The sequence below is a fragment of the Somniosus microcephalus genome, unplaced genomic scaffold (genome assembly GCF_052327205.1).
Source record: "Somniosus microcephalus isolate GS21.2 unplaced genomic scaffold, FLI_Smic_1.0 unresolved_chr1, whole genome shotgun sequence".
NCBI lineage: Eukaryota > Metazoa > Chordata > Chondrichthyes > Squaliformes > Somniosidae > Somniosus > Somniosus microcephalus.
In genome coordinates this window covers 26,277,066-26,416,096 of record NW_028225179.1, presented here as the reverse complement: position 1 = coordinate 26,416,096, position 139,031 = coordinate 26,277,066, and the positions used below count along the sequence as shown (strand labels likewise).

The window sequence follows — 139,031 nt, the reverse complement described above, 5'->3', positions numbered from 1 at the left end:
CTCCCCCTGCCCGATTTCCCTGTCTTTCCTGCAGACCTCCTTCAGCACTTCCACCCCTTTGTATTCCCGCCATTTGGAGATCAAGGCTAATAATCCATGAACCTTATATTTTTTGCACGTGTAGTTTGAAGTAATTACTGTACGTGGAGTTTTAAATCTCTCTGCTCCTCCACAGTTCCTAACTTCTCACCATTTTGAAAATACTCTATTCCAGCTTTCTTAATTCGAAAGTGGATGATCTCTCCCCACATTGAACTCCTTTAGCCACAGTTTTGCCAATTCACTTCATCTATCAATGTTCCTTTGCAAATTTCTGCTCCCACCTATACTACTTACCGTGCCACCTAACTTAGTGTCGTCAGCAAACTTGGATATACGATGGAAGTCATCGAACTGTGAAAGAGGGCTGGGAACGGGAATGGAACTGCGGGCTGATGTGACAAGGCGTTGGTATTCGGAATGTACAAAATACAGTCTCCAATGCTCCGCTTATCTGCATCAGACCGAAAGTAATTCGTAATACATGTTCGATCCTTATTGGTCGCTGTAACCTGATGCTGTAGCTCGGTGAATTAGTGGTTCAGTATGGAAAGGGTTGTGCCTCTGTGGCACAATCAGTTAACATGGTCGGCCGTGAGTTCAAAAATAAATGGTTCCACGAACGATCGGGTAATCTTTACCTTATTGTCTCACAGTTTCTGGTTTCACCGTGTGTTTTGACTGAAAGGAAATGTGCTGCAAACATTGCCAGCTGGGCAGGGCTGACATTCCCACCATTTACCCTGCGATCGGATAGCAGGCATATCAACAATATAAAAAAGCCTGAGATTGGCTTCACGGAAATCAGAATTCGTCTTAACAGACAAGGCCCCGAAAGGCCGGATGGGAGGCTGCACTGGTTGCAGGTAAGCTGGTTCGCTGTGACATGGATATTTCCACAGTGAGCCAGACCAGACTCTCTCTATGTTTCCACAATGAAAGTCACAGCGTTTATTTTGGGAAAGCAAAATGATACTTACATTCTGACTTGTTTCAGTTGATAGTTCAGAGACCATTATAAGATCCTGCAGGGTGACCTCGGTTAATAACAACTGTTCGAAACTGCATTTCAGACATGGCATCAAATCCATCGTTTTGTTGCTGTTTTCCAGAAGCCCGAATGAGCGAGGTCGCGAAAATCAGCTCTCTTCAATCACCCGCTGTGGGCAAAAAGCAGCGAATGTGGCCTCAGACAGCGCATTACAGCCCATCTCTGGGGAACAAGATACCACTGAAGCAGAGTTGTGCAGAGCTTTGCATCTCTCGCCTATAGGTGACGTCGTTGAGGTTGATAATATAGAATGATTGAATATTACAGCACAGAACTGGGCATTCAGCCCATCGTGCCTGTGCCAGCTCTTTGAAAGAGCGAACCAATTAATCCCACTCCCCTGCGATTTCAGTATATTTTTGAAGTATTTATCCAATTACCTTTTGAAAGTTACTATTGAATCTGCTTCCACTACCCTTTCTGCCAGTGCATTACAGATCATAAAAATCACTGCGTATTAATGTTTCCTCATCCCTACACATAACAGAAGTCTTTCATCCCTTGTGCCATTCTAGTAAATCTGTGCTGCACACACTCTGAGGCCTTGACATCCTTCCTCACTGTGGTGCCTAGAATTTGCCACAATACTCCAGCTTGTGCCTAAATGGTGTTTTATGAAGTTTGAGCATAGATTTTGTTCTCTATTTCCCTATTTATAAAATAAAGGATCCCGAAGCCGAATACTGTGCTGCTCAATATTTACGACGTTGCCAAACCATCAGCAAACTTTGAAATTTACTCCCGATACCTATGTCCAGGTCATTTATATATAACATGCTGACAAGCGATGGTGCTAATACCTACCATTGGGGGCCCGACTGCAGCGAAGGCAGCACATTGCTGTCCATCCTTGGGAAGCAAGATACAATATGGCCCGGCGAAGCCTCCTCATACACCGAGCACAGCGACAGTAAAATCCGTGGAGATTGAATCCAGGTCACTCGGCCTTCCAGCAACAGTTGGCGAGGACCGAATGAAATGAAACGTTTTACTTGCCTCAGTGAGGAAATCACTGGATAATGTTGCAGGACTAAAAACAGAAAATGCTGGAAATACTCAACAGGTCAGGCAGCATCTGTGAACATAGAAACAGAGTTAAAATTTCAGGTCACTGACCTTATGTTAGAACTGGACAAAGGCAGGAAATGAAACAGATTTTTACATAGAAACATAGAAGATAGGAGCAGGAGTAGGCCATCCCACCCCACCTCTTACAACCCGTTTACTGTTTACATGCCGGTGGAAGATTTTTGAATTCCCTTTTATGTTAACCACAATTCTACTCTCATATTCTCTTGGCCAATCTTATTTTCATCTTCACTTCCCCGCTCAACTTATTGTATTTGTTCTGGTTCTCCCTTGAAGTATTCACCTGTCATTCATCATACACCCTCTTTTTTAAATAATCTTCTCTATCTCCCTCGTCATCCAAGGAGCCCTTGCTTTGGTTCCCTTACTTTTCCCACTTGTTAGAATGTACCTAGCCTGTACTTGGAACATCTCCTCCTTAAAGATCACCCATTGATCTTTTACAGTTTTTCCTGTATGTGTTTGGTACCATTATATCCTGGCTGGATCCTTTCACATCCCCTTGAAGTTAGCCCTATTCCACTTTAGATGTTGCACTCTAGATTGTTCCTTGCTCCTCTCCATTGCTAATCTAAATCTGATGATACGATGATCACTCATACCCAAGTGTTCTCCCACAGACACCTGGTCGAACTGCCCCACCTCATTCCCCAGCACCAGATCCAGAAATACTTCCTTCCTAGTTGGACCAAGAACACATTGGTCATGGAAATCCTCCTGATCACATTTCAGAAATTCCTTCACCTCGTTTCCCTTTACCCTAGCATTATCCCAATCGATATTTGGGTAATTAAAACCCCCCAATATCACCACTTTATAGATCTATAGCATCAGTTTAGGGAAAATGCATCAAATCAAATGTTCACCCGAGAGACAGAAAAGAAAAGCAGAGAAAAGTGTAGAAGGAGAGAAGGAAACAAATTTAAATACAGGAAATGTAAATATTTCCCATCCTTGTTTTCTCTCTATTCCAACCCAATAATTCAGCGCCGGATAAATAATTTCAGTGTACATCGTTCTGTTCGAGAATCGGACCAGAGAAAGAGACTCAAAATAACTTAAAATGGCCGAAACCAGGGACCTTCCGATCTTCAGTCGAGCGCTCTCCCAACTGAGCTATTCTGGCCCCCCATTAATGAAGCTTCGTGTCACTCTTTTGGAAGAAAATCTAACCCCGGGTGGACTCCGCTCATTCCTCACTCCATGGAAATGAGTCACGACCAGATCCCAGAGTTCAGGTTATGTTAATGATCTGTTGAAGTGTTTATAAACACAGAACGCTGACACACCAGGGGAGACCTCACAGGGCTGGACATGGAGTGAAATACACTGATGGTTTTTTTGTAACAATTACAGAGCACACTAACCCCGAGCTGCAGGGGAAATTATGTGAAGTTCAATGTTCAGCAGCGAGATGCAGGAGAGATAAGGGTCCCGAATCAGGGAGAGATTTTCTGATACCGCTGTTGAATTACATTTATATCAAACACTCACTGAAGCACTGCAGGAATTCAGAGCTGGGGATCGCCTGTGAAATAAGACTTAAAATAAAATAATACAACTGCTTAAGGTGGGGCTTGAACCTACAACTCTGAAATTAAGAGTGTTATGTTCTACTGACTGAGCTAACGGGGCCCACGCCAGCTTGCGCTCTCTGTCTGTTATTGCAGAGCAACAGCTGTTGGCTCCGCCCCAGGGGCCCGTCTTGTTCTGCAAACCAAACTTCTTCTTCTCAATTACAGGCTTTGTCAGTAAACCGACACACACAAGCCCGAGAGAGCGATGGATTCCTCTCACTGATCGATAATAAAACTCAGATTGTCTGCTCTTTTCACCTTCCAACCATTCACATCCATTTTGCGCAGTATGTCTTTCGCTTTCCTTTTTATTCTGTTCCTGCTTTTCTTTATAAACATTTCATTGTAATTATTTATGAGAGGGAAGAAATGAATAGAAGAGATGTACTGGAATGGTTCCAGGGATGAGGGACTTCAGTTATGTGGAGAGACTGGAGAAGATGGGGTTGGTTAGAGCAAAGGAGATTTGACAGAGGTGTTCAAAATCATGAACGGTTTTGACATCGTAAATGAGGAGAAACTGTTTCCAGTGGCAGGAGGGCCGGTAACCAGAAACCACAAATTGAATCTCATTGGTAAATGAACCAGAGGCGACATAAGGGACCATTGCTTCATACAACGCGTTGTTGTGATCTGGAATGCACTGCCTGAAATGATGGTGGAAGCAGATTCAATAATAACTTTCAAAAGGGAATTGGATTAATACTGGAAGGGAAATCTTTACATAGCTATATAAAAATATCAGGGTATTGGAACCAATGGAGAGTTCCAAAAAAGATCAAGCACAGGCGCGATGGAAAGTCCCAGGCTTCATTTCTGCCTGTACTGAGATCGATTATCTCACCCAGTGTGCTGCCGGGCTCCACAGAAAGTAGGAAGGGCCGAGGTTCCCACACTGGCCTGTAATTCATCAGCTGATCTCACCCGGCATGATATTGAGCCGCACAAAGCAGGATCGGCCCAGGCTTCATCACCGGCCTGTGGTGTATTACATCATCGCATGATGTGTGCTACTGAGCCATACAAATCAGCAAACTCTCTGTATTCATCCCCGGTTTGTATTGAGTTAGCAGATATCACCCGGTGTGGTACTGAGCCCCATACTGAGCAGGCTGGGCCCAGGAACATTCCGCGGCTTGTGGTGTGTTCGCTGATCTTATTTGGTGAGTTACTGAGCCTAAAGAACAGGAAAGGTCCAGGCTTCATCTCTGGTCTATGCTGAATTCTCTGATCTCACCTGCTGTCTGGGCCTGTGTTGGGCATATCTGGGTCCTTGTAGCAACTGTCCGAGTATTAGGTCATGGTCTGTGCAGGAGCTGTTCAGGTCTTTGCAGGAGCTTCCTGGGTCTGTGTAAGAAATTACTGGCTCTGTGTTGGAGCGACCTCGGTCTGTGTAAGAGTTGTCTGTGACAGGGTAGGAGCTGTTTGGTCCTGTATGTTATATCTGGGACTGTGTAAGAGCTGTCTGTTTCAGGTTAGGTGCTGCCTGGCTCTTTATGTTTATTCAGGCCTGTGTAAGAGCTGTCTGTGTCAGGGTATGAGCTGTCTGGCTCTGTATGTTATATCAGGATCTGTGTAAGAGCTGTTTGTGTCAGGGTTGTAGCTTTCTGGGTCTGTATGTTATATCAGGGTCTGTGTAAGAGCTGTCTGTTTCAGGGTAGGAGCTGTCTGCCTCTGTATGTTATATCTGGGCCTGTGTAAGAGCTGTCTGTTTCAGGGTAGGAGCTGTCTGGGTCTGTATTTTATATCTGGGCCTGTGTGAGAGCTGTCTGTTTCAGGGTAGGAGCTGTCTGGGTCTATATTTTATATCTGGGTGTGTGTAAGAGCTGTCTGTGTCAGGGTAAATGTAAGAAGTCACACAACACCAGGTTATAGTCCAACAGCTTTATTTGAAATCACAAGCTTTCTGAGCGCTGCTCCTTCTTCACCTGAAGAAGGAGCAGCGCTCCGAAAGCTTGTGATTTCAAATAAAGCTGTTGGACTATAACCTGGTGTTGTGTGACTTCTTACATTTGTCCACCCCAGTCCAACTCCGGCATCTCCACACTGTGTCAGGGTAGGAATTCTTATGTTCATTAATAACTAAACATTCTTATTATGAACAAAGCTAGTTTCTAGCTAGTTATTTATTCAGTACATGTTCTCTAGGTACAGTATCTGTAGAGATGCAGCATGTGTGCTCCTGTGTGCAGGCTGCTATCTTGACTGCTGCCTTGGGGGTAGCCTAGTGCCTCATGGGTAATGTAGTCTTAATATATATACAGCTGGGTAGTGTAGTCTTATACATACAGCTATATACAGCTCTACGCAGCTCTATGGCTCCACCTAGTGTCCACTACAGAATGACATGTTATTGATCACTACAGGAATGGTCTGGCTCTGTATGTTATATCTGAGTCAGTGTAGGTTCTTTCTAGATTTGTGTAGGAGCAACCAGGGTATACGAAGAAGCTGACGAAAGGCAATCAACCTGCAACATTAACTGTTTCTCTCTCCAAAGATACTGTCAGACCTGCTCAGTACATCCAGCATTTACTGCTTTTATTTCAGATTTCCAGCATCAGCAGCATTTTGCATTGGTTTCTATTAAGAAGATGTCTGGGTCTGTGTAGGAAGGTCTGGGTCTGTACAGAAGCTGTCTGGATTTGTGTATGAATGTCTGGGTCTGAGTAGGAGCTGTCTGGGTCTGTGTAGGAACGTCTTGGTCTGTGCAGGAGATGTCTGGATTTGTGTATGAATGACTGGGCCTGTGTAAGAGCTGTCTGGGTTTGTGTAGGAGCTGCCTGGGTCTGTGTAGGAATGTCTGGATCTGGGTAGGAGCTGTCTGGGTCTGTGTAGGAATGTCTGGGTCTGTGTAGGAGCTGTCTGGGTCTGTGTAGGAGCTGTCTGGGTCTGTGTAGGAATGTCTGGGTCTGTGTAGGAATGTCTGGGTCTGTACAGGGGCTGTCTGGGTCTGTGTAGGAATGTCTGGGTCTGTACAGGGGCTGTCTGGATCTGTGTAGGAGCTGTCTGGGTCTGTGTAGGAATGTCTGGGTCTGTGTAGGAGCTGTCTGGGTCTGTGTAGGAGCTGTCTGGGTCTGTGTAGGAGCTGTCTGGGTCTGTGTAGGAATGTCTGGGTCTGTGTAGGAATGTCTGGGTCTGTACAGGGGCTGTCTGGGTCTGTGTAGGAATGTCTGGGTCTGTACAGGGGCTGTCTGGATTTGTGTATGAATGTCTGGGTCTGTGTAGGAGCTCTCTGGATCTGTGTAGGAATGTCTGGGTCGGTGTAGGAGCTATCTCGTTCTGCAAAGGAATGTCTGGGTCCTAGTAGGAACATTCTGTGCCTTTCTTGGAACTGTCCGTGCCCGTCTAGGAAGTGTCCATGTCAGTGTAGGGGCTCTTGTATAGGTGCTGGCTGAGTCATTGTCGGAAGTGTCTGGGTGTAGTAAGGAGCGAATGGATCGGTACAGGAGCTCTTGTGTCTCTACAGGTGCTCCGTGGATCAGGGGAGGAGCTATCTGGGTCTGTTTAGGAAGGTCTGTGCCTGTGACGGTGCTCCCTGTGTCAGGGTAGGAGCTGCCTGGGCCCGTCTAGGAAATTCTGTGCCTGTGATGGTGCTCCCTGTGTCAGGTCTGGGTCTGACTACGCGCATTGGTCTGAATCGAAGCTGTCTGGGACTACATGGGAACTGCTTTGATCTTTATAGAGAGAAAAATCTGTCTGATGCGGCTGAGATTTGGTCAGAAGGTCATAGCGTCTCTGTCCACACCTGTGCTTTGTAATGCAGTTTTATTTAGCTTTTAATTAACAGATGGGATAGTCAGTGGTGGTACGAGCCACAGAGTCCCCGGGTGAGTCAGGGGTGAAGCTGCCCGGGCCCGGTCCTGAATGTGCAAATGTGGCAGAAGTCACGATGGGCGGGGGAGGAAATGGGTGGGGCTATGAAGTGAACCCCCTGCCCAAACAAAACTTGCCACAGTCACAGAACCAGATGGTCAGTCCTGGAGCGTTTGCCGCATCACTTGCTGCCTCCATATCTTCTCACTGCCTTTGTTGTTACATTGTCCAAATCTGAGTCCTCGCTCCAAATTAATGCAGAAACTCTGCTGCTGCTCTCGGGGTGGGCACCTGCTGCCTCGATACATTACTGTCCTCACAGCTCATTAACTGTCTGAGTGGCGCTTCAGAGGACAGGTAGAGGGGGCAAAGTCAGATCTGTCTCGGTTTCAAGTGCTCCGCTGATCAAGATCGGCCAACACATGGCTTAATTATGGAATCGCTTTAAGTGTCGTGGCATTCAACCGAGGTTCGTTGGTGTCGGTGCATGATTCTCGCTTCGGGTTAATGAATATAAAATATGCAGGAGGGCCCGGGTTCGAATCCTGGACGAGTCCTCATTTTGCTCGCGACTTTTGACCTTGAATTCCCTTTGAAACATTTGGAAAGATAAAAGAGAAGTTTCCAAATCAATCCACGTGAATCTCAATCGCTTTGGGAAGAGGGTCAGTGCACATATTCTGGATCAAAGGCAACCTCTACGGCCTACACTTTCTATCAACGAGTTTTTTCGGGAAGTTGAATCCTTACACGTGAGGAAGGACATTCTGCCCATTCTAATAGAGCCCTCCAGAGCATCCATAGTCTTCACCTCATTGTTTAAGCTAGTTTTTTCCTAAATCATTCCGGGGCTTTCACCACCACCGCTCTTCCTGGAGTCCATTCTAAATGTTGATCATTCTCCTGATATCAGTCCTAAAGAGTTCACTTTTACTTTTGAGGCTGATTCTTCTAGTTATTTCTCCCACAATGTAATTTGGTATTCCACACGAGTTACTTTCTTGTAGATCTCTGCATTACCATGTCGCACATGCCTCTGTTCCAGGCTGAAAATGTCGATCTTATCTCACAAATGGTAGGGGTAAAATCCCTCCCCCCGTGTAAGATTGTTCCACAGGATCGAGGTGTGTCTGGTACTGCTGCTCCCTCCTCTGGCCGCTGTGCAGCATTGCACCACCTGGTGCTGCTGCTCCCTCCTCTGGCCGCTGTGCAGCATTGCACCACCTGGTACTGCTGCTCCCTCCTCTGGCCGCTGTGCAGCATTGCACCACCTGGTGCTGCTGCTCCCTCCTCTGGCCGCTGTGCAGCTTTGCAGCACCTGCTCCCTCTGCTGGCTGCTGCGCAATGCTGCTGTGTTTTGTTGAACCTGGTACAACTTCGACCTCCTCTGCTTCGAGCTGTGCCAGAACTGGAAGAGGAGAATGAAAGTGGAGTTGCTTCGTGAGAAGCGACCTTACAGAACAGAAGGAGTGAAAAGACGTTTTCTTGATCCAGTCTGCTGACACCTAATGTAGGGTAAAGTTACCTGACAAGCAAGAGAACAGAATTCACGAACTTAGAGCGGGAGCAGTCCTTTCAACCTTCTACCTGCTCTGACATTACATTAGACCATGGCTGATCTGCACCTCACCTACATTTTTCTGCCGTTGCTCCATATAACTTGAACCCCTTAACTAACAACAATATGTCGAACTCAGTCTTGGAAGCAACAATTGACCCTCAGCATCCAATGACTTAGCAAGCAGAGTGTTCCAGATTCCTACAAACCGTTATGTGAAAAGATGCTTTCTGATTTGACTTTTGAATGAAGCGGCTGTAGATTAAAGTTTTTCCCCCTTGACCTTGATTCCCCAGTCAGAGGAACTAATTTAACTCTAACTACACTATTAAACTTTTAACACTTTAAACACCATGGTCAGATCACCCATCAGCCTTCTAAATTTAAGAGAACAGAAGCCAATTTTATACAATTAATCTTCATAATTTAACCCTGTAAGCCTCGGTATAAATCTGGTAAATCTGTGCTGCACCACTCCAAGGACAATATATCCTCCCTGCGTGCGGTGCCCAGAACAGAACACAACAGAGTTGACTGTTCCAATGCACGCCTGGCCGGCCTCCTACGTTCTATCCTTCGGAAAATTGAGGTAATCCTGCCTGCCCGTGTCCTTACTCGCACCAAGTCCCATCCAGCCATCACCCCTGTGCTTACTGACCTGGATTGGCACGGCACCAATTTCTCTGTGACTATCTGGGCGAATCGGATATTATAGGGACGTGGGAGGCTATTGAAACGCGAGGCGAACCAGGACTTTTTCATTTTGAGTTTAACTTTAGACAAACCAGAATCGCTGAATGGCAGCTTCTGAGCAATTATGTTTATGGAGCCTGACATTGCAGGGAACTCGAATCATAATAATGATGCATTAAAGGCGTGTATCATGATTAATAGTTAAATATTGCAGCAAGCGCGAGACGAGATGGGTTGCGCTGCACCATAAACTGATGGTTTCTCACTACAAATTGGGAAAATATTGCACTTGCCCGGGATTTGTACCTGAGACCTCTCACATATCAATCAGTGAAACCCTTTAGCGAGAATCACACCACCAAAACAACGAGCTGCTTGCAACGTAGCCGTTCAGCCAGTGTAGAATTTATCTGCCACCAACACCCCATCAGCCAGCCTTTCAGACAGCTTGTGTCCATTCCATCTCGGTTTCTATTCGGGGAAATTCCTCTCTGACCCCTCTAGGTGAGCGGAAAGAGTGCAGGAAGTCACCCTGGCCCTGTATTCCTCGCAGTGCCGAGCTGTTGTACGAGGTGCCCCTGTCAGGAACAGGTCCAGCTCTCACATGAAGAAATTCAGTGAATCGGTGTCCACTGCCCGAGCCGGCAGATTGTTCCAGAGTTCTACTATTCTCTTGGAAAAGAACCACCTCCTGACATCTGAGCAAGATCTGGCCTTATACAACTTAAAATTGTCACCCCTGGTCCTCCCTCAAATATTTAATTGGAACAAATTGTTAACTGGAACAGAATCTACTTTTCATCATCTTATAAACATCGATCAGATCAACCCTCAGTCTAGGATTCTGTAAAGTGTCGACACGCAACTCGTTCAGCCGATCTTGCCAACTAAGCTGCTTTCTACTAGGAATTAGTCTAGTGGTTCTCCTCTGCACCCTTTCCAAAGCAGGTTGACCTTTACCTCAAGAGGGCTTAAATACTAAAGAGGAGGAAGATATTTTCCAGTTTACAAAGTTCTAGTCGGACCACACCCGTGCGTTCTGTTCTGGGCATGGCATTCAGGAAGGATATATTGGCCTTGGAGTTGTGCAGTGCAGAGTTACTAGATTACCACCGAGACTCACAGTGTTAAATTATGAGGATTGATTGTATAAAGTTGCCTCCTGTTCACGTGAGTTTAAAAGATTGAGGGGGGTCGGATTGTGGTGTTTAACGTGTTAAATGGATTATTATGGTCGATAGAGATGAACTATTTCCTCTGTTTGGGGAATCAAAGACAAGTGTCATTCCATCAAAATTAGAGCTGGGCCATTTAGAAATTTAAACCGAAAGCAACTTTGCTCTCAAAGGTTTGTAGAAATCCAGAATCTGCATTGGAAAAGGCTTTGGATGCTGGGGGTCAATTTTTGCTTCCAAGACTGAGATCTACACGATGTTGTTAGGTAAGGGAATCGAGTTATATGGAGGAAAAAAGAAAAATGGAAGAGAACTGCAGATCTTTTCTGTCCTTAAGCCAATTTCTTATCCAAGCTGCCACTGATCCAAACTATTCCACGAGCCTCAATTTTGTCAACTAGCCTTCTATGTGGTACTTTGTCAATCGCCTTCCGTAAATCCATGCAGACAACATCCATTGCATTCCCTTCATCAATCCTCCCTGTTACTTCGTCAAAACATTCAATTAGATTACGCAAACACGATCTGCCCTTTACAAATCCGTGCTGGCTGTCCTTATTTAGCTTAAACCTCTCCAATTCCCCGTTAATTTTAGACTTCATTATTGTTTCTAAAACCTTACCCACCACTGATGTTAAACTGACCGGCCTGTACTTATTAGGCTTGACTTGGACGTTTTCTTGAACAATGTTGTCACATTTGTCAATATCCAATCATCTGGCACCTCCCCCGCATCTAGGGAAGATTGGAAAATAATAGCATGCACTTCCGCTATCTCCTCCCCCAATTCCGTTAGCAACCTGACATGGAAGCCATCTGGATGAGGCGACTTATCCACTCTAGGAATACCCAACCTATCTAATACATCATGTTTATCAATTTTCACCCATTCCATTGCTTCTAACTTTTCAACTTCTCCTGATATTTTGTCAGCATCCGCCTCCTTAGTAAACACAGACACAATCTAGTCATTGAGTATTGTAGCCTTGCCCTGCGCCTCTAAACATATCACCTTCTTTGTCCCTAATAGGCCCCACCCCGCCTCTTATTACCCACTTACTGTTTACATGCAGGTAGGTGAATTTTGGGTTTCCCATTTTTGTTAACCGCCATTCTACTCTCATATTCTCTCTTTGCCAATCTTATTTTCTTCTTCACTTCCCCTCTCAACCTTTTGTATTTGGTCTGGTTCACCGTTGAAGAATTCACCTGACATTTATCATACACCCTCTTTTTGTTTCATCGTCTTCTCTATCTCCCTCTTCGTCCAAGGAGCACTTGCTTTGATTCCCTTATCCTTCCCTCTTGTTGGAATGTATCTAGCCTGTACTTGGAACATCTCCTCCTTAAAGATCACTCATTGATCCGTTACAGTTTTCCTGTCATCCTTTGGTTCCATCTTAATCTGGCTCGATCCTTTCGCTTCCTATTGAAGTTAACCCTATTCCAGTTTAGGTGTTCCACTCTAGATTGTTCCTTGCTCCTCTCCATTGCTAATCTAAATCTTATGATACAATGATCACTCGTATGTAAGTGTTCTCCCACAGACACTTGGTCGACCTGGCACACCTCATTCTCCAGCACCAGATCCAGCAATGCCTCTTTCCTACTTGGGCCAAGAACATACAGGCCAAAGACATTCTCCTGAACACATTTCAGAACTTATACGATAGCAAAATACTGTGGATGCTGGAATTCCGCAATAACAACAGAAAAAGCTGGAAAAACTCAGCAGGCCAGGCAACATCCGTGGAGAGAGAAACAGATTTAACGTTTCAGGTCGTAACCCTTCTTCAGAACTTCAGAACCTATTTCAGAACTTCCTCCTCCTCCTTTCCCTTTACTCTAGCAATTTCCCAATCGATATTTGGGTAATTAAAGTCCACCAATATCACCACTCTATAGCTCTTGCATATCTCTACGATTTCCCTGCAGATTTGCTCCTCTGTCTCCCTCTCACTATTTGGGGGCCTGTAGAATACCCCAATACCGTGATCACACCCTTTCTGCTCCTCAACTTTAACCAAATGGATTATGTCCTTTTCCCCTCAAGAACATCTTCCCTTTCCAACACTACGATGTCTTCCTTAATCCGAACTGTCACCCCATCTCCCATTTTTTCTTCCATATCCGTTCTGAACATTTTGTTCCCTTGCATATTAAATGGCAAGTCCTTACGTTTTAAAGACACGTTTCGTATGTTGCCAAAACATCATATTGCTACACGGCTAATTGTGCTTGTACTCACTAACCTTATTCACCACACTTTGTGCTTTTCCGTACATGCATTCTAAACCAATTGACAATGACCAGATCATCTGGTATTTTTTGTTATGTTGAATGAGTCTGCTCCTATCTAATATTGTACTACTTCCTCCTCTAGTACTACTTTCTTCTCTGGTACTATCCAACACACTCACTCTTTTATGCACCTTATTCCTCTTTTGTACCCCTATATTCTGGTGACCATCCCCCTGCCAAGCTAGATTAAACACTCCCCAACAGCACGAGCAAACCTCCCCACGAGAATATTGGTATTTGCTCTCTTGAGGTGTAACACTTTCAGCTTGTACAGGTCCCACCTTCCCCAGAATTGGTCCCAATGCCTCAGGAATCTAACGCCCTCCATCCTGCACCATATCTCCAGCCATGCATTGAGGACAAGAAATGGTGAAACTTCATGGCCAATGTCTGTACTCAAATGCTTCTTCGCTGTCACAGTGAAATAACGCAACATTTTCAGTACAGTTGACTATTCTAGAGTGTATTATATGAGGATGCTGAGGCAGACGACAAAGTTGAGCTATTAAATCTGCAAAATCTTATTTGATAATACAAGTCGTACATTCAAAACTAGTCTTGTAAAGAGAGTCTAATATTGTTGACTTGCACTAGTCAACAATGTCCGCACGGCAGTTGGATGCCTGTGTCCAGTTGGAAAGCTGTCTGAAAGAACATGCAGTCTGGCAGAGCTGGACATCCAGCAGATTGAGTTATCGGCTGAGCGGATGATGAGCCTCCTTCTTGAAAATGGTTCGTCAGTCCACCTCAGAGGGGATTAAGCATCATGAATGTGGAATGGGACTGGGGCCACTTGTGTGACAGGAAGTGTAGGGAGCAGTTTCCCATCCTTGAAGAACATTAATGATTCAGTTGCAAAATTTGTTTGCAGCACTCGCCACTCGGCCAAAGGATGAGCCGAGACGATCATGTGGATTTAAAGCGATTCCGCCCTCAGTTAATTCAGTGGTATTTCAAAATCAATTAGAAATCATTCAGTAATAACTGGGTCACATAATGGATAAGCTGTTTAACTTGCTGGTGTATTATAATGTTATCAGACAATTGTAGTTTCCAGCCTGCCGTGGTCGGTTTGCACACTGGGTTCCAACCTGGATCGGACCTGATTTACACCTGCCCATTTCTGACAATCACTGACCTCATGTAACGGAAACATCTAAATTCCTCTTGTTCACAGAAGCTGACTGTACATTTTCAATGTTGTGGATCCGGGTGTAACGGGCAGGACTTGTGGTGAAGAGGACTTTCGTGCAAATTGTTTCTGTTTGGATATCATCTTTTTTTTGTCTCCGTCATTTCACTCCAGCCGAACGAACTGAAGGAAGAAGGAAGAAAGTTCTCTCTCTGATTCGCGGTCTCTGTTTCACCTTCATTGGAGAAGGTGAAGAATTGCAATGGTCCGTGTTAATTTAAACAAGATATGGACAATGAAGGGGCCAAGACCAGTGGTTTGGACGAGATTAGAATTTAAAGCTAATTTTATGTAAGATTCAGTCAAATGCTGGGAAGGTTTATCAGCATCAAACATTCAACACAATAAATAAGCACAATGGATTAACATTCCATCCTCTTAACCTCTCGTCTCCCGTCTACGGCAACTCAGCCATTCCATTTCCTGCTTTATGCATCCAAACAGAAATACTCTGCAAGAAAGTCCCCTTTAGAGCTTGTCCTGCCCATGTACCCAGATCGACAATGCTGAAAATATAGAATCAGCTTCTGTAAGCAAAAGGCATTCCATTAATTCAGGAAGGCAGTAATGTACCTGATCGAAACATGAGGTGCGCACCCCTTTTAATCAGACCAGGCAGGCTGGTCACACCGGGTTGATTCCCGGTCAGTACAGAACCCTGTACGGTTTGAATTCGGCATCCATAGGACCAATTCACAAGGCAGCTTCTCACATCCTTTCAGCGCTAGTGGAAGCAGGACTGACTAATATTCAGTGAAGAGGGTGTTTCAAGAAGATTGACGCTGAATGTAAGTTTATCCCAATTCAGGCGAGCTCATGGGTGCAGAAAGCAAAATGTAAAGATCCTGCATTGGCCGGAATCGAACACGGCTGCAAGGCGTCCAATGAGACACCGAGCAGAATACACCTGGGAGACTTTAACTATTCTCAGTTGTTGGGTTTTCAGTTGCTTCAGTGAAGCTCTGTGATTTCGAAATATATGGGCAAAATGACACGAAATCTCATGTTTGTAATGGAAAGTATTTATGTTTTCTGCAATGTCGATCGGCTGTAAGAAGCTGAGATTTGACTAAAATTTTGCGGGGCTCATTCGGGATTTGAACCCGGGATTTCCTCGCAACTGTGAAATACCAAAGCAAGATTGTAAGCAAACCCGTGTTAGACAGACATGGAATGAGCCGTGACTGACAGCAATCCTGATTACGATTAGCAACAACTTCAGACGCCTTATCCATTAGGCCAAGAACATTTCTTCTGCAATCCGGGTATTTTGTTTCCAAAGGCTAGCCCTGCTTTCGCAGCGCTTGTCTGTCGAGCGGTCCCGCAGCTCTAAATGTATCGACTGGTTTCAAAGCATCAATTCAGATTGCTGCGAATGGGACATGTGCCGCCAGGAACAGCGGTGGGTGCAGAGCAAACTTAACTGTGCAAGTAGGTGAAAGTGAATGTTAGATTATGGTAATGCCGCAGGAAAGTGACAATGAACTGGAAGGAGGTAACTAAAGGAGGGCTATAGGTAGTGAATGGAAGACAAAGCCGGGAGAAGAGGTGGGTTTAGAATTATGGAGCATCAAGCTCAGGCATGTGAGAGCGCGGGGTTTGAAGGAGTAAATAGGTTTTCACCATCAATAAAAAAAGTGCTGTTTGATGTAGTGAAGATTGATTTTTCGCTTTGTTCTATCAGCAGGTGCCACAGAGAAGATATAAAGCGAGCTATACCATAATTCGGATTCGCACTGAGGTTGCTGCGGCCACAACGCAGAGTACTGTCCATTATACGATCACAGTGCCACACATCAGCTGATCCAGCGCTGCCCTAACCACAGCAAAATCACGCACGGCACTTCTTAGAAAAGATAGGTTTTTGGTGAAGATGCCAAAATCAGCACCGCCAGATATTTTGAGAGAGGTGGAATACGACCCACGACCCGCAGCGACTGGAGCCGTAATCAATTATGGTAACCACTGCAGTCGCAGTTACAATTAAAAGGATTGCATCCCTTTCACATGAGAAGAAACTCAACCCTGGAGATTCATTTGGGAGTCAAACCCGGGACCATCTTGTTTACTGGACAAGCACTTAAACCAGCTGAGCCACGGAGCCAAATCATGTCACAACTACCTCGCCTCCACTCACTGATATCTATCAGTTACCTGTCACTGCCTGTTGGAGTCTGAGGCCGTTTTTTTACTGATCCATCTCTCTTGTCTATTCTGCCATTTATCCCGATGCTGTCCGTATCTCACTGTGTTTATCTCAGTTTCAATCTGTGGGCTGATTCTAAATGAATACCTGTGTTTGTGTCTTACATTATATAATTGATGGGTCAGACAATTCTTCCTCTGACACTGGGGAAATAATGAGCCAATATTTATAACAAGATTTTGATTATTGTGATGCAGCAAATACAAGATTCCATCTTGCATTATATAGGTTCATATCTGTGCAAAATTCAACTTTGACCCCAACGTTTTTCCAAAAGGCCGCTTTATAATTTGACGTCACAGACACCACCATTGCACCTCAAGGTGATCCATAACTAATAAACAGAGAAGTCAAGCAGTGAAATGGTATTTGCAGAAAGGTTTGTGAGACTGTGGAATGCACTGGCCCAGAGCAGCAGATTTAAAACAAGGATTAAAAACGAGCAGCGTGGGGGAGGAAGGGGAGAGAGAGGCAAGAGAGATACAGGAAATGTCACCTTGGAAACTACTGGCCCCGAATCTACTTTAAATCCCCCACTGTATTTAAACACATTTAATGTCATATTCATACATTGATGCATTTGAGCAATATATGTAATTTATCGCTGTCTCTCGTCTAAAATAACTGCTTTATATATTTGAGCCCACCCCCTGCATTCAGGCTCTACCCTGAATATTCATCTCCAACGTAAGATCAGTTTCTAATCTGGAGACAAGGTATCTGTAGCCGGCGGGCAGGGAGCAGAGGCTGACGCTGATCTGTGTCATGTGGAAGCAGGACACAAAGTTCCTGCTGTTTATTTTCATTACCCTGCAGAATATTCCATACTGTTCTCAACATCTTACATACCGTTAAATATCGGAAGTTTTCATTTATTGTAATGATGATCAATGCGATTCTTCTGGACTCGCTGAATTTGCAGCAAATTAAATATTTCGAAACCATCATCGCCAATAATAAACAGGGTCAGCGATTTGAGAATTTAATTTGTTGGCGATGGCATTGCCGCAGCTGCGATCGCCGAGTGGTTAAGGCGTTGGATTGAAATCCAACGGGGTGTCCTTGCGGAGAGTCGAGCCCTGCTCGCAGCGGATTCTCTCATAATTGCAATTAATTACTTAAAATACTTTATTTTCTTCAATCTGCTCCCTCTGGAAGGATTTTGGAATTCTCAATGCCGGTTTTAAGGAAACTAAATGATTGCCGAGAGACCCGGATCACTTCCTCACTTCAAGAAGGTTTGCTGACTGAATTCCAAAAGTGTTCTGCAGATTGTCTGGAAGCTCCAGGTAAGGTGGTCCCGAGAGTCTCTGAGGAACCTTCGCATACACTCGGTGCTGTCCGGTAGCGTCAGTCTGTGTATCCATGGGAGAGAAAGAATGGAAAGTCATTGGAAGGCTTGTTTCTGTCAGCAGCAATGGTACAAGAGCAGCCATTCTAAAGTGAAAAGCAGAATACAGTCCAGGAGACAGACAACCGGAGTGGAGATCTGGAAGACTGACCAGAAAAACACCAAGGAGGACACCAACACATAATTCATCTCTCCATCTCCCGAAGCAGAAGAATTGGCTGTTCTGAGTTTTGAGTTGCATCACTGAGTTAAAGGTTGAACAAATCTCTCTGTGTAAAACTTGCATTATTATGTTAATAAAACGATTTGTTTTAAAAGTTTAAAGCTCTTTGTGGATCTTAGCTCTGATTACCCTAAAGAGTGAAGAGAGCTAAAACAAAAACCCTACAGATCCTTCTATCCAAAGTCACATTTTCCTCCCAAGCATGCAACACTTAGCTCATGGCAAGGCTCAAATTACTGATATATAGGCGGAATGGAAAATATTATCGGACTATGGGGGAGAGCAGCGGAGTGGGGCGCGGTCTGTTAACTCACTGGGCGAAACATTTTCTTCTCTGCTCTGAATCCAGCTCAAAAGAGACCATTAAAACCGATGGTCATTCTTACTGATCCATTGTGCACTGGCCGCGTGGGCTTGAATCCCATCCTCATCATTACTGGGCACAGTGGGCTTTCCAGTCTGTGCCTCTGCGCTGTTCATGCAAATACTAAAATAAACATGGGCTCATTGCATAAACGTAGAACAAAGATCGCAAATAACAGTTACACCTTTTCCTCTCTCTTCCTTCCTCTGAGATTGAAACCCAATGAAAGACTAGCGGGAAAACAAATGATTAGAGAGCAGAAACATAACTTTAACTTTTTGGCATAATGGGCAGACAAGTTGCAGATGGGATTTAATGCAGAGAAGTGTGAGTCGATACCTTTTTGCAGATGGAACATATACACTTACAATATACATATACAATATACACTTAAAGGCACAGTTTGAAATAGTGTGCAGGGACAGAGGGACCTGGGAGTTAATGTGCATAGGTCCCTGGAAGTGGCAGGACATATTGAGAGAGTGGTTAGCAAACCATTTGTGACCTTGGGCTTCATAAATAGAGGCATTGAGTCGAAAAGTAGAGAAGTTATACTGAGTCTTTATAGAGCGCTGGTTAGGTGACAACTGAGTATTGCGTCACATCTGGTCACCACACTTTTGGAAGGATGTGAAGGCCCTTGAGAGGGTGCAGAGGAGATTTACCAGGATGGCTCCGGGGAGGGGGATCTTAGCTACAAGGGCAGGTTGGAGAAGCTGGATTTGTTTTCATCAGAGTAAAGGAGGTTGAGGAGTGATTTGATAGAGGTGTACAAGATAATGACAGGTTTCGACAGGCTAGACGGGGATCGGCATTTCCCACTAGTTGATGGTACAAGGACGAGAGGCCACAGATTGAAGATTTTAGGCAAGAGATTCAGAGGGGGGTGTGAAGACAAAAAATTACGCAGTGAGTGATGATGACCTGGAATCCGCTGCCGAATTCACTCAATGTTTTCAAGGGGAGACTGGATAGGAACTTGAGAGAAATAAACTTGCAGGAATAGGGGGATAGTGCAAGGGAATGGTACTGACTTGATTGCTCTACAGAGAGATGGCACTGGCTCGATATGCCGAATCGCCTCCGTCTGTGCCATTATGACTGTATGATTAAACTGGGTGGGCGCACAGTCAGCATCATCAATTGTATAAGTCTTTTAACATGAGCGCGATTTTAGCTGTGATGATCCAGCTGTTAAGGTTGGCGGGGTTCAGTCCGGGATTTTTAAGTAGTGAAATTCCCTAAGCGAGAATCATACCCCTAGACCAACGAGCCACCGATTTTGGGCTCGAAGTTGCATTAGGTTTCATTGCGCTGCTGCGAACCCAGTTCACAGAGGATATGTTCATTAATTTGAAATATGCTTATATTTTCCTTAATCCAATTATTTTATCAGCAGTTTCCCTGAATCTGCTTACAATTCTCCCATAACAAGAAGTTTGCCGGCAGCAGTGGCCGCGTGGCCGAATGGATAATGCATTTGACTTTGATGCGTAATTCATCAGTTGTCAGAACATTGCATGTACGTGTCCTGCCGTGGTCGTTTAAATAACTGGGCGAAACTTTTTCTTCCCTGTTCTGAATCTGGCTTCAAACCGACCAGTTTTGACAGTCTCTCACCTGCAGATAACGGAGGGCCTTTTACTTACATGAAGCTAATTGCACATTTTCGACATAGTAGATCTGTGTGCACGGGCCGGCCAAGTGGGGAAGGGGAATTTCTTTCAGAATATTTCTGCTTAGATGCAAATAGCAGGAAATGGTACGGCTGAGCGCAGTGTATCCGTGAGATGAGGTGGCCGAGGGGTTAAGGCCATGGACTGTTAATCGGTTGTGCTTTGCACGTGTGATTACGAGTGCCATCCTCGTCTTTAATACGTTGCAAGTGTGATGCAGATAAACCTTCCGAGCATTTCACTGAATTCTGACTCATACAGCCTTTGTGATCGCAATCTCGTCAAAATCGCACTGGTGATTCAAATCTGTGCCCCTGCACTCTTCATATCTTGTTAAAATTAAAACAGAGCACTGGAGTTCTTGAATGAAGGTAGAGCGGGAATCGGAGATTAAGAACCATCTCTACCTGTCTTCGTTCCTCTGCGATTGGCACCAAATGAAAGACTAGTGGGAACAAAGCCAAATGAATAGAGAGCAGAAATATAACTTTATCGTTTCGGAGGCAATATAATTTCAAACATATTTATCAACCTTAATGACGAGACTTTCTGCTTTAGTGTATTTGGTTGAGAGATAAATAATGGGCAGAAATCCTCATTCTTTTCGGCATACTCTCATGGGATCTGAGGCCTCGGTTGAACGTCATAAAGGAAAGACGACACCACCGACAGTGCAGCACTACCTCAGTACTGCACTGGAGTGTCAGCCTGTGGGGCTTGAGTATGCTGCCGCTGAACCACGGCTGACACCTACACTCAGTTCATTTGGCTGGAGTGAAATGACGGAGATAGAGGGAAAAATGATAATGGAGTAAACTTTCAACTTGGCGCCCTAGAAAATTCGCGCATCCTATTCGGCCGCCCGTTATAGAAACAGCCCGATTTATGTTTCCCTCGATTTCATAAGCAATAATAATCAGGACTGTCTATATTGGGCGGGGTCTTGGTCAGTCAAGGATCACCCTGTGTTTGTTTTAAACCGCGTGTGCTCACAGTCCCGGATCATTCAATGTGTTAGTCTTTTTTAAAGAAAAGCGATTCCAGCTGTAATGACCGAGTTGGTGAGGTTTAACTAAATGTGGCGGGGCTCGTCCGGGATTTGGACCCGGCACCTGTGGCATTTTAAACAGCGAAGTTCCCAAAGTGAGAATCATACCGCTAGACCAACAAGCTGCCGATTTTGTGTGTGAGCTTGCCTTAGGTTTCCCTGCGCTGGTGCGACCCCAGTGCGCAGAGGACCTGATCATTAATTTGAAATATGTTTATCATTTATTAAATCCACTTCTTTATATGAGCAGTTTCCCTGAATTTTTTCACAAATCTCCCCATAACAAGAATATCGGCGACAACCTAATTGTGGATATGGTGTTTGGGCGATTGTCTGTACGTAACTTTCGTCCTTGTATTTCTCAACATCATGTTCAGGTGAATCGTTGTTTGTGTTCAACATGATGTCGGAAACATGTACAGATAACTCGTGAGTTTACACATCATCTCGTTGGTGCCAAAGTCTCAGTCACTGTGTTGAAATCGAAACTCTTTCCAGCACGTTATTGTTTGCCTGATAGTTGCTGGTTTAACAGTTAAAACTGGCCCCACCTTCCCTCCTGTCAATAAGTAACACTGAAGGGCTCCTTTAAAGCTCCCATCAATTATTGCAACACGGTGGGCCTGAGGATCCTAAGCGCCGACGTGGAACAACTAATAACTAGACAGTTTGCGGAATATCACACCGCAAAAACATTAGCTGCTTCAAATGAGGCTCGAACTCACAACCTCGGCATTGTTTTCCAAGCCTGCAGTTACTGTTAGTGATCAGTACTGCACGCTAACCGATTGCGCAACTAGAGCTGTGTTTGACCTGTGCTACTTATCCATGCTCATTTACTTGCACATCTCAGGTTGTCCAATCGTGCGGGGGTGCAATGTTGTTTAATTAAGGCACATTGCCTGGGTTTATATGAAAGAGTGAAGCAGGAGTTACTCTCATGTGTTAGCGAGCTGGTGAATTTACCAAAGGCTGCACCAGATCCTGGTGTCATAAGCACTGAACAGTTTTACCCAACTCCTAAAATACAGTCTGCAAAATGAGAACCGATGAAAATTCATTTCCAAAACACAAAAAACGTTTTAAAATTTTGTCCATGATTCGTTAACCATGTGAGTTACCGGTTGATTAATGACGATTACAATAACGTTTTCACACAGTCTAATGAGTCTTATGTAATAGAACAGTTTTCTTAAAGCTAACTCCTCGACTGGAATGGAATCCGTCGTAGGGTAAGAGTATTTGTAGATTACAATTGCTGTTCTGAGCTGTTTCTCTAATTATTCAAAGAGCAGCGGTTTCCGAAGTGTAGCGGTTATCACTTCCATCTAAAGTACAACAGGTCCCTGGTTCAATCATCTTTTGTAGGTAGAGATTAATAAAATACATTAACAGCCGTTAATCTAAACAGTTCTGTACACACTCAAACGCTACAGAGATACCGACTGTGTGAGAGATCATTACAGGATCCTGCAGCGCTGCCTCGGTCAATAGCAACAGTTCGGAGCCGCATTTCAGGTGCCGCAACAAACCCATGAATTGGTTTGCTGTTCCCCAGCTCCCGGAGTCCGTGAGGCCGCGACAGCAGCGAAGTTCAGGCCGTCTGTCCGGTCCCGCTCTCGCCAAGCACCCTCTGCCAGCGGAAAGCAGCAATTGCAGCCTCAGAGAGCATAAATTGCCCATCACTGCGAAACAAAATGTCACTGAAGCAGAGGAGCGCAGAAATTTGCATCTATAGCGTAGTTAAGGATGGTCGAGGTTGATATCGATCGACTCATTGTTGTTGGAACCGCTGAAATTGAATCTTTCTCTGGCAGATGTTGTAGGTTTACATATGAAATGTGCCCTCGAGGTGCAATCGACAAATTTGGAGATGCGGTGTAGTGTAACAAGTTAAAGGATCAGCACAGTTAATGCCGAGAACAAATTAAACAGTAGCTCAGGTTGATGAACCTTGCACTGGTGAAAATCCTGGATGGAGATTTAGAGGAAGCGACAGTGGGAAGGGCTGTACTGCGATTCTAACACTTCTCCAAGCACATTCCGGGCAAGTCATCGACAGTAAATAGAGGGCTTGGAACCGGAATGGAACTGCGGGCACACGTCTCAGTCAAAATGCAATGGACAATACATGACAAATCCATTTGATTTTACGTTTGATAACCAGTTGATGGGGCCTGTATTCTAGACAGAGTGACTATTTAATCTAGGTGCAAGAATCTCGCTTTCGGGATTGTAGATTGCGATTTGCGAAAGGTCCCACATGAGACCCTTTTTAACGTCGACTTCTAATATTGGACTTGCACTCAAACTTGTTTTAATCCGCCTAAGAAATGATCGTTCAGGACCCAAATCATTCTCTATCAATCTCCAGCGGCTCAGGAGGAACGTCAATGCAGCTGCCATGTAAATATCATGGCTTTAAAGACAAACAATTAAGGTATCTTTTCAGCAAACAATCACGAGTGATGGTTATAAATATATTTGTGTGTGTCCATATTAGATACAAATTAGATAGGTCCCGGCAGGCTGGAAAACTGCAAATGTAACATCCTTTTTAAAAAGGGCAGTAGACAGAAGGCTGGAAACTATAGACCGGTTAGCCTAACATCTGTGGTAGGTAAAATTTTGGAGTCCATTATTAAGCAGACAGTAACAGGACATTTGGATAATCATAATTTAATAGGACAAAGTCAGCATGGTTTTATGAAGGGGATGTCATGTTTGACAAATTTGCTGGAGTTCTTTGAGGAAGTAACGTATAGGGTGGATAAAGGGGAACCAGTGGACGTAGTGTATTTAGACTTCCAAAAGGCATTTGACAAGGTGCCACACAAAAGATTATTGCTTAAGATAAAAAATCACGGGATTGGGGGTAATATTCTGGCATGGATAGAGGATTGGCTATCTAACAGAAGGCAGAGAGTTGGGATAAATGGTTCATTCCCAGACTGGCAATCAGTAACTAGTGGTGTTCCGCAGGGGTCAGTGCTGGGTCCCCAACTCTTTACAATCTATATTAACGATTTGGAGGAGGGTACCAAGTGTAACATATCAAAGTTTGCAGATGATACTAAGATTGGAGGGAAAGTAGTGAGTGAGGAGGACATAAAAAACCTGCAAGGGGACATCGACAGGCTAAGTAAGTGGGCAGAGGTTTGGCAGATGGAATACAATACTGGAAAGTGTGAGGTTATGCACTTTGCCAGGAAAAATCGTAGAGCAAGTTATTATCTTAATGGCAAGAAACTGGAAAGTACTGAAGTACAAAGGGATCTAGGGGTCCTGGTGCACGAAGCTCAAAAGGTTAGTATGCAGGTGCAGCAAGTGATTAAGAAGGCCAATGGAATGTTGGCTTTCATTGCTAGGGGGATAGAATATAAAAATAGGGAGGTATTGCTTCAGTTGTACAAGGTATTGGTGAGACCGCACCTGGAATATTGCATACAGTTTTGGTGTCCATACTTAAGAAAGGACATACTTGCTCTCGAGTCAGTACAAAGAAGTTTCACTCTGTTAATCCCGGGGATGAGGGGATGGACATATGAGGAGAGGTTGAGTAGATTGGGACTCTACTCATTGGAGTTCAGAAGAATGAGAGGCGATCTTATTGAAACATATACGATTGTGAAGGGGTTGCATCGGGTGGATGCGGGGAAGATGTTCCCGATGATGGGTGAAACTAGAACTAGGGGGCATAGTCTTAGAATAAGGGGCTGCTCTTTCAAAACTGAGATGAGGAGGAACTACTTCACTCAGAGGGTGGTAGGTCCATGGAATATGCTGCCCCAAAAAGCTGTAGAAGCTACATCATTACATAAATTTAAAACAGAAATAGACAGTTTCCTAGAAGTAAAGGGAATTAAAGGTTACGGGGAGCGGGCAGGAATTTGGACATGAGTCTAGGTTCGGGTCGGTCATGGCCGTGTGGGTAGCGGATCCTGCTCCTATTTCCTTTGTCTAATTCTGCTAGATTCAGGAGATGGTTCTGTGATAGTGGATTGGCGGTCAGGATCAGATCAGCCATGATCTTATTGAATGGCGGAGCAGGCACGAGGGGCCGATTGGCCTACTCCTGCTCCTATTTCTTATGTTCTTATGTTCTTATGTTCTTAAATGTATTTGTGAGTTTCTATTGTGTTAGATGTAAATGAAAAAAAGGGGGAGCGCAAAAACAAAGGTGTGGATAAAAAATATAAGTAAAAATGTAATGGGGGCCGAGGTTATAATTTGAAAATTTTGAACTCTATGTTGAGTCCGGAAGGTTGTAAAGTGCCGAATCGGAAGATGAGGTGCTGTTCCTCGATCTTCCGCTGAGCTTACATGGAACAATGCAAGAGGCCGAAGATGGTGAGGTCTGAGTGGGAATGGGGCGGTGAATTAAAGTGACAGGTGACCGGAAGTTCAGGGTCATCCTTATGGACTGAACAGAGCAGTTCCGCAAAGCAGTCACCCAATCTGCGTTTGGTCTCCCCAATGTAGAGGAGGCCACATCGTGAGCATCGAATACAGTATACTAGATTGCAAGAAGTACAAGTAAATCGCTGTTTCACCTGGAAGGGGTGTTTGTGGTCCTGGACAGTGGGAAGGAGGGCAGGTATTTCATCTCCTGCATTTGCACGGGAAGGTGCCAGGTGAAGGGGAGGGTGTGTTGCGGTTATAGAAGAGTGGACTAGGGTATCACGGAGGGAGCGTTCCCTAGGGAATGCTGAAAGGGGAGGTGAAGGGAAGATGCGTTTGGTGGTGGGTTCAAATTGGAGGTGGCGGAAGTGGTGGAGGATGATCCGTTGAAAGTGGAGGCTGGTGGGGTGAAAGATAAGGACAAGGGGAACCCTATCGTGGTTCTGGGAGGGAGGGGCAGTGGTGAGGGCAGAAGTGCGGGAGATAGAACGGACATGGTCGAGGGCCGTGTCAACCATGATAGAGGGGATTCATCGGTTGCGGAAAAGGGAAGACATGTCAGAAGTATTGGTGTGGAAGGCGACATCCTCGGAGCAGATGCGGCAGAGATGGAGAAACTGGGAGAATGGAATAGAGTCCTTACAGGAGGCGGGGTGAGGAGGAAGTGTAGTCCAGGTAGCTGTGGGAGTCAGTGGGCTTGTAGTGAACTTTGGTCAATAACCTATCCCCAGAGATGGAGACGGAGAAGTCGAGGAAGGGAAGTGGAGATTCGGAGATGGACCATGTGACGGTGAGGGAAGGGTCGAAATTGGAGGCAAAGTGAATGAAATGTCTAGTTCAGGGTGAGACTGGAAACGGCACCAATACAGTCATCAATGTACCAGAAAAAGAGGTGAGGGAGGTGTGGTAAACCACTGTTTGTATTCCACTGTGTACATGCCTGTACATGTCTCGGCTGACTCCTTCCACGAGTCCAGGTATAAAGGTGACTGCTCCACAGTCCCTCTCTGTTCTGGACCGGTCGACCACTCGAGGCACACCTTCATTCTCTTGTTAATAAAAGCCTGTTAATTACTCGCTTAATCTCAGTCTTTTGAGTTATTGATAGCGCATCAATTTTATTAACAAATTTTATAATGGAGAAGATCCTCACACCAGCATGCCTCGACTTAGACCATCGGGAGTCGGACACATCCACCATGTTTACTCACTGGCTGAGGTGCTTTGAAAAATTCCTGATCACCTCCGCTGCAATGGTCAAATCGGACGAGGACAAACTGGATGTCCTGACCTCCAAAGTGAATCACCGAGTGTACTCGGTCATCCAGGACGTGATCTCGTACGCGGATGCTATCAAGCTCCTCAAGGACCAGCACAAGCGCCCAGTGAATGAAGTGTACACCAGGCACCTTCTGGGGAGTCATAAACAACAACCTGGGGAATTGACCGAGGAATACCTTCAGGCACTGTCTGTGCTTGGCCGGGCCTGTGGTTGTAAGGATGTAAAGGCCGCCGTGTACACAGAGGAACTTATCCAGGATGCTTTTGTAGCGGGCCACAGGTCCAATTACACCCGACAGCGACTGTTGGAGCAGAGTGACCTCGATCTCAACAAGGCCTCTGAACTCGCACTATCATTGGACGCAGCCTACCGGGGCATGGATGCCTACTCCTCTGCACCATGGATGCCACGGGGAACGACAGCCTGGGACACGGTAGGACCGTCTCATAGCGCCGTGCCACCCCAGCCACATCCCAGCAACGGCCCAACTACCGCAGCAGTGTCCCAAGGCCAGACAGCAATGCCCCAAGGCCAGAAATGCTACTTCTGTGGCCAGGCCAAACACCCCAGAGCACGCTGCCCGGCGAAAAATGTGATCTGCTCGGGCTGCAGGAAGAAGGGACACTACGCCAGCATCGGCAGGACCAAAGCCACCCTGAACCCCAGCAGCGCCGCATGTGGGCCGTGCGGGCTGCCATCTTGGGCCTCCCCTGCCATGTGCGAACCACCGGAACAGCAGCCATTTTGGACGCCTCCAGCCACATGGGGATCATGGACGCCACCATCTTGGACGACAGCCGGGACGCAGCAGGCCACCGACACCACCTCATCTGATACCCGCAGCGACACACCGACCCCTACGCTGGCCTCCGTTACACTGGACCAAGCGAGACCGCACCAGCTGGCCTGGTCCACAATGGACATTAAGGTAAATGGTCACGAAACAATCTGCCTTTTTGACTCTGGGAGCACAGAGAGCTTCATCCACCCCGACACGGTGCGGCGTTGCTCTCTCCCAGTCCTGCCTACGCACCAGCACATTTCTATGGCCTCTGAGTCCCAGTCGGCGGACATTGGCGGCTACTGCGTGGTGATACTCGTAGTAGATGGGACAGTGGATGATAATTTTAAACTTCTGGTCCTGCCCCACCTCTGCGCTGCCGTTCTACTGGGGTTAGATTTTCAGTGCCACCTTAAAAGTGTTACGATGGCGTACAGTGGACCCCTCCCCCCACTCACATTCCGCAGCCAGCAGCTTCCAAATTGCCAGCCGTGCACCAGGTGCAACCTCTCCACACTCAGAGTCACACCCCCCCACTGATCGCTAACCTCACCCCCGACTCTAAGCCCATCACCACAAAGAGCGGGCGATACAGTGCCGGGGACAGGGTTTTCATTAAAACCGAAGTGGAGCGTCTCCTGAAGGAAGGGATTATTGAGGGCAGCACCAGCCCCTGGCGAGTGCAGGTTGTGGTCGTTAAGACCGGCGAGAAGCAGCGCCTGGTCATCGACTGCAGCCAGACAATAAATCACTACACCCTGCTGGACGCTTACCCACTCCCCCACGTAGCTGATATGGTCAACCAGATCGTGCAGTACCGCGTCTTCTCGACCATTGACCTGAAATCAGCATACCACCAGCTTCCTATCCGCCCTGAGGACCGCCAGTATACTGCCTTTGAGGCAAACGGCCGCCTCTATCATTTCCTTAGGGTTCCCTTTGGCGTCACCAACGGGGTCTCCGTCTTCCAAAGGGAGATGGACCGGATGGTCGATCAAAATGCGTTGCAGGCCACTTTCCCATATCTGGACAATGTGACCATCTGCGGCCATGACTTGCAGGACCATGACGCAAACCTCGAAAAATTCCTCTGCACCGCCAAACTCCTCAACCTGACGTATAACAAGGAGAAGTGCATATTCCGGACAACCCGCCTCGCCATCCTTGGCTGCATTGTGGAACACGGAGTCATCGGCCCTGATCCCGACCGGATGCGTCCCCTTATGGAACACCCACTGCCCCACTGCCTCAAGGCCCTGAAGAGGTGGCTAGGGTTTTTCTCTTATTACGCCCAGTGGGTCCCCTACTATGCGGACAAGGCCCGTCTGCTGATCAAGTCCACCTCTTTTCCCGTGACGGCAGAGGCCCGCTTAGCCTTCCACTGTATCAAGGAAGACATTGGCAAAACCACCATGCATGCAGTGGACGAATCCATCCCCTTCCAGGTGGAAAGCGACGATTCCGACTTTGCCCTAGCCGCTGCCCTCAATCAGGCGGGGAGACTAGTGGCCTTCTTTTCACGAACCCTCCAGGGCCCGGAGACCAGACACTCCGCTGTTGAGAAGGAGGCCCAGGCTATTGTGGAGGCTGTGCGTCATTGGAGGCACTACCTGGCCGGAAAACGATTTACCCTGCTCACTGATCAGCGTTCAGTTGCTTTTATGTTTAACAACAAGTAGAGGGGCAAACTCAAAAACGACAAGATCTTGAGGTGGAGAATCGAACTTTCCACCTACAATTATGAGATCTTGTACCGGCCCGGGAAGCTCAATGAACCCCCGGATGCTCTATTGCGTGGCACCTGTGCCAGCGTGCAGATCGATAGGCTGCAGGCCCTCCACAATGACCTCTGCCACCCGGGGGTCACCAGGTTCTTGCACTTCATCAAGGCCCGCAACCTGCCTTACTCCATTGAGGAGGTGAGGACCATAACCAGGAACTGCCAAGTCTGCGCCGAGTGCAAACCGCACTTTTATAGACCAGACAGGGCTCACCTGATAAAAGCCACTCGCCCCTTCGAGTGCCTGAGCATTGATTTTAAAGGGCCTCTCCCCTCCTCCGACCGCAATGTGTACTTCCTCAACTTTATTGATGAGTACTCCCGTTTCCCATTCACCATCCCCTGCCCGGACATGACCAGTGCCAAGGTCATTAAATGTCTGAACGACCTCTTCACCCTTTTTGGTTTCCCCAGCTATATCCATAGCGACCGGGGCTCATCGTTTATGAGCGAAGAACTCCATCAGTACCTGCTAGCTAGGGGTATTGCCTCAAGCAGGACCACCAGTTACAACCCCCGGGGGAACGGACAGGTGGAAAGAGAGAATGCGACAGTTGGAAGGCCGCCCTGCTAGCCTTGAAGTCTGGGGGCCTTCCGACCTCCCGCTGGCAGGATGTGCTCCCCGATGCACTCCACTCTATTCGGTCACTGCTCTGCACTGCCACTAACGCCACCCCTCATGAGAAAATGTTTGTCTTCCCAAGGAAGTCCACATTGGGGACATCGCTACCGCCATGGCTGACGTCCCCAGGGCCGGTCCTACTGAGAAGACACGTGAGGACCCATAAAATGGACCATCTGGTCGAGAGGGTCGACCTCCTCCACGCCAACCCCCAGTACGCTTACATTGCGTACCCGGACGGGCGGGAGCACACAGTCTCCATATGAGACCTCGCACCCTCGGGGGCCGCAGTAACCCACTACCCACTACCACCGCCACCCACGATCCGATATCCAGCCCGAGCAGACGGCAGGACTGGGCCCTGCGACCCGCTCGACAACTACGAGGACTACACACCAGTGCCCCAGCCTACGCGGGAATCGACGCCGGAAGCTTCACTACCCCTGCCGTCGCCACGTCGATCACAGCGGCAGACAACACCTCTGGAGAGACTCCAATAGACTAACTTTTAATACACTTCACCCCGCCAGACTCATTTTTAAACAAGGGATGAATGTGGTAAACCACTGTTTGTATTCCACTGTGTACATGCCTGTACATGTCTCGGCTGACTCCTCCCACGAATCCAGTTATAAAGGTGACTGCTCCACAGTCCCTCTCTATTCTGGACCAGTCGGCCACTCGAGGCACACCTTCATTCTCTTGTTAATAAAAGCCTGTTAATTACTCGCTTAATCTCAGTCTTTTGAGTTATTGATAGCGCATCAGGAGGGGACCCGAGCAGGACTGGAAAAAAGATTGTTCCACATATCCCACGAAAAGGCAGGCATAGCGAGGAGACATGTGGGTACCCATAGCAACATCTTTCATTTGGAGGAAATGAGTGAAGTCAAAGGAGATGTTGTTATCGTACAGGGAAGATCACCTTGGAATCTATTGGCACCGAATCTGCTTTAAATCCCCCCACTATATTGAAACACATTGGGCCAGAAATTCGCGGCCAAAGGCGTGAGTGTGCTCGGGGTACTCACGCATCTGGCCGTTGGAAATGCCGGCGTTCAGCATGAACAGCGCATGCGGGGAACGCCGGCATTTCCAGACCTCGAGCGCGTGCGACTGCACAGGCAGCACTTGCGCAGTGAACTTCGTAGATTTCATTCATGAAATCCGTGAGGGTAAGTCCTCAGAAGTTACACGTAAAAAAAGCAAGTGTAAAGTGGTTCATTGGCTGCGGAGGAAGAAACATTTTATCGTGGAGCTTCTGAAATGCAATATTTTTGTTTGGGAAAGGGAGGGAAGTTATTTTAAGAAATTTTAAGTAAGTTTTAAAGTTAAATTTTTTTTTTTTAAAGGGTTTTCAGAACGGTAGGTCGAAGGAGCAATTGTGGCTGTGTGAATGGAATGTGAGAATGAGTTATGTATGTATGTCCGCATATATTCCTTTACGTATATGTATGTATGTTTTATATTCCTTTACTAATGTGTATGAATGTATGTTTTTAATTATGATTTTCCAATAAGTTACTTTCTCTGAAAGTCATAATTAAATAATACATTCATACACATAAGTAAAGGAATATATACATAACACGCAAAGGAATATATACAGACATACATACTTTCAGAAGCTCCACGATAAGAAATATCTTCCTCCGCAGCCTCTGGAGCAACTGTACCCATGCTTTTTTCATGTGTAAGTTGTAATGACTTGACCTCACTGAAAGCATGAATGAAAGCGGCGAATTATACTGCGCACGCGCTGCCTGTGCAGTCGCACGCGTTCTGCCTCTGAACCCCTTCGTTCAGAGGCCAGGAAATGCCGGTTTTCCCCACATGCACTGTGCATGCTGAAAACCGGCATTTCATCCAGCCAGATGCGTAAGTACCCCGACCGTACTCGCGCATTTGGAAGGGAATTACTGGGCCAACAATTTACATGTCAATAAAATGAAAAATTTAACAATTGCACGACTTGCCCCCTCGCATCTGCGACTGAGGGTCCAAGGAGGTGCATTGCGCAAGAGGTCATCATCGTACGTATCCTCACACTGTTCCCTTTGGGGAACTGTATGAATTGGTGGAAGGAGTTATGGCCGTGATTAACGCTCATTCCGTGACTGTAACCATCTTTGAACCAGCCATTAGGGTGGTTAGTCCTATGGCGGGAGGGTTTTACGGGCTCCCACAACCCATCTGAGGGTCCGAGATTGTGAACTCTGCCATTTCAAACAGACACAGAATGATCCGGGACTGTGAGCACTCATTCTTCCCTTTATCTCCGTCATTTTACTCCAGCCAAATGAACTGAGTTTAGGTGTCAGCCGTGGCTCAGTGGTAGCATACTCAAGCCTCACTCCAGAGACTTGAGTGCATAAACCAGGCTGACACTCCAGGGCAGTACTGAGGTAATGCTGCGCTGTCGGCAGTGCCGTCTTTCTAGTAAGATGTTAAACTGGGGCTTCAGATCCCATGAGAGAATGCTGAAAAGAACGAGGATTTCTCGCGTATTATCTGTCTCTCAACCAAGGACCCTAAAACAGAAAATCTCGTCATTAAGTTTGAAAACTATTTTTGAAATTAAATTGCCCCCAAAGGAGTAATTTATGTATCTACTCCCTAATCATTTGCCGCAGGTCTTTCATTCGGTGCCAATCTCAGAGGAAGGAAGAAGGTAAGAGAGGGTTCTCAGTCTCCAATTCGGGATCTCATCTCCACCTTCATTTAAGGTGGGTTGAGGAATTTCTTGGAATATTTTAATTTTAACAAGATATGAGCAATGCAGGGTCACAGACCAGCAACACCAATGCAATTTTCACGAAATTGCATTTCAAGTAAGATTCAGTGAAATGCTTGGAAAGTGCATCAGCATCAAACGTGGAATACAGGAACAACGAAGGATGGGATTCGAAACCACGCGTGCAAAGCACAATGAATTAGCAGTATATCGCCTTAACCTCTCAGCCGCCACGTCTCACCGATGCACTGTTCTCAGACTTTCAATTTCTTGCTTTTTGCATCTAAGTTGAATTATCCTGAAAGAAATTCAACTTCACCGCTTATCCTGCCCGTGCACACAGATCTACAATGCTGAAAATGTACAATCAGCTTAATGTACGCAACAGCCCTTCCGTTACTTCAGGTGAGGGACTGGCAAAAACTGGCGGTTTCACGCCAGATTCAGAATATAAAAAGTGTCGCCCAGATAATTAAACGACCGTGATAGGATTCGGACCTTCAATCTTCTGATAACTGAAGAATTTGCAACAGAAGTCAGATGCCTTATCCATTAGTCTATTCGGCCGCTGATGCCGCTGAATCTCTTTTTATGGGGCGAATTGTGAGCAGGTTCAAGGAAACTGCTCGAAAAAAGAAGTGGATTGAGGAAAAGATAATAATATTTCAACTGAATAAACAGGTCCTCTGTGAGCTGGATTCGCACCAGCGCAGTGAAACTCAATGCAAATGGGCGAATGACATCGGCGGCTCGTTGGTCTAGGGGTATGATTCTTGCTTCGGGCATTTCACGATTAAAATGCGAGAGGTCCCGGGTTCAAATCCCGGACGAGCCCTGACACATTTTGTTAAACTCAACAATTCGGTCATCAAAGCTGAAATCGCTCTGCTTCGAAATAAACGGCATGATCCGAGATTGTGAGCTCTGCCATTTCAAACAGACACAGAATGATGCGGGACTGTGAGCACTCCCGGTTTAAACAGACACAGAATGATCCGGGACTGTTAGCACTCCTGGTTTAAACAGACCCAGAATGATTCGCAAGTGACCACGACCCCGCCCATTATAGACAGGCCTGATTTTCAAAGCTTATGAAATCTATGGCAACATAAATCGGGCTGTTTCTAAAACGATGCCCGGTTTAATCTTGGACGCCAAGTTGAAAGTTTACTCCATTATCATTTTCCCCTTTATCTCCGTCATTTTACTCCAGCCAAATGAACTGAGTTTAGGTGTCAGCCGTGGCTCAGCGGTAGCATACTCAAGCCACACTCCAGAGACTTGAGTGCATAATCCAGGCTGACACTCCAGGGCAGTACTGAGGTCGTGCTGCACTGTTGGCAGTGCCGTCTTTCTAGTAAGATGTTAAACTGGGGCTTCAGATCCCATGAGAGAATGCTGAAAAGAACGAGGATTTCTCGCGCATTATTTATCTCTCAACCAAAGTCCCAAAAACAGAAAATCTCGTCATTAAGTTTGATAAATATTTTTGAAATTAAATTGCCCCCAAAGGAGAAATTTATGTTTCTGCTCCCTAATCAATTGCCTCTGTTGCCGCGAGTCTTTCATTCGGTGCCAATCTCAGAGGAAGGAAGAGAGAGTTCTCAGTCTCCGATTCGCGATCTCATCTCCACTTTCATTCAAGGTGGGTTGAGGAATTTCTTGGAATATTTTAATTTTAACAAGATATGAGTAATGCAAGGGCACAGACCAGCAACACCAGCACAATTTTCACGAAATTGTATTTCAAGTAAGATTCAGTGAAATGCTTGGAAAGTGCATCAGCATCAAACGTGTAATACAGTAACGACGAGAATGGGATTCCAACCCACGCGTGCAGAGCACAATAGATTAGCAGTCCATCGCCTTAACCTCTCGGCCACCTCGTCTCACCGAGGCAATGCTCTCAGACATTCCATTTCTTGCTTTTTGCATCTAATTAGAACTACCCTGAAAGAAAATCAACTTCACCGCTTATCCTGCCCGTGCACACAGATCTACAATGTTGAAAATGTACAATCAGCTAAATGTAAGCAACAGGCCTTCCGTTACTTCAGATGAGGGGCTGTCAAAAATGGCCGGTTTCACGCCAGATTCAGAATATAAAAAGTGTCGCCCAGATAATTAAACGACCTTTGTAGGATTTGAACCTTCAATGTTCTGATAATTTTAGAATTTGCAACCGAAGTCAGACGCCTTATCCATTAGTCTATGCGGCCGCTAATGCCGCTGCATCTCTTTTTATGGGGCGAATTGTGAGCAGGTTCAAGGAAACTGCTCGAAAAAAGAAGTGGACTGAGGAAAAGTTAATAATATTTAAACTGAATAAACAGGTCCTCTGTGAGCTGGATTAGCACCAACGCAGTGAAACTCAATGCAAATGGAAAAATGACATGGGCGGCTCGTTGGTCTAGGGGTATGATTCTCGCTTTGGGCGTTTCATGATTAAAATGCGAGAGGTCCCGGGTTCAAATCCCGGACGAGCCCTGACACATTTTGTTAAACTCAACAACTCGGTCATCAAAGCTGAAATCGCTCTGCTTCGAAATAAACGGCATGATCCGAGATTGTGAGCTCTGCCATTTCAAACAGACACAGAATGATGCGGGACTGTGAGCACTCCCGGTTCAAACAGACCCAGAATGATTCGCAAGTGACCACGACCCCGCCCATTATAGACAGGCCTGATTTTCAAAGCTTATGAAATCTATGGCAACATAAATCGGGCTGTTTCTAAAACGATGCCCGGTTTAATCTTGGGCGTCAAGTTGAAAGTTTACTTCATTATAATGTTTCCCTTTATCTCCGTCATTTTACTCCAGCCAAATGAACTGAGTTTAGGTGTCAGCCTCACTCCAGAGACTTGAGTGCATAATCCAGGCTGACACTCCAGGGCAGTACTGAGGTCGTGCTGCACTGTCGGCAGTGCCGTCTTTCTAGTAAGATGTTAAACTGGGGCTTCAGATCCCATGAGAGAATGCTGAAAAGAACGAGGATTTCTCGCACATTATTTATCTCTCAACCAAAGTCCCAAAAACAGAAAATCTCGTCATTAAGTTTGATAAATATTTTTGAAATTAAATTGCCCCCAAAGGAGAAATTTATGTTTCTGCTCCCTAATCATTTGCCTCTGTTGCCGCTCGTCTTTCATTCGGTGCCAATCTCAGAGGAAGGAAGGGAGGGGTCTCAGTCTCCGATTCGCGATCTCATCTCCACTTTCATTCAAGGTGGGTTGAGGAATTTCTTGGAATATTTTAATATTAACAAGATATGAGTAATGCAAGGGCACAGACCAGCAACACCAGCACAATTTTCACGAAATTGTATTTCAAGTAAGTTTCAGTGAAATGCTTGGAAAGTGCATCAGCATCAAACGTGTAATACAGTAACGACGAGGATGGAATTCCTACCCACGCGTGCAGAGCACAATAGATTAGCAGTCCATCGCCTTAACCTCTCGGCCACCTCGTCTCACCGAGGCAATGTTCTCAGACATTCCATTTCTTGCTTTTTGCATCTAATTAGAACTACACTGAAAGAAATTCAACTTCACCGCTTATCCTGCCCGTGCACAGAGATCTACAATGTTGAAAATGTACAATCAGCTTAATGTAAGCAACAGGCCTTCCGTTACTTCAGATGAGGGGCTGTCAAAAATGGCCGGTTTCACGTCAGATTCAGAATATAAAAAGTGTCGCCCAGATAATTAAACGACCTTTGTAGGATTTGAACCTTCAATCTTCTGATAACTGAAGAATTTGCAACCGAAGTCAGACGCATTATCCATTAGTCTATGCGGCCGCTAATGCCACTGCATCTCTTTTTATGGGGCGAATTGTGAGCAGGTTCAAGGAAACTGCTCGAAAAAAGAAGCGGATTGAGGAAAAGATAATAATATTTAAACTGAATAAACAGGTCCTCTGTGAGCTGGATTCGCACCAGCGCAGTGAAACTCAATGCAAATGGAAGAATAACATGGGCGGCTCGTTGGTCTAGGGGTATGATTCTCGCTTTGGGCGTTTCACGATTAAAATGCGAAAGGTCCCGGGTTCAAATCCCGGACGAGCCCTGACACATTTTGTTAAACTCAACAACTCGGTCATCAAAGCTGAACATCGCTCTGCTTCTAAATAAACGGCATGATCCGAGATTGTGAGCTCTGCCATTTCAAACAGACACAGAATGATGCGGACTGTGAGCACTCCCGGTTTAAACAGACCCAGAATGATTCGCAAGTGACCGCGACCCCGCCCATTATCGACAGGCCTGATTTTCAAAGCTTATGAAATCTATGGCAACATAAATCGGGCTGTTTCTAAAACGATGCCCGGTTTAATCTTGGACGTCAAGTTGAAAGTTTACTCCATTATAATGTTTCCCTTTATCTCCGTCATTTTACTCCAGCCAAATGAACTGAGTTTAGGTGTCAGCCGTGGCTCAGCGGTAGCATACTCAAGCCTCACTCCAGAGACTTGAGTGCATACTCCAGGCTGACACTCCAGGGCAGTACTGAGGTCGTGCTGCACTGTCGGCAGTGCCGTCTTTCTAGTAAGATGTTAAACTGGGGCTTCAGATCCCATGAGAGAATGCTGAAAAGAACGAGGATTTCTCGCGCATTATTTATCTCTCAACCAAAGTCCCAAAAACAGAAAATCTCGTCATTAAGTTTGATAAATATTTTTGAAATTAAATTGCCCCCAAAGGAGAAATTTATGTTTCTGCTCCCTAATCAATTGCCTCTGTTGCCGCGAGTCTTTCATTCGGTGCCAATCTCAGAGGAAGGAAGAGAGAGTTCTCAGTCTCCGATTCGCGATCTCATCTCCACTTTCATTCAAGGTGGGTTGAGGAATTTCTTGGAATATTTTAATTTTAACAAGATATGAGTAATGCAAGGGCACAGACCAGCAACACCAGCACAATTTTCACGAAATTGTATTTCAAGTAAGATTCAGTGAAATGCTTGGAAAGTGCATCAGCATCAAAAGTGTAATACAGTAACGACGAGAATGGGATTCCAACCCACGCGTGCAGAGCACAATGGATTAGCAGTCCATCGCCTTAACCTCTCGGCCACCTCGTCTCACCGAGGCAATGCTCTCAGACATTCAATTTCTTGCTTTTTGCATCTAATTAGAACTACCCTGAAAGAAAATCAACTTCACCGCTTATCCTGCCCGTGCACACAGATCTACAATGTTGAAAATGTACAATCAGCTAAATGTAAGCAACAGGCCTTCCGTTACTTCAGATGAGGGGCTGTCAAAAATGGCCGGTTTCACGCCAGATTCAGAATATAAAAAGTGTCGCCCAGATAATTAAACGACCTTTGTAGGATTTGAACCTTCAATCTTCTGATAATTTTAGAATTTGCAACCGAAGTCAGACGCCTTATCCATTAGTCTATGCGGCCGCTAATGCCGCTGCATCTCTTTTTTATGGGGCGAATTGTGAGCAGGTTCAAGGAAACTGCTCGAAAAAAGAAGTGGACTGAGGAAAAGTTAATAATATTTAAACTGAATAAACAGGTCCTCTGTGAGCTGGATTAGCACCAACGCAGTGAAACTCAATGCAAATGGAAAAGTGACATGGGCGGCTCGTTGGTCTAGGGGTATGATTCTCGCTTTGGGCGTTTCATGATTAAAATGCGAGAGGTCCCGGGTTCAAATCCCGGACGAGCCCTGACGCATTTTGTTAAACTCAACAACTCGGTCATCAAAGCTGAAATCGCTCTGCTTCTAAATAAACGGCATGATCCGAGATTGTGAGCTCTGCCATTTCAAACAGACACAGAATGATGCGGACTGTGAGCACTCCTGGTTTAAACAGACCCAGAATGATTCGCAAGTGACCACGACCCCGCCCATTATAGACAGGCCTGATTTTCAAAGCTTATGAAATCTATGGCAACATAAATCGGGCTGTTTCTAAAACGATGCCCGGTTTAATCTTGGGCGTCAAGTTGAAAGTTTACTTCATTATAATGTTTCCCTTTATCTCCGTCATTTTACTCCAGCCAAATGAACTGAGTTTAGGTGTCAGCCTCACTCCAGAGACTTGAGTGCATAATCCAGGCTGACACTCCAGGGCAGTACTGAGGTCGTGCTGCACTGTCGGCAGTGCCGTCTTTCTAGTAAGATGTTAAACTGGGGCTTCAGATCCCATGAGAGAATGCTGAAAAGAACGAGGATTTCTCGCACATTATTTATCTCTCAACCAAAGTCCCAAAAACAGAAAATCTCGTCATTAAGTTTGATAAATATTTTTGAAATTAAATTGCCCCCAAAGGAGATATTTATGTTTCTGCTCCCTAATCATTTGCCTCTGTTGCCGCTCGTCTTTCATTCGGTGCCAATCTCAGAGGAAGGAAGGGAGGGGTCTCAGTCTCCGATTCGCGATCTCATCTCCACTTTCATTCAAGGTGGGTTGAGGAATTTCTTGGAATATTAACAAGATATGAGTAATGCAAGGGCACAGACCAGCAACACCAGCACAATTTTCACGAAATTGTATTTCAAGTAAGTTTCAGTGAAATGCTTGGAAAGTGCATCAGCATCAAACGTGTAATACAGTAACGACGAGGATGGAATTCCTACCCACGCGTGCAGAGCACAATAGATTAGCAGTCCATCGCCTTAACCTCTCGGCCACCTCGTCTCACCGAGGCAATGTTCTCAGACATTCCATTTCTTGCTTTTTGCATCTAATTAGAACTACACTGAAAGAAATTCAACTTCACCGCTTATCCTGCCCGTGCACAGAGATCTACAATGTTGAAAATGTACAATCAGCTAAATGTAAGCAACAGGCCTTCCGTTACTTCAGATGAGGGGCTGTCAAAAATGGCCGGTTTCACGTCAGATTCAGAATATAAAAAGTGTCGCCCAGATAATTAAACGACCTTTGTAGGATTTGAACCTTCAATCTTCTGATAACTGAAGAATTTGCAACCGAAGTCAGACGCATTATCCATTAGTCTATGCGGCCGCTAATGCCACTGCATCTCTTTTTATGGGGCGAATTGTGAGCAGGTTCAAGGAAACTGCTCGAAAAAAGAAGCGGATTGAGGAAAAGATAATAATATTTAAACTGAATAAACAGGTCCTCTGTGAGCTGGATTCGCACCAGCGCAGTGAAACTCAATGCAAATGGAAGAATAACATGGGCGGCTCGTTGGTCTAGGGGTATGATTCTCGCTTTGGGCGTTTCACGATTAAAATGCGAAAGGTCCCGGGTTCAAATCCCGGACGAGCCCTGACACATTTTGTTAAACTCAACAACTCGGTCATCAAAGCTGAACATCGCTCTGCTTCTAAATAAACGGCATGATCCGAGATTGTGAGCTCTGCCATTTCAAACAGACACAGAATGATGCGGGACTGTGAGCACTCCCGGTTTAAACAGACCCAGAATGATTCGCAAGTGACCACGAACCCGCCCATTATCGACAGGCCTGATTTTCAAAGCTTATGAAATCTATGGCAACATAAATCGGGCTGTTTCTAAAACGATGCCCGGTTTAATCTTGGACACCAAGTTGAAAGTTTACTCCATTATAATTTTTCCCATTATCTCCGTCATTTTACTCCAGCCAAATGAACTGAGTTTAGGTGTCAGCCGTGGCTCAGCGGTAGCATACTCAAGCCTCACTCCAGAGACTTGAGTGCATACTCCAGGCTGACACTCCAGGGCAGTACTGAGGTCGTGCTGCACTGTCGGCAGTGCCGTCTTTCTAGTAAGATGTTAAACTGGGGCTTCAGATCCCATGAGAGAATGCTGAAAAGAACGAGGATTTCTCGCGCATTATTTATCTCTCAACCAAAGTCCCAAAAACAGAAAATCTCGTCATTAAGTTTGATAAATATTTTTGAAATTAAATTGCCCCCAAAGGAGAAATTTATGTTTCTGCTCCCTAATCAATTGCCTCTGTTGCCGCGAGTCTTTCATTCGGTGCCAATCTCAGAGGAAGGAAGAGAGAGTTCTCAGTCTCCGATTCGCGATCTCATCTCCACTTTCATTCAAGGTGGGTTGAGGAATTTCTTGGAATATTTTAATTTTAACAAGATATGAGTAATGCAAGGGCACAGACCAGCAACACCAGCACAATTTTCACGAAATTGTATTTCAAGTAAGATTCAGTGAAATGCTTGGAAAGTGCATCAGCATCAAAAGTGTAATACAGTAACGACGAGAATGGGATTCCAACCCACGCGTGCAGAGCACAATAGATTAGCAGTCCATCGCCTTAACCTCTCGGCCACCTCGTCTCACCGAGGCAATGCTCTCAGACATTCAATTTCTTGCTTTTTGCATCTAATTAGAACTACCCTGAAAGAAAATCAACTTCACCGCTTATCCTGCCCGTGCACACAGATCTACAATGTTGAAAATGTACAATCAGCTAAATGTAAGCAACAGGCCTTCCGTTACTTCAGATGAGGGACTGTCAAAAATGGCCGGTTTCACGCCAGATTCAGAATATAAAAAGTGTCGCCCAGATAATTAAACGACCTTTGTAGGATTTGAACCTTCAATCTTCTGATAATTTTAGAATTTGCAACCGAAGTCAGACGCCTTATCCATTAGTCTATGCGGCCGCTAATGCCGCTGCATCTCTTTTTTATGGGGCGAATTGTGAGCAGGTTCAAGGAAACTGCTCGAAAAAAGAAGTGGACTGAGGAAAAGTTAATAATATTTAAACTGAATAAACAGGTCCTCTGTGAGCTGGATTAGCACCAACGCAGTGAAACTCAATGCAAATGGAAAAGTGACATGGGCGGCTCGTTGGTCTAGGGGTATGATTCTCGCTTTGGGCGTTTCATGATTAAAATGCGAGAGGTCCCGGGTTCAAATCCCGGACGAGCCCTGACGCATTTTGTTAAACTCAACAACTCGGTCATCAAAGCTGAAATCGCTCTGCTTCTAAATAAACGGCATGATCCGAGATTGTGAGCTCTGCCATTTCAAACAGACACAGAATGATGCGGACTGTGAGCACTCCTGGTTTAAACAGACCCAGAATGATTCGCAAGTGACCACGACCCCGCCCATTATAGACAGGCCTGATTTTCAAAGCTTATGAAATCTATGGCAACATAAATCGGGCTGTTTCTAAAACGATGCCCGGTTTAATCTTGGGCGTCAAGTTGAAAGTTTACTCCATTATAATGTTTCCCTTTATCTCCGTCATTTTACTCCAGCCAAATGAACTGAGTTTAGGTGTCAGCCTCACTCCAGAGACTTGAGTGCATAATCCAGGCTGACACTCCAGGGCAGTACTGAGGTCGTGCTGCACTGTCGGCAGTGCCGTCTTTCTAGTAAGATGTTAAACTGGGGCTTCAGATCCCATGAGAGAATGCTGAAAAGAACGAGGATTTCTCGCGCATTATTTATCTCTCAACCAAAGTCCCAAAAACAGAAAATCTCGTCATTAAGTTTGATAAATATTTTTGAAATTAAATTGCCCCCAAAGGAGATATTTATGTTTCTGCTCCCTAATCATTTGCCTCTGTTGCCGCTCGTCTTTCATTCGGTGCCAATCTCAGAGGAAGGAAGGGAGGGGTCTCAGTCTCCGATTCGCGATCTCATCTCCACTTTCATTCAAGGTGGGTTGAGGAATTTCTTGGAATATTTTAATTTTAACAAGATATGAGTAATGCAAGGGCACAGACCATCAACACCAGTGCAATTTTCACGAAATTGTATTTCAAGTAAGATTCAGTGAAATGCTTGGAAAGTGCATCAGCATCAAACGTGTAATACAGTAACGACAAGAATGGGATTCCAACCCACGCGTGCAGAGCACAATAGATTAGCAGTCCATCGCCTTAAGCTCTCGGCCACCTCGTCTCACCGAGGCAATGCTCTCAGACATTCCATTTCTTGCTTTTTGCATTAATTAGAACTACCCTGAAAGAAATTCAACTTCACCGCTTATCCTGCCCGTGCACACAGATCTACAATGTTGAAAATGTACAATCAGCTAAATGTAAGCAACAGGCCTTCCGTTACTTCAGATGAGGGGCTGTCAAAAATGGCCGGTTTCAGAATATAAAAAGTGCCGCCCAGATAATTAAACGACCTTTGTAGGATTTGAACCTTCAATCTTCTGATCACTTTAGAATTTGCAACCGAAGTCAGATGCCTTATCCATTAGTCTATGCGGCCGCTAATGCCGCTGCATCTCTTTTTATGGGGCGAATTGTGAGCAGTTTCAAGGAAACTGCTCGAAAAAAGAAGTGGATTGAGGAAAAGATAATAATATTTAAACTGAATAAACAGGTCCTCTGTGAGCTGGATTCGCACCAGCGCAGTGAAACTCAATGCAAATGAAAAAATGACATGGGCGGCTCGTTGGTCTAGGGGTATGATTTTCGTTTTGGGCGTTTCACGATTAAAATGCGAGAGGTCCCGGGTTCAAATCCGGGACCAGCTCTAACGCATTTTGTTACACTCAAGAACTCGGGCATCAAAGCTGAAATCGCTCTGCTTCTAAATAAACGGCATGATCCGTGATTGTGAGCTCTGCCATTTCAAACAGACACAGAATGATGCGGGACTGTGAGCACTCCCGGTTTCAACAGACCCAGAATGATTCGCAAATGACCACGACCCCGCCCATTATAGACAGGCCTGATTTTCAAAGCTTATGAAATCTATGGCAACATAAATCGGGCTGTTTCTAAAACGATGCCCGTTTAATCTTGGACGCCAAGTTGAAAATTTACTCCATTATCATTTTTCCCTTTATCTCCGTCATTTTACTGCAGCCAAATGAACTGAGTTTAGGTGTCAGCCGTGGCTCAGCGGTAGCATACTCAAGCCTCACTCCAGAGACTTGAGTGTATAATCCTGGCTCACACTCCAGGGCAGTACTGAGGTCGTGCTGCACTGTCGGCAGTGCCGTCTTTCTAGTAAGATGTTAAACTGGGGCTTCAGATCCCATGAGAGAATGCTGAAAAGAACGAGGATTTCTCGCGCATTATTTATCTCTCAACCAAAGTCCGAAAAACAGAAAATCTCGTCATTAATTTTGATAAATATTTCTGAAATTAAATTGCCCCCAAAGGAGAAATTTATGTTTCTGCTCCCTAATCATTTGCCTCTGTTGCCGCTAGTCTTTCATTCGGTGCCAATCTCAGAGGAAGGAAGAGAGAGTTCTCAGTCTCCGATTCGCGATCTCATCTCCACTTTCATTCAAGGTGGGTTGAGGAATTTCTTGGAATATTTTAATTTTAACAAGATATGAGTAATGCAGGGGCACAGACCAGCAACACCGATGCAATTTTCACGAAATTGTATTTCAAATAAGATTAAGTGAAATGCTTGGAAAGTGCATCAGCATCAAACGGGTAATACAGTAACGACGAGGATGGGGTTCGAACCCTCGCGTGTAGAGCACAATAGATTAACAGCCCTCGCCTTAACCTCTCAACCATCTCATCTCACCGATGCACTGCTCTCAGACATTCCATTTCTTGCTTTTTGCATCTAATTAGAACTACCCTGAAAGAAATTCAACTTCACCGCTTATCCTGCCCGTGCACACAGAACTACAATGTTGAAAATGTACAATCAGCTTAATGTGAGCAACAGGCCTTCCGTTACTTCAGATGAGGGACTGTCAAAAATGGCCGGTTTCACGCCAGATTCAGAATATAAAAAGTGTCGCCCAGATAATTAAATGACCTTTGTAGAACTTGAACCTTGAATCTTCTGATAACTGAAGAATTTGCAATCGAAGTCAGACGCGTTATCCATTAGTCAATGCAGCCGCTGACGCCACCGAATCTCTTTTTATGGGGCGAATTGTGAGCAGGTTCAAGGAAACTGCTCGAAAAAAGAAGTGGATTGAGGAAAAGACAATAATATTTCAACTGAATAAACAGGTCCTCTGTGAGCTGGATTCGCACCAGCGCAGTGAAACTCAATGCAAATGGGAAATGAGATCGGCGGCTCGTTGGTCTAGGGTATGATTCTCGCTTTGGGCATTTCACGATTAAAATGCGAGAGGTCCCGGGTTCAAATCCCGGACGAGCCCTGGCACATTTTCTTAAACTCAACAACTCGGTCATCAAAGCTGAAATCGCTCTGCTTCTTAAAAAACGGCATGATCCGAGATTGTGAGCTCTGCCATTTCAAACAGACACAGAATGATCCGGGGCTGTGAGCACTCCTCGTTCAAACAGACCCAGAATGATTCGCAACTGACCGCGACCCCGCCCATTATAGACAGGCCTGATTTTCAAAGCTTATGAAATCTATGGCAACATAAATCGGGCTGTTTCTAAAACGATGCCCGGTTTAATCTTGGACGCCAAGTTGAAAGTTTACTCCATTATCATTTTTCCCATTATCTCCGTCATTTTACTCCAGCCAAATGAACTGAGTTTAGGTGCCAGCCGTGGCTCAGCGGCAGCATACTCAAGCCTCACTCCAGAGACTTGAGTGCATAATCCAGGCTGACACTCCAGGGCAGTACTGAGGTAGTGCTGCACTGTCGGCAGTGCCGTCCTTCTAGTAAGATGTTAAACTGGGGCTTCAGATCCCATGAGAGAATGCTGAAAAGAACGAGGATTTCTCGCGCATTATTTATCTCTCAACCAAAGACCCAAAAACAGAAAATCTCGTCTTTAAGTTTGATAAATATTTTTGAAATTCCAAAGGAGAAATTTATGTTCCTGTTCCCTAATCATTTGCCTCTGTTGCCGCTAGTCTTTTCATTCGGTGCCAATCTCAAAGGAAGGAAGAAGGAAGAGAGGGTTCTCAATCTCCGATTCACGATCTCATCTCCACTTTCATTCAAGGTGGGTTGAGAAATTTCTTGCAATATTTTAATTTTAACAAGATATGAGCAATGCAGGGGCACAGACCAGCAACACCAGTGCAATTTTCATGAAATTGTATTTCAAGTAAGATTCAGTGAAATGCTTGGAAAGTGCATCAGCATCAAACGTGCAATACAGTAACGACGAGGATGGGATTCGAACCCACGCGTGCAGAGCACAATAGATTAGCAGTCCATCGCCTTAACCTCTCGGCCACCTCGTCTCACCGAGGCAATGCTCTCAGACATTCCATTTCTTGCTTTTTGCATCTAATTAGAACTACCCTGAAAGAAAATCAACTTCACCGCTTATCCTGCCCGTGCACACAGATCTACAATGTTGAAAATGTACAATCAGCTTAATGTGAGCAACAGGCCTTCCGTTACTTCAGATGAGGGACTGTCAAAAATGGCCGGTTTCACGCCAGATTCAGAATATAAAAAGTGTCGCCCAGATAATTAAATGACCTTTGTAGAACTTGAACCTTGAATCTTCTGATAACTGAAGAATTTGCAACAGAAGTCAGATGCCTAATCCATTAGTCTATGCGGCCGCTGCTGCCGCTGAATCTCTTTTTATGGGGCGAATTGTGAGCAGGTTCAAGGAAACTGCTCGAAAAAAGAAGTGGATTGAGGGAAAGATAAAAATATTTCAACTGTATTAACAGGTCCTCTGTGAGCTGGATTCGCACCAGCGCAGTGAAACTCAATGCAAATGGGAAATGACATCGGCGGCACGTTGGTCTAGGGGTATGATTCTCGCTTTGGGCATTTCACGATTAAAATGCGAGAGGTTCCGGGTTCAAATCCCGGACGAGCCCTCGCACATTTTGTTAAACTCAACAACTCGGTCATCAAAGCTGAAATCGCTCTGCTTCTAAAAAAACGGCATGATCCGAGATTGTGAGCTCTGCCATTTCAAACAGACACAGAATGATCCGGGGCTGTGAGCACTCGCGGTTTAAACAGACCCAGAATGATTCGCAACTGACCGCGACCCCGCCCATTTTCGACAGGCCTGATTTTCAAAGCTTATGAAATCTATGGCAACATAAATCGGGCTGTTTCTAAAACGATGCCCGGTTTAATCTTGGACACCAAGTTGAACATTTACTCCATTATCATTTTTCCCATTATCTCCGTCATTTTACTCCAGCCAAATGAACTGAGTTTAGGTGTCAGCCGTGGCTCAGCGGCAGCATACTCAAGCCTCACTCCAGAGACTTGAGTGCATAATCCAGGTTGACACTCCAGGGCAGTACTGAGGTAGTGCTGCACTGTCGGCAGTGCCGTCCTTCTAGTAAGATGTTAAACTGGGGCTTCAGATCCCATGAGAGAATGCTGAAAAGAACGAGGATTTCTCGCGCATTATTTATCTCTCAACCAAAGTCCCAAAATCAGAAAATCTCGTCATTAAGTTTCATAAATATTTTTGAAATTAAATTGCCCCCAAAGGAGAAATTTATGTTTCTGCTCCCTAATCGTTTGCCTCTGTTGCCGCTAGTCTTTCATTCGGTGCCAATCTCAGAAGAAGGAAGAAGGGAGGGTTCTCAGTCTCCGATTCGCGATCGCATCTCCACTTTCCTTCAAGTTGGGTTGAGGAATTTCTTGGAATATTTTAATTTTAACAAGATATGAGTAATGCAGGGGCACAGACCAGCAACACCGATGCAATTTTCACGAAATTGTATTTCAAATAAGATTAAGTGAAATGCTTGGAAAGTGCATCAGCATCAAACGGGTAATACAGTAACGACGAGGATGGGGTTCGAATCCTCGCGTGCAGAGCACAATAGATTAACAGCCCTCGCCTTAACCTCTCAACCATCTCATCTCACCGATGCACTGCTCTCAGACATTCCATTTCTTGCTTTTTGCATCTAATTAGAACTACCCTGAAAGAAATTCAACTTCACCGCTTATCCTGCCCGTGCACACAGAACTACAATGTTGAAAATGTACAATCAGCTTAATGTGAGCAACAGGCCTTCCGTTACTTCAGATGAGGGACTGTCAAAAATGGCCGGTTTCACGCCAGATTCAGAATATAAAAAGTGTCGCCCAGATAATTAAATGACCTTTGTAGAACTTGAACCTTGAATCTTCTGATAACTGAAGAATTTGCAATCGAAGTCAGACGCGTTATCCATTAGTCAATGCAGCCGCTGACGCCACCGAATCTCTTTTTATGGGGCGAATTGTGAGCAGGTTCAAGGAAACTGCTCGAAAAAAGAAGTGGATTGAGGAAAAGACAATAATATTTCAACTGAATAAACAGGTCCTCTGTGAGCTGGATTCGCACCAGCGCAGTGAAACTCAATGCAAATGGGCGAATGACATCGTCATTAAGTTTCATAAATATTTTTGAAATTAAATTGCCCCCAAAGGAGAAATTTATGTTTCTGCTCCCTAATCATTTGCCTCTGTTGCCGCTAGTCTTTCATTCGGTGCCAATCTCAGAGGAAGGGAGGGTTCTCAGTCTCCGATTCGCGATCGCATCTCCACTTTCATTCAAGGTGGGTTGAGGAATTTCTTGGAATATTTTCATTTTAGCAAGATATGAGTAATGCAGGGGCACAGACCAGCAACACCAGTGCAATTTTCATGAAATTGCATTTCAAGTAAGATTCAGTGAAATGCTTGGAAAGTGCATCAGCATCAAACGTGTAATACAGTAACTACGAGAATGGGATTCGAACCCACGCGTGCAGAGCACAATGGATTAGCAGTCCATCCGCCTTAACCTCTCGGCCACCTCGTCTCGCCAATATACTGCTTTCAGATATTCCATTTCTTGCTTTTTACATCTAATTAGAACTACCCTGAAAGAAATTCAACTTCACCGCTTATCCTGCCCGTGCACACAGATCTACAATGTTGAAAATGTACAATCAGCTTAATGTAAGCAACAGGCCTTCCGTTACTTCAGATGAGGGACTGTCAAAAATGGCCGGTTTCACGCCAGATTCAGAATATAAAAAGTGTCGCCCAGATAATTAAAAGACCTTTGTAGGACTTGAACCTTCAATCTTCTGATAACTGAAGAATTTGCAACAGAAGTCAGATGCCTAATCCATTAGTCTATGCGGCCGCTGATGCCGCTGAATCTCTTTTTATGGGGCGAATTGTGAGCAGGTTCAAGGAAACTGCTCGAAAAAAGAAGTGGATTGAGGTAAAGATAAAAATATTTCAACTGTATTAACAGGTCCTCTGTGAGCTGGATTCGCACCAGCGCAGTGAAACTCAATGCAAATGGGAAGTGACATCGGCGGCTCGTTGGTCTAGGGGTATGATTCTCGCTTTGGGCATTTCACGATTAAAATGCGAGAGGTCCCGGGTTCAAATCCCGGACGAGCCCTGGCACATTTTCTTAAACTCAACAACTCGGTCATCAAAGCTGAAATCGCTCTGCTTCTTAAAAAACGGCATGATCCGAGATTGTGAGCTCTGCCATTTCAAACAGACACAGAATGATCCGGGACTGTGAGCACTCCCGGTTCAAACAGACCCAGAATGATTCGCAACTGACCGCGACCCCGCCCATTATAGACAGGCCTGATTTTCAAAGCTTATGAAATCTATGGCAACATAAATCGGGCTGTTTCTAAAACGATGCCCGGTTTAATCTTGGACGCCAAGTTGAAAGTTTACTCCATTATCATTTTTCCCATTATCTCCGTCATTTTACTCCAGCCAAATGAACTGAGTTTAGGTGCCAGCCGTGGCTCAGCGGCAGCATACTCAAGCCTCACTCCAGAGACTTGAGTGCATAATCCAGGCTGACACTCCAGGGCAGTACTGAGGTAGTGCTGCACTGTCGGCAGTGCCGTCCTTCTAGTAAGATGTTAAACTGGGGCTTCAGATCCCATGAGAGAATGCTGAAAAGAACGAGGATTTCTCGCGCATTATTTATCTCTCAACCAAAGACCCAAAAACAGAAAATCTCGTCTTTAAGTTTGATAAATATTTTTGAAATTCCAAAGGAGAAATTTATGTTCCTGTTCCCTAATCATTTGCCTCTGTTGCCGCTAGTCTTTTCATTCGGTGCCAATCTCAAAGGAAGGAAGAAGGAAGAGAGGGTTCTCAATCTCCGATTCACGATCTCATCTCCACTTTCATTCAAGGTGGGTTGAGAAATTTCTTGGAATATTTTAATTTTAACAAGATAGGAGCAATGCAGGGGCACAGACCAGCAACACCAGTGCAATTTTCACGAAATTGTATTTCAAGTAAGATTCAGTGAAATGCTTGGAAAGTTCATCAGCATCAAACGTGCAATACAGTAACGACGAGGATGGGATTCGAACCCACGCGTGCAGAGACACAATGAATTAGCAGTCCATCGCCGTAACCTCTCGGCCACCTCATCTCACCAATATACTGCTTTCAGATATTCCATTTCTTGCTTTTTACATCTAATTAGAACTACCCTGAAAGAAATTCAACTTCACCGCTTATCCTGCCCGTGCACACAGATCTGCAATGTTGAAAATGTACAATCAGCTTAATGTAAGCAACAGGCCTTCCGTTACTTCAGATGAGGGACTGTCAAAAATGGCCGGTTTCACGCCAGATTCAGAATATAAAAAGTGTCGCCCAGATAATTAAAAGACCTTTGTAGGACTTGAACCTTCAATCTTCTGATAACTGAAGAATTTGCAACAGAAGTCAGATGCCTAATCCATTAGTCTATGCGGCCGCTGATGCCGCTTGTTCTGCCCTCGCAACGCACTTCTTTGCAGAGCTGGACAGATAGCGAACTACTCGATATCTTCCAATAAAATCAGAAGGCTTGACTTTTCTTGTAACGCTTTACTGAACGATTCTAATTGTAAAACTGAAATACAACACAGAAATGGAAGCACACATTAGTATACAGGCGCATAACTGATATGTATACACAGATTTAGGTACGCCTGAGCAACACAGTACATTTAGTAAACTGGGAGGCATTCTCTTTAAATTAGCCCTGTACATAGTGTATGAAAATACAGCTACTAGTTAATCAGCTAGACAGAGAAAAGTTACAACTAAACATTTTCTACAACATGCAGTGCACATTAATCATCCATAGCATTCTAAAATACTTACAGACAAACAATTTCCAAGACTCAAGCATGGGGACAATACAACTGCCCGGAGCCTGTGCTGCTGTAGGAGCACCGTGGTGTAGGTCTGTGTCCCAGCGAGGACTCCACGAGGACTACGTAGCAGTCCTGTGGGGAGCGTGATGACCTCATCACGCTCGGTAGCGTTGTCCGCGCTTGGGGCGTCACGTGATGCGCGTGATCGCGTTTCTGGCCGTGGAGGCCGAAGTCGGGAGCGGGAGCTGGAGGCCAGGCTGAGCCGATGCTTGCCGCGGGAGCGGAAGATCGCGTCGCTCCCGGCGGCTGGTAGATGCGGCCGAAGACGCTAGGCCGGGCTGTGCCGGCAGCCTTTCTGGAAGGCCGAGTCGGGCCGGCAGCCGCCTCACGCACGTCACGTCGTACGTGCCGTGACGTCAGCACGCTACGTTGTACGTGACGTGACGTCAGCACGCTAAGGCGCGTCTTAAAGGGGCAATGGCCCTAAAAGGTAAGTTAAAGGGGCAACGGCCCCAACAGGTAGGTTATACATATATAAGTAAGTTAAATACATACAGTGAGGTTAAGTTAGAGGGAGAGGCAGCACACTCCCCGCTTGGTACAATTCCATTGTACCACTACAGATACAAAATAAACCTGAAGAAAACGTCCTTTGGCTGCAACATACTCAGAGTCCGTTCTCTAGGTTACTTCAGAAAGGAGGATCTCTGAGACTGGCCTCAGAAACACTTTGATAGGCCCCTCCTTGACAATCTTCACCTCCACCTTGCGGACCCTCTTGTCCCTGGTCGGCAGAGTTTTGACAACCAGGCCCACTGGCCATTCATTTCTGCGTGCTTGGCTGTCTTTCAGCAAGACAACGTCTCTCACTTTGACGTTTGGCTTGTCTTCTGTCCATTTCCTACGGCTCTGTAGGGTGGACAAATACTCTCCTCTTTGCTTGGGGAATGTCTGTCCCTCTTCAAGACATTTGAATTCCTCCTTGAAGACATCATGCTGGACAGAGCGAATGATCACACCTTTGGCTTGTGAAGGCTCACTTGTGCTGGATACTTCTTTAGAACATTTCCATCCTTTGCATTCTCTGTTGTCCGAATTCCCCTTGAAGGATGCTGCTACATGAATGAGTCGGGCTGTGGTTCGGCAGAGTGTTCTCCAGCTTGAGAATCGCTCGAAGCTTTGTGAGCCCAACTGAGATTCTGAGGCTTTGGTGACCAGGGTCGTAACTTCAGGCCGAATCTCAGTATCAGCTTCAGGCTCCACAAGGGTGAAGGGATTGGACTCAAGAGTCTCCTCTGTGTTGACGTTAGACAGGAAAGAGGGGCCCGAGAACCAACTGCTTTGCTGTAGGTGTGCTGCTGGTATAGACCTGGTAGCATGGTCTGCAGGGTTCAGGTCTGTGGAGACATAGCACCACTGGTCAGGGTGAGTGGATCGTCTGATACGAGTCACCCGGTTGGAAACATATGCGTAAAACCTTCTTGTGGAGTTGTGGATGTAACCAAGTACAATCTTGCTGTCCGTGAAGAACTTGACGGCGCCCACATCGATGTCAATCTTGTCTCTGATCAACTGTAGGTTCCATTTTGCTTCTTTTTCTGGGAGGAGTGGAGCATCCCACTCACTCTGATCCGATGAGAGTTCCCGTACTAATGCTTTTCCTTGCATTGTTATGGGAGCTACGAACCCCAAAGGGTCGTACAAACTGTTGACTGTGGACAGGATGTCTCTCCGTGTGAATGGCCTTTCTTCACGGGACACCAGGAATGTGACGCTGTCTGTTTCCAGGTTCCAGGAGAGCCCCAGGCTCCGTTGAAGGGGGGGAGGATCCACTCCAAGGTGCAAATCCTTCAGATCCTTGGCACGGTCCTCTGCAGGGAAGGCTTCCATCACCTGTCCACTGTTCGATGCTACCTTGTGTAGTCTCAGGTTGGGCTCTTTCCATGACCAACAACTTTCAGGACGGCCATCTAACTCCAGAAGGCCCGAACTCAACAACTCTCGGCGGATAAGGCACCCAGCGAGGTCCTGTGTACCCTGTGGCTCGGGTGAGGACTGCTTGGCTGGATTGGCCGAGTGCTGTGGAGGTCTCTGTAGGTAAGTCTTGCTTGTTTCTTCTCCTTTAAGCTCAGTGTCTCCAAAAACAGGCTGTTTGCTACTGTGCTGAGTAGCTGGTTCTGCGTTGAGATAGTTGGATGTTTCCTTGGAGAACAATTTGGAGTGTTGTTGGACACACTCACTTGTACGTTGCACTGGACTGAGGGGCTGTCCCAGAACATATGTTTCCTGGCTGGGCTCCCCGCCTTCGTTCTCCTCACCTTCTTCATAAGCTGCGGCTTTACCTTTAGCGGCAGCTCTCTGGCTTTGGAGAATGTGGAGACTGGCAGCGAGGTCAGCTCTCTGCTTTATAACCCTAGCTTCTTTTTCAGCAAGGGCCAATTGAGCCTGCGCAGCTTTTGCCTTGGCACGTGCTTTGGCGGCTGCAGAAGCTGTCGATGACGACGGTCTGCTGGACTGCCGAGATGATCTAGTGGATACTTTAGAGGACTGTGCTGTCTGCTTCATCACACTAGCGTCGAGGTCAGCTCTCTGCTTCATCACACTAGCGTCGAGGTCAGCTCTCTGCTTCATAAGGTCAGCTTTCTGCTTCATCATACTAGCTTCGAGGTCAGCTCTCTGCTTCATCACACTAGCGTCGAGGTCGGCTCTCTGCTTCATAAGGTCAGCTTCTTTTTCAGCGAAGGGCAATTGAGCCTGGGCAGCTTTTGCCTTGACACGTGCTTTGGCGGCTGCAGAAGCTGTCGATGACGACGGTCTGCTGGACCGCCGAGATGACCTAGGGGATACTTTAGAGGGCTGTGACTTGGCATCGTTTGCTAGGAGAGGCTCATGCTTCTCGCTTGACTGGTCGACGTCCTCTAGGGTATATTGTTTTCCTGAGCGTAGACTCATGGTAGCTGAGTGGTATCTTCCTGCGCTTGAGCCCGCTGTGCTGTTGGCTTTTTACTGTTCTGCCCTCGCAACGCGCTTCTATGCAGAGCTAGACAGATAGCGAACAACTCGATATCTTCCAATAAAATCACAAGGCTTGACTTTTCTTGTAACGCTTTACTGAACGATTCTAATTGTAAAACTGAAATACAACACAGAAATGGAAGCACACATTAGTATACAGGCGCATAACTGATATGTATACACAGATTTAGGTACGCCTGAGCAACACAGTACATTTAGTAAACTGGGATGCATTCTCTTTAAATTAGCCCTGTACATAGTGTATGAAAATACAGCTACTAGTTAATCAGCTAGACAGAGAAAAGTTACAACTAAACATTTTCTACAACATGCAGTGCACATTAATCATCCATAGCATTCTAAAATACTTACAGACAAACAATTTCCAAGACTCAAGCATGGGGACAATACAACTGCCCGGAGCCTGTGCTGCTGTAGGAGCACCGTGGTGTAGGTCTGTGTCCCAGCGAGGACTCCACGAGGACTACGTAGCAGTCCTGTGGGGAGCGTGATGACCTCATCACGCTCGGTAGCGTTGTCCGCGCTTGGGGCGTCACGTGATGCGCGTGGTCGCGTTTCTGGCCGTGGAGGCCGAAGTCGGGAGCGGGAGCTGGAGGCCAGGCTGAGCCGATGCTTGCCGCGGGAGCGGAAGATCGCGTCGCTCCCGGCGGCTGGTAGATGCGGCCGAAGACGCTAGGCCGGGCTGTGCCGGCAGCCTTTCTGGAAGGCCGAGTCGGGCCGGCAGCCGCCTCACGCACGTCACGTCGTACGTGCCGTGACGTCAGCACGCTACGTTGTACGTGACGTGACGTAAGCACGCTAAGGCGCGTCTTAAAGGGGCAATGGCCCTAAAAGGTAAGTTAAAGGGGCAACGGCCCCAACAGGTAGGTTATACATATATAAGTAAGTTAAATAAATACAGTGAGGTTAAGTTAGAGGGAGAGGCAGCACACCGCTGAATCTCTTCTTATGGGGCGAATTGTGAGCAGGTTCAAGGAAACTGCTCGAAAAAAGAAGTGGATTGAGGAAAAGATAAAAATATTTCAACTGTATTAACAGGTCCTCTGTGAGCTGGATTCGCACCAGCGCAGTGAAACTCAATGCAAATGGGAAATGACATCGGCGGCTCGTTGGTCTAGGGGTATGATTCTCGCTTTGGGCATTTCACGATTAAAATGCGAGAGGTCCCGGGTTCAAATCCCGGACGAGCCCTGGCACATTTTGTTAAACTCAACAACTCGGTCATCAAAGCTGAAATCGCTCTGCTTCTAAAAAAACGGCATGATCCGAGATTGTGAGCTCTGCCATTTCAAACAGACACAGAATGATCCGGGGCTGTGAGCACTCGCGGTTTAAACAGACCCAGAATGATTCGCAACTGACCGCGACCCCGCCCATTTTCGAAAGGCCTGATTTTCAAAGCTTATGAAATCTATGGCAACATAAATCGGGCTGTTTCTAAAACGATGCCCGGTTTAATCTTGGACACCAAGTTGAAAATTTACTCCATTATCATTTTTCCCATTATCTCCGTCATTTTACTCCAGCCAAATGAACTGAGTTTAGGTGTCAGCCGTGGCTCAGCGGCAGCATACTCAAGCCTCACTCCAGAGACTTGAGTGCATAATCCAGGCTGACACTCCAGGGCAGTACTGAGGTAGTGCTGCACTGTCGGCAGTGCCGTCCTTCTAGTAAGATGTTAAACTGGGGCTTCAGATCCCATGAGAGAATGCTGAAAAGAACGAGGATTTCTCGCGCATTATTTATCTCTCAACCAAAGACCCAAAAACAGAAAATCTCGTCTTTAAGTTTGATAAATATTTTTGAAATTCCAAAGGAGAAATTTATGTTCCTGTTCCCTAATCATTTGCCTCTGGTCTTTTCATTCGGTGCCAATCTCAAAGGAAGGAAGAAGGAAGAGAGGGTTCTCAATCTCCGATTCACGATCTCATCTCCACTTTCATTCAAGGTGGGTTGAGAAATTTTTTGGAATATTTTAATTTTACCAAGATATGAGCAATGCAGGGGCACAGACCAGCAACACCAGTGCAATTTTCACGAAATTGTATTTCAAGTAAGATTCAGTGAAATGCTTGGAAAGTGCATCAGCATCAAACGTGTAATACAGTAACGACGAAGGATGGGATTCGAAACCACGCGTGCAGAGCACAATGGATTAGTAGTCCATCGCCTTAACCTCTCGGCCACCTCGTCTCACCAATATACTGCTTTCAGATATTCCATTTCTTGCTTTTTACATCTAATTAGAACTACCCTGAAAGAAATTCAACTTCACCGCTTATCCTGCCCGTGCACACAGATCTACAATGTTGAAAATGTACAATCAGCTTAATGTAAGCAACAGGCCTTCCGTTACTTCAGATGAGGGACTGTCAAAAATGGCCGGTTTCACGCCAGATTCAGAATATAAAAAGTGTCGCCCAGATAATTAAAAGACCTTTGTAGGACTTGAACCTTCAATCTTCTGATAACTGAAGAATTTGCAACAGAAGTCAGATGCCTAATCCATTAGTCTATGCGGCCGCTGATGCCGCTGAATCTCTTTTTATGGGGCGAATTGTGAGCAGGTTCAAGGAAACTGTTCGAAAAAAGAAGTGGATTGAGGAAAAGATAAAAATATTTCAACTGTATTAACAGGTCCTCTGTGAGCTGGATTCGCACCAGCGCAGTGAAACTCAATGCAAATGGGAAATGACATCGGCGGCTCGTTGGTCTAGGGGTATGATTCTCGCTTTGGGCATTTCACGATTAAAATGCGAGAGGTCCCGGGTTCAAATCCCGGACGAGCCCTCGCACATTTTGTTAAACTCAACAACTCGGTCATCAAAGCTGAAATCGCTCTGCTTCTAAAAAAACGGCATGATCCGAGATTGTGAGCTCTGCCATTTCAAACAGACACAGAATGATCCGGGGCTGTGAGCACTCGCGGTTTAAACAGACCCAGAATGATTCGCAACTGACCGCGACCCCGCCCATTTTCGACAGGCCTGATTTTCAAAGCTTATGAAATCTATGGCAACATAAATCGGGCTGTTTCTAAAACGATGCCCGGTTTAATCTTGGACACCAAGTTGAAAATTCACTCCATTATCATTTTTCCCATTATCTCCGTCATTTTACTCCAGCCAAATGAACTGAGTTTAGGTGTCAGCCGTGGTTCAGCGGCAGCATACTCAAGCCTCACTCCAGAGACTTGAGTGCATAATCCAGGCTGACACTCCAGGGCAGTACTGAGGTAGTGCTGCACTGTCGGCAGTGCCGTCCTTCTAGTAAGATGTTAAACTGGGGCTTCAGATCCCATGAGAGAATGCTGAAAAGAACGAGGATTTCTCGCGCATTATTTATCTCTCAACCAAAGACCCAAAAACAGAAAATCTCGTCTTTCAGTTTGATAAATATTTTTGAAATTCCAAAGGAGAAATTGATGTTCCTGTTCCCTAATCATTTGCCTCTGGTCTTTTCATTCGGTGCCAATCTCAAAGGAAGGAAGAAGGAAGAGAGGGTTCTCAATCTCCGATTCACGATCTCATCTCCACTTTCATTCAAGGTGGGTTGAGAAATTTTTTGGAATATTTTAATTTTACCAAGATATGAGCAATGCAGGGGCACAGACCAGCAACACCAGTGCAATTTTCACGAAATTGTATTTCAAGTAAGATTCAGTGAAATGCTTGGAAAGTGCATCAGCATCAAACGTGTAATACAGTAACGACGAAGGATGGAATTCGAAACCACGCGTGCAGAGCACAATGGATTAGTAGTCCATCGCCTTAACCTCTCGGCCACCTCGTCTCACCAATATACTGCTTTCAGATATTCCATTTCTTGCTTTTTACATCTAATTAGAACTACCCTGAAAGAAATTCAACTTCACCGCTTATCCTGCCCGTGCACACAGATCTACAATGTTGAAAATGTACAATCAGCTTAATGGAAGCAACAGGCCTTCCGTTACTTCAGATGAGGGACTGTCAAACATGGCCGGTTTCACGCCAGATTCAGAATATAAAAAGTGTCGCCCAGATAATTAAAAGACCTTTGTAGGACTTGAACCTTCAATCTTCTGATAACTGTAGAATTTGCAACAGAAGTCAGATGCCTAATCCATTAGTCTATGCGGCCGCTGATGCCGCTGAATCTCTTTTTATGGGGCGAATTGTGAGCAGGTTCAAGGAAACTGCTCGAAAAAAGAAGTGGATTGAGGAAAAGATAAAAATATTTCAACTGTATTAACAGGTCCACTGCGAGCTGGATTCGCACCAGCGCAGTGAAACTCAATGCAAATGGGAAATGACATCGGCGGTTCGTTGGTCTAGGGGTATGATTCTCGCTTTGGGCAATTCACGATTAAAATGCGAGAGGTCCCGGGTTCAAATCCCGGACGAGCCCTGGCACATTTTGTTAAACTCAACAACTCGGTCATCAAAGCTGAAATCGCTCTGCTTCTAAAAAAACGGCATGATCCGAGATTGTGAGCTCTGCCATTTCAAACAGACACAGAATGATCCGGGGCTGTGAGCACTCGCGGTTTAAACAGACCCAGAATGATTCGCAACTGACCGCGACCCCGCCCATTTTCGACAGGCCTGATTTTCAAAGCTTATGAAATCTATGGCAACATAAATCGGGCTGTTTCTAAAACGATGCCCGGTTTAATCTTGGACACCAAGTTGAAAATTCACTCCATTATCATTTTTCCCATTATCTCCGTCATTTTACTCCAGCCAAATGAACTGAGTTTAGATGTCAGCCGTGGCTCAGCGGCAGCATACTCAAGCCTCACTCCAGAGACTTGAGTGCATAATCCAGGCTGACACTCCAGGGCAGTACTGAGGTAGTGCTGCACTGTCGGCAGTGCTGTCCTTCTAGTAAGATGTTAAACTGGGGCTTCAGATCCCATGAGAGAATGCTGAAAAGAACGAGGATTTCTCGCGCATTATTTATCTCTCAACCAAAGACCCAAAAACAGAAAATCTCGTCTTTAAGTTTGATAAATATTTTTGAAATTCCAAAGGAGAAATTTATGTTCCTGTTCCCTAATCATTTGCCTCTGGTCTTTTCATTCGGTGCCAATCTCAAAGGAAGGAAGAAGGAAGAGAGGGTTCTCAATCTCCGATTCACGATCTCATCTCCCCTTTCATTCAAGGTGGGTTGAGAAATTTCTTGGAATATTTTAATTTTACCAAGATATGAGCAATGCAGGGGCACAGACCAGCAACACCAGCGCAATTTTCACGAAATTGTATTTCAAGTAAGATTCAGTGAAATGCTTGGAAAGTGCATCAGCATCAAACGTGTAATACAGTAACGACGAAGGATGGGATTCGAAACCACGCGTGCAGAGCACAATGGATTAGTAGTCCATCGCCTTAACCTCTCGGCCACCTCGTCTCACCAATATACTGCTTTCAGATATTCCATTTCTTGCTTTTTACATCTAATTAGAACTACCCTGAAAGAAATTCAACTTCACCGCTTATCCTGCCCGTGCACACAGATCTACAATGTTGAAAATGTACAATCAGCTTAATGTAAGCAACAGGCCTTCCGTTACTTCAGATGAGGGACTGTCAAAAATGGCCGGTTTCACGCCAGATTCAGAATATAAAAAGTGTCGCCCAGATAATTAAAAGACCTTTGTAGGACTGGAACCTTCAATCTTCTGATAACTGTAGAATTTGCAACAGAAGTCAGATGCCTAATCCATTAGTCTATGCGGCCGCTGATGCCGCTGAATCTCTTTTTATGGGGCGAATTGTGAGCAGGTTCAAGGAAACTGTTCGAAAAAAGAAGTGGATTGAGGAAAAGATAAAAATATTTCAACTGTATTAACAGGTCCTCTGTGAGCTGGATTCGCACCAGCGCAGTGAAACTCAATGCAAATGGGAAATGACATCGGCGGCTCGTTGGTCTAGGGGTATGATTCTCGCTTTGGGCATTTCACGATTAAAATGCGAGAGGTCCCGGGTTCAAATCCCGGACGAGCCCTCGCACATTTTGTTAAACTCAACAACTCGGTCATCAAAGCTGAAATCGCTCTGCTTCTAAAAAAACGGCATGATCCGAGATTGTGAGCTCTGCCATTTCAAACAGACACAGAATGATCCGGGGCTGTGAGCACTCGCGGTTTAAACAGACCCAGAATGATTCGCAACTGACCGCGACCCCGCCCATTATAGACAGGCCTGATTTTCAAAGCTTATGAAATCTATGGCAACATAAATCGGGCTGTTTCTAAAACGATGCCCGGTTTAATCTTGGACACCAAGTTGAAAATTCACTCCATTATCATTTTTCCCATTATCTCCGTCATTTTACTCCAGCCAAATGAATTGAGTTTAGGTGTCAGCCGTGGCTCAGCGGCAGCATACTCAAGCCTCACTCCAGAGACTTGAGTGCATAATCCAGGCTGACACTCCAGGGCAGTACTGAGGTAGTGCTGCACTGTCGGCAGTGCCGTCCTTCTAGTAAGATGTTAAACTGGGGCTTCAGATCCCATGAGAGAATGCTGAAAAGAACGAGGATTTCTCGCGCATTATTTATCTCTCAACCAAAGACCCAAAAACAGAAAATCTCGTCTTTAAGTTTGATAAATATTTTTGAAATTCCAAAGGAGAAATTTATGTTCCTGTTCCCTAATCATTTGCCTCTGGTCTTTTCATTCGGTGCCAATCTCAAAGGAAGGAAGAAGGAAGAGAGGGTTCTCAATCTCCGATTCACGATCTCATCTCCACTTTCATTCAAGGTGGGTTGAGAAATTTTTTGGAATATTTTAATTTTACCAAGATATGAGCAATGCAGGGGCACAGACCAGCAACACCAGCGCAATTTTCACGAAATTGTATTTCAAGTAAGATTCAGTGAAATGCTTGGAAAGTGCACCAGCATCAAACGTGTAATACAGTAACGACGAAGGATGGGATTCGAAACCACGCGTGCAGAGCACAATGGATTAATAATCCATCGCCTTAACCTCTCGGCCACCTCGTCTCACCAATATACTGCTTTCAGATATTCCATTTCTTGCTTTTTACATCTAATTAGAACTACCCTGAAAGAAATTCAACTTCACCGCTTATCCTGCCCGTGCACACAGATCTACAATGTTGAAAATGTACAATCAGCTTAATGTAAGCAACAGGCCTTCCGTTACTTCAGATGAGGGACTGTCAAAAATGGCCGGTTTCACGCCAGATTCAGAATATAAAAAGTGTCGCCCAGATAATTAAAAGACCTTTGTAGGACTTGAACCTTCAATCTTCTGATAACTGTAGAATTTGCAACAGAAGTCAGATGCCTAATCCATTAGTCTATGCGGCCGCTGATGCCGCTGAATCTCTTTTTATGGGGCGAATTGTGAGCAGGTTCAAGGAAACTGTTCGAAAAAAGAAGTGGATTGAGGAAAAGATAAAAATATTTCAACTGTATTAACAGGTCCTCTGTGAGCTGGATTCGCACCAGCGCAGTGAAACTCAATGCAAATGGGAAATGACATCGGCGGCTCGTTGGTCTAGGGGTATGATTCTCGCTTTGGGCATTTCACGATTAAAATGCGAGAGGTCCCGGGTTCAAATCCCGGACGAGCCCTCGCGCATTTTGTTAAACTCAACAACTCGGTCATCAAAGCTGAAATCGCTCTGCTTCTAAAAAAACGGCATGATCCGAGATTGTGAGCTCTGCCATTTCAAACAGACACAGAATGATCCGGGGCTGTGAGCACTCGCGGTTTAAACAGACCCAGAATGATTCGCAACTGACCGCGACCCCGCCCATTATCGACAGGCCTGATTTTCAAAGCTTATGAAATCTATGGCAACATAAATCGGGCTGTTTCTAAAACGATGCCCGGTTTAATCTTGGACACCAAGTTGAAAATTCACTCCATTATCATTTTTCCCATTATCTCCGTCATTTTACTCCAGCCAAATGAACTGAGTTTAGGTGTCAGCCGTGGTTCAGCGGCAGCATACTCAAGCCTCACTCCAGAGACTTGAGTGCATAATCCAGGCTGACACTCCAGGGCAGTACTGAGGTAGTGCTGCACTGTCGGCAGTGCCGTCCTTCTAGTAAGATGTTAAACTGGGGCTTCAGATCCCATGAGAGAATGCTGAAAAGAACGAGGATTTCTCGCGCATTATTTATCTCTCAACCAAAGACCCAAAAACAGAAAATCTCGTCTTTCAGTTTGATAAATATTTTTGAAATTCCAAAGGAGAAATTGATGTTCCTGTTCCCTAATCATTTGCCTCTGGTCTTTTCATTCGGTGCCAATCTCAAAGGAAGGAAGAAGGAAGAGAGGGTTCTCAATCTCCGATTCACGATCTCATCTCCCCTTTCATTCAAGGTGGGTTGAGAAATTTCTTGGAATATTTTAATTTTACCAAGATATGAGCAATGCAGGGGCACAGACCAGCAACACCAGCGCAATTTTCACGAAATTGTATTTCAAGTAAGATTCAGTGAAATGCTTGGAAAGTGCATCAGCATCAAACGTGTAATACAGTAACGACGAAGGATGGGATTCGAAACCACGCGTGCAGAGCACAATAGATTAGCAGTCCATCGCCTTAACCTCTCGGCCACCTCGTCTCACCAATATACTGCTTTCAGATATTCCATTTCTTGCTTTTTACATCTAATTAGAACTACCCTGAAAGAAATTCAACTTCACCGCTTATCCTGCCCGTGCACACAGATCTACAATGTTGAAAATGTACAATCAGCTTAATGTAAGCAACAGGCCTTCCGTTACTTCAGATGAGGGACTGTCAAAAATGGCCGGTTTCACGCCAGATTCAGAATATAAAAAGTGTCGCCCAGATAATTAAAAGACCTTTGTAGGACTTGAACCTTCAATCTTCTGATAACTGTAGAATTTGCAACAGAAGTCAGATGCCTAATCCATTAGTCTATGCGGCCGCTGATGCCGCTGAATCTCTTTTTATGGGGCGAATTGTGAGCAGGTTCAAGGAAACTGTTCGAAAAAAGAAGTGGATTGAGGAAAAGATAAAAATATTTCAACTGTATTAACAGGTCCTCTGTGAGCTGGATTCGCACCAGCGCAGTGAAACTCAATGCAAATGGGAAATGACATCGGCGGCTCGTTGGTCTAGGGGTATGATTCTCGCTTTGGGCATTTCACGATTAAAATGCGAGAGGTCCCGGGTTCAAATCCCGGACGAGCCCTGGCACATTTTGTTAAACTCAACAACTCGGTCATCAAAGCTGAAATCGCTCTGCTTCTAAAAAAACGGCATGATCCGAGATTGTGAGCTCTGCCATTTCAAACAGACACAGAATGATCCGGGGCTGTGAGCACTCGCGGTTTAAACAGACCCAGAATGATTCGCAACTGACCGCGACCCCGCCCATTTTCGACAGGCCTGATTTTCAAAGCTTATGAAATCTATGGCAACATAAATCGGGCTGTTTCTAAAACGATGCCCGGTTTAATCTTGGACACCAAGTTGAAAATTCACTCCATTATCATTTTTCCCATTATCTCCGTCATTTTACTCCAGCCAAATGAATTGAGTTTAGGTGTCAGCCGTGGCTCAGCGGCAGCATACTCAAGCCTCACTCCAGAGACTTGAGTGCATAATCCAGGCTGACACTCCAGGGCAGTACTGAGGTAGTGCTGCACTGTCGGCAGTGCCGTCCTTCTAGTAAGATGTTAAACTGGGGCTTCAGATCCCATGAGAGAATGCTGAAAAGAACGAGGATTTCTCGCGCATTATTTATCTCTCAACCAAAGACCCAAAAACAGAAAATCTCGTCTTTAAGTTTGATAAATATTTTTGAAATTCCAAAGGAGAAATTTATGTTCCTGTTCCCTAATCATTTGCCTCTGGTCTTTTCATTCGGTGCCAATCTCAAAGGAAGGAAGAAGGAAGAGAGGGTTCTCAATCTCCGATTCACGATCTCATCTCCACTTTCATTCAAGGTGGGTTGAGAAATTTTTTGGAATATTTTAATTTTACCAAGATATGAGCAATGCAGGGGCACAGACCAGCAACACCAGCGCAATTTTCACGAAATTGTATTTCAAGTAAGATTCAGTGAAATGCTTGGAAAGTGCACCAGCATCAAACGTGTAATACAGTAACGACGAAGGATGGGATTCGAAACCACGCGTGCAGAGCACAATGGATTAATAATCCATCGCCTTAACCTCTCGGCCACCTCGTCTCACCAATATACTGCTTTCAGATATTCCATTTCTTGCTTTTTACATCTAATTAGAACTACCCTGAAAGAAATTCAACTTCACCGCTTATCCTGCCCGTGCACACAGATCTACAATGTTGAAAATGTACAATCAGCTTAATGTAAGCAACAGGCCTTCCGTTACTTCAGATGAGGGACTGTCAAAAATGGCCGGTTTCACGCCAGATTCAGAATATAAAAAGTGTCGCCCAGATAATTAAAAGACCTTTGTAGGACTTGAACCTTCAATCTTCTGATAACTGTAGAATTTGCAACAGAAGTCAGATGCCTAATCCATTAGTCTATGCGGCCGCTGATGCCGCTGAATCTCTTTTTATGGGGCGAATTGTGAGCAGGTTCAAGGAAACTGTTCGAAAAAAGAAGTGGATTGAGGAAAAGATAAAAATATTTCAACTGTATTAACAGGTCCTCTGTGAGCTGGATTCGCACCAGCGCAGTGAAACTCAATGCAAATGGGAAATGACATCGGCGGCTCGTTGGTCTAGGGGTATGATTCTCGCTTTGGGCATTTCACGATTAAAATGCGAGAGGTCCCGGGTTCAAATCCCGGACGAGCCCTCGCACATTTTGTTAAACTCAACAACTCGGTCATCAAAGCTGAAATCGCTCTGCTTCTAAAAAAACGGCATGATCCGAGATTGTGAGCTCTGCCATTTCAAACAGACACAGAATGATCCGGGGCTGTGAGCACTCGCGGTTTAAACAGACCCAGAATGATTCGCAACTGACCGCGACCCCGCCCATTATCGACAGGCCTGATTTTCAAAGCTTATGAAATCTATGGCAACATAAATCGGGCTGTTTCTAAAACGATGCCCGGTTTAATCTTGGACACCAAGTTGAAAATTCACTCCATTATCATTTTTCCCATTATCTCCGTCATTTTACTCCAGCCAAATGAACTGAGTTTAGGTGTCAGCCGTGGTTCAGCGGCAGCATACTCAAGCCTCACTCCAGAGACTTGAGTGCATAATCCAGGCTGACACTCCAGGGCAGTACTGAGGTAGTGCTGCACTGTCGGCAGTGCCGTCCTTCTAGTAAGATGTTAAACTGGGGCTTCAGATCCCATGAGAGAATGCTGAAAAGAACGAGGATTTCTCGCGCATTATTTATCTCTCAACCAAAGACCCAAAAACAGAAAATCTCGTCTTTCAGTTTGATAAATATTTTTGAAATTCCAAAGGAGAAATTGATGTTCCTGTTCCCTAATCATTTGCCTCTGGTCTTTTCATTCGGTGCCAATCTCAAAGGAAGGAAGAAGGAAGAGAGGGTTCTCAATCTCCGATTCACGATCTCATCTCCCCTTTCATTCAAGGTGGGTTGAGAAATTTCTTGGAATATTTTAATTTTACCAAGATATGAGCAATGCAGGGGCACAGACCAGCAACACCAGTGCAATTTTCACGAAATTGTATTTCAAATAAGATTCAGTGAAATGCTTGGAAAGTGCATCAGCATCAAACGTGTAATACTGTAACGACGAGGATGGGATTCGAACCCACGCGTGCAGAGCACAATGGATTAGCAGTCCATCGCCTTAACCTCTCGGCCACCTCGTCTCACCAATATCCTGCTTTCAGATATTCCATTTCTTGCTTTTTACATCTAATTAGAACTACCCTGAAAGAAATTCAACTTCACCGCTTATCCTGCCCGTGCACACAGATCTACAATGTTGAAAATGTACAATCAGCTCAATGTAAGCAACAGGCCTTCCGTTACTTCAGATGAGGGACTGTCAAAAATGGCCGGTTTCACGCCAGATTCAGAATATAAAAAGTGTCGCCCAGATAATTAAAAGACCTTTGTAGGACTTGAACCTTCAATCTTCTGATAACTGAAGAATTTGCAACAGAAGTCAGATGCCTAATCCATTAGTCTATGCGGCCGCTGATGCCGCTGAATCTCTTTTTATGGGGCGAATTGTGAGCAGGTTCAAGGAAACTGCTCGAAAAAAGAAGTGGATTGAGGAAAAGATAAAAATATTTCAACTGTATTAACAGGTCCTCTGCGAGCTGGATTCGCACCAGCGCAGTGAAACTCAATGCAAATGGGAAATGACATCGGCGGCTCGTTGGTCTAGGGGTATGATTCTCGCTTTGGGCAATTCACGATTAAAATGCGGGAGGTCCCGGGTTCAAATCCCGGACGAGCCCTGGCACATTTTGTTAAACTCAACAACTCGGTCATCAAAGCTGAAATCGCTCTGCTTCTAAAAAAACGGCATGATCCGAGATTGTGAGCTCTGCCATTTCAAACAGACACAGAATGATCCGGGGCTGTGAGCACTCGCGGTTTAAACAGACCCAGAATGATTCGCAACTGACCGCGACCCCGCCCATTTTCGACAGGCCTGATTTTCAAAGCTTATGAAATCTATGGCAACATAAATCGGGCTGTTTCTAAAACGATGCCCGGTTTAATCTTGGACACCAAGTTGAAAATTTACTCCATTATCATTTTTCCCATTATCTCCGTCATTTTACTCCAGCCAAATGAACTGAGTTTAGGTGTCAGCCGTGGCTCAGCGGCAGCATACTCAAGCCTCACTCCAGAGACTTGAGTGCATAATCCAGGCTGACACTCCAGGGCAGTACTGAGGTAGTGCTGCACTGTCGGCAGTGCCGTCCTTCTAGTAAGATGTTAAACTGGGGCTTCAGATCCCATGAGAGAATGCTGAAAAGAACGAGGATTTCTCGCGCATTATTTATCTCTCAACCAAAGACCCAAAAACAGAAAATCTCGTCTTTAAGTTTGATAAATATTTTTGAAATTCCAAAGGAGAAATTTATGTTCCTGTTCCCTAATCATTTGCCTCTGGTCTTTTCATTCGGTGCCAATCTCAAAGGAAGGAAGAAGGAAGAGAGGGTTCTCAATCTCCGATTCACGATCTCATCTCCACTTTCATTCAAGGTGGGTTGAGACATTTTTTGGAAGATTTTAATTTTACCAAGATATGAGCAATGCAGGGGCACAGACCAGCAACACCAGTGCAATTTTCACGAAATTGTATTTCAGGTAAGATTCAGTGAAATGCTTGGAAAGTGCATCAGCATCAAACGTGTAATACAGTAACGACGAGGATGGGATTCGAAACCACGCGTGCAGAGCAAAATGGATTAGCAGTCCATCGCCTTAACCTCTCGGCCACCTCGTCTCACCAATATACTGCTTTCAGATATTCAATTTCTTGCTTTTTACATCTAATTAGAACTACCCTGAAAGAAATTCAACTTCACCGCTTATCCTGCCCGTGCACACAGATCTACAATGTTGAAAATGTACAATCAGCTTAATGTAAGCAACAGGCCTTCCGTTACTTCAGATGAGGGACTGTCAAAAATGGCCGGTTTCACGCCAGATTCAGAATATAAAAAGTGTCGCCCAGATAATTAAAAGACCTTTGTAGGACTTGAACCTTCAATCTTCTGATAACTGAAGAATTTGCAACAGAAGTCAGATGCCTAATCCATTAGTCTATGCGGCCGCTGATGCCGCTGAATCTCTTTTTATGGGGCGAATTGTGAGCAGGTTCAAGGAAACTGTTCGAAAAAAGAAGTGGATTGAGGAAAAGATAAAAATATTTCAACTGTATTAACAGGTCCTCTGTGAGCTGGATTCGCACCAGCGCAGTGAAACTCAATGCAAATGGGAAATGACATCGGCGGCTCGTTGGTTCAGGGGTATGATTCTCGCTTTGGGCATTTCACGATTAAAATGCGAGAGGTCCCGGGTTCAAATCCCGGACGAGCCCTGGCACATTTTGTTAAACTCAACAACTCGGTCATCAAAGCTGAAATCGCTCTGCTTCTAAAAAAACGGCATGATCCGAGATTGTGAGCTCTGCCATTTCAAACAGACACAGAATGATCCGGGGCTGTGAGCACTCGCGGTTTAAACAGACCCAGAATGATTCGCAACTGACCGCGACCCCGCCCATTTTCGACAGGCCTGATTTTCAAAGCTTATGAAATCTATGGCAACATAAATCGGGCTGTTTCTAAAACGATGCCCGGTTTAATCTTGGACACCAAGTTGAAAATTTACTCCATTATCATTTTTCCCATTATCTCCGTCATTTTACTCCAGCCAAATGAACTGAGTTCAGGTGTCAGCCGTGGCTCAGCGGCAGCATACTCAAGCCTCACTCCAGAGACTTGAGTGCATAATCCAGGCTGACACTCCAGGGCAGTACTGAGGTAGTGCTGCACTGTCGGCAGTGCCGTCCTTCTAGTAAGATGTTAAACTGGGGCTTCAGATCCCATGAGAGAATGCTGAAAAGAACGAGGATTTCTCGCGCATTATTTATCTCTCAACCAAAGACCCAAAAACAGAAAATCTCGTCTTTAAGTTTGATAAATATTTTTGAAATTCCAAAGGAGAAATTTATGTTCCTGTTCCCTAATCATTTGCCTCTGGTCTTTTCATTCGGTGCCAATCTCAAAGGAAGGAAGAAGGAAGAGAGGGTTCTCAATCTCCGATTCACGATCTCATCTCCACTTTCATTCAAGGTGGGTTGAGACATTTTTTGGAAGATTTTAATTTTACCAAGATATGAGCAATGCAGGGGCACAGACCAGCAACACCAGTGCAATTTTCACGAAATTGTATTTCAGGTAAGATTCAGTGAAATGCTTGGAAAGTGCATCAGCATCAAACGTGTAATACAGTAACGACGAGGATGGGATTCGAAACCACGCGTGCAGAGCAAAATGGATTAGCAGTCCATCGCCTTAACCTCTCGGCCACCTCGTCTCACCAATATACTGCTTTCAGATATTCAATTTCTTGCTTTTTACATCTAATTAGAACTACCCTGAAAGAAATTCAACTTCACCGCTTATCCTGCCCGTGCACACAGATCTACAATGTTGAAAATGTACAATCAGCTTAATGTAAGCAACAGGCCTTCCGTTACTTCAGATGAGGGACTGTCAAAAATGGCCGGTTTCACGCCAGATTCAGAATATAAAAAGTGTCGCCCAGATAATTAAAAGACCTTTGTAGGACTTGAACCTTCAATCTTCTGATAACTGAAGAATTTGCAACAGAAGTCAGATGCCTAATCCATTAGTCTATGCGGCCGCTGATGCCGCTGAATCTCTTTTTATGGGGCGAATTGTGAGCAGGTTCAAGGAAACTGTTCGAAAAAAGAAGTGGATTGAGGAAAAGATAAAAATATTTCAACTGTATTAACAGGTCCTCTGTGAGCTGGATTCGCACCAGCGCAGTGAAACTCAATGCAAATGGGAAATGACATCGGCGGCTCGTTGGTTCAGGGGTATGATTCTCGCTTTGGGCATTTCACGATTAAAATGCGAGAGGTCCCGGGTTCAAATCCCGGACGAGCCCTGGCACATTTTGTTAAACTCAACAACTCGGTCATCAAAGCTGAAATCGCTCTGCTTCTAAAAAAACGGCATGATCCGAGATTGTGAGCTCTGCCATTTCAAACAGACACAGAATGATCCGGGGCTGTGAGCACTCGCGGTTTAAACAGACCCAGAATGATTCGCAACTGACCGCGACCCCGCCCATTTTCGACAGGCCTGATTTTCAAAGCTTATGAAATCTATGGCAACATAAATCGGGCTGTTTCTAAAACGATGCCCGGTTTAATCTTGGACACCAAGTTGAAAATTTACTCCATTATCATTTTTCCCATTATCTCCGTCATTTTACTCCAGCCAAATGAACTGAGTTCAGGTGTCAGCCGTGGCTCAGCGGCAGCATACTCAAGCCTCACTCCAGAGACTTGAGTGCATAATCCAGGCTGACACTCCAGGGCAGTACTGAGGTAGTGCTGCACTGTCGGCAGTGCCGTCCTTCTAGTAAGATGTTAAACTGGGGCTTCAGATCCCATGAGAGAATGCTGAAAAGAACGAGGATTTCTCGCGCATTATTTATCTCTCAACCAAAGACCCAAAAACAGAAAATCTCGTCTTTAAGTTTGATAAATATTTTTGAAATTCCAAAGGAGAAATTTATGTTCCTGTTCCCTAATCATTTGCCTCTGGTCTTTTCATTCGGTGCCAATCTCAAAGGAAGGAAGAAGGAAGAGAGGGTTCTCAATCTCCGATTCACGATCTCATCTCCACTTTCATTCAAGGTGGGTTGAGACATTTTTTGGAAGATTTTAATTTTACCAAGATATGAGCAATGCAGGGGCACAGACCAGCAACACCAGTGCAATTTTCACGAAATTGTATTTCAGGTAAGATTCAGTGAAATGCTTGGAAAGTGCATCAGCATCAAACGTGTAATACAGTAACGACGAGGATGGGATTCGAAACCACGCGTGCAGAGCAAAATGGATTAGCAGTCCATCGCCTTAACCGCTCGGCCACCTCGTCTCACCAATATACTGCTTTCAGATATTCAATTTCTTGCTTTTTACATCTAATTAGAACTACCCTGAAAGAAATTCAACTTCACCGCTTATCCTGCCCGTGCACACAGATCTACAATGTTGAAAATGTACAATCAGCTTAATGTAAGCAACAGGCCTTCCGTTACTTCAGATGAGGGACTGTCAAAAATGGCCGGTTTCACGCCAGATTCAGAATATAAAAAGTGTCGCCCAGATAATTAAAAGACCTTTGTAGGACTTGAACCTTCAATCTTCTGATAACTGAAGAATTTGCAACAGAAGTCAGATGCCTAATCCATTAGTCTATGCGGCCGCTGATGCCGCTGAATCTCTTTTTATGGGGCGAATTGTGAGCAGGTTCAAGGAAACTGTTCGAAAAAAGAAGTGGATTGAGGAAAAGATAAAAATATTTCAACTGTATTAACAGGTCCTCTGTGAGCTGGATTCGCACCAGCGCAGTGAAACTCAATGCAAATAGGAAATGACATCGGCGGCTCGTTGGTTCAGGGGTATGATTCTCGCTTTGGGCATTTCACGATTAAAATGCGAGAGGTCCCGGGTTCAAATCCCGGACGAGCCCTGGCACATTTTGTTAAACTCAACAACTCGGTCATCAAAGCTGAAATCGCTCTGCTTCTAAAAAAACGGCATGATCCGAGATTGTGAGCTCTGCCATTTCAAACAGACACAGAATGATCCGGGGCTGTGAGCACTCGCGGTTTAAACAGACCCAGAATGATTCGCAACTGACCGCGACCCCGCCCATTTTCGACAGGCCTGATTTTCAAAGCTTATGAAATCTATGGCAACATAAATCGGGCTGTTTCTAAAACGATGCCCGGTTTAATCTTGGACACCAAGTTGAAAATTTACTCCATTATCATTTTTCCCATTATCTCCGTCATTTTACTCCAGCCAAATGAACTGAGTTCAGGTGTCAGCCGTGGCTCAGCGGCAGCATACTCAAGCCTCACTCCAGAGACTTGAGTGCATAATCCAGGCTGACACTCCAGGGCAGTACTGAGGTAGTGCTGCACTGTCGGCAGTGCCGTCCTTCTAGTAAGATGTTAAACTGGGGCTTCAGATCCCATGAGAGAATGCTGAAAAGAACGAGGATTTCTCGCGCATTATTTATCTCTCAACCAAAGACCCAAAAACAGAAAATCTCGTCTTTAAGTTTGATAAATATTTTTGAAATTCCAAAGGAGAAATTTATGTTCCTGTTCCCTAATCATTTGCCTCTGGTCTTTTCATTCGGTGCCAATCTCAAAGGAAGGAAGAAGGAAGAGAGGGTTCTCAATCTCCGATTCACGATCTCATCTCCACTTTCATTCAAGGTGGGTTGAGAAATTTCTTGGAATATTTTAATTTTACCAAGATATGAGCAATGCAGGGGCACAGACCAGCAACACCAGTGCAATTTTCACGAAATTGTATTTCAAGTAAGATTCAGTGAAATGCTTGGAAAGTGCATCAGCATCAAACGTGTAATACAGTAACGACGAGGATGGGATTCGAACCCACGCGTGCAGAGCACAATGGATTAGCAGTCCATCGCCTTAACCTCTCGGCCACCTCGTCTCACCAATATACTGCTTTCAGATATTCCATTTCTTGCTTTTTACATCTAATTAGAACTACCCTGAAAGAAATTCAACTTCACCGCTTATCCTGCCCGTGCACACAGATCTACAATGTTGAAAATGTACAATCAGCTCAATGTAAGCAACAGGCCTTCCGTTACTTCAGATGAGGGACTGTCAAAAATGGCCGGTTTCACGCCAGATTCAGAATATAAAAAGTGTCGCCCAGATAATTAAAAGACCTTTGTAGGACTTGAACCTTCAATCTTCTGATAACTGTAGAATTTGCAACAGAAGTCAGATGCCTAATCCATTAGTCTATGCGGCCGCTGATGCCGCTGAATCTCTTTTTATGGGGCGAATTGTGAGCAGGTTCAAGGAAACTGTTCGAAAAAAGAAGTGGATTGAGGAAAAGATAAAAATATTTCAACTGTATTAACAGGTCCTCTGTGAGCTGGATTCGCACCAGCGCAGTGAAACTCAATGCAAATGGGAAATGACATCGGCGGTTCGTTGGTCTAGGGGTATGATTCTCGCTTTGGGCATTTCACGATTAAAATGCGAGAGGTCCCGGGTTCAAATCCCGGACGAGCCCTGGCACATTTTGTTAAACTCAACAACTCGGTCATCAAAGCTGAAATCGCTCTGCTTCTAAAAAAACGGCATGATCCGAGATTGTGAGCTCTGCCATTTCAAACAGACACAGAATGATCCGGGGCTGTGAGCACTCGCGGTTTAAACAGACCCAGAATGATTCGCAACTGACCGCGACCCCGCCCATTTTCGACAGGCCTGGTTTTCAAAGCTTATGAAATCTATGGCAACATAAATCGGGCTGTTTCTAAAACGATGCCCGGTTTAATCTTGGACACCAAGTTGAAAATTTACTCCATTATCATTTTTCCCATTATCTCCGTCATTTTACTCCAGCCAAATGAACTGAGTTTAGGTGTCAGCCGTGGCTCAGCGGCAGCATACTCAAGCCTCACTCCAGAGACTTGAGTGCATAATCCAGGCTGACACTCCAGGGCAGTACTGAGGTAGTGCTGCACTGTCGGCAGTGCCGTCCTTCTAGTAAGATGTTAAACTGGGGCTTCAGATCCCATGAGAGAATGCTGAAAAGAACGAGGATTTCTCGCGCATTATTTATCTCTCAACCAAAGACCCAAAAACAGAAAATCTCGTCTTTAAGTTTGATAAATATTTTTGAAATTCCAAAGGAGAAATTTATGTTCCTGTTCTCTAATCATTTGCCTCTGGTCTTTTCATTCGGTGCCAATCTCAAAGGAAGGAAGAAGGAAGAGAGGGTTCTCAATCTCCGATTCACGATCTCATCTCCACTTTCATTCAAGGTGGGTTGAGACATTTTTTGGAAGATTTTAATTTTACCAAGATATGAGCAATGCAGGGGCACAGACCAGCAACACCAGTGCAATTTTCACGAAATTGTATTTCAGGTAAGATTCAGTGAAATGCTTGGAAAGTGCATCAGCATCAAACGTGTAATACAGTAACGACGAGGATGGGATTCGAAACCACGCGTGCAGAGCAAAATGGATTAGCAGTCCATCGCCTTAACCTCTCGGCCACCTCGTCTCACCAATATATTGTTTTCAGATATTCAATTTCTTGCTTTTTACATCTAATTAGAACTACCCTGAAAGAAATTCAACTTCACCGCTTATCCTGCCCGTGCACACAGATCTACAATGTTGAAAATGTACAATCAGCTTAATGTAAGCAACAGGCCTTCCGTTACTTCAGATGAGGGACTGTCAAAAATGGCCGGTTTCACGCCAGATTCAGAATATAAAAAGTGTCGCCCAGATAATTAAAAGACCTTTGTAGGACTTGAACCTTCAATCTTCTGATAACTGAAGAATTTGCAACAGAAGTCAGATGCCTAATCCATTAGTCTATGCGGCCGCTGATGCCGCTGAATCTCTTTTTATGGGGCGAATTGTGAGCAGGTTCAAGGAAACTGTTCGAAAAAAGAAGTGGATTGAGGAAAAGATAAAAATATTTCAACTGTATTAACAGGTCCTCTGTGAGCTGGATTCGCACCAGCGCAGTGAAACTCAATGCAAATGGGAAATGACATCGGCGGCTCGTTGGTTCAGGGGTATGATTCTCGCTTTGGGCATTTCACGATTAAAATGCGAGAGGTCCCGGGTTCAAATCCCGGACGAGCCCTGGCACATTTTGTTAAACTCAACAACTCGGTCATCAAAGCTGAAATCGCTCTGCTTCTAAAAAAACGGCATGATCCGAGATTGTGAGCTCTGCCATTTCAAACAGACACAGAATGATCCGGGGCTGTGAGCACTCGCGGTTTAAACAGACCCAGAATGATTCGCAACTGACCGCGACCCCGCCCATTTTCGACAGGCCTGATTTTCAAAGCTTATGAAATCTATGGCAACATAAATCGGGCTGTTTCTAAAACGATGCCCGGTTTAATCTTGGACACCAAGTTGAAAATTTACTCCATTATCATTTTTCCCATTATCTCCGTCATTTTACTCCAGCCAAATGAACTGAGTTCAGGTGTCAGCCGTGGCTCAGCGGCAGCATACTCAAGCCTCACTCCAGAGACTTGAGTGCATAATCCAGGCTGACACTCCAGGGCAGTACTGAGGTAGTGCTGCACTGTCGGCAGTGCCGTCCTTCTAGTAAGATGTTAAACTGGGGCTTCAGATCCCATGAGAGAATGCTGAAAAGAACGAGGATTTCTCGCGCATTATTTATCTCTCAACCAAAGACCCAAAAACAGAAAATCTCGTCTTTAAGTTTGATAAATATTTTTGAAATTCCAAAGGAGAAATTTATGTTCCTGTTCCCTAATCATTTGCCTCTGGTCTTTTCATTCGGTGCCAATCTCAAAGGAAGGAAGAAGGAAGAGAGGGTTCTCAATCTCCGATTCACGATCTCATCTCCACTTTCATTCAAGGTGGGTTGAGAAATTTCTTGGAATATTTTAATTTTACCAAGATATGAGCAATGCAGGGGCACAGACCAGCAACACCAGTGCAATTTTCACGAAATTGTATTTCAAGTAAGATTCAGTGAAATGCTTGGAAAGTGCATCAGCATCAAACGTGTAATACAGTAACGACGAGGATGGGATTCGAAACCACGCGTGCAGAGCAAAATGGATTAGCAGTCCATCGCCTTAACCTCTCGGCCACCTCGTCTCACCAATATACTGCTTTCAGATATTCAATTTCTTGCTTTTTACATCTAATTAGAACTACCCTGAAAGAAATTCAACTTCACCGCTTATCCTGCCCGTGCACACAGATCTACAATGTTGAAAATGTACAATCAGCTTAATGTAAGCAACAGGCCTTCCGTTACTTCAGATGAGGGACTGTCAAAAATGGCCGGTTTCACGCCAGATTCAGAATATAAAAAGTGTCGCCCAGATAATTAAAAGACCTTTGTAGGACTTGAACCTTCAATCTTCTGATAACTGAAGAATTTGCAACAGAAGTCAGATGCCTAATCCATTAGTCTATGCGGCCGCTGATGCCGCTGAATCTCTTTTTATGGGGCGAATTGTGAGCAGGTTCAAGGAAACTGTTCGAAAAAAGAAGTGGATTGAGGAAAAGATAAAAATATTTCAACTGTATTAACAGGTCCTCTGTGAGCTGGATTCGCACCAGCGCAGTGAAACTCAATGCAAATGGGAAATGACATCGGCGGCTCGTTGGTTCAGGGGTATGATTCTCGCTTTGGGCATTTCACGATTAAAATGCGAGAGGTCCCGGGTTCAAATCCCGGACGAGCCCTGGCACATTTTGTTAAACTCAACAACTCGGTCATCAAAGCTGAAATCGCTCTGCTTCTAAAAAAACGGCATGATCCGAGATTGTGAGCTCTGCCATTTCAAACAGACACAGAATGATCCGGGGCTGTGAGCACTCGCGGTTTAAACAGACCCAGAATGATTCGCAACTGACCGCGACCCCGCCCATTTTCGACAGGCCTGATTTTCAAAGCTTATGAAATCTATGGCAACATAAATCGGGCTGTTTCTAAAACGATGCCCGGTTTAATCTTGGACACCAAGTTGAAAATTTACTCCATTATCATTTTTCCCATTATCTCCGTCATTTTACTCCAGCCAAATGAACTGAGTTTAGGTGTCAGCCGTGGCTCAGCGGCAGCATACTCAAGCCTCACTCCAGAGACTTGAGTGCATAATCCAGGCTGACACTCCAGGGCAGTACTGAGGTAGTGCTGCACTGTCGGCAGTGCCGTCCTTCTAGTAAGATGTTAAACTGGGGCTTCAGATCCCATGAGAGAATGCTGAAAAGAACGAGGATTTCTCGCGCATTATTTATCTCTCAACCAAAGACCCAAAAACAGAAAATCTCGTCTTTAAGTTTGATAAATATTTTTGAAATTCCAAAGGAGAAATTTATGTTCCTGTTCCCTAATCATTTGCCTCTGGTCTTTTCATTCGGTGCCAATCTCAAAGGAAGGAAGAAGGAAGAGAGGGTTCTCAATCTCCGATTCACGATCTCATCTCCACTTTCATTCAAGGTGGGTTGAGAAATTTTTTGGAAGATTTTAATTTTACCAAGATATGAGCAATGCAGGGGCACAGACCAGCAACACCAGCGCAATTTTCACGAAATTGTATTTCAAGTAAGATTCAGTGAAATGCTTGGAAAGTGCATCAGCATCAAACGTGTAATACAGTAACGACGAAGGATGGGATTCGAAACCACGCGTGCAGAGCACAATGGATTAGTAGTCCATCGCCTTAACCTCTCGGCCACCTCGTCTCACCAATATACTGCTTTCAGATATTCCATTTCTTGCTTTTTACATCTAATTAGAACTACCCTGAAAGAAATTCAACTTCACCGCTTATCCTGCCCGTGCACACAGATCTACAATGTTGAAAATGTACAATCAGCTTAATGTAAGCAACAGGCCTTCCGTTACTTCAGATGAGGGACTGTCAAAAATGGCCGGTTTCACGCCAGATTCAGAATATAAAAAGTGTCGCCCAGATAATTAAAAGACCTTTGTAGGACTTGAACCTTCAATCTTCTGATAACTGTAGAATTTGCAACAGAAGTCAGATGCCTAATCCATTAGTCTATGCGGCCGCTGATGCCGCTGAATCTCTTTTTATGGGGCGAATTGTGAGCAGGTTCAAGGAAACTGTTCGAAAAAAGAAGTGGATTGAGGAAAAGATAAAAATATTTCAACTGTATTAACAGGTCCTCTGTGAGCTGGATTCGCACCAGCGCAGTGAAACTCAATGCAAATGGGAAATGACATCGGCGGCTCGTTGGTCTAGGGGTATGATTCTCGCTTTGGGCATTTCACGATTAAAATGCGAGAGGTCCCGGGTTCAAATCCCGGACGAGCCCTCGCACATTTTGTTAAACTCAACAACTCGGTCATCAAAGCTGAAATCGCTCTGCTTCTAAAAAAACGGCATGATCCGAGATTGTGAGCTCTGCCATTTCAAACAGACACAGAATGATCCGGGGCTGTGAGCACTCGCGGTTTAAACAGACCCAGAATGATTCGCAACTGACCGCGACCCCGCCCATTTTCGACAGGTCTGATTTTCAAAGCTTATGAAATCTATGGCAACATAAATCGGGCTGTTTCTAAAACGATGCCCGGTTTAATCTTGGACACCAAGTTGAAAATTCACTCCATTATCATTTTTCCCATTATCTCCGTCATTTTACTCCAGCCAAATGAATTGAGTTTAGGTGTCAGCCGTGGCTCAGCGGCAGCATACTCAAGCCTCACTCCAGAGACTTGAGTGCATAATCCAGGCTGACACTCCAGGGCAGTACTGAGGTAGTGCTGCACTGTCGGCAGTGCCGTCCTTCTAGTAAGATGTTAAACTGGGGCTTCAGATCCCATGAGAGAATGCTGAAAAGAACGAGGATTTCTCGCGCATTATTTATCTCTCAACCAAAGACCCAAAAACAGAAAATCTCGTCTTTAAGTTTGATAAATATTTTTGAAATTCCAAAGGAGAAATTTATGTTCCTGTTCCCTAATCATTTGCCTCTGGTCTTTTCATTCGGTGCCAATCTCAAAGGAAGGAAGAAGGAAGAGAGGGTTCTCAATCTCCGATTCACGATCTCATCTCCACTTTCATTCAAGGTGGGTTGAGAAATTTTTTGGAATATTTTAATTTTACCAAGATATGAGCAATGCAGGGGCACAGACCAGCAACACCAGCGCAATTTTCACGAAATTGTATTTCAAGTAAGATTCAGTGAAATGCTTGGAAAGTGCACCAGCATCAAACGTGTAATACAGTAACGACGAAGGATGGGATTCGAAACCACGCGTGCAGAGCACAATGGATTAATAATCCATCGCCTTAACCTCTCGGCCACCTCGTCTCACCAATATACTGCTTTCAGATATTCCATTTCTTGCTTTTTACATCTAATTAGAACTACCCTGAAAGAAATTCAACTTCACCGCTTATCCTGCCCGTGCACACAGATCTACAATGTTGAAAATGTACAATCAGCTTAATGTAAGCAACAGGCCTTCCGTTACTTCAGATGAGGGACTGTCAAAAATGGCCGGTTTCACGCCAGATTCAGAATATAAAAAGTGTCGCCCAGATAATTAAAAGACCTTTGTAGGACTTGAACCTTCAATCTTCTGATAACTGTAGAATTTGCAACAGAAGTCAGATGCCTAATCCATTAGTCTATGCGGCCGCTGATGCCGCTGAATCTCTTTTTATGGGGCGAATTGTGAGCAGGTTCAAGGAAACTGTTCGAATAAAGAAGTGGATTGAGGAAAAGATAAAAATATTTCAACTGTATTAACAGGTCCTCTGTGAGCTGGATTCGCACCAGCGCAGTGAAACTCAATGCAAATGGGAAATGACATCGGCGGCTCGTTGGTCTAGGGGTATGATTCTCGCTTTGGGCATTTCACGATTAAAATGCGAGAGGTCCCGGGTTCAAATCCCGGACGAGCCCTCGCACATTTTGTTAAACTCAACAACTCGGTCATCAAAGCTGAAATCGCTCTGCTTCTAAAAAAACGGCATGATCCGAGATTGTGAGCTCTGCCATTTCAAACAGACACAGAATGATCCGGGGCTGTGAGCACTCGCGGTTTAAACAGACCCAGAATGATTCGCAACTGACCGCGACCCCGCCCATTATCGACAGGCCTGATTTTCAAAGCTTATGAAATCTATGGCAACATAAATCGGGCTGTTTCTAAAACGATGCCCGGTTTAATCTTGGACACCAAGTTGAAAATTCACTCCATTATCATTTTTCCCATTATCTCCGTCATTTTACTCCAGCCAAATGAACTGAGTTTAGGTGTCAGCCGTGGTTCAGCGGCAGCATACTCAAGCCTCACTCCAGAGACTTGAGTGCATAATCCAGGCTGACACTCCAGGGCAGTACTGAGGTAGTGCTGCACTGTCGGCAGTGCCGTCCTTCTAGTAAGATGTTAAACTGGGGCTTCAGATCCCATGAGAGAATGCTGAAAAGAACGAGGATTTCTCGCGCATTATTTATCTCTCAACCAAAGACCCAAAAACAGAAAATCTCGTCTTTCAGTTTGATAAATATTTTTGAAATTCCAAAGGAGAAATTGATGTTCCTGTTCCCTAATCATTTGCCTCTGGTCTTTTCATTCGGTGCCAATCTCAAAGGAAGGAAGAAGGAAGAGAGGGTTCTCAATCTCCGATTCACGATCTCATCTCCCCTTTCATTCAAGGTGGGTTGAGAAATTTCTTGGAATATTTTAATTTTACCAAGATATGAGCAATGCAGGGGCACAGACCAGCAACACCAGCGCAATTTTCACGAAATTGTATTTCAAGTAAGATTCAGTGAAATGCTTGGAAAGTGCATCAGCATCAAACGTGTAATACAGTAACGACGAAGGATGGGATTCGAAACCACGCGTGCAGAGCACAATGGATTAGTAGTCCATCGCCTTAACCTCTCGGCCACCTCGTCTCACCAATATACTGCTTTAAGATATTCCATTTCTTGCTTTTTACATCTAATTAGAACTACCCTGAAAGAAATTCAACTTCACCGCTTATCCTGCCCGTGCACACAGATCTACAATGTTGAAAATGTACAATCAGCTTAATGTAAGCAACAGGCCTTCCGTTACTTCAGATGAGGGACTGTCAAAAATGGCCGGTTTCACGCCAGATTCAGAATATAAAAAGTGTCGCCCAGATAATTAAAAGACCTTTGTAGGACTTGAACCTTCAATCTTCTGATAACTGTAGAATTTGCAACAGAAGTCAGATGCCTAATCCATTAGTCTATGCGGCCGCTGATGCCGCTGAATCTCTTTTTATGGGGCGAATTGTGAGCAGGTTCAAGGAAACTGTTCGAAAAAAGAAGTGGATTGAGGAAAAGATAAAAATATTTCAACTGTATTAACAGGTCCTCTGTGAGCTGGATTCGCACCAGCGCAGTGAAACTCAATGCAAATGGGAAATGACATCGGCGGCTCGTTGGTCTAGGGGTATGATTCTCGCTTTGGGCATTTCACGATTAAAATGCGAGAGGTCCCGGGTTCAAATCCCGGACGAGCCCTCGCACATTTTGTTAAACTCAACAACTCGGTCATCAAAGCTGAAATCGCTCTGCTTCTAAAAAAACGGCATGATCCGAGATTGTGAGCTCTGCCATTTCAAACAGACACAGAATGATCCGGGGCTGTGAGCACTCGCGGTTTAAACAGACCCAGAATGATTCGCAACTGACCGCGACCCCGCCCATTATAGACAGGCCTGATTTTCAAAGCTTATGAAATCTATGGCAACATAAATCGGGCTGTTTCTAAAACGATGCCCGGTTTAATCTTGGACACCAAGTTGAAAATTCACTCCATTATCATTTTTCCCATTATCTCCGTCATTTTACTCCAGCCAAATGAATTGAGTTTAGGTGTCAGCCGTGGCTCAGCGGCAGCATACTCAAGCCTCACTCCAGAGACTTGAGTGCATAATCCAGGCTGACACTCCAGGGCAGTACTGAGGTAGTGCTGCACTGTCGGCAGTGCCGTCCTTCTAGTAAGATGTTAAACTGGGGCTTCAGATCCCATGAGAGAATGCTGAAAAGAACGAGGATTTCTCGCGCATTATTTATCTCTCAACCAAAGACCCAAAAACAGAAAATCTCGTCTTTAAGTTTGATAAATATTTTTGAAATTCCAAAGGAGAAATTTATGTTCCTGTTCCCTAATCATTTGCCTCTGGTCTTTTCATTCGGTGCCAATCTCAAAGGAAGGAAGAAGGAAGAGAGGGTTCTCAATCTCCGATTCACGATCTCATCTCCACTTTCATTCAAGGTGGGTTGAGAAATTTTTTGGAATATTTTAATTTTACCAAGATATGAGCAATGCAGGGGCACAGACCAGCAACACCAGCGCAATTTTCACGAAATTGTATTTCAAGTAAGATTCAGTGAAATGCTTGGAAAGTGCACCAGCATCAAACGTGTAATACAGTAACGACGAAGGATGGGATTCGAAACCACGCGTGCAGAGCACAATGGATTAATAATCCATCGCCTTAACCTCTCGGCCACCTCGTCTCACCAATATACTGCTTTCAGATATTCCATTTCTTGCTTTTTACATCTAATTAGAACTACCCTGAAAGAAATTCAACTTCACCGCTTATCCTGCCCGTGCACACAGATCTACAATGTTGAAAATGTACAATCAGCTTAATGTAAGCAACAGGCCTTCCGTTACTTCAGATGAGGGACTGTCAAAAATGGCCGGTTTCACGCCAGATTCAGAATATAAAAAGTGTCGCCCAGATAATTAAAAGACCTTTGTAGGACTTGAACCTTCAATCTTCTGATAACTGTAGAATTTGCAACAGAAGTCAGATGCCTAATCCATTAGTCTATGCGGCCGCTGATGCCGCTGAATCTCTTTTTATGGGGCGAATTGTGAGCAGGTTCAAGGAAACTGTTCGAAAAAAGAAGTGGATTGAGGAAAAGATAAAAATATTTCAACTGTATTAACAGGTCCTCTGTGAGCTGGATTCGCACCAGCGCAGTGAAACTCAATGCAAATGGGAAATGACATCGGCGGCTCGTTGGTCTAGGGGTATGATTCTCGCTTTGGGCATTTCACGATTAAAATGCGAGAGGTCCCGGGTTCAAATCCCGGACGAGCCCTCGCGCATTTTGTTAAACTCAACAACTCGGTCATCAAAGCTGAAATCGCTCTGCTTCTAAAAAAACGGCATGATCCGAGATTGTGAGCTCTGCCATTTCAAACAGACACAGAATGATCCGGGGCTGTGAGCACTCGCGGTTTAAACAGACCCAGAATGATTCGCAACTGACCGCGACCCCGCCCATTATCGACAGGCCTGATTTTCAAAGCTTATGAAATCTATGGCAACATAAATCGGGCTGTTTCTAAAACGATGCCCGGTTTAATCTTGGACACCAAGTTGAAAATTCACTCCATTATCATTTTTCCCATTATCTCCGTCATTTTACTCCAGCCAAATGAACTGAGTTTAGGTGTCAGCCGTGGCTCAGCGGCAGCATACTCAAGCCTCACTCCAGAGACTTGAGTGCATAATCCAGGCTGACACTCCAGGGCAGTACTGAGGTAGTGCTGCACTGTCGGCAGTGCCGTCCTTCTAGTAAGATGTTAAACTGGGGCTTCAGATCCCATGAGAGAATGCTGAAAAGAACGAGGATTTCTCGCGCATTATTTATCTCTCAACCAAAGACCCAAAAACAGAAAATCTCGTCTTTCAGTTTGATAAATATTTTTGAAATTCCAAAGGAGAAATTGATGTTCCTGTTCCCTAATCATTTGCCTCTGGTCTTTTCATTCGGTGCCAATCTCAAAGGAAGGAAGAAGGAAGAGAGGGTTCTCAATCTCCGATTCACGATCTCATCTCCCCTTTCATTCAAGGTGGGTTGAGAAATTTCTTGGAATATTTTAATTTTACCAAGATATGAGCAATGCAGGGGCACAGACCAGCAACACCAGCGCAATTTTCACGAAATTGTATTTCAAGTAAGATTCAGTGAAATGCTTGGAAAGTGCATCAGCATCAAACGTGTAATACAGTAACGACGAAGGATGGGATTCGAAACCACGCGTGCAGAGCACAATGGATTAGTAGTCCATCGCCTTAACCTCTCGGCCACCTCGTCTCACCAATATACTGCTTTCAGATATTCCATTTCTTGCTTTTTACATTTAATTAGAACTACCCTGAAAGAAATTCAACTTCACCGCTTATCCTGCCCGTGCACACAGATCTACAATGTTGAAAATGTACAATCAGCTTAATGTAAGCAACAGGCCTTCCGTTACTTCAGATGAGGGACTGTCAAAAATGGCCGGTTTCACGCCAGATTCAGAATATAAAAAGTGTCGCCCAGATAATTAAAAGACCTTTGTAGGACTTGAACCTTCAATCTTCTGATAACTGTAGAATTTGCAACAGAAGTCAGATGCCTAATCCATTAGTCTATGCGGCCGCTGATGCCGCTGAATCTCTTTTTATGGGGCGAATTGTGAGCAGGTTCAAGGAAACTGTTCGAAAAAAGAAGTGGATTGAGGAAAAGATAAAAATATTTCAACTGTATTAACAGGTCCTCTGTGAGCTGGATTCGCACCAGCGCAGTGAAACTCAATGCAAATGGGAAATGACATCGGCGGCTCGTTGGTCTAGGGGTATGATTCTCGCTTTGGGCATTTCACGATTAAAATGCGAGAGGTCCCGGGTTCAAATCCCGGACGAGCCCTCGCACATTTTGTTAAACTCAACAACTCGGTCATCAAAGCTGAAATCGCTCTGCTTCTAAAAAAACGGCATGATCCGAGATTGTGAGCTCTGCCATTTCAAACAGACACAGAATGATCCGGGGCTGTGAGCACTCGCGGTTTAAACAGACCCAGAATGATTCGCAACTGACCGCGACCCCGCCCATTTTCGACAGGCCTGATTTTCAAAGCTTATGAAATCTATGGCAACATAAATCGGGCTGTTTCTAAAACGATGCCCGGTTTAATCTTGGACACCAAGTTGAAAATTCACTCCATTATCATTTTTCCCATTATCTCCGTCATTTTACTCCAGCCAAATGAATTGAGTTTAGGTGTCAGCCGTGGCTCAGCGGCAGCATACTCAAGCCTCACTCCAGAGACTTGAGTGCATAATCCAGGCTGACACTCCAGGGCAGTACTGAGGTAGTGCTGCACTGTCGGCAGTGCCGTCCTTCTAGTAAGATGTTAAACTGGGGCTTCAGATCCCATGAGAGAATGCTGAAAAGAACGAGGATTTCTCGCGCATTATTTATCTCTCAACCAAAGACCCAAAAACAGAAAATCTCGTCTTTAAGTTTGATAAATATTTTTGAAATTCATGTTCCTGTTCCCTAATCATTTGCCTCTGGTCTTTTCATTCGGTGCCAATCTCAAAGGAAGGAAGAAGGAAGAGAGGGTTCTCAATCTCCGATTCACGATCTCATCTCCACTTTCATTCAAGGTGGGTTGAGAAATTTTTTGGAATATTTTAATTTTACCAAGATATGAGCAATGCAGGGGCACAGACCAGCAACACCAGCGCAATTTTCACGAAATTGTATTTCAAGTAAGATTCAGTGAAATGCTTGGAAAGTGCACCAGCATCAAACGTGTAATACAGTAACGACGAAGGATGGGATTCGAAACCACGCGTGCAGAGCAAAATGGATTAGCAGTCCATCGCCTTAACCTCTCGGCCACCTCGTCTCACCAATATACTGCTTTCAGATATTCCATTTCTTGCTTTTTACATCTAATTAGAACTACCCTGAAAGAAATTCAACTTCACCGCTTATCCTGCCCGTGCACACAGATCTACAATGTTGAAAATGTACAATCAGCTTAATGTAAGCAACAGGCCTTCCGTTACTTCAGATGAGGGACTGTCAAAAATGGCCGGTTTCACGCCAGATTCAGAATATAAAAAGTGTCGCCCAGATAATTAAAAGACCTTTGTAGGACTTGAACCTTCAATCTTCTGATAACTGTAGAATTTGCAACAGAAGTCAGATGCCTAATCCATTAGTCTATGCGGCCGCTGATGCCGCTGAATCTCTTTTTATGGGGCGAATTGTGAGCAGGTTCAAGGAAACTGTTCGAAAAAAGAAGTGGATTGAGGAAAAGATAAAAATATTTCAACTGTATTAACAGGTCCTCTGTGAGCTGGATTCGCACCAGCGCAGTGAAACTCAATGCAAATGGCAAATGACATCGGCGGCTCGTTGGTCTAGGGGTATGATTCTCGCTTTGGGCATTTCACGATTAAAATGCGAGAGGTCCCGGGTTCAAATCCCGGACGAGCCCTCGCACATTTTGTTAAACTCAACAACTCGGTCATCAAAGCTGAAATCGCTCTGCTTCTAAAAAAACGGCATGATCCGAGATTGTGAGCTCTGCCATTTCAAACAGACACAGAATGATCCGGGGCTGTGAGCACTCGCGGTTTAAACAGACCCAGAATGATTCGCAACTGACCGCGACCCCGCCCATTATCGACAGGCCTGATTTTCAAAGCTTATGAAATCTATGGCAACATAAATCGGGCTGTTTCTAAAACGATGCCCGGTTTAATCTTGGACACCAAGTTGAAAATTCACTCCATTATCATTTTTCCCATTATCTCCGTCATTTTACTCCAGCCAAATGAACTGAGTTTAGGTGTCAGCCGTGGTTCAGCGGCAGCATACTCAAGCCTCACTCCAGAGACTTGAGTGCATAATCCAGGCTGACACTCCAGGGCAGTACTGAGGTAGTGCTGCACTGTCGGCAGTGCCGTCCTTCTAGTAAGATGTTAAACTGGGGCTTCAGATCCCATGAGAGAATGCTGAAAAGAACGAGGATTTCTCGCGCATTATTTATCTCTCAACCAAAGACCCAAAAACAGAAAATCTCGTCTTTCAGTTTGATAAATATTTTTGAAATTCCAAAGGAGAAATTGATGTTCCTGTTCCCTAATCATTTGCCTCTGGTCTTTTCATTCGGTGCCAATCTCAAAGGAAGGAAGAAGGAAGAGAGGGTTCTCAATCTCCGATTCACGATCTCATCTCCCCTTTCATTCAAGGTGGGTTGAGAAATTTCTTGGAATATTTTAATTTTACCAAGATATGAGCAATGCAGGGGCACAGACCAGCAACACCAGCGCAATTTTCACGAAATTGTATTTCAAGTAAGATTCAGTGAAATGCTTGGAAAGTGCATCAGCATCAAACGTGTAATACAGTAACGACGAAGGATGGGATTCGAAACCACGCGTGCAGAGCACAATGGATTAGTAGTCCATCGCCTTAACCTCTCGGCCACCTCGTCTCACCAATATACTGCTTTCAGATATTCCATTTCTTGCTTTTTACATCTAATTAGAACTACCCTGAAAGAAATTCAACTTCACCGCTTATCCTGCCCGTGCACACAGATCTACAATGTTGAAAATGTACAATCAGCTTAATGTAAGCAACAGGCCTTCCGTTACTTCAGATGAGGGACTGTCAAAAATGGCCGGTTTCACGCCAGATTCAGAATATAAAAAGTGTCGCCCAGATAATTAAAAGACCTTTGTAGGACTTGAACCTTCAATCTTCTGATAACTGTAGAATTTGCAACAGAAGTCAGATGCCTAATCCATTAGTCTATGCGGCCGCTGATGCCGCTGAATCTCTTTTTATGGGGCGAATTGTGAGCAGGTTCAAGGAAACTGTTCGAAAAAAGAAGTGGATTGAGGAAAAGATAAAAATATTTCAACTGTATTAACAGGTCCTCTGTGAGCTGGATTCGCACCAGCGCAGTGAAACTCAATGCAAATGGGAAATGACATCGGCGGCTCGTTGGTCTAGGGGTATGATTCTCGCTTTGGGCATTTCACGATTAAAATGCGAGAGGTCCCGGGTTCAAATCCCGGACGAGCCCTCGCACATTTTGTTAAACTCAACAACTCGGTCATCAAAGCTGAAATCGCTCTGCTTCTAAAAAAACGGCATGATCCGAGATTGTGAGCTCTGCCATTTCAAACAGACACAGAATGATCCGGGGCTGTGAGCACTCGCGGTTTAAACAGACCCAGAATGATTCGCAACTGACCGCGACCCCGCCCATTTTCGACAGGCCTGATTTTCAAAGCTTATGAAATCTATGGCAACATAAATCGGGCTGTTTCTAAAACGATGCCCGGTTTAATCTTGGACACCAAGTTGAAAATTCACTCCATTATCATTTTTCCCATTATCTCCGTCATTTTACTCCAGCCAAATGAATTGAGTTTAGGTGTCAGCCGTGGCTCAGCGGCAGCATACTCAAGCCTCACTCCAGAGACTTGAGTGCATAATCCAGGCTGACACTCCAGGGCAGTACTGAGGTAGTGCTGCACTGTCGGCAGTGCCGTCCTTCTAGTAAGATGTTAAACTGGGGCTTCAGATCCCATGAGAGAATGCTGAAAAGAACGAGGATTTCTCGCGCATTATTTATCTCTCAACCAAAGACCCAAAAACAGAAAATCTCGTCTTTAAGTTTGATAAATATTTTTGAAATTCCAAAGGAGAAATTTATGTTCCTGTTCCCTAATCATTTGCCTCTGGTCTTTTCATTCGGTGCCAATCTCAAAGGAAGGAAGAAGGAAGAGAGGGTTCTCAATCTCCGATTCACGATCTCATCTCCACTTTCATTCAAGGTGGGTTGAGAAATTTTTTGGAATATTTTAATTTTACCAAGATATGAGCAATGCAGGGGCACAGACCAGCAACACCAGCGCAATTTTCACGAAATTGTATTTGAAGTAAGATTCAGTGAAATGCTTGGAAAGTGCACCAGCATCAAACGTGTAATACAGTAACGACGAAGGATGGGATTCGAAACCACGCGTGCAGAGCACAATGGATTAATAATCCATCGCCTTAACCTCTCGGCCACCTCGTCTCACCAATATACTGCTTTCAGATATTCCATTTCTTGCTTTTTACATCTAATTAGAACTACCCTGAAAGAAATTCAACTTCACCGCTTATCCTGCCCGTGCACACAGATCTACAATGTTGAAAATGTACAATCAGCTTAATGTAAGCAACAGGCCTTCCGTTACTTCAGATGAGGGACTGTCAAAAATGGCCGGTTTCACGCCAGATTCAGAATATAAAAAGTGTCGCCCAGATAATTAAAAGACCTTTGTAGGACTTGAACCTTCAATCTTCTGATAACTGTAGAATTTGCAACAGAAGTCAGATGCCTAATCCATTAGTCTATGCGGCCGCTGATGCCGCTGAATCTCTTTTTATGGGGCGAATTGTGAGCAGGTTCAAGGAAACTGTTCGAAAAAAGAAGTGGATTGAGGAAAAGATAAAAATATTTCAACTGTATTAACAGGTCCTCTGTGAGCTGGATTCGCACCAGCGCAGTGAAACTCAATGCAAATGGGAAATGACATCGGCGGCTCGTTGGTCTAGGGGTATGATTCTCGCTTTGGGCATTTCACGATTAAAATGCGAGAGGTCCCGGGTTCAAATCCCGGACGAGCCCTCGCACATTTTGTTAAACTCAACAACTCGGTCATCAAAGCTGAAATCGCTCTGCTTCTAAAAAAACGGCATGATCCGAGATTGTGAGCTCTGCCATTTCAAACAGACACAGAATGATCCGGGGCTGTGAGCACTCGCGGTTTAAACAGACCCAGAATGATTCGCAACTGACCGCGACCCCGCCCATTATCGACAGGCCTGATTTTCAAAGCTTATGAAATCTATGGCAACATAAATCGGGCTGTTTCTAAAACGATGCCCGGTTTAATCTTGGACACCAAGTTGAAAATTCACTCCATTATCATTTTTCCCATTATCTCCGTCATTTTACTCCAGCCAAATGAACTGAGTTTAGGTGTCAGCCGTGGTTCAGCGGCAGCATACTCAAGCCTCACTCCAGAGACTTGAGTGCATAATCCAGGCTGACACTCCAGGGCAGTACTGAGGTAGTGCTGCACTGTCGGCAGTGCCGTCCTTCTAGTAAGATGTTAAACTGGGGCTTCAGATCCCATGAGAGAATGCTGAAAAGAACGAGGATTTCTCGCGCATTATTTATCTCTCAACCAAAGACCCAAAAACAGAAAATCTCGTCTTTCAGTTTGATAAATATTTTTGAAATTCCAAAGGAGAAATTGATGTTCCTGTTCCCTAATCATTTGCCTCTGGTCTTTTCATTCGGTGCCAATCTCAAAGGAAGGAAGAAGGAAGAGAGGGTTCTCAATCTCCGATTCACGATCTCATCTCCCCTTTCATTCAAGGTGGGTTGAGAAATTTCTTGGAATATTTTAATTTTACCAAGATATGAGCAATGCAGGGGCACAGACCAGCAACACCAGTGCAATTTTCACGAAATTGTATTTCAAATAAGATTCAGTGAAATGCTTGGAAAGTGCATCAGCATCAAACGTGTAATACTGTAACGACGAGGATGGGATTCGAACCCACGCGTGCAGAGCACAATGGATTAGCAGTCCATCGCCTTAACCTCTCGGCCACCTCGTCTCACCAATATCCTGCTTTCAGATATTCCATTTCTTGCTTTTTACATCTAATTAGAACTACCCTGAAAGAAATTCAACTTCACCGCTTATCCTGCCCGTGCACACAGATCTACAATGTTGAAAATGTACAATCAGCTCAATGTAAGCAACAGGCCTTCCGTTACTTCAGATGAGGGACTGTCAAAAATGGCCGGTTTCACGCCAGATTCAGAATATAAAAAGTGTCGCCCAGATAATTAAAAGACCTTTGTAGGACTTGAACCTTCAATCTTCTGATAACTGAAGAATTTGCAACAGAAGTCAGATGCCTAATCCATTAGTCTATGCGGCCGCTGATGCCGCTGAATCTCTTTTTATGGGGCGAATTGTGAGCAGGTTCAAGGAAACTGCTCGAAAAAAGAAGTGGATTGAGGAAAAGATAAAAATATTTCAACTGTATTAACAGGTCCTCTGCGAGCTGGATTCGCACCAGCGCAGTGAAACTCAATGCAAATGGGAAATGACATCGGCGGCTCGTTGGTCTAGGGGTATGATTCTCGCTTTGGGCATTTCACGATTAAAATGCGGGAGGTCCCGGGTTCAAATCCCGGACGAGCCCTGGCACATTTTGTTAAACTCAACAACTCGGTCATCAAAGCTGAAATCGCTCTGCTTCTAAAAAAACGGCATGATCCGAGATTGTGAGCTCTGCCATTTCAAACAGACACAGAATGATCCGGGGCTGTGAGCACTCGCGGTTTAAACAGACCCAGAATGATTCGCAACTGACCGCGACCCCGCCCATTTTCGACAGGCCTGATTTTCAAAGCTTATGAAATCTATGGCAACATAAATCGGGCTGTTTCTAAAACGATGCCCGGTTTAATCTTGGACACCAAGTTGAAAATTTACTCCATTATCATTTTTCCCATTATCTCCGTCATTTTACTCCAGCCAAATGAACTGAGTTCAGGTGTCAGCCGTGGCTCAGCGGCAGCATACTCAAGCCTCACTCCAGAGACTTGAGTGCATAATCCAGGCTGACACTCCAGGGCAGTACTGAGGTAGTGCTGCACTGTCGGCAGTGCCGTCCTTCTAGTAAGATGTTAAACTGGGGCTTCAGATCCCATGAGAGAATGCTGAAAAGAACGAGGATTTCTCGCGCATTATTTATCTCTCAACCAAAGACCCAAAAACAGAAAATCTCGTCTTTAAGTTTGATAAATATTTTTGAAATTCCAAAGGAGAAATTTATGTTCCTGTTCCCTAATCATTTGCCTCTGGTCTTTTCATTCGGTGCCAATCTCAAAGGAAGGAAGAAGGAAGAGAGGGTTCTCAATCTCCGATTCACGATCTCATCTCCACTTTCATTCAAGGTGGGTTGAGAAATTTCTTGGAATATTTTAATTTTACCAAGATATGAGCAATGCAGGGGCACAGACCAGCAACACCAGTGCAATTTTCACGAAATTGTATTTCAAGTAAGATTCAGTGAAATGCTTGGAAAGTGCATCAGCATCAAACGTGTAATACAGTAACGACGAGGATGGGATTCGAACCCACGCGTGCAGAGCACAATGGATTAGCAGTCCATCGCCTTAACCTCTCGGCCACCTCGTCTCACCAATATACTGCTTTCAGATATTCCATTTCTTGCTTTTTACATCTAATTAGAACTACCCTGAAAGAAATTCAACTTCACCGCTTATCCTGCCCGTGCACACAGATCTACAATGTTGAAAATGTACAATCAGCTCAATGTAAGCAACAGGCCTTCCGTTACTTCAGATGAGGGACTGTCAAAAATGGCCGGTTTCACGCCAGATTCAGAATATAAAAAGTGTCGCCCAGATAATTAAAAGACCTTTGTAGGACTTGAACCTTCAATCTTCTGATAACTGTAGAATTTGCAACAGAAGTCAGATGCCTAATCCATTAGTCTATGCGGCCGCTGATGCCGCTGAATCTCTTTTTATGGGGCGAATTGTGAGCAGGTTCAAGGAAACTGTTCGAAAAAAGAAGTGGATTGAGGAAAAGATAAAAATATTTCAACTGTATTAACAGGACCTCTGTGAGCTGGATTCGCACCAGCGCAGTGAAACTCAATGCAAATGGGAAATGACATCGGCGGCTCGTTGGTCTAGGGGTATGATTCTCGCTTTGGGCATTTCACGATTAAAATGCGAGAGGTCCCGGGTTCAAATCCCGGACGAGCCCTCGCACATTTTGTTAAACTCAACAACTCGGTCATCAAAGCTGAAATCGCTCTGCTTCTAAAAAAACGGCATGATCCGAGATTGTGAGCTCTGCCATTTCAAACAGACACAGAATGATCCGGGGCTGTGAGCACTCGCGGTTTAAACAGACCCAGAATGATTCGCAACTGACCGCGACCCCGCCCATTTTCGACAGGCCTGATTTTCAAAGCTTATGAAATCTATGGCAACATAAATCGGGCTGTTTCTAAAACGATGCCCGGTTTAATCTTGGACACCAAGTTGAAAATTCACTCCATTATCATTTTTCCCATTATCTCCGTCATTTTACTCCAGCCAAATGAATTGAGTTTAGGTGTCAGCCGTGGCTCAGCGGCAGCATACTCAAGCCTCACTCCAGAGACTTGAGTGCATAATCCAGGCTGACACTCCAGGGCAGTACTGAGGTAGTGCTGCACTGTCGGCAGTGCCGTCCTTCTAGTAAGATGTTAAACTGGGGCTTCAGATCCCATGAGAGAATGCTGAAAAGAACGAGGATTTCTCGCGCATTATTTATCTCTCAACCAAAGACCCAAAAACAGAAAATCTCGTCTTTAAGTTTGATAAATATTTTTGAAATTCCAAAGGAGAAATTTATGTTCCTGTTCCCTAATCATTTGCCTCTGGTCTTTTCATTCGGTGCCAATCTCAAAGGAAGGAAGAAGGAAGAGAGGGTTCTCAATCTCCGATTCACGATCTCATCTCCACTTTCATTCAAGGTGGGTTGAGAAATTTTTTGGAATATTTTAATTTTACCAAGATATGAGCAATGCAGGGGCACAGACCAGCAACACCAGCGCAATTTTCACGAAATTGTATTTCAAGTAAGATTCAGTGAAATGCTTGGAAAGTGCACCAGCATCAAACGTGTAATACAGTAACGACGAAGGATGGGATTCGAAACCACGCGTGCAGAGCACAATGGATTAATAATCCATCGCCTTAACCTCTCGGCCACCTCGTCTCACCAATATACTGCTTTCAGATATTCCATTTCTTGCTTTTTACATCTAATTAGAACTACCCTGAAAGAAATTCAACTTCACCGCTTATCCTGCCCGTGCACACAGATCTACAATGTTGAAAATGTACAATCAGCTTAATGTAAGCAACAGGCCTTCCGTTACTTCAGATGAGGGACTGTCAAAAATGGCCGGTTTCACGCCAGATTCAGAATATAAAAAGTGTCGCCCAGATAATTAAAAGACCTTTGTAGGACTTGAACCTTCAATCTTCTGATAACTGTAGAATTTGCAACAGAAGTCAGATGCCTAATCCATTAGTCTATGCGGCCGCTGATGCCGCTGAATCTCTTTTTATGGGGCGAATTGTGAGCAGGTTCAAGGAAACTGTTCGAAAAAAGAAGTGGATTGAGGAAAAGATAAAAATATTTCAACTGTATTAACAGGTCCTCTGTGAGCTGGATTCGCACCAGCGCAGTGAAACTCAATGCAAATGGGAAATGACATCGGCGGCTCGTTGGTCTAGGGGTATGATTCTCGCTTTGGGCATTTCACGATTAAAATGCGAGAGGTCCCGGGTTCAAATCCCGGACGAGCCCTCGCACATTTTGTTAAACTCAACAACTCGGTCATCAAAGCTGAAATCGCTCTGCTTCTAAAAAAACGGCATGATCCGAGATTGTGAGCTCTGCCATTTCAAACAGACACAGAATGATCCGGGGCTGTGAGCACTCGCGGTTTAAACAGACCCAGAATGATTCGCAACTGACCGCGACCCCGCCCATTATCGACAGGCCTGATTTTCAAAGCTTATGAAATCTATGGCAACATAAATCGGGCTGTTTCTAAAACGATGCCCGGTTTAATCTTGGACACCAAGTTGAAAATTCACTCCATTATCATTTTTCCCATTATCTCCGTCATTTTACTCCAGCCAAATGAACTGAGTTTAGGTGTCAGCCGTGGTTCAGCGGCAGCATACTCAAGCCTCACTCCAGAGACTTGAGTGCATAATCCAGGCTGACACTCCAGGGCAGTACTGAGGTAGTGCTGCACTGTCGGCAGTGCCGTCCTTCTAGTAAGATGTTAAACTGGGGCTTCAGATCCCATGAGAGAATGCTGAAAAGAACGAGGATTTCTCGCGCATTATTTATCTCTCAACCAAAGACCCAAAAACAGAAAATCTCGTCTTTCAGTTTGATAAATATTTTTGAAATTCCAAAGGAGAAATTGATGTTCCTGTTCCCTAATCATTTGCCTCTGGTCTTTTCATTCGGTGCCAATCTCAAAGGAAGGAAGAAGGAAGAGAGGGTTCTCAATCTCCGATTCACGATCTCATCTCCCCTTTCATTCAAGGTGGGTTGAGAAATTTCTTGGAATATTTTAATTTTACCAAGATATGAGCAATGCAGGGGCACAGACCAGCAACACCAGTGCAATTTTCACGAAATTGTATTTCAAATAAGATTCAGTGAAATGCTTGGAAAGTGCATCAGCATCAAACGTGTAATACTGTAACGACGAGGATGGGATTCGAACCCACGCGTGCAGAGCACAATGGATTAGCAGTCCATCGCCTTAACCTCTCGGCCACCTCGTCTCACCAATATCCTGCTTTCAGATATTCCATTTCTTGCTTTTTACATCTAATTAGAACTACCCTGAAAGAAATTCAACTTCACCGCTTATCCTGCCCGTGCACACAGATCTACAATGTTGAAAATGTACAATCAGCTCAATGTAAGCAACAGGCCTTCCGTTACTTCAGATGAGGGACTGTCAAAAATGGCCGGTTTCACGCCAGATTCAGAATATAAAAAGTGTCGCCCAGATAATTAAAAGACCTTTGTAGGACTTGAACCTTCAATCTTCTGATAACTGAAGAATTTGCAACAGAAGTCAGATGCCTAATCCATTAGTCTATGCGGCCGCTGATGCCGCTGAATCTCTTTTTATGGGGCGAATTGTGAGCAGGTTCAAGGAAACTGCTCGAAAAAAGAAGTGGATTGAGGAAAAGATAAAAATATTTCAACTGTATTAACAGGTCCTCTGCGAGCTGGATTCGCACCAGCGCAGTGAAACTCAATGCAAATGGGAAATGACATCGGCGGCTCGTTGGTCTAGGGGTATGATTCTCGCTTTGGGCAATTCACGATTAAAATGCGGGAGGTCCCGGGTTCAAATCCCGGACGAGCCCTGGCACATTTTGTTAAACTCAACAACTCGGTCATCAAAGCTGAAATCGCTCTGCTTCTAAAAAAACGGCATGATCCGAGATTGTGAGCTCTGCCATTTCAAACAGACACAGAATGATCCGGGGCTGTGAGCACTCGCGGTTTAAACAGACCCAGAATGATTCGCAACTGACCGCGACCCCGCCCATTTTCGACAGGCCTGATTTTCAAAGCTTATGAAATCTATGGCAACATAAATCGGGCTGTTTCTAAAACGATGCCCGGTTTAATCTTGGACACCAAGTTGAAAATTTACTCCATTATCATTTTTCCCATTATCTCCGTCATTTTACTCCAGCCAAATGAACTGAGTTCAGGTGTCAGCCGTGGCTCAGCGGCAGCATACTCAAGCCTCACTCCAGAGACTTGAGTGCATAATCCAGGCTGACACTCCAGGGCAGTACTGAGGTAGTGCTGCACTGTCGGCAGTGCCGTCCTTCTAGTAAGATGTTAAACTGGGGCTTCAGATCCCATGAGAGAATGCTGAAAAGAACGAGGATTTCTCGCGCATTATTTATCTCTCAACCAAAGACCCAAAAACAGAAAATCTCGTCTTTAAGTTTGATAAATATTTTTGAAATTCCAAAGGAGAAATTTATGTTCCTGTTCCCTAATCATTTGCCTCTGGTCTTTTCATTCGGTGCCAATCTCAAAGGAAGAGAGGGTTCTCAATCTCCGATTCACGATCTCATCTCCACTTTCATTCAAGGTGGGTTGAGAAATTTCTTGGAATATTTTAATTTTACCAAGATATGAGCAATGCAGGGGCACAGACCAGCAACACCAGTGCAATTTTCACGAAATTGTATTTCAAGTAAGATTCAGTGAAATGCTTGGAAAGTGCATCAGCATCAAACGTGTAATACAGTAACGACGAGGATGGGATTCGAACCCACGCGTGCAGAGCACAATGGATTAGCAGTCCATCGCCTTAACCTCTCGGCCACCTCGTCTCACCAATATACTGCTTTCAGATATTCCATTTCTTGCTTTTTACATCTAATTAGAACTACCCTGAAAGAAATTCAACTTCACCGCTTATCCTGCCCGTGCACACAGATCTACAATGTTGAAAATGTACAATCAGCTCAATGTAAGCAACAGGCCTTCCGTTACTTCAGATGAGGGACTGTCAAAAATGGCCGGTTTCACGCCAGATTCAGAATATAAAAAGTGTCGCCCAGATAATTAAAAGACCTTTGTAGGACTTGAACCTTCAATCTTCTGATAACTGTAGAATTTGCAACAGAAGTCAGATGCCTAATCCATTAGTCTATGCGGCCGCTGATGCCGCTGAATCTCTTTTTATGGGGCGAATTGTGAGCAGGTTCAAGGAAACTGTTCGAAAAAAGAAGTGGATTGAGGAAAAGATAAAAATATTTCAACTGTATTAACAGGTCCTCTGTGAGCTGGATTCGCACCAGCGCAGTGAAACTCAATGCAAATGGGAAATGACATCGGCGGCTCGTTGGTCTAGGGGTATGATTCTCGCTTTGGGCATTTCACGATTAAAATGCGAGAGGTCCCGGGTTCAAATCCCGGACGAGCCCTCGCACATTTTGTTAAACTCAACAACTCGGTCATCAAAGCTGAAATCGCTCTGCTTCTAAAAAAACGGCATGATCCGAGATTGTGAGCTCTGCCATTTCAAACAGACACAGAATGATCCGGGGCTGTGAGCACTCGCGGTTTAAACAGACCCAGAATGATTCGCAACTGACCGCGACCCCGCCCATTTTCGACAGGCCTGATTTTCAAAGCTTATGAAATCTATGGCAACATAAATCGGGCTGTTTCTAAAACGATGCCCGGTTTAATCTTGGACACCAAGTTGAAAATTCACTCCATTATCATTTTTCCCATTATCTCCGTCATTTTACTCCAGCCAAATGAATTGAGTTTAGGTGTCAGCCGTGGCTCAGCGGCAGCATACTCAAGCCTCACTCCAGAGACTTGAGTGCATAATCCAGGCTGACACTCCAGGGCAGTACTGAGGTAGTGCTGCACTGTCGGCAGTGCCGTCCTTCTAGTAAGATGTTAAACTGGGGCTTCAGATCCCATGAGAGAATGCTGAAAAGAACGAGGATTTCTCGCGCATTATTTATCTCTCAACCAAAGACCCAAAAACAGAAAATCTCGTCTTTAAGTTTGATAAATATTTTTGAAATTCCAAAGGAGAAATTTATGTTCCTGTTCCCTAATCATTTGCCTCTGGTCTTTTCATTCGGTGCCAATCTCAAAGGAAGGAAGAAGGAAGAGAGGGTTCTCAATCTCCGATTCACGATCTCATCTCCACTTTCATTCAAGGTGGGTTGAGAAATTTTTTGGAATATTTTAATTTTACCAAGATATGAGCAATGCAGGGGCACAGACCAGCAACACCAGCGCAATTTTCACGAAATTGTATTTCAAGTAAGATTCAGTGAAATGCTTGGAAAGTGCACCAGCATCAAACGTGTAATACAGTAACGACGAAGGATGGGATTCGAAACCACGCGTGCAGAGCACAATGGATTAATAATCCATCGCCTTAACCTCTCGGCCACCTCGTCTCACCAATATACTGCTTTCAGATATTCCATTTCTTGCTTTTTACATCTAATTAGAACTACCCTGAAAGAAATTCAACTTCACCGCTTATCCTGCCCGTGCACACAGATCTACAATGTTGAAAATGTACAATCAGCTTAATGTAAGCAACAGGCCTTCCGTTACTTCAGATGAGGGACTGTCAAAAATGGCCGGTTTCACGCCAGATTCAGAATATAAAAAGTGTCGCCCAGATAATTAAAAGACCTTTGTAGGACTTGAACCTTCAATCTTCTGATAACTGTAGAATTTGCAACAGAAGTCAGATGCCTAATCCATTAGTCTATGCGGCCGCTGATGCCGCTGAATCTCTTTTTATGGGGCGAATTGTGAGCAGGTTCAAGGAAACTGTTCGAAAAAAGAAGTGGATTGAGGAAAAGATAAAAATATTTCAACTGTATTAACAGGTCCTCTGTGAGCTGGATTCGCACCAGCGCAGTGAAACTCAATGCAAATGGGAAATGACATCGGCGGCTCGTTGGTCTAGGGGTATGATTCTCGCTTTGGGCATTTCACGATTAAAATGCGAGAGGTCCCGGGTTCAAATCCCGGACGAGCCCTCGCACATTTTGTTAAACTCAACAACTCGGTCATCAAAGCTGAAATCGCTCTGCTTCTAAAAAAACGGCATGATCCGAGATTGTGAGCTCTGCCATTTCAAACAGACACAGAATGATCCGGGGCTGTGAGCACTCGCGGTTTAAACAGACCCAGAATGATTCGCAACTGACCGCGACCCCGCCCATTATCGACAGGCCTGATTTTCAAAGCTTATGAAATCTATGGCAACATAAATCGGGCTGTTTCTAAAACGATGCCCGGTTTAATCTTGGACACCAAGTTGAAAATTTACTCCATTATCATTTTTCCCATTATCTCCGTCATTTTACTCCAGCCAAATGAACTGAGTTTAGGTGTCAGCCGTGGTTCAGCGGCAGCATACTCAAGCCTCACTCCAGAGACTTGAGTGCATAATCCAGGCTGACACTCCAGGGCAGTACTGAGGTAGTGCTGCACTGTCGGCAGTGCCGTCCTTCTAGTAAGATGTTAAACTGGGGCTTCAGATCCCATGAGAGAATGCTGAAAAGAACGAGGATTTCTCGCGCATTATTTATCTCTCAACCAAAGACCCAAAAACAGAAAATCTCGTCTTTCAGTTTGATAAATATTTTTGAAATTCCAAAGGAGAAATTGATGTTCCTGTTCCCTAATCATTTGCCTCTGGTCTTTTCATTCGGTGCCAATCTCAAAGGAAGGAAGAAGGAAGAGAGGGTTCTCAATCTCCGATTCACGATCTCATCTCCCCTTTCATTCAAGGTGGGTTGAGAAATTTCTTGGAATATTTTAATTTTACCAAGATATGAGCAATGCAGGGGCACAGACCAGCAACACCAGTGCAATTTTCACGAAATTGTATTTCAAATAAGATTCAGTGAAATGCTTGGAAAGTGCATCAGCATCAAACGTGTAATACTGTAACGACGAGGATGGGATTCGAACCCACGCGTGCAGAGCACAATGGATTAGCAGTCCATCGCCTTAACCTCTCGGCCACCTCGTCTCACCAATATCCTGCTTTCAGATATTCCATTTCTTGCTTTTTACATCTAATTAGAACTACCCTGAAAGAAATTCAACTTCACCGCTTATCCTGCCCGTGTACACAGATCTACAATGTTGAAAATGTACAATCAGCTCAATGTAAGCAACAGGCCTTCCGTTACTTCAGATGAGGGACTGTCAAAAATGGCCGGTTTCACGCCAGATTCAGAATATAAAAAGTGTCGCCCAGATAATTAAAAGACCTTTGTAGGACTTGAACCTTCAATCTTCTGATAACTGAAGAATTTGCAACAGAAGTCAGATGCCTAATCCATTAGTCTATGCGGCCGCTGATGCCGCTGAATCTCTTTTTATGGGGCGAATTGTGAGCAGGTTCAAGGAAACTGCTCGAAAAAAGAAGTGGATTGAGGAAAAGATAAAAATATTTCAACTGTATTAACAGGTCCTCTGCGAGCTGGATTCGCACCAGCGCAGTGAAACTCAATGCAAATGGGAAATGACATCGGCGGCTCGTTGGTCTAGGGGTATGATTCTCGCTTTGGGCAATTCACGATTAAAATGCGGGAGGTCCCGGGTTCAAATCCCGGACGAGCCCTGGCACATTTTGTTAAACTCAACAACTCGGTCATCAAAGCTGAAATCGCTCTGCTTCTAAAAAAACGGCATGATCCGAGATTGTGAGCTCTGCCATTTCAAACAGACACAGAATGATCCGGGGCTGTGAGCACTCGCGGTTTAAACAGACCCAGAATGATTCGCAACTGACCGCGACCCCGCCCATTTTCGACAGGCCTGATTTTCAAAGCTTATGAAATCTATGGCAACATAAATCGGGCTGTTTCTAAAACGATGCCCGGTTTAATCTTGGACACCAAGTTGAAAATTTACTCCATTATCATTTTTCCCATTATCTCCGTCATTTTACTCCAGCCAAATGAACTGAGTTTAGGTGTCAGCCGTGGCTCAGCGGCAGCATACTCAAGCCTCACTCCAGAGACTTGAGTGCATAATCCAGGCTGACACTCCAGGGCAGTACTGAGGTAGTGCTGCACTGTCGGCAGTGCCGTCCTTCTAGTAAGATGTTAAACTGGGGCTTCAGATCCCATGAGAGAATGCTGAAAAGAACGAGGATTTCTCGCGCATTATTTATCTCTCAACCAAAGACCCAAAAACAGAAAATCTCGTCTTTAAGTTTGATAAATATTTTTGAAATTCCAAAGGAGAAATTTATGTTCCTGTTCCCTAATCATTTGCCTCTGGTCTTTTCATTCGGTGCCAATCTCAAAGGAAGGAAGAAGGAAGAGAGGGTTCTCAATCTCCGATTCACGATCTCATCTCCACTTTCATTCAAGGTGGGTTGAGACATTTTTTGGAAGATTTTAATTTTACCAAGATATGAGCAATGCAGGGGCACAGACCAGCAACACCAGTGCAATTTTCACGAAATTGTATTTCAGGTAAGATTCAGTGAAATGCTTGGAAAGTGCATCAGCATCAAACGTGTAATACAGTAACGACGAGGATGGGATTCGAAACCACGCGTGCAGAGCAAAATGGATTAGCAGTCCATCGCCTTAACCTCTCGGCCACCTCGTCTCACCAATATACTGCTTTCAGATATTCAATTTCTTGCTTTTTACATCTAATTAGAACTACCCTGAAAGAAATTCAACTTCACCGCTTATCCTGCCCGTGCACACAGATCTACAATGTTGAAAATGTACAATCAGCTTAATGTAAGCAACAGGCCTTCCGTTACTTCAGATGAGGGACTGTCAAAAATGGCCGGTTTCACGCCAGATTCAGAATATAAAAAGTGTCGCCCAGATAATTAAAAGACCTTTGTAGGACTTGAACCTTCAATCTTCTGATAACTGAAGAATTTGCAACAGAAGTCAGATGCCTAATCCATTAGTCTATGCGGCCGCTGATGCCGCTGAATCTCTTTTTATGGGGCGAATTGTGAGCAGGTTCAAGGAAACTGTTCGAAAAAAGAAGTGGATTGAGGAAAAGATAAAAATATTTCAACTGTATTAACAGGTCCTCTGTGAGCTGGATTCGCACCAGCGCAGTGAAACTCAATGCAAATGGGAAATGACATCGGCGGCTCGTTGGTTCAGGGGTATGATTCTCGCTTTGGGCATTTCACGATTAAAATGCGAGAGGTCCCGGGTTCAAATCCCGGACGAGCCCTGGCACATTTTGTTAAACTCAACAACTCGGTCATCAAAGCTGAAATCGCTCTGCTTCTAAAAAAACGGCATGATCCGAGATTGTGAGCTCTGCCATTTCAAACAGACACAGAATGATCCGGGGCTGTGAGCACTCGCGGTTTAAACAGACCCAGAATGATTCGCAACTGACCGCGACCCCGCCCATTTTCGACAGGCCTGATTTTCAAAGCTTATGAAATCTATGGCAACATAAATCGGGCTGTTTCTAAAACGATGCCCGGTTTAATCTTGGACACCAAGTTGAAAATTTACTCCATTATCATTTTTCCCATTATCTCCGTCATTTTACTCCAGCCAAATGAACTGAGTTCAGGTGTCAGCCGTGGCTCAGCGGCAGCATACTCAAGCCTCACTCCAGAGACTTGAGTGCATAATCCAGGCTGACACTCCAGGGCAGTACTGAGGTAGTGCTGCACTGTCGGCAGTGCCGTCCTTCTAGTAAGATGTTAAACTGGGGCTTCAGATCCCATGAGAGAATGCTGAAAAGAACGAGGATTTCTCGCGCATTATTTATCTCTCAACCAAAGACCCAAAAACAGAAAATCTCGTCTTTAAGTTTGATAAATATTTTTGAAATTCCAAAGGAGAAATTTATGTTCCTGTTCCCTAATCATTTGCCTCTGGTCTTTTCATTCGGTGCCAATCTCAAAGGAAGGAAGAAGGAAGAGAGGGTTCTCAATCTCCGATTCACGATCTCATCTCCACTTTCATTCAAGGTGGGTTGAGACATTTTTTGGAAGATTTTAATTTTACCAAGATATGAGCAATGCAGGGGCACAGACCAGCAACACCAGTGCAATTTTCACGAAATTGTATTTCAGGTAAGATTCAGTGAAATGCTTGGAAAGTGCATCAGCATCAAACGTGTAATACAGTAACGACGAGGATGGGATTCGAAACCACGCGTGCAGAGCAAAATGGATTAGCAGTCCATCGCCTTAACCTCTCGGCCACCTCGTCTCACCAATATACTGCTTTCAGATATTCAATTTCTTGCTTTTTACATCTAATTAGAACTACCCTGAAAGAAATTCAACTTCACCGCTTATCCTGCCCGTGCACACAGATCTACAATGTTGAAAATGTACAATCAGCTTAATGTAAGCAACAGGCCTTCCGTTACTTCAGATGAGGGACTGTCAAAAATGGCCGGTTTCACGCCAGATTCAGAATATAAAAAGTGTCGCCCAGATAATTAAAAGACCTTTGTAGGACTTGAACCTTCAATCTTCTGATAACTGAAGAATTTGCAACAGAAGTCAGATGCCTAATCCATTAGTCTATGCGGCCGCTGATGCCGCTGAATCTCTTTTTATGGGGCGAATTGTGAGCAGGTTCAAGGAAACTGTTCGAAAAAAGAAGTGGATTGAGGAAAAGATAAAAATATTTCAACTGTATTAACAGGTCCTCTGTGAGCTGGATTCGCACCAGCGCAGTGAAACTCAATGCAAATGGGAAATGACATCGGCGGCTCGTTGGTTCAGGGGTATGATTCTCGCTTTGGGCATTTCACGATTAAAATGCGAGAGGTCCCGGGTTCAAATCCCGGACGAGCCCTGGCACATTTTGTTAAACTCAACAACTCGGTCATCAAAGCTGAAATCGCTCTGCTTCTAAAAAAACGGCATGATCCGAGATTGTGAGCTCTGCCATTTCAAACAGACACAGAATGATCCGGGGCTGTGAGCACTCGCGGTTTAAACAGACCCAGAATGATTCGCAACTGACCGCGACCCCGCCCATTTTCGACAGGCCTGATTTTCAAAGCTTATGAAATCTATGGCAACATAAATCGGGCTGTTTCTAAAACGATGCCCGGTTTAATCTTGGACACCAAGTTGAAAATTTACTCCATTATCATTTTTCCCATTATCTCCGTCATTTTACTCCAGCCAAATGAACTGAGTTCAGGTGTCAGCCGTGGCTCAGCGGCAGCATACTCAAGCCTCACTCCAGAGACTTGAGTGCATAATCCAGGCTGACACTCCAGGGCAGTACTGAGGTAGTGCTGCACTGTCGGCAGTGCCGTCCTTCTAGTAAGATGTTAAACTGGGGCTTCAGATCCCATGAGAGAATGCTGAAAAGAACGAGGATTTCTCGCGCATTATTTATCTCTCAACCAAAGACCCAAAAACAGAAAATCTCGTCTTTAAGTTTGATAAATATTTTTGAAATTCCAAAGGAGAAATTTATGTTCCTGTTCCCTAATCATTTGCCTCTGGTCTTTTCATTCGGTGCCAATCTCAAAGGAAGGAAGAAGGAAGAGAGGGTTCTCAATCTCCGATTCACGATCTCATCTCCACTTTCATTCAAGGTGGGTTGAGACATTTTTTGGAAGATTTTAATTTTACCAAGATATGAGCAATGCAGGGGCACAGACCAGCAACACCAGTGCAATTTTCACGAAATTGTATTTCAGGTAAGATTCAGTGAAATGCTTGGAAAGTGCATCAGCATCAAACGTGTAATACAGTAACGACGAGGATGGGATTCGAAACCACGCGTGCAGAGCAAAATGGATTAGCAGTCCATCGCCTTAACCTCTCGGCCACCTCGTCTCACCAATATACTGCTTTCAGATATTCAATTTCTTGCTTTTTACATCTAATTAGAACTACCCTGAAAGAAATTCAACTTCACCGCTTATCCTGCCCGTGCACACAGATCTACAATGTTGAAAATGTACAATCAGCTTAATGTAAGCAACAGGCCTTCCGTTACTTCAGATGAGGGACTGTCAAAAATGGCCGGTTTCACGCCAGATTCAGAATATAAAAAGTGTCGCCCAGATAATTAAAAGACCTTTGTAGGACTTGAACCTTCAATCTTCTGATAACTGAAGAATTTGCAACAGAAGTCAGATGCCTAATCCATTAGTCTATGCGGCCGCTGATGCCGCTGAATCTCTTTTTATGGGGCGAATTGTGAGCAGGTTCAAGGAAACTGTTCGAAAAAAGAAGTGGATTGAGGAAAAGATAAAAATATTTCAACTGTATTAACAGGTCCTCTGTGAGCTGGATTCGCACCAGCGCAGTGAAACTCAATGCAAATGGGAAATGACATCGGCGGCTCGTTGGTTCAGGGGTATGATTCTCGCTTTGGGCATTTCACGATTAAAATGCGAGAGGTCCCGGGTTCAAATCCCGGACGAGCCCTGGCACATTTTGTTAAACTCAACAACTCGGTCATCAAAGCTGAAATCGCTCTGCTTCTAAAAAAACGGCATGATCCGAGATTGTGAGCTCTGCCATTTCAAACAGACACAGAATGATCCGGGGCTGTGAGCACTCGCGGTTTAAACAGACCCAGAATGATTCGCAACTGACCGCGACCCCGCCCATTTTCGACAGGCCTGATTTTCAAAGCTTATGAAATCTATGGCAACATAAATCGGGCTGTTTCTAAAACGATGCCCGGTTTAATCTTGGACACCAAGTTGAAAATTTACTCCATTATCATTTTTCCCATTATCTCCGTCATTTTACTCCAGCCAAATGAACTGAGTTCAGGTGTCAGCCGTGGCTCAGCGGCAGCATACTCAAGCCTCACTCCAGAGACTTGAGTGCATAATCCAGGCTGACACTCCAGGGCAGTACTGAGGTAGTGCTGCACTGTCGGCAGTGCCGTCCTTCTAGTAAGATGTTAAACTGGGGCTTCAGATCCCATGAGAGAATGCTGAAAAGAACGAGGATTTCTCGCGCATTATTTATCTCTCAACCAAAGACCCAAAAACAGAAAATCTCGTCTTTAAGTTTGATAAATATTTTTGAAATTCCAAAGGAGAAATTTATGTTCCTGTTCCCTAATCATTTGCCTCTGGTCTTTTCATTCGGTGCCAATCTCAAAGGAAGGAAGAAGGAAGAGAGGGTTCTCAATCTCCGATTCACGATCTCATCTCCACTTTCATTCAAGGTGGGTTGAGACATTTTTTGGAAGATTTTAATTTTACCAAGATATGAGCAATGCAGGGGCACAGACCAGCAACACCAGTGCAATTTTCACGAAATTGTATTTCAGGTAAGATTCAGTGAAATGCTTGGAAAGTGCATCAGCATCAAACGTGTAATACAGTAACGACGAGGATGGGATTCGAAACCACGCGTGCAGAGCAAAATGGATTAGCAGTCCATCGCCTTAACCTCTCGGCCACCTCGTCTCACCAATATACTGCTTTCAGATATTCAATTTCTTGCTTTTTACATCTAATTAGAACTACCCTGAAAGAAATTCAACTTCACCGCTTATCCTGCCCGTGCACACAGATCTACAATGTTGAAAATGTACAATCAGCTTAATGTAAGCAACAGGCCTTCCGTTACTTCAGATGAGGGACTGTCAAAAATGGCCGGTTTCACGCCAGATTCAGAATATAAAAAGTGTCGCCCAGATAATTAAAAGACCTTTGTAGGACTTGAACCTTCAATCTTCTGATAACTGAAGAATTTGCAACAGAAGTCAGATGCCTAATCCATTAGTCTATGCGGCCGCTGATGCCGCTGAATCTCTTTTTATGGGGCGAATTGTGAGCAGGTTCAAGGAAACTGTTCGAAAAAAGAAGTGGATTGAGGAAAAGATAAAAATATTTCAACTGTATTAACAGGTCCTCTGTGAGCTGGATTCGCACCAGCGCAGTGAAACTCAATGCAAATGGGAAATGACATCGGCGGCTCGTTGGTTCAGGGGTATGATTCTCGCTTTGGGCATTTCACGATTAAAATGCGAGAGGTCCCGGGTTCAAATCCCGGACGAGCCCTGGCACATTTTGTTAAACTCAACAACTCGGTCATCAAAGCTGAAATCGCTCTGCTTCTAAAAAAACGGCATGATCCGAGATTGTGAGCTCTGCCATTTCAAACAGACACAGAATGATCCGGGGCTGTGAGCACTCGCGGTTTAAACAGACCCAGAATGATTCGCAACTGACCGCGACCCCGCCCATTTTCGACAGGCCTGATTTTCAAAGCTTATGAAATCTATGGCAACATAAATCGGGCTGTTTCTAAAACGATGCCCGGTTTAATCTTGGACACCAAGTTGAAAATTTACTCCATTATCATTTTTCCCATTATCTCCGTCATTTTACTCCAGCCAAATGAACTGAGTTCAGGTGTCAGCCGTGGCTCAGCGGCAGCATACTCAAGCCTCACTCCAGAGACTTGAGTGCATAATCCAGGCTGACACTCCAGGGCAGTACTGAGGTAGTGCTGCACTGTCGGCAGTGCCGTCCTTCTAGTAAGATGTTAAACTGGGGCTTCAGATCCCATGAGAGAATGCTGAAAAGAACGAGGATTTCTCGCGCATTATTTATCTCTCAACCAAAGACCCAAAAACAGAAAATCTCGTCTTTAAGTTTGATAAATATTTTTGAAATTCCAAAGGAGAAATTTATGTTCCTGTTCCCTAATCATTTGCCTCTGGTCTTTTCATTCGGTGCCAATCTCAAAGGAAGGAAGAAGGAAGAGAGGGTTCTCAATCTCCGATTCACGATCTCATCTCCACTTTCATTCAAGGTGGGTTGAGAAATTTCTTGGAATATTTTAATTTTACCAAGATATGAGCAATGCAGGGGCACAGACCAGCAACACCAGTGCAATTTTCACGAAATTGTATTTCAAGTAAGATTCAGTGAAATGCTTGGAAAGTGCATCAGCATCAAACGTGTAATACAGTAACGACGAGGATGGGATTCGAAACCACGCGTGCAGAGCAAAATGGATTAGCAGTCCATCGCCTTAACCTCTCGGCCACCTCGTCTCACCAATATACTGCTTTCAGATATTCAATTTCTTGCTTTTTACATCTAATTAGAACTACCCTGAAAGAAATTCAACTTCACCGCTTATCCTGCCCGTGCACACAGATCTACAATGTTGAAAATGTACAATCAGCTTAATGTAAGCAACAGGCCTTCCGTTACTTCAGATGAGGGACTGTCAAAAATGGCCGGTTTCACGCCAGATTCAGAATATAAAAAGTGTCGCCCAGATAATTAAAAGACCTTTGTAGGACTTGAACCTTCAATCTTCTGATAACTGAAGAATTTGCAACAGAAGTCAGATGCCTAATCCATTAGTCTATGCGGCCGCTGATGCCGCTGAATCTCTTTTTATGGGGCGAATTGTGAGCAGGTTCAAGGAAACTGTTCGAAAAAAGAAGTGGATTGAGGAAAAGATAAAAATATTTCAACTGTATTAACAGGTCCTCTGTGAGCTGGATTCGCACCAGCGCAGTGAAACTCAATGCAAATGGGAAATGACATCGGCGGCTCGTTGGTTCAGGGGTATGATTCTCGCTTTGGGCATTTCACGATTAAAATGCGAGAGGTCCCGGGTTCAAATCCCGGACGAGCCCTGGCACATTTTGTTAAACTCAACAACTCGGTCATCAAAGCTGAAATCGCTCTGCTTCTAAAAAAACGGCATGATCCGAGATTGTGAGCTCTGCCATTTCAAACAGACACAGAATGATCCGGGGCTGTGAGCACTCGCGGTTTAAACAGACCCAGAATGATTCGCAACTGACCGCGACCCCGCCCATTTTCGACAGGCCTGATTTTCAAAGCTTATGAAATCTATGGCAACATAAATCGGGCTGTTTCTAAAACGATGCCCGGTTTAATCTTGGACACCAAGTTGAAAATTTACTCCATTATCATTTTTCCCATTATCTCCGTCATTTTACTCCAGCCAAATGAACTGAGTTCAGGTGTCAGCCGTGGCTCAGCGGCAGCATACTCAAGCCTCACTCCAGAGACTTGAGTGCATAATCCAGGCTGACACTCCAGGGCAGTACTGAGGTAGTGCTGCACTGTCGGCAGTGCCGTCCTTCTAGTAAGATGTTAAACTGGGGCTTCAGATCCCATGAGAGAATGCTGAAAAGAACGAGGATTTCTCGCGCATTATTTATCTCTCAACCAAAGACCCAAAAACAGAAAATCTCGTCTTTAAGTTTGATAAATATTTTTGAAATTCCAAAGGAGAAATTTATGTTCCTGTTCCCTAATCATTTGCCTCTGGTCTTTTCATTCGGTGCCAATCTCAAAGGAAGGAAGAAGGAAGAGAGGGTTCTCAATCTCCGATTCACGATCTCATCTCCACTTTCATTCAAGGTGGGTTGAGACATTTTTTGGAAGATTTTAATTTTACCAAGATATGAGCAATGCAGGGGCACAGACCAGCAACACCAGTGCAATTTTCACGAAATTGTATTTCAGGTAAGATTCAGTGAAATGCTTGGAAAGTGCATCAGCATCAAACGTGTAATACAGTAACGACGAGGATGGGATTCGAACCCACGCGTGCAGAGCACAATGGATTAGCAGTCCATCGCCTTAACCTCTCGGCCACCTCGTCTCACCAATATACTGCTTTCAGATATTCCATTTCTTGCTTTTTACATCTAATTAGAACTACCCTGAAAGAAATTCAACTTCACCGCTTATCCTGCCCGTGCACACAGATCTACAATGTTGAAAATGTACAATCAGCTCAATGTAAGCAACAGGCCTTCCGTTACTTCAGATGAGGGACTGTCAAAAATGGCCGGTTTCACGCCAGATTCAGAATATAAAAAGTGTCGCCCAGATAATTAAAAGACCTTTGTAGGACTTGAACCTTCAATCTTCTGATAACTGTAGAATTTGCAACAGAAGTCAGATGCCTAATCCATTCGTCTATGCGGCCGCTGATGCCGCTGAATCTCTTTTTATGGGGCGAATTGTGAGCAGGTTCAAGGAAACTGTTCGAAAAAAGAAGTGGATTGAGGAAAAGATAAAAATATTTCAACTGTATTAACAGGTCCTCTGTGAGCTGGATTCGCACCAGCGCAGTGAAACTCAATGCAAATGGGAAATGACATCGGCGGCTCGTTGGTCAAGGGGTATGATTCTCGCTTTGGGCATTTCACGATTAAAATGCGAGAGGTCCCGGGTTCAAATCCCGGACGAGCCCTCGCACATTTTGTTAAACTCAACAACTCGGTCATCAAAGCTGAAATCGCTCTGCTTCTAAAAAAACGGCATGATCCGAGATTGTGAGCTCTGCCATTTCAAACAGACACAGAATGATCCGGGGCTGTGAGCACTCGCGGTTTAAACAGACCCAGAATGATTCGCAACTGACCGCGACCCCGCCCATTTTCGACAGGCCTGATTTTCAAAGCTTATGAAATCTATGGCAACATAAATCGGGCTGTTTCTAAAACGATGCCCGGTTTAATCTTGGACACCAAGTTGAAAATTCACTCCATTATCATTTTTCCCATTATCTCCGTCATTTTACTCCAGCCAAATGAATTGAGTTTAGGTGTCAGCCGTGGCTCAGCGGCAGCATACTCAAGCCTCACTCCAGAGACTTGAGTGCATAATCCAGGCTGACACTCCAGGGCAGTACTGAGGTAGTGCTGCACTGTCGGCAGTGCCGTCCTTCTAGTAAGATGTTAAACTGGGGCTTCAGATCCCATGAGAGAATGCTGAAAAGAACGAGGATTTCTCGCGCATTATTTATCTCTCAACCAAAGACCCAAAAACAGAAAATCTCGTCTTTAAGTTTGATAAATATTTTTGAAATTCCAAAGGAGAAATTTATGTTCCTGTTCCCTAATCATTTGCCTCTGGTCTTTTCATTCGGTGCCAATCTCAAAGGAAGGAAGAAGGAAGAGAGGGTTCTCAATCTCCGATTCACGATCTCATCTCCACTTTCATTCAAGGTGGGTTGAGAAATTTTTTGGAATATTTTAATTTTACCAAGATATGAGCAATGCAGGGGCACAGACCAGCAACACCAGCGCAATTTTCACGAAATTGTATTTCAAGTAAGATTCAGTGAAATGCTTGGAAAGTGCACCAGCATCAAACGTGTAATACAGTAACGACGAAGGATGGGATTCGAAACCACGCGTGCAGAGCACAATGGATTAATAATCCATCGCCTTAACCTCTCGGCCACCTCGTCTCACCAATATACTGCTTTCAGATATTCCATTTCTTGCTTTTTACATCTAATTAGAACTACCCTGAAAGAAATTCAACTTCACCGCTTATCCTGCCCGTGCACACAGATCTACAATGTTGAAAATGTACAATCAGCTTAATGTAAGCAACAGGCCTTCCGTTACTTCAGATGAGGGACTGTCAAAAATGGCCGGTTTCACGCCAGATTCAGAATATAAAAAGTGTCGCCCAGATAATTAAAAGACCTTTGTAGGACTTGAACCTTCAATCTTCTGATAACTGTAGAATTTGCAACAGAAGTCAGATGCCTAATCCATTAGTCTATGCGGCCGCTGATGCCGCTGAATCTCTTTTTATGGGGCGAATTGTGAGCAGGTTCAAGGAAACTGTTCGAAAAAAGAAGTGGATTGAGGAAAAGATAAAAATATTTCAACTGTATTAACAGGTCCTCTGTGAGCTGGATTCGCACCAGCGCAGTGAAACTCAATGCAAATGGGAAATGACATCGGCGGCTCGTTGGTCTAGGGGTATGATTCTCGCTTTGGGCATTTCACGATTAAAATGCGAGAGGTCCCGGGTTCAAATCCCGGACGAGCCCTCGCACATTTTGTTAAACTCAACAACTCGGTCATCAAAGCTGAAATCGCTCTGCTTCTAAAAAAACGGCATGATCCGAGATTGTGAGCTCTGCCATTTCAAACAGACACAGAATGATCCGGGGCTGTGAGCACTCGCGGTTTAAACAGACCCAGAATGATTCGCAACTGACCGCGACCCCGCCCATTATCGACAGGCCTGATTTTCAAAGCTTATGAAATCTATGGCAACATAAATCGGGCTGTTTCTAAAACGATGCCCGGTTTAATCTTGGACACCAAGTTGAAAATTCACTCCATTATCATTTTTCCCATTATCTCCGTCATTTTACTCCAGCCAAATGAACTGAGTTTAGGTGTCAGCCGTGGTTCAGCGGCAGCATACTCAAGCCTCACTCCAGAGACTTGAGTGCATAATCCAGGCTGACACTCCAGGGCAGTACTGAGGTAGTGCTGCACTGTCGGCAGTGCCGTCCTTCTAGTAAGATGTTAAACTGGGGCTTCAGATCCCATGAGAGAATGCTGAAAAGAACGAGGATTTCTCGCGCATTATTTATCTCTCAACCAAAGACCCAAAAACAGAAAATCTCGTCTTTCAGTTTGATAAATATTTTTGAAATTCCAAAGGAGAAATTGGTGTTCCTGTTCCCTAATCATTTGCCTCTGGTCTTTTCATTCGGTGCCAATCTCAAAGGAAGGAAGAAGGAAGAGAGGGTTCTCAATCTCCGATTCACGATCTCATCTCCCCTTTCATTCAAGGTGGGTTGAGAAATTTCTTGGAATATTTTAATTTTACCAAGATATGAGCAATGCAGGGGCACAGACCAGCAACACCAGTGCAATTTTCACGAAATTGTATTTCAAATAAGATTCAGTGAAATGCTTGGAAAGTGCATCAGCATCAAACGTGTAATACTGTAACGACGAGGATGGGATTCGAACCCACGCGTGCAGAGCACAATGGATTAGCAGTCCATCGCCTTAACCTCTCGGCCACCTCGTCTCACCAATATCCTGCTTTCAGATATTCCATTTCTTCCTTTTTACATCTAATTAGAACTACCCTGAAAGAAATTCAACTTCACCGCTTATCCTGCCCGTGCACACAGATCTACAATGTTGAAAATGTACAATCAGCTCAATGTAAGCAACAGGCCTTCCGTTACTTCAGATGAGGGACTGTCAAAAATGGCCGGTTTCACGCCAGATTCAGAATATAAAAAGTGTCGCCCAGATAATTAAAAGACCTTTGTAGGACTTGCACCTTCAATCTTCTGATAACTGAAGAATTTGCAACAGAAGTCAGATGCCTAATCCATTAGTCTATGCGGCCGCTGATGCCGCTGAATCTCTTTTTATGGGGCGAATTGTGAGCAGGTTCAAGGAAACTGCTCGAAAAAAGAAGTGGATTGAGGAAAAGATAAAAATATTTCAACTGTATTAACAGGTCCTCTGCGAGCTGGATTCGCACCAGCGCAGTGAAACTCAATGCAAATGGGAAATGACATCGGCGGCTCGTTGGTCTAGGGGTATGATTCTCGCTTTGGGCAATTCACGATTAAAATGCGGGAGGTCCCGGGTTCAAATCCCGGACGAGCCCTGGCACATTTTGTTAAACTCAACAACTCGGTCATCAAAGCTGAAATCGCTCTGCTTCTAAAAAAACGGCATGATCCGAGATTGTGAGCTCTGCCATTTCAAACAGACACAGAATGATCCGGGGCTGTGAGCACTCGCGGTTTAAACAGACCCAGAATGATTCGCAACTGACCGCGACCCCGCCCATTTTCGACAGGCCTGATTTTCAAAGCTTATGAAATCTATGGCAACATAAATCGGGCTGTTTCTAAAACGATGCCCGGTTTAATCTTGGACACCAAGTTGAAAATTTACTCCATTATCATTTTTCCCATTATCTCCGTCATTTTACTCCAGCCAAATGAACTGAGTTTAGGTGTCAGCCGTGGCTCAGCGGCAGCATACTCAAGCCTCACTCCAGAGACTTGAGTGCATAATCCAGGCTGACACTCCAGGGCAGTACTGAGGTAGTGCTGCACTGTCGGCAGTGCCGTCCTTCTAGTAAGATGTTAAACTGGGGCTTCAGATCCCATGAGAGAATGCTGAAAAGAACGAGGATTTCTCGCGCATTATTTATCTCTCAACCAAAGACCCAAAAACAGAAAATCTCGTCTTTAAGTTTGATAAATATTTTTGAAATTCCAAAGGAGAAATTTATGTTCCTGTTCCCTAATCATTTGCCTCTGGTCTTTTCATTCGGTGCCAATCTCAAAGGAAGGAAGAAGGAAGAGAGGGTTCTCAATCTCCGATTCACGATCTCATCTCCACTTTCATTCAAGGTGGGTTGAGACATTTTTTGGAAGATTTTAATTTTACCAAGATATGAGCAATGCAGGGGCACAGACCAGCAACACCAGTGCAATTTTCACGAAATTGTATTTCAGGTAAGATTCAGTGAAATGCTTGGAAAGTGCATCAGCATCAAACGTGTAATACAGTAACGACGAGGATGGGATTCGAAACCACGCGTGCAGAGCAAAATGGATTAGCAGTCCATCGCCTTAACCTCTCGGCCACCTCGTCTCACCAATATACTGCTTTCAGATATTCAATTTCTTGCTTTTTACATCTAATTAGAACTACCCTGAAAGAAATTCAACTTCACCGCTTATCCTGCCCGTGCACACAGATCTACAATGTTGAAAATGTACAATCAGCTTAATGTAAGCAACAGGCCTTCCGTTACTTCAGATGAGGGACTGTCAAAAATGGCCGGTTTCACGCCAGATTCAGAATATAAAAAGTGTCGCCCAGATAATTAAAAGACCTTTGTAGGACTTGAACCTTCAATCTTCTGATAACTGAAGAATTTGCAACAGAAGTCAGATGCCTAATCCATTAGTCTATGCGGCCGCTGATGCCGCTGAATCTCTTTTTATGGGGCGAATTGTGAGCAGGTTCAAGGAAACTGTTCGAAAAAAGAAGTGGATTGAGGAAAAGATAAAAATATTTCAACTGTATTAACAGGTCCTCTGTGAGCTGGATTCGCACCAGCGCAGTGAAACTCAATGCAAATGGGAAATGACATCGGCGGCTCGTTGGTTCAGGGGTATGATTCTCGCTTTGGGTATTTCACGATTAAAATGCGAGAGGTCCCGGGTTCAAATCCCGGACGAGCCCTGGCACATTTTGTTAAACTCAACAACTCGGTCATCAAAGCTGAAATCGCTCTGCTTCTAAAAAAACGGCATGATCCGAGATTGTGAGCTCTGCCATTTCAAACAGACACAGAATGATCCGGGGCTGTGAGCACTCGCGGTTTAAACAGACCCAGAATGATTCGCAACTGACCGCGACCCCGCCCATTTTCGACAGGCCTGATTTTCAAAGCTTATGAAATCTATGGCAACATAAATCGGGCTGTTTCTAAAACGATGCCCGGTTTAATCTTGGACACCAAGTTGAAAATTTACTCCATTATCATTTTTCCCATTATCTCCGTCATTTTACTCCAGCCAAATGAACTGAGTTCAGGTGTCAGCCGTGGCTCAGCGGCAGCATACTCAAGCCTCACTCCAGAGACTTGAGTGCATAATCCAGGCTGACACTCCAGGGCAGTACTGAGGTAGTGCTGCACTGTCGGCAGTGCCGTCCTTCTAGTAAGATGTTAAACTGGGGCTTCAGATCCCATGAGAGAATGCTGAAAAGAACGAGGATTTCTCGCGCATTATTTATCTCTCAACCAAAGACCCAAAAACAGAAAATCTCGTCTTTAAGTTTGATAAATATTTTTGAAATTCCAAAGGAGAAATTTATGTTCCTGTTCCCTAATCATTTGCCTCTGGTCTTTTCATTCGGTGCCAATCTCAAAGGAAGGAAGAAGGAAGAGAGGGTTCTCAATCTCCGATTCACGATCTCATCTCCACTTTCATTCAAGGTGGGTTGAGACATTTTTTGGAAGATTTTAATTTTACCAAGATATGAGCAATGCAGGGGCACAGACCAGCAACACCAGTGCAATTTTCACGAAATTGTATTTCAGGTAAGATTCAGTGAAATGCTTGGAAAGTGCATCAGCATCAAACGTGTAATACAGTAACGACGAGGATGGGATTCGAAACCACGCGTGCAGAGCAAAATGGATTAGCAGTCCATCGCCTTAACCTCTCGGCCACCTCGTCTCACCAATATACTGCTTTCAGATATTCAATTTCTTGCTTTTTACATCTAATTAGAACTACCCTGAAAGAAATTCAACTTCACCGCTTATCCTGCCCGTGCACACAGATCTACAATGTTGAAAATGTACAATCAGCTTAATGTAAGCAACAGGCCTTCCGTTACTTCAGATGAGGGACTGTCAAAAATGGCCGGTTTCACGCCAGATTCAGAATATAAAAAGTGTCGCCCAGATAATTAAAAGACCTTTGTAGGACTTGAACCTTCAATCTTCTGATAACTGAAGAATTTGCAACAGAAGTCAGATGCCTAATCCATTAGTCTATGCGGCCGCTGATGCCGCTGAATCTCTTTTTATGGGGCGAATTGTGAGCAGGTTCAAGGAAACTGTTCGAAAAAAGAAGTGGATTGAGGAAAAGATAAAAATATTTCAACTGTATTAACAGGTCCTCTGTGAGCTGGATTCGCACCAGCGCAGTGAAACTCAATGCAAATGGGAAATGACATCGGCGGCTCGTTGGTTCAGGGGTATGATTCTCGCTTTGGGCATTTCACGATTAAAATGCGAGAGGTCCCGGGTTCAAATCCCGGACGAGCCCTGGCACATTTTGTTAAACTCAACAACTCGGTCATCAAAGCTGAAATCGCTCTGCTTCTAAAAAAACGGCATGATCCGAGATTGTGAGCTCTGCCATTTCAAACAGACACAGAATGATCCGGGGCTGTGAGCACTCGCGGTTTAAACAGACCCAGAATGATTCGCAACTGACCGCGACCCCGCCCATTTTCGACAGGCCTGATTTTCAAAGCTTATGAAATCTATGGCAACATAAATCGGGCTGTTTCTAAAACGATGCCCGGTTTAATCTTGGACACCAAGTTGAAAATTTACTCCATTATCATTTTTCCCATTATCTCCGTCATTTTACTCCAGCCAAATGAACTGAGTTCAGGTGTCAGCCGTGGCTCAGCGGCAGCATACTCAAGCCTCACTCCAGAGACTTGAGTGCATAATCCAGGCTGACACTCCAGGGCAGTACTGAGGTAGTGCTGCACTGTCGGCAGTGCCGTCCTTCTAGTAAGATGTTAAACTGGGGCTTCAGATCCCATGAGAGAATGCTGAAAAGAACGAGGATTTCTCGCGCATTATTTATCTCTCAACCAAAGACCCAAAAACAGAAAATCTCGTCTTTAAGTTTGATAAATATTTTTGAAATTCCAAAGGAGAAATTTATGTTCCTGTTCCCTAATCATTTGCCTCTGGTCTTTTCATTCGGTGCCAATCTCAAAGGAAGGAAGAAGGAAGAGAGGGTTCTCAATCTCCGATTCACGATCTCATCTCCACTTTCATTCAAGGTGGGTTGAGAAATTTCTTGGAATATTTTAATTTTACCAAGATATGAGCAATGCAGGGGCACAGACCAGCAACACCAGTGCAATTTTCACGAAATTGTATTTCAAGTAAGATTCAGTGAAATGCTTGGAAAGTGCATCAGCATCAAACGTGTAATACAGTAACGACGAGGATGGGATTCGAAACCACGCGTGCAGAGCAAAATGGATTAGCAGTCCATCGCCTTAACCTCTCGGCCACCTCGTCTCACCAATATACTGCTTTCAGATATTCAATTTCTTGCTTTTTACATCTAATTAGAACTACCCTGAAAGAAATTCAACTTCACCGCTTATCCTGCCCGTGCACACAGATCTACAATGTTGAAAATGTACAATCAGCTTAATGTAAGCAACAGGCCTTCCGTTACTTCAGATGAGGGACTGTCAAAAATGGCCGGTTTCACGCCAGATTCAGAATATAAAAAGTGTCGCCCAGATAATTAAAAGACCTTTGTAGGACTTGAACCTTCAATCTTCTGATAACTGAAGAATTTGCAACAGAAGTCAGATGCCTAATCCATTAGTCTATGCGGCCGCTGATGCCGCTGAATCTCTTTTTATGGGGCGAATTGTGAGCAGGTTCAAGGAAACTGTTCGAAAAAAGAAGTGGATTGAGGAAAAGATAAAAATATTTCAACTGTATTAACAGGTCCTCTGTGAGCTGGATTCGCACCAGCGCAGTGAAACTCAATGCAAATGGGAAATGACATCGGCGGCTCGTTGGTTCAGGGGTATGATTCTCGCTTTGGGCATTTCACGATTAAAATGCGAGAGGTCCCGGGTTCAAATCCCGGACGAGCCCTGGCACATTTTGTTAAACTCAACAACTCGGTCATCAAAGCTGAAATCGCTCTGCTTCTAAAAAAACGGCATGATCCGAGATTGTGAGCTCTGCCATTTCAAACAGACACAGAATGATCCGGGGCTGTGAGCACTCGCGGTTTAAACAGACCCAGAATGATTCGCAACTGACCGCGACCCCGCCCATTTTCGACAGGCCTGATTTTCAAAGCTTATGAAATCTATGGCAACATAAATCGGGCTGTTTCTAAAACGATGCCCGGTTTAATCTTGGACACCAAGTTGAAAATTTACTCCATTATCATTTTTCCCATTATCTCCGTCATTTTACTCCAGCCAAATGAACTGAGTTTAGGTGTCAGCCGTGGCTCAGCGGCAGCATACTCAAGCCTCACTCCAGAGACTTGAGTGCATAATCCAGGCTGACACTCCAGGGCAGTACTGAGGTAGTGCTGCACTGTCGGCAGTGCCGTCCTTCTAGTAAGATGTTAAACTGGGGCTTCAGATCCCATGAGAGAATGCTGAAAAGAACGAGGATTTCTCGCGCATTATTTATCTCTCAACCAAAGACCCAAAAACAGAAAATCTCGTCTTTAAGTTTGATAAATATTTTTGAAATTCCAAAGGAGAAATTTATGTTCCTGTTCCCTAATCATTTGCCTCTGGTCTTTTCATTCGGTGCCAATCTCAAAGGAAGGAAGAAGGAAGAGAGGGTTCTCAATCTCCGATTCACGATCTCATCTCCACTTTCATTCAAGGTGGGTTGAGACATTTTTTGGAAGATTTTAATTTTACCAAGATATGAGCAATGCAGGGGCACAGACCAGCAACACCAGTGCAATTTTCACGAAATTGTATTTCAGGTAAGATTCAGTGAAATGCTTGGAAAGTGCATCAGCATCAAACGTGTAATACAGTAACGACGAGGATGGGATTCGAAACCACGCGTGCAGAGCAAAATGGATTAGCAGTCCATCGCCTTAACCTCTCGGCCACCTCGTCTCACCAATATACTGCTTTCAGATATTCAATTTCTTGCTTTTTACATCTAATTAGAACTACCCTGAAAGAAATTCAACTTCACCGCTTATCCTGCCCGTGCACACAGATCTACAATGTTGAAAATGTACAATCAGCTTAATGTAAGCAACAGGCCTTCCGTTACTTCAGATGAGGGACTGTCAAAAATGGCCGGTTTCACGCCAGATTCAGAATATAAAAAGTGTCGCCCAGATAATTAAAAGACCTTTGTAGGACTTGAACCTTCAATCTTCTGATAACTGAAGAATTTGCAACAGAAGTCAGATGCCTAATCCATTAGTCTATGCGGCCGCTGATGCCGCTGAATCTCTTTTTATGGGGCGAATTGTGAGCAGGTTCAAGGAAACTGTTCGAAAAAAGAAGTGGATTGAGGAAAAGATAAAAATATTTCAACTGTATTAACAGGTCCTCTGTGAGCTGGATTCGCACCAGCGCAGTGAAACTCAATGCAAATAGGAAATGACATCGGCGGCTCGTTGGTTCAGGGGTATGATTCTCGCTTTGGGCATTTCACGATTAAAATGCGAGAGGTCCCGGGTTCAAATCCCGGACGAGCCCTGGCACATTTTGTTAAACTCAACAACTCGGTCATCAAAGCTGAAATCGCTCTGCTTCTAAAAAAACGGCATGATCCGAGATTGTGAGCTCTGCCATTTCAAACAGACACAGAATGATCCGGGGCTGTGAGCACTCGCGGTTTAAACAGACCCAGAATGATTCGCAACTGACCGCGACCCCGCCCATTTTCGACAGGCCTGATTTTCAAAGCTTATGAAATCTATGGCAACATAAATCGGGCTGTTTCTAAAACGATGCCCGGTTTAATCTTGGACACCAAGTTGAAAATTTACTCCATTATCATTTTTCCCATTATCTCCGTCATTTTACTCCAGCCAAATGAACTGAGTTCAGGTGTCAGCCGTGGCTCAGCGGCAGCATACTCAAGCCTCACTCCAGAGACTTGAGTGCATAATCCAGGCTGACACTCCAGGGCAGTACTGAGGTAGTGCTGCACTGTCGGCAGTGCCGTCCTTCTAGTAAGATGTTAAACTGGGGCTTCAGATCCCATGAGAGAATGCTGAAAAGAACGAGGATTTCTCGCGCATTATTTATCTCTCAACCAAAGACCCAAAAACAGAAAATCTCGTCTTTAAGTTTGATAAATATTTTTGAAATTCCAAAGGAGAAATTTATGTTCCTGTTCCCTAATCATTTGCCTCTGGTCTTTTCATTCGGTGCCAATCTCAAAGGAAGGAAGAAGGAAGAGAGGGTTCTCAATCTCCGATTCACGATCTCATCTCCACTTTCATTCAAGGTGGGTTGAGAAATTTCTTGGAATATTTTAATTTTACCAAGATATGAGCAATGCAGGGGCACAGACCAGCAACACCAGTGCAATTTTCACGAAATTGTATTTCAAGTAAGATTCAGTGAAATGCTTGGAAAGTGCATCAGCATCAAACGTGTAATACAGTAACGACGAGGATGGGATTCGAACCCACGCGTGCAGAGCACAATGGATTAGCAGTCCATCGCCTTAACCTCTCGGCCACCTCGTCTCACCAATATACTCCTTTCAGATATTCCATTTCTTGCTTTTTACATCTAATTAGAACTACCCTGAAAGAAATTCAACTTCACCGCTTATCCTGCCCGTGCACACAGATCTACAATGTTGAAAATGTACAATCAGCTTAATGTAAGCAACAGGCCTTCCGTTACTTCAGATGAGGGACTGTCAAAAATGGCCGGTTTCACGCCAGATTCAGAATATAAAAAGTGTCGCCCAGATAATTAAAAGACCTTTGTAGGACTTGAACCTTCAATCTTCTGATAACTGAAGAATTTGCAACAGAAGTCAGATGCCTAATCCATTAGTCTATGCGGCCGCTGATGCCGCTGAATCTCTTTTTATGGGGCGAATTGTGAGCAGGTTCAAGGAAACTGTTCGAAAAAAGAAGTGGATTGAGGAAAAGATAAAAATATTTCAACTGTATTAACAGGTCCTCTGTGAGCTGGATTCGCACCAGCGCAGTGAAACTCAATGCAAATGGGCAATGACATCGGCGGCTCGTTGGTCTAGGGGTATGATTCTCGCTTTGGGCATTTCACGATTAAAATGCGAGAGGTCCCGGGTTCAAATCCCGGACGAGCCCTGGCACATTTTGTTAAACTCAACAACTCGGTCATCAAAGCTGAAATCGCTCTGCTTCTAAAAAAACGGCATGATCCGAGATTGTGAGCTCTGCCATTTCAAACAGACACAGAATGATCCGGGGCTGTGAGCACTCGCGGTTTAAACAGACCCAGAATGATTCGCAACTGACCGCGACCCCGCCCATTTTCGACAGGCCTGATTTTCAAAGCTTATGAAATCTATGGCAACATAAATCGGTCTGTTTCTAAAACGATGCCCGGTTTAATCTTGGACAGCAAGTTGAAAATTTACTCCATTATCATTTTTCCCATTATCTCCGTCATTTTACTCCAGCCAAATGAACTGAGTTTAGGTGTCAGCCGTGGCTCAGCGGCAGCATACTCAAGCCTCACTCCAGAGACTTGAGTGCATAATCCAGGTTGACACTCCAGGGCAGTACTGAGGTAGTGCTGCACTGTCGGCAGTGCCGTCCTTCTAGTAAGATGTTAAACTGGGGCTTCAGATCCCATGAGAGAATGCTGAAAAGAACGAGGATTTCTCGCGCATTATTTATCTCTCAACCAAAGACCCAAAAACAGAAAATCTCGTCTTTAAGTTTGATAAATATTTTTGAAATTCCAAAGGAGAAATTTATGTTCCTGTTCCCTAATCATTTGCCTCTGTTGCCGCTAGTCTTTTCATTCGGTGCCAATCTCAAAGGAAGGAAGAAGGAAGAGAGGGTTCTCAATCTCCGATTCACGACCTCATCTCCACTTTCATTCAAGGTTGGTTGAGAAATTTCTTGGAAAAATTTAATTTACCAAGATATGAGCAATGCAGGGGCACAGACCAGCAACAGCAGTGCAATTTTCACGAAATTGTATTTCAAGTAAGATTCAGTGAAATGCATGGAAAGTGCATCAGCATCAAACGTGTAATATAGTAACGACGAGGATGGGATTCGGACACACGCGTGCAGAGCACAATGGATTAGCAGTCCATCGCCTTAACCGCTCGACCACCTCGTCTCACCAATGCACTGCTTTCAGATATTCAATTTCTTGCTTTTTACATCTAATTAGAACTACCCTGAAAGAAATTCAACTTCACCGCTTATCCTGCCCGTGCACACAGATCTACAATGTTGAAAATGTACAATCAGCTTAATGGAAGCAACAGGCCTTCCGTTACTTCAGATGAGAGACTGTCAAAAATGGCCGGTTTCACGCCAGATTCAGAATATAAAAAGTGTCGCCCAGATAATTAAAAGACCTTTGTAGGACTTGAACCTTCAATCTTCTGATAACTGAAGAATTTGCAACAGAAGTCAGATGCCTAATCCATTAGTCTATGCGGCCGCTGATGCCGCTGAATCTCTTTTTATGGGGCGAATTGTGAGCAGGTTCAAGGAAACTGCTCGAAAAAAGAAGTGGATTGAGGAAAAGATAAAAATATTTCAACTGTATTAACAGGTCCTCTGTGAGCTGGATTCGCACCAGCGCAGTGAAACTCAATGCAAATGGGAAATGACATCGGCGGCTCGTTGGTCTAGGGGTATGATTCTCGCTTTGGGCATTTCACGATTAAAATGCGAGAGGTCCCGGGTTCAAATCCCGGACGAGCCCTGGCACATTTTGTTAAACTCAACAACTCGGTCATCAAAGCTGAAATCGCTCTGCTTCTAAAAAAACGGCATGATCCGAGATTGTGAGCTCTGCCATTTCAAACAGACACAGAATGATCCGGGGCTGTGAGCACTCGCGGTTTAAACAGACCCAGAATGATTCGCAACTGACCGCGACCCCGCCCATTTTCGACAGGCCTGATTTTCAAAGCTTATGAAATCTATGGCAACGTAAATCGGGCTGTTTCTAAAACGATGCCCGGTTTGATCTTGGACACCAAGTTGAAAATTTACTCCATTATCATTTTTCCCATTATCTCCGTCATTTTACTCCAGCCAAATGAACTGAGTTTAGGTGTCAGCCGTGGCTCAGCGGCAGCATACTCAAGCCTCACTCCAGAGACTTGAGTGCATAATCCAGGCTGACACTCCAGGGCAGTACTGAGGTAGTGCTGCACTGTCGGCAGTGCCGTCCTTCTAGTAAGATGTTAAACTGGGGCTTCAGATCCCATGAGAGAATGCTGAAAAGAACGAGGATTTCTCGCGCATTATTTATCTCTCAACCAAAGACCCAAAAACAGAAAATCTCGTCTTTAAGTTTGATAAATATTTTTGAAATTCCAAAGGAGAAATTGATGTTCCTGTTCCCTAATCATTTGCCTCTGGTCTTTTCATTCGGTGCCAATCTCAAAGGAAGGAAGAAGGAAGAGAGGGTTCTCAATCTCCGATTCACGATCTCATCTCCACTTTCATTCAAGGTGGGTTGAGAAATTTCTTGGAATATTTTAATTTTAACAAGATATGAGCAATGCAGGGGCACAGACCAGCAACACCAGTGCAATTTTCACGAAATTGTATTTCAAGTAAGATTCAGTGAAATGCTTGGAAAGTGCATCAGCATCAAACGTGTAATACAGTAACGACGAGGATGGGATTCCAACCCACGCGTGCAGAGCACAATGGATTGACAGTCCATCGCCTTAACCTCTCGGCCACCTCGTCTCACCAATGCACTGCTTTCAGATATTCAATTTCTTGCTTTTTACATCTAATTAGAACTACCCTGAAAGAAATTCAACTTCACCGCTTATCCTGCCCGTGCACACAGATCTACAATGTTGAAAATGTACAATCAGCTTAATGTAAGCAACAGGCCTTCCGTTACTTCAGATGAGAGACTGTCAAAAATGGCCGGTTTCACGCCAGATTCAGAATATAAAAAGTGTCGCCCAGATAATTAAAAGACCTTTGTAGGACTTGAACCTTCAATCTTCTGATAACTGAAGAATTTGCAACAGAAGTCAGATGCCTAATCCATTAGTCTATGCGGCCGCTGATGCCGCTGAATCTCTTTTTATGGGGCGAATTGTGAGCAGGTTCAAGGAAACTGCTCGAAAAAACAAGTGGATTGAGGAAAAGATAAAAATATTTCAACTGTATTAACAGGTCCTCTGTGAGCTGGATTCGCACCAGCGCAGTGAAACTCAATGCAAATGGGAAATGACATCGGCGGCTCGTTGGTCTAGGGGTATGATTCTCGCTTTGGGCATTTCACGATTAAAATGCGAGAGGTCCCGGGTTCAAATCCCGGACGAGCCCTGGCACATTTTGTTAAACTCAACAACTCGGTCATCAAAGCTGAAATCGCTCTGCTTCTAAAAAAACGGCATGATCCGAGATTGTGAGCTCTGCCATTTCAAACAGACACAGAATGATCCGGGGCTGTGAGCACTCGCGGTTTAAACAGACCCAGAATGATTCGCAACTGACCGCGACCCCGCCCATTTTCGACAGGCCTGATTTTCAAAGCTTATGAAATCTATGGCAACATAAATCGGGCTGTTTCTAAAACGATGCCCGGTTTAATCTTGGACACCAAGTTGAAAATTTACTCCATTATCATTTTTCCCATTATCTCCGTCATTTTACTCCAGCCAAATGAACTGAGTTTAGGTGTCAGCCGTGGCTCAGCGGCAGCATACTCAAGCCTCACTCCAGAGACTTGAGTGCATAATCCAGGCTGACACTCCAGGGCAGTACTGAGGTAGTGCTGCACTGTCGGCAGTGCCGTCCTTCTAGTAAGATGTTAAACTGGGGCTTCAGATCCCATGAGAGAATGCTGAAAAGAACGAGGATTTCTCGCGCATTATTTATCTCTCAACCAAAGACCCAAAAACAGAAAATCTCGTCTTTAAGTTTGATAAATATTTTTGAAATTCCAAAGGAGAAATTTATGTTCCTGTTCCCTAATCATTTGCCTCTGGTCTTTTCATTCGGTGCCAATCTCAAAGGAAGGAAGAAGGAAGAGAGGGTTCTCAATCTCCGATTCACGATCCACATCTCCACTTTCATTCAAGGTGGGTTGAGAAATTTCTTGGAAAAATTTAATTTACCAAGATATGAGCAATGCAGGGGCACAGACCAGCAACACCAGCGCCATTTTCACGAAATTGTATTTCAAGTAAGATTCAGTGAAATGCATGGAAAGTGCATCAGCATCAAACGTGTAATACAGTAACGACGAGGATGGGATTCGGACCCACGCGTGCAGAGCACAATGGATTAGCAGTCCATCGCCTTAACCGCTCGACCACCTCGTCTCACCAATATACTGCTTTAAGATATTCCATTTCTTGCTTTTTACATCTAATTAGAACTACCCTGAAAGAAATTCAACTTCACCGCTTATCCTGCCCGTGCACACAGATCTACAATGTTGAAAATGTACAATCAGCTTAATGTAAGCAACAGGCCTTCCGTTACTTCAGATGAGGGACTGTCAAAAATGGCCGGTTTCACGCCAGATTCAGAATATAAAAAGTGTCGCCCAGATAATTAAAAGACCTTTGTAGGACTTGAACCTTCAATCTTCTGATAACTGAAGAATTTGCAACAGAAGTCAGATGCCTAATCCATTAGTCTATGCGGCCGCTGATGCCGCTGAATCTCTTTTTATGGGGCGAATTGTGAGCAGGTTCAAGGAAACTGCTCGAAAAAAGAAGTGGATTGAGGAAAAGATAAAAATATTTCAACTGTATTAACAGGTCCTCTGTGAGCTGGATTCGCAACAGCGCAGTGAAACTCAATGCAAATGGGAAATGACATCGACGGCTCGTTGGTCTAGGGGTATGATTCTCGCTTTGGGCATTTCACGATTAAAATGCGAGAGGTCCCGGGTTCAAATCCCGGACGAGCCCTGGCACATTTTGTTAAACTCAACAACTCGGTCAGCAAAGCTGAAATCGCTCTGCTTCTAAAAAAACGGCATGATCCGAGATTGTGAGCTCTGCCATTTCAAACAGACACAGAATGATCCGGGGCTGTGAGCACTCGCGGTTTAAACAGACCCAGAATGATTCGCAACTGACCGCGACCCCGCCCATTTTCGACAGGCCTGATTTTCAAAGCTTATGAAATCTATGGCAACATAAATCGGGCTGTTTCTAAAGCGATGCCCGGTTTAATCTTGGACACCAAGTTGAAAATTTACTCCATTATCATTTTTCCCATTATCTCCGTCATTTTACTCCAGCCAAATGAACTGAGTTTAGGTGTCAGCCGTGGTTCAGCGGCAGCATACTCAAGCCTCACTCCAGAGACTTGAGTGCATAATCCAGGCTGACACTCCAGGGCAGTACTGAGGTAGTGCTGCACTGTCGGCAGTGCCGTCCTTCTAGTAAGATGTTAAACTGGGGCTTCAGATCCCATGAGAGAATGCTGAAAAGAACGAGGATTTCTCGCGCATTATTTATCTCTCAACCAAAGACCCAAAAACAGAAAATCTCTTCTTTAAGTTTGATAAATATTTTTGAAATTCCAAAGGAGAAATTTATGTTACTGTTCCCTAATCATTTGCCGCTAGTCTTTTCATTCGGTGCCAATCTCAAAGGAAGGAAGAAGGAAGAGAGGGTTCTCAATTCTCCGATTCACGATCTCATCTCCACTTTCATTCAAGGTGGGTTGAGAAATTTCTTGCAATATTTTAATTTTAACAAGATATGGGCAATGCAGGGGCACAGACCAGCAACACCAGCGCCATTTTCACGAAATTGTATTTCAAGTACGATTCAGTGAAATGCTTGGAAAGTGCATCAGCATCAAACGTGTAATACAGTAACGACGAGGATGGGATTCGGACCCACGCGTGCAGAGCACAATGGATTAGCAGTCCATCGCCTTAACCGCTCGACCACCTCGTCTCACCAATATACTGCTTTCAGACATTCAATTTCTTGCTTTTTACATCTAATTAGAACTACCCTGAAAGAAATTCAACTTCACCGCTTATCCTGCCCGTGCACACAGATCTACAATGTTGAAAATGTACAATCAGCTTAATGTAAGCAACAGGCCTTCCGTTACTTCAGATGAGGGACTGTCAAAAATGGCCGGTTTCACGCCAGATTCAGAATATAAAAAGTGTCGCCCAGATAATTAAAAGACCTTTGTAGGGCTTGAACCTTCAATCTTCTGATAACTGAAGAATTTGCAACAGAAGTCAGATGCCTAATCCATTCGTCTATGCGGCCGCTGATGCCGCTGAATCTCTTTTTATGGGGCGAATTGTGAGCAGGTTCAAGGAAACTGCTCGAAAAAAGAAGTGGATTGAGGAAAAGATAATAATATTTCAACTGTATTAACAGGTCCTCTGTGAGCTGGATTCGCACCAGCGCAGTGAAACTCAATGCAAATGGGAAATGACATCGGTGGCTCGTTGGTCTAGGGGTATGATTCTCGCTTTGGGCATTTCACGATTAAAATGCGAGAGGTCCCGGGTTCAAATCCCGGACGAGCCCTGGCGCATTTTGTTAAACTCAACAACTCGGTCATCAAAGCTGAAATCGCTCTACTTCTAAAAAAACGGCATGATCCGAGATTGTGAGCTCTGCCATTTCAAACAGACACAGAATGATCCGGGGCTGTGAGCACTCGCGGTTTAAACAGACCCAGAATGATTCGCAACTGACCGCGACCCCGCCCATTTTCGACAGGCCTGATTTTCAAAGCTTATGAAATCTATGGCAACATAAATCGGGCTGTTTCTAAAACGATGCCCGGTTTAATCTTGGACACCAAGTTGAAAATTTACTCCATTATCATTTTTCCCATTATCTCCGTCATTTTGCTCCAGCCAAATGAACTGAGTTTAGGTGTCAGCCGTGGCTCAGCGGCAGCATACTCAAGCCTCACTCCAGAGACTTGAGTGCATAATCCAGGCTGACACTCCAGGGCAGTACTGAGGTAGTGCTGCACTGTCGGCAGTGCCGTCCTTCTAGTAAGATATTAAACTGGGGCTTCAGATCCCACGAGAGAATGTTGAAAAGAACGAGGATTTCTCGCGCATTATTTATCTCTCAACAAAAGACCCAAAAACAGAAAATCTCGTCTTTAAGTTTGATAAATATTTTTGAAATTCCAAAGGAGAAATTTATGTTCCTGTTCCCTAATCATTTGCCTCTGTTGCCGCTAGTCTTTTCATTCGGTGCCAATCTCAAAGGAAGGAAGAAGGAAGAGAGAGTTCTCAATTCTCCGATTCACGATCTCATCTCCACTTTCATTCAAGGTGGGTTGAGAAATTCCTTGGAATATTTTAATTTTAACAAGATATGGGCAATGCAGGGGCACAGACCAGCAACACCAGTGCAATTTTCACGAAATTGTATTTCAAGTAAGATTCAGTGAAATGCTTGGAAAGTGCATCAGCATCAAACGTGTAATACAATAACGACGAGGATGGGATTACAACCCACGCGTGCAGAGCACAATGGATTAGCAGTCCATCGCCTTTACCTCTCGGCCACCTCGTCTCACCAATATACTGCTTTCAGACATTCCATTTGTTGCTTTTTACATCTAATTAGAACTACCCTGAAAGAAATTCAACTTCACCGCTTATCCTGCCCGTGCACACAGATCTACAATGTTGAAAATGTACAATCAGCTTAATGTAAGCAACAGGCCTTCCGTTACTTCAGATGAGGGACTGTCAAAAATGGCCGGTTTCACGCCAGATTCAGAATATAAAAAGTTTCGCCCAGATAATTAAAAGACCTTTGTAGGACTTGAACCTTCAATCTTCTGATAACTGAAGAATTTGCAACAGAAGTCAGATGCCTAATCCATTAGTCTATGAGGCCGCTGATACCGCTGAATCTCTTTTTATGGGGCGAATTGTGAGCAGGTTCAAGGAAACTGCTGGAAAAAAGAAGTGGATTGAGGAAAAGATAAAAATATTTCAACTGTATTAACAGGTCCTCTGTGAGCTGGATTCGCACCAGCGCAGTGAACCTCAATGCAAATGGGAAATGACATCGGCGGCTCGTTGGTCTAGGGGTATGATTCTCGCTTTGGGCATTTCACGATTAAAATGCGAGAGGTCCCGGGTTCAAATCCCGGACGAGCCCTGACACATTTTGTTAAACTCAACAACTCGGTCATCAAAGCTGAAATCGCTCTGCTTCTAAAAAAAACGGCATGATCCGAGATTGTGAGCTCTGCCATTTCAAACAGACACAGAATGATCCGGGGCTGTGAGCACTCGCGGTTTAAACAGACCCAGAATGATTCGCAACTGACCACGACCCCGCCCATTTTCGACAGGCCTGATTTTCAAAGCTTATGAAATCTATGGCAACATAAATCGGGCTGTTTCTAAAACGATGCCCGGTTTAATCTTGGACACCAAGTTGAAAATTTACTCCATTATCATTTTTCCCATTATCTCCGTCATTTTACTCCAGCCAAATGAACTGAGTTTAGGTGTCAGCCGTGGCTCAGCGGCAGCATACTCAAGCCTCACTCCAGAGACTTGAGTGCATAATCCAGGCTGACACTCCAGGGCAGTACTGAGGTAGTGCTGCACTGTCGGCAGTGCCGTCCTTCTAGTAAGATGTTAAACTGGGGCTTCAGATCCCATGAGAGAATGCTGAAAAGAACGAGGATTTCTCGCGCATTATTTATCTCTCAACAAAAGACCCAAAAACAGAAAATCTCGTCTTTAAGTTTGATAAATATTTTTGAAATTGCAAAGGAGAAATTTATGTTCCTGTTCCCTAATCATTTGCCTCTGTTGCCGCTAGTCTTTTCATTCGGTGCCAATCTCAAAGGAAGGAAGAAGGAAGAGAGGGTTCTCAATCTCCGATTCACGATCTCATCTCCACTTTCATTCAAGGTGGGTTGAGAAATTTCTTGGAATATTTTAATTTACCAAGATATGAGCAATGCAGGGGCACAGACCAGCAACACCAGCACAATTTTCACGAAATTGTATTTCAAGTAAGATTCAGTGAAATGCTTTAAAAGTGCATCAGCATCAAACGTGTAATACAGTAACGACGCGGATGGGATTCGAACCCTCACGTGCAGAGCACAATGGATTAGCAGTCCATCGCCTTAACCGCTCGACCAGCTCGTCTCACCAATATACTGCTTTCAGACATTCCATTTCTTGCTTTTTACATCTAATTAGAACTACCCTGAAAGAAATTCAACTTCACCGCTTATCCTGCCCGTGCACACAGATCTACAATGTTGAAAATGTACAATCAGCTTAATGGAAGCAACAGGCCTTCCGTTACTTCAGATGAGGGACTGTCAAAAATGGCCGGTTTCACGCCAGATTCAGAATATAAAAAGTGTCGCCCAGATAATTAAAAGACCTTTGTAGGACTTGAACCTTCAATCTTCTGATAACTGAAGAATTTGCAACAGAAGTCAGATGCCTAATCCATTAGTCTATGCGGCCGCTGATGCCGCTGAATCTCTTTTTATGGGGCGAATTGTGAGCAGGTTCAAGGAAACTGCTCGAAAAAAGAAGTGGATTGAGGAAAAGATAAAAATATTTCAACTGTATTAACAGGTCCTCTGTGAGCTGGATTCGCACCAGCGCAGTGAAACTCAATGCAAATGGGAAATGATATCGGCGGCTCGTTGGTCTAGGGTTATGATTCTCGCTTTGGGCATTTCACGATTAAAATGCGAGAGGTCCCGGGTTCAAATCCCGGACGAGCCCTGGCACATTTTGTTAAACTCAACAACTCGGTCATCAAAGCTGAAATCGCTCTGCTTCTAAAAAAACGGCATGATCCGAGATTGTGAGCTCTGCCATTTCAAACAGACACAGAATGATCCGGGGCTGTGAGCACTCGCGGTTTAAACAGACCCAGAATGATTCGCAACTGACCGCGACCCCGCCCATTTTCGACAGGCCTGATTTTCAAAGCTTATGAAATCTATGGCAACATAAATCGGGCTGTTTCTAAAACGATGCCCGGTTTAATCTTGGACACCAAGTTGAAAATTTACTCCATTATCATTTTTCCCATTATCTCCGTCATTTTACTCCAGCCAAATGAACTGAGTTTAGGTGTCAGCCGTGGCTCAGCGGCAGCACACTCAAGCCTCACTCCAGAGACTTGAGTGCATAATCCAGGCTGACACTCCAGGGCAGTACTGAGGTAGTGCTGCACTGTCGGCAGTGCCGTCCTTCTAGTAAGATGTTAAACTGGGGCTTCAGATCCCATGAGAGAATGCTGAAAAGAACGAGGATTTCTCGCGCATTATTTATCTCTCAACCAAAGACCCAAAACAGAAAATCTCGTCTTTAAGTTTGATAAATATTTTTGAAATTCCAAAGGAGAAATTTATGTTCCTGTTCCCTAATCATTTGCCTCTGTTGCCGCTAGTCTTTTCATTCGGTGCCAATCTCAAAGGAAGGAAGAAGGAAGAGAGGGTTCTCAATTCTCCGATTCACGATCTCATCTCCACTTTCATTCAAGGTGGGTTGAGAAATTTCTTGGAATATTTTAAGAAAGATTCAGTGAAATGCTGTGAAAGTGTATCAGCATCAAACATGTACCCCAGTTACGACGAGAATGAGATTCGAACACACGCGTGTAGCGCACAATGGATTAGCCGCCCATCACCTTAACCTCTCGTCCACTTCGTCGCGTCGACGCTCCGCTCTCAGCCGTTCCATTTCCTACTTTTTGCATCTAAGCAGCAATACCCTGAAAGAAAGTCCACTTCGCCGCTTATCCTGCCCGTGCACACAGATCTGCAATGCAGAAAATGTACGATGCTCGGTTTATTCTTGGACGCAAAGTGCTTTCAGTGTATTTCTGTTTAGATGCAAAACGCAGGAAAGGGAAAGGCTGAACGCGGTGCATTTCTGCAACGAGGTGGCCGAGAGGGTAAGGCGATGGACTGCTAAGCCATTTTGCGCTGCACGCGTGGGTTTGAATCCCATTCTCGTCTTGACTGTTTTAGCAGTCCATTGCCTTTACCTCTCGGCCAACCCGTCTCACCGATGCAGCGCTCTCAGACATTCCATTTCCTGCTTTTTGCATCTAAGCAGAAATACCCTGAAAGAAAGTCAACTTCACCACTTATCCTGTCCGTGCACACATATCTACAATGTAGAAAATGTACAATTAACTTAATGTTCCTTCAGGTGAGGGACTTTCAAAAATGGTCGGTTTGAAGCCAGATTCAGAATAGAAAAAGTGCCACCCAGATAATTAAATGACCGTGACAGAACTCGAACCTGCAATCTTTTGATAACTGAAGAATTCGCAGCCAAAGTCAGGCGCCTTAGCCATTAGGCCACACAGCTGCTGATGCTGCTAAATCTCTTTTTATGGGGAGAATTGTGATCAGATTCAAGGAAGCTGTTCGAAAAATGAAGTGGATTGAGTAAAGGATAAACATATTTCAACTGAATAAACAAGTCCTCTGCGAGCTGGGTTCGGACCAGCGCAGTGAAACTCAATGCAAATAGCTGAATAGCAGTGGCGGCTCATTGGCCTAGGGGCATTGATTGTTGCTTTGGGATTTTCACAGTTTAAAATGCGAGCGGTACCGCGTTCCAATCCCGGACGAACCGCGCCGCATTTAGTTAAACTGAACAACTCGGTCATCCAAGCTGAAATCGCTCTACTTTTCAAAAAAGGGAAAGATCCGGGACTGTGAGCGCTGCCGGTTTAAACAGACACAGAATGATCCAGAGGCTTGAGCACATAATCCAGTCTGACACTCCATTGCAGTACTGAGGAAGTGCTGCAGTGTCGGCGGTGCCGTCTTTCTAGTAAGACTTTAAACCGGGGCTTCAGATCCCATGAGAGTATGCCGAAAAGAACGAGGATTCCTCGCCTATTATTTGTCTCTCAGCCGAAGACACCGCGTAGCTAACGTGTTGGGCTTAGTATCTAATGGACGTTTGTCAGCGTAGGTTCGATCTCCACTTCATGTAAATGCTTAGCCAATGGCCATTGAAAGTAAAACCAATGCATATTTTGGTAAGAAGCCATTTGAACCCTTCAAACAGCGTTTCTTCATTTACATTGGTGTTCTGAACATAGGAACAGGAAGAGTCCATTCAGCCCCTCGAGCCTATTCGCCATTCAATTACTTCATGGCTGAGCTGCGTCTTAACTCCATCCATCTGCACTGACTGCATATCATTTTAACGCAGGTTTAGCAGAGATGGCATATACTGCTATTTTGTGGGAGAGAGTTCCACACTGCTACCAACCTTCGTGTGAAGTAATGCTTCCTAACTTCTTTCCCGAATGGCCTGCCTCTGATTTTTCGATTCTGTCCCCTTGTTCTAGCCTCCCCCACCAATGGCAAAAAAAGTATTCTCTCTATCTACCTTATCAATGCGTTCCAAAACCTTAAAAACCTCAATCAAATGCCACAACCTTCTATATTCCAGGAAATACAAGCCCAGTTTATGTAATCTCTCCTCATATGTTAACCATTGGAGCGCTGGTAACGTTCTGGTGAATGTGCACCGCACTTCCTCCAAGGTCAATCTATCCTTTTATCGGACGGTGCCCAGAGCTGTACACAGAACTCCAGATGTGTTCTAACCAGATCTCTGTATACCCGTAGAATAACTTCCTCTCCTATATTTTCTAGCCCCTCGTTATACAGCCTAACATGCTGTGAGATTTTTTGATTATTTCTGTACCTTACTGCTACATTTTAGTGGTCTGTGAACATGGAGCCGAAATCACTTTGAAACTCCGCTGTTCCGAGCTGTGCACCATGTAATTAATACTCGGGTCTACTATTTTGGTCTAAAATGAATGACTACATACTTACCTGCGTTGAAATCCATCAGCCACTCTTTTGCCCATTCACTGAATCTATCTATATATCTTTGCAATTATATGCTGCTCCCTACACGCCTTACCGTACCACCAACCTTTGCAACATTGGCAAACGTGGATATTTGGCTCTGTATTGTGTTTTCTAAGTCATTAATGAGTATAGAAGGAACCATTTATTTAATATCAACATTTATAAACGGGCCATGTTGGTACACCCTGGCAGGTTCTGTGGGGAGAGGAAGGTGGGGTTAACATAGCAACATAGAAACATAGAAGATCGGAGCAGGAGTAGGCCATTCGTCCCTTCGAGCCTTCTCCGCCATTCAATGAGATCATGGCTGATCATCCAAATTCAATACCCTGTCCCTGCCTTCTCCCCATATCCCTTGATCCCTTTAGCCTCCAGAAATATATCCAACTCTTTCTTGAATATAATTAATGAACTGGCCTCCACCGCCCTCTGTGGCAGAGAATTCCACAGGTTCACCACTCTCTGGGTGAAGAAATTCATCCTCATTTCAGTCCTAAATGGCTTACCCCTTATCCTTAGACTATGACCCCTGGTTCTGGACTCCACGGCCATCAGAAACATCCTTTCTGCATCTACTCTGTCCACACCTGACAGAATGCTATAGGTTTCGATGAGATCCCCTCTCAATTTTCTAAACTCCAGTGAGTATAAGCCCAATTGATACAATCTCTCCTCGTACGTCATTCCTGCCATCCCAGGTATCAGCCTGGTGAATCTTCGCTGCACTCCCTCCATGGCAAGAACGTCCTTCCTCAGATAAGGTGACCAAAACTGCACACAATATTTAAGGTGCGGTCTCACCAAGGCCCTGTACCACTGCAGCAAGCCATCCTTGTTCTTGTACTCGAACCCTTTTGCTACGAAGGCCAACATACCATTTGCCTTCTTAACCGCCTGCTGCACCTGCATGCTTACCTTCAGCGACTGGTGCACAAGAGCACCCAGCTCGATGACCATCTGTTCCTATAAATAATCATCACGCAAGTGTTAGTCGTTTCTAAATAGTTAAAAGAGAACTCGCACTCCTAAAGCACTTTTCACGACTTTGGGACATCCCAATTGCTCACCAATGCTCAGTCTGTGTCCCGACGGGACCACTAGGTCCCAGACCTCTTTACATCCTTGATCCTAACATGGAGAAAGGAGCTCAATTCTAAAAGCGAGCTGAGAGTGATTGCTCTTAGCATCAAAACAGCATTAGACCAAGTGTTGCATCACGGAGCCCGAGTAATATTGAAGTCAATGTAATTTGTGCGGGGACGCGGGGGGTGGGGCGTGGAAACGCCACTGCTGGAGACATACCTAGCATAAAGGAAGATGCTTGTGGTTGTTGGAGGTCAATCATGTCAGCACCGGGACATAATTCCAGGAGTTAATCTTCACCTGCTCCATCAATGACCTTCCCTCTATCATAAGATCAGAAGTGGGGATGGTCAGCGATGGTTCCATTCTCATCTCATCAGATAATGAAGCAATCCTGGCCTGCATGCAGCAAGACGTGGACAACATTCAGGCTTGTCTGATACGTGGAAAGTAACAATCGCGCTACACAAGTGCCAAAGCTTCTTCCACAGCACCTCCCAAAACCACGACCTGTATCTCATAGAAGAACAAAAGCTGTTAGCGCATGGGAACACCACCACCTCCAAGGCATGCACCATCCTGACCTTGAAGTATATCGATGTTTCTTCATTGTCGCTGTGTCAAAATCCGGGAACACTTTCCCTAACAGCACTGTGGGTACCTTCACCTCACGGACTGCAGTGGTTCAAAAAGGCAATCAGCACCACCTTCTCAAGGGCAATTAGGGTTGTGCAATAAATGATGGTTTTCCAGCGACACCCACATCCCATGAATGGCAATTTTGTTAAATTGCTTTACAGAAACTGAAGTACTTTTTGAAGCATACTCACTGCTTATAATGTAGGAAAACACGGCAGCCAATTTCTACACAGCAAGATCCCACTAGTGCTGTTGGCTGTTGGACACAGATATGCCCAGGACACCTCGGAGAACTCATTACCTGTTAGAATCATAGAACCTTAGAAATGTACGGCACAGAAGGAGGGCCATCGGCTCGGATCGAAAGAGCGATCCAGCCTAATCCCACTTTCCAGCTGTTGGCCCATTGCCTTGCAGTTTATGGCACATCAAGTGCATATCGAAGTACTTTTCAAATATGGTGAGTGTTTCTGCCTCTACCACCATTTCAGGCAGTGAGTTACAAACACCCGCCAGCCTTTGGATGAAAAAACTTCTCCTCAACTCTCCTCTAATCCTTCTAACAATTACTTTAAATATATGCCTCCTTGTTATTGACCTCTCAGCTAACTGAAATAGGTGCTTCCTATCCACTCTAGCTCGGCCTCTCATTATTTTATACACCTCAATTAAGTCTCCCCTCCACCTCCTCTGTTCCAAAGAAAACAACTCCAGCCTATCCAATCTTTCCTGAGGGCCAAAATTCTCCATTCCTGGCAACACCCAGAGGACAACAGAGGACTCAGATTGAATGTAATTGGCAAAAGAACCAGAGGGGAGATGAGGAGATTGTTTAACATTGCGAGTTCTTATCATCTGTAATGTTCTGCCTGAAATGGTGATGGAAGCAGATTCAATAGTAACTTGCAAAAGGGAATTGGATAAATACTTGAATTGGAAAAATTTTCAGGGGTATGGGGAAAGGGCTGGGAATAATTGGATTGTTCTTTCAAGAGCACGACGGGGCAAATGGCCTCCTTCTGTGATGTATGACTCTCTGATTCTCTGAAAGGTTTTATTAAATGATTCATGTAAATGAGGCAGTTATTTGGCGGCTCTACTATCTAATTTTATTTCTATATACAAGTGCCTGTTCTGTTTCAAGCTGATTGAAATGATTCGGGGTTCGGTACCAATGAAGCTCAAGTGAAATTCTGATACACGGCGTGGTGGCCAAGTGGTAAGGCGTCCGTCTTGTAAAGTGAACGTCATGGGTTTCGACCCACAACTGCGCCTGGGGGGATTTTGTTACATTTAATTTGACATTTGTAACTTTTCTCCTTTTTATCTCGATCAAAACCATTCATAATTTGGAACATTTCTATCAACTTTCCTCTTGACATGCTCTGCTCTAAGGAGAAAAATCCCAGCTTCTCCAGTCTCTTCACATAAATGAGGTCCCCCATCCCTGGTACCATTCCAGTAACTCTATTCTGCACTCTCTCCAAGGCCTTGAATTCTTTCCGAAAGTATGGTGCCCAGCATTGAACGCAATTCTCCAGCTGAGGCCTCAGCCTTGCTTTATAAATGTTTAGCAGAATGTCCTTGCTTTTATACTCTATTCATCTATTAATAAAAGAAAGGATCCCAAATCCCTTTACACAGCTTTCTGAACTTGTCCTGCCACCTTCAAAGATTTGTGTGCGCTCACACCATGTGTCCCTGTTCCTGCACCCTCTGTCAAATTGTACCATTTGGAGTTGGTTAATAAATTGCAAGGGAGAGCATTTTGGGCGGTTTCGGGGCCAGTGATCTCCAGAGGAAGCGATAAAAGGAAATAATCGGCCCCATTAAAGTTGTACCATTTAGTTTATATTGCCTCTCCTCATTCTTCCGACCAAAATATATCACTTTGCACTTCTCTACGTTAACATTCATCTGCCATGTTTCTGCCCATTTCACCAGTCTTTTTATGTTCATACTCCCCCTTTATGGCTCTTACTATCTGCTTTTTGATCCTTTGTTGTTATCTGAAAATTTCCCATTCACCTGGATCTGTGCAATGTTTGGCATTTGTGTTTGCTTTTTCTTTTATTTTAATGCGGACTCTTACCTCTTAGAATAATAATTCTAATAGGTCTAAGAGCGTTAAAAACCAAGCCTGAAGGCTGTGTGTCTTAATGCGAGATGCATTTGTAATATGGTGGATGAATTAGATGTGCAAATAGAGCTAACGGAATATGATTTGATTGGGACTACCGAAACATGGCTCCAGGGTGGCTAAGACTGGGAACTCAACATCCAGAGGTATTCAATATTCCGGAAAGATAGGCAAAAACAAAGGGAGGTGGGGTAGCATTGCTGGTTAAAGAAGGGATTAACACAATTGTAAGAAAGGGGATTAGGTCTGATGATGTGGAAACCGTATGGGTAGAACTGAGAAATATCAAGGGGCAGAATGCGTTAGTGGGAGTAGTATATATACCTCCAAACAGTAAGGCGGAGGTTGCGGATGGCAATAAAACAGAAATTAGAGAAGCATGCAATAAGGGCACAGCAGTCATCATGGGTGACTTTAATCTACATATAGATTGGTCCAACCAAATTAGTAACAATACTTTGGAGGAGGAATTCCTGGAGTGTTTACGGGATGGTTTCCTGGACAAATATGTCGAGGAACCAACCAGAGATCAGGCCATCTTAGACTGGGTATTATGTAATGAGAATGGATTAATTAGCAATCTTGTTGTGCGAGGCCCCTTGGGGAGGAGCGATCATAATATGATAGAATTCATCATTAAGGTGGAGAGTGAAGTAGTTTATTCAGAGACTTGGGTTCCGAATTTAAATAAAGGAAAGTACGATGCTTTGAGGTGCGAGTTGTGTAGGATTGATTGGGGAATTAGGGATAGCATAATATCCATGGAGAGGACATATAAAGGTGCCAGAAAATGCAATTAACCTCAAGATTGGGAGCAGTTTAGCATCCAACAAAGGAGGACAAAGGGATTAATTAAAAGGGGGAAAATAGAGTATGAGAGTAAGCTAGCTAGGAACATAAAAACGGACTGTAAAAGCTTTTATAGATATGTGAAAAGAAAAAGATTGTTGAAGTCAAGCGTAGGTCCCTTCCAGTCAAAATCAGGGGAATTTATAATGGGGAACAAAGAAATGGGCGAGCAGTTAAATACATATTTTGGTTCTGCCTTCACAAAAGAGGACACAAATAACACCCTAGAGATGTCGGGGAACATAGCGTCTGATGAAAGGGAGGAACTGAATGAAATCAGTATTTGTAGGGAGATGGTGTTAGGGAAGTTCACGGGATTGAAGGCCGATAAATCCCCAGAGCCTGATAATCTACATCCTAGGGTACGTAAGGAAGTGGCCCTAGAAGTAATAGATGCATTGCTGATCATCTTCCAACGTTCGATGGAATCTGGAACAGTACCCATGGATTGGAGGGTAGCAAAAGTTACCCCTCTATTCAAAATAGATGGTAGAGAGAAAACGGGGAATTACAGACCGGTAAGCCTGACATCGGTAGTGGGGAAAATGCTAGAGTCCATTATATAAGATGTAATAGCAGAGCACTTGGAAAACAGTGACAGCAGCGGACAAAGTCAACATGGATTTACAAAAGTTAAATCGTGCTTGACTAATCTACTGGAATTTTTTGAGGATGTAACTGATAAAATAGATAAGGGAGGACCAGTGGATGTGGTGTATTTGGACTTTCAGAAGGCTTTCGATAAGGTCCTGCATAAGAGATTAGCATGTAAAGTTAAGGCACATGGGATTGCATGCAAGGTGTTGACTTGGATAGAGAACTGGTTGGCAGACAGAAAGCAAAGAGTTGGAATAAACGGGTATTTTTCTGAGTGGCAGGCAGTGACTAGTGAGGGGTACCACAGGGACCGGTCCTTGGACTCCAGCTATTCACAATATATATTACTGATCTAGACAAGGGAACTAGA

The 139,031-nt window shown here is 44.4% G+C and overlaps 57 non-coding genes across 57 annotated transcripts; 30 read left to right on the top strand and 27 right to left on the bottom strand.

Moving 5' to 3' along the window:
* Positions 1-33,706: 33,706 nt before the first annotated feature.
* trnap-cgg (transfer RNA proline (anticodon CGG)) lies at positions 33,707-33,794 on the top strand. Its single transcript is given in 2 exon segments — positions 33,707-33,742; positions 33,759-33,794. It is a non-coding gene; the product is annotated as a tRNA-Pro (tRNA).
* A 1,564-nt stretch (positions 33,795-35,358) lies between these two features.
* On the top strand, positions 35,359-35,446 carry trnap-ugg (transfer RNA proline (anticodon UGG)). The gene is given in 2 exon segments: positions 35,359-35,394; positions 35,411-35,446. It is a non-coding gene; the product is annotated as a tRNA-Pro (tRNA).
* A 3,104-nt stretch (positions 35,447-38,550) lies between these two features.
* Positions 38,551-38,638, top strand: trnap-ugg (transfer RNA proline (anticodon UGG)). The gene is given in 2 exon segments: positions 38,551-38,586; positions 38,603-38,638. It is a non-coding gene; the product is annotated as a tRNA-Pro (tRNA).
* A 3,096-nt stretch (positions 38,639-41,734) lies between these two features.
* Positions 41,735-41,822, top strand: trnap-ugg (transfer RNA proline (anticodon UGG)). Its single transcript is given in 2 exon segments — positions 41,735-41,770; positions 41,787-41,822. It is a non-coding gene; the product is annotated as a tRNA-Pro (tRNA).
* Positions 41,823-45,924: 4,102 nt separating this feature from the next.
* trnas-gcu (transfer RNA serine (anticodon GCU)) lies at positions 45,925-46,006 on the bottom strand. Its single transcript has one exon. It is a non-coding gene; the product is annotated as a tRNA-Ser (tRNA).
* A 3,046-nt stretch (positions 46,007-49,052) lies between these two features.
* Positions 49,053-49,140, top strand: trnap-ugg (transfer RNA proline (anticodon UGG)). The gene is given in 2 exon segments: positions 49,053-49,088; positions 49,105-49,140. It is a non-coding gene; the product is annotated as a tRNA-Pro (tRNA).
* Positions 49,141-55,005: 5,865 nt separating this feature from the next.
* Positions 55,006-55,093, top strand: trnap-ugg (transfer RNA proline (anticodon UGG)). The gene is given in 2 exon segments: positions 55,006-55,041; positions 55,058-55,093. It is a non-coding gene; the product is annotated as a tRNA-Pro (tRNA).
* A 919-nt stretch (positions 55,094-56,012) lies between these two features.
* trnas-acu (transfer RNA serine (anticodon ACU)) lies at positions 56,013-56,095 on the bottom strand. Its single transcript has one exon. It is a non-coding gene; the product is annotated as a tRNA-Ser (tRNA).
* Positions 56,096-56,604: 509 nt separating this feature from the next.
* trnap-ugg (transfer RNA proline (anticodon UGG)) lies at positions 56,605-56,692 on the top strand. The gene is given in 2 exon segments: positions 56,605-56,640; positions 56,657-56,692. It is a non-coding gene; the product is annotated as a tRNA-Pro (tRNA).
* A 919-nt stretch (positions 56,693-57,611) lies between these two features.
* Positions 57,612-57,694, bottom strand: trnas-acu (transfer RNA serine (anticodon ACU)). Its single transcript has one exon. It is a non-coding gene; the product is annotated as a tRNA-Ser (tRNA).
* A 1,516-nt stretch (positions 57,695-59,210) lies between these two features.
* Positions 59,211-59,293, bottom strand: trnas-acu (transfer RNA serine (anticodon ACU)). The gene has a single exon. It is a non-coding gene; the product is annotated as a tRNA-Ser (tRNA).
* A 509-nt stretch (positions 59,294-59,802) lies between these two features.
* Positions 59,803-59,890, top strand: trnap-ugg (transfer RNA proline (anticodon UGG)). Its single transcript is given in 2 exon segments — positions 59,803-59,838; positions 59,855-59,890. It is a non-coding gene; the product is annotated as a tRNA-Pro (tRNA).
* A 919-nt stretch (positions 59,891-60,809) lies between these two features.
* trnan-auu (transfer RNA asparagine (anticodon AUU)) lies at positions 60,810-60,892 on the bottom strand. Its single transcript has one exon. It is a non-coding gene; the product is annotated as a tRNA-Asn (tRNA).
* Positions 60,893-61,401: 509 nt separating this feature from the next.
* Positions 61,402-61,489, top strand: trnap-ugg (transfer RNA proline (anticodon UGG)). The gene is given in 2 exon segments: positions 61,402-61,437; positions 61,454-61,489. It is a non-coding gene; the product is annotated as a tRNA-Pro (tRNA).
* A 1,511-nt stretch (positions 61,490-63,000) lies between these two features.
* Positions 63,001-63,088, top strand: trnap-ugg (transfer RNA proline (anticodon UGG)). Its single transcript is given in 2 exon segments — positions 63,001-63,036; positions 63,053-63,088. It is a non-coding gene; the product is annotated as a tRNA-Pro (tRNA).
* Positions 63,089-64,007: 919 nt separating this feature from the next.
* trnan-auu (transfer RNA asparagine (anticodon AUU)) lies at positions 64,008-64,090 on the bottom strand. Its single transcript has one exon. It is a non-coding gene; the product is annotated as a tRNA-Asn (tRNA).
* A 509-nt stretch (positions 64,091-64,599) lies between these two features.
* Positions 64,600-64,687, top strand: trnap-ugg (transfer RNA proline (anticodon UGG)). Its single transcript is given in 2 exon segments — positions 64,600-64,635; positions 64,652-64,687. It is a non-coding gene; the product is annotated as a tRNA-Pro (tRNA).
* A 919-nt stretch (positions 64,688-65,606) lies between these two features.
* trnas-gcu (transfer RNA serine (anticodon GCU)) lies at positions 65,607-65,688 on the bottom strand. The gene has a single exon. It is a non-coding gene; the product is annotated as a tRNA-Ser (tRNA).
* A 6,310-nt stretch (positions 65,689-71,998) lies between these two features.
* trnas-gcu (transfer RNA serine (anticodon GCU)) lies at positions 71,999-72,080 on the bottom strand. Its single transcript has one exon. It is a non-coding gene; the product is annotated as a tRNA-Ser (tRNA).
* Positions 72,081-76,792: 4,712 nt separating this feature from the next.
* Positions 76,793-76,875, bottom strand: trnas-acu (transfer RNA serine (anticodon ACU)). Its single transcript has one exon. It is a non-coding gene; the product is annotated as a tRNA-Ser (tRNA).
* A 509-nt stretch (positions 76,876-77,384) lies between these two features.
* On the top strand, positions 77,385-77,472 carry trnap-ugg (transfer RNA proline (anticodon UGG)). The gene is given in 2 exon segments: positions 77,385-77,420; positions 77,437-77,472. It is a non-coding gene; the product is annotated as a tRNA-Pro (tRNA).
* Positions 77,473-78,391: 919 nt separating this feature from the next.
* On the bottom strand, positions 78,392-78,474 carry trnan-auu (transfer RNA asparagine (anticodon AUU)). Its single transcript has one exon. It is a non-coding gene; the product is annotated as a tRNA-Asn (tRNA).
* Positions 78,475-78,983: 509 nt separating this feature from the next.
* trnap-ugg (transfer RNA proline (anticodon UGG)) lies at positions 78,984-79,071 on the top strand. The gene is given in 2 exon segments: positions 78,984-79,019; positions 79,036-79,071. It is a non-coding gene; the product is annotated as a tRNA-Pro (tRNA).
* Positions 79,072-79,990: 919 nt separating this feature from the next.
* trnas-acu (transfer RNA serine (anticodon ACU)) lies at positions 79,991-80,073 on the bottom strand. Its single transcript has one exon. It is a non-coding gene; the product is annotated as a tRNA-Ser (tRNA).
* A 509-nt stretch (positions 80,074-80,582) lies between these two features.
* On the top strand, positions 80,583-80,670 carry trnap-ugg (transfer RNA proline (anticodon UGG)). Its single transcript is given in 2 exon segments — positions 80,583-80,618; positions 80,635-80,670. It is a non-coding gene; the product is annotated as a tRNA-Pro (tRNA).
* A 919-nt stretch (positions 80,671-81,589) lies between these two features.
* trnan-auu (transfer RNA asparagine (anticodon AUU)) lies at positions 81,590-81,672 on the bottom strand. Its single transcript has one exon. It is a non-coding gene; the product is annotated as a tRNA-Asn (tRNA).
* Positions 81,673-82,181: 509 nt separating this feature from the next.
* Positions 82,182-82,269, top strand: trnap-ugg (transfer RNA proline (anticodon UGG)). Its single transcript is given in 2 exon segments — positions 82,182-82,217; positions 82,234-82,269. It is a non-coding gene; the product is annotated as a tRNA-Pro (tRNA).
* A 919-nt stretch (positions 82,270-83,188) lies between these two features.
* On the bottom strand, positions 83,189-83,271 carry trnas-acu (transfer RNA serine (anticodon ACU)). Its single transcript has one exon. It is a non-coding gene; the product is annotated as a tRNA-Ser (tRNA).
* A 509-nt stretch (positions 83,272-83,780) lies between these two features.
* trnap-ugg (transfer RNA proline (anticodon UGG)) lies at positions 83,781-83,868 on the top strand. The gene is given in 2 exon segments: positions 83,781-83,816; positions 83,833-83,868. It is a non-coding gene; the product is annotated as a tRNA-Pro (tRNA).
* Positions 83,869-85,365: 1,497 nt separating this feature from the next.
* trnap-ugg (transfer RNA proline (anticodon UGG)) lies at positions 85,366-85,453 on the top strand. The gene is given in 2 exon segments: positions 85,366-85,401; positions 85,418-85,453. It is a non-coding gene; the product is annotated as a tRNA-Pro (tRNA).
* Positions 85,454-86,372: 919 nt separating this feature from the next.
* Positions 86,373-86,455, bottom strand: trnas-acu (transfer RNA serine (anticodon ACU)). Its single transcript has one exon. It is a non-coding gene; the product is annotated as a tRNA-Ser (tRNA).
* Positions 86,456-86,964: 509 nt separating this feature from the next.
* Positions 86,965-87,052, top strand: trnap-ugg (transfer RNA proline (anticodon UGG)). The gene is given in 2 exon segments: positions 86,965-87,000; positions 87,017-87,052. It is a non-coding gene; the product is annotated as a tRNA-Pro (tRNA).
* Positions 87,053-87,971: 919 nt separating this feature from the next.
* trnan-auu (transfer RNA asparagine (anticodon AUU)) lies at positions 87,972-88,054 on the bottom strand. Its single transcript has one exon. It is a non-coding gene; the product is annotated as a tRNA-Asn (tRNA).
* A 509-nt stretch (positions 88,055-88,563) lies between these two features.
* Positions 88,564-88,651, top strand: trnap-ugg (transfer RNA proline (anticodon UGG)). The gene is given in 2 exon segments: positions 88,564-88,599; positions 88,616-88,651. It is a non-coding gene; the product is annotated as a tRNA-Pro (tRNA).
* Positions 88,652-89,570: 919 nt separating this feature from the next.
* Positions 89,571-89,652, bottom strand: trnas-gcu (transfer RNA serine (anticodon GCU)). Its single transcript has one exon. It is a non-coding gene; the product is annotated as a tRNA-Ser (tRNA).
* Positions 89,653-91,168: 1,516 nt separating this feature from the next.
* trnas-gcu (transfer RNA serine (anticodon GCU)) lies at positions 91,169-91,250 on the bottom strand. Its single transcript has one exon. It is a non-coding gene; the product is annotated as a tRNA-Ser (tRNA).
* Positions 91,251-91,759: 509 nt separating this feature from the next.
* trnap-ugg (transfer RNA proline (anticodon UGG)) lies at positions 91,760-91,847 on the top strand. The gene is given in 2 exon segments: positions 91,760-91,795; positions 91,812-91,847. It is a non-coding gene; the product is annotated as a tRNA-Pro (tRNA).
* Positions 91,848-92,766: 919 nt separating this feature from the next.
* trnan-auu (transfer RNA asparagine (anticodon AUU)) lies at positions 92,767-92,849 on the bottom strand. The gene has a single exon. It is a non-coding gene; the product is annotated as a tRNA-Asn (tRNA).
* Positions 92,850-93,358: 509 nt separating this feature from the next.
* Positions 93,359-93,446, top strand: trnap-ugg (transfer RNA proline (anticodon UGG)). Its single transcript is given in 2 exon segments — positions 93,359-93,394; positions 93,411-93,446. It is a non-coding gene; the product is annotated as a tRNA-Pro (tRNA).
* Positions 93,447-94,365: 919 nt separating this feature from the next.
* On the bottom strand, positions 94,366-94,447 carry trnas-gcu (transfer RNA serine (anticodon GCU)). The gene has a single exon. It is a non-coding gene; the product is annotated as a tRNA-Ser (tRNA).
* Positions 94,448-95,952: 1,505 nt separating this feature from the next.
* On the bottom strand, positions 95,953-96,034 carry trnas-gcu (transfer RNA serine (anticodon GCU)). The gene has a single exon. It is a non-coding gene; the product is annotated as a tRNA-Ser (tRNA).
* Positions 96,035-96,543: 509 nt separating this feature from the next.
* Positions 96,544-96,631, top strand: trnap-ugg (transfer RNA proline (anticodon UGG)). The gene is given in 2 exon segments: positions 96,544-96,579; positions 96,596-96,631. It is a non-coding gene; the product is annotated as a tRNA-Pro (tRNA).
* Positions 96,632-97,550: 919 nt separating this feature from the next.
* Positions 97,551-97,633, bottom strand: trnan-auu (transfer RNA asparagine (anticodon AUU)). The gene has a single exon. It is a non-coding gene; the product is annotated as a tRNA-Asn (tRNA).
* Positions 97,634-98,142: 509 nt separating this feature from the next.
* trnap-ugg (transfer RNA proline (anticodon UGG)) lies at positions 98,143-98,230 on the top strand. Its single transcript is given in 2 exon segments — positions 98,143-98,178; positions 98,195-98,230. It is a non-coding gene; the product is annotated as a tRNA-Pro (tRNA).
* A 919-nt stretch (positions 98,231-99,149) lies between these two features.
* On the bottom strand, positions 99,150-99,231 carry trnas-gcu (transfer RNA serine (anticodon GCU)). The gene has a single exon. It is a non-coding gene; the product is annotated as a tRNA-Ser (tRNA).
* A 9,506-nt stretch (positions 99,232-108,737) lies between these two features.
* trnas-gcu (transfer RNA serine (anticodon GCU)) lies at positions 108,738-108,819 on the bottom strand. The gene has a single exon. It is a non-coding gene; the product is annotated as a tRNA-Ser (tRNA).
* A 1,516-nt stretch (positions 108,820-110,335) lies between these two features.
* On the bottom strand, positions 110,336-110,418 carry trnan-auu (transfer RNA asparagine (anticodon AUU)). The gene has a single exon. It is a non-coding gene; the product is annotated as a tRNA-Asn (tRNA).
* A 509-nt stretch (positions 110,419-110,927) lies between these two features.
* On the top strand, positions 110,928-111,015 carry trnap-ugg (transfer RNA proline (anticodon UGG)). The gene is given in 2 exon segments: positions 110,928-110,963; positions 110,980-111,015. It is a non-coding gene; the product is annotated as a tRNA-Pro (tRNA).
* A 919-nt stretch (positions 111,016-111,934) lies between these two features.
* On the bottom strand, positions 111,935-112,016 carry trnas-gcu (transfer RNA serine (anticodon GCU)). Its single transcript has one exon. It is a non-coding gene; the product is annotated as a tRNA-Ser (tRNA).
* A 7,908-nt stretch (positions 112,017-119,924) lies between these two features.
* trnas-gcu (transfer RNA serine (anticodon GCU)) lies at positions 119,925-120,006 on the bottom strand. The gene has a single exon. It is a non-coding gene; the product is annotated as a tRNA-Ser (tRNA).
* A 509-nt stretch (positions 120,007-120,515) lies between these two features.
* Positions 120,516-120,603, top strand: trnap-ugg (transfer RNA proline (anticodon UGG)). Its single transcript is given in 2 exon segments — positions 120,516-120,551; positions 120,568-120,603. It is a non-coding gene; the product is annotated as a tRNA-Pro (tRNA).
* A 1,518-nt stretch (positions 120,604-122,121) lies between these two features.
* trnap-ugg (transfer RNA proline (anticodon UGG)) lies at positions 122,122-122,209 on the top strand. The gene is given in 2 exon segments: positions 122,122-122,157; positions 122,174-122,209. It is a non-coding gene; the product is annotated as a tRNA-Pro (tRNA).
* Positions 122,210-123,128: 919 nt separating this feature from the next.
* On the bottom strand, positions 123,129-123,210 carry trnad-guc (transfer RNA aspartic acid (anticodon GUC)). The gene has a single exon. It is a non-coding gene; the product is annotated as a tRNA-Asp (tRNA).
* Positions 123,211-123,719: 509 nt separating this feature from the next.
* trnap-ugg (transfer RNA proline (anticodon UGG)) lies at positions 123,720-123,807 on the top strand. Its single transcript is given in 2 exon segments — positions 123,720-123,755; positions 123,772-123,807. It is a non-coding gene; the product is annotated as a tRNA-Pro (tRNA).
* Positions 123,808-125,317: 1,510 nt separating this feature from the next.
* On the top strand, positions 125,318-125,405 carry trnap-ugg (transfer RNA proline (anticodon UGG)). Its single transcript is given in 2 exon segments — positions 125,318-125,353; positions 125,370-125,405. It is a non-coding gene; the product is annotated as a tRNA-Pro (tRNA).
* A 1,511-nt stretch (positions 125,406-126,916) lies between these two features.
* trnap-ugg (transfer RNA proline (anticodon UGG)) lies at positions 126,917-127,004 on the top strand. The gene is given in 2 exon segments: positions 126,917-126,952; positions 126,969-127,004. It is a non-coding gene; the product is annotated as a tRNA-Pro (tRNA).
* A 1,520-nt stretch (positions 127,005-128,524) lies between these two features.
* trnap-ugg (transfer RNA proline (anticodon UGG)) lies at positions 128,525-128,612 on the top strand. Its single transcript is given in 2 exon segments — positions 128,525-128,560; positions 128,577-128,612. It is a non-coding gene; the product is annotated as a tRNA-Pro (tRNA).
* Positions 128,613-139,031: the final 10,419 nt, after the last annotated feature.